This window comes from Lagenorhynchus albirostris, chromosome 17, assembly GCF_949774975.1.
Source record: "Lagenorhynchus albirostris chromosome 17, mLagAlb1.1, whole genome shotgun sequence".
NCBI lineage: Eukaryota > Metazoa > Chordata > Mammalia > Artiodactyla > Delphinidae > Lagenorhynchus > Lagenorhynchus albirostris.
The window spans coordinates 32,381,892-32,526,070 of record NC_083111.1 but is presented as its reverse complement, the minus strand read 5'-3'; the positions used below and the strand labels follow the sequence as shown (position 1 = coordinate 32,526,070).

The window sequence follows — 144,179 nt, the reverse complement described above, 5'->3', positions numbered from 1 at the left end:
TTAGGACTGAGTCCTTAACTTTCATTTTTACTAATGAGTGGGTGAGTATAGATTACTGACTACACAGAACCAAACCTGGGAACACATTTTATATTTATGATCTTTGTGCCTAAAACTAGATTCTCCTGCAATTTAATATGACACTAGGACAATGACTGGCCAAGTTTTAGATTAATCACTCTTACACAAAGATTTTTCATTCATATAATCTCAAACAAATACTGCGTCACCAATTAAGTTCCAGATCCTATGCACTCTGGCTGAAGATATAAATATCTTGCAAGCCCAGCATCACTTTCCTCTTTCTCTGGTAACAAATCACATTTTCTATTATGACAATGGCTCCAGTTATCGGCCCAGGAATAAACACTTGACTCAGGAAGAGCCAATTAAAGCCCTCCTTTAGAGTTGATCGAGAGCTTTAAGGTTAGAGTATTTCAATCTTACGAAATTTTTGTAAAACAAAATTATTTCAAAATCTACTAATTATTCTTTAAGTTCTAGAAACTGCATTCTGTGACTAAGAGGACAATTTATTTGCCGTCGGTTCTGCTCTGCCCACTTAATGTTTCTGTTATTGTGAGATAAAGGCAGTGGGGAATGGCAAACCAATTCTGATTCATTCAACACATGAGTGCTTCTTAGGTACAAAACACCATTCTGAACATTGTCCGAGGTAAAAAGATAAATAATACCTAGCCCCTTATAATACCTAGCCCCTTACCCTCAAGGATCTTCCAGCTTAGCAAGGGAAATAAAACATGCACACAGATGACTGCAACAAAAAGAAGATAATGATTGCTGCCAGATGTTTGGGGAGAATGAGTAGAGCAAAGAGAGAACACAGAATAAGGCAACATTCAACAGTCAGCCAAGAACTATTTGTTGAGCAATTGCAAGCTGTGACCTGGAAATGGAAGAGGAGAACATAGATCTTCACATGGGCAGGTGAAAAATCAAGTGTTCTTACTTGTAACACAGCTCTTCAAATATATTTTTTGGCACCAAGTGCCTACTAAATAGCCTTAAATTAAAAACTAAATAAGGATACAGTCTCTATCAAATATAGCCTCAGGTACTGATGCCTAAATACTAGGATCACAGTATTTGTGTTCCCAAGGATGCCTTTCTATTGCTTTGCTTCTTTCCCCCTTTCCAAATTAGCTAATGCTGCCTTACCAGGATATCTATTTCACTTGTTCCAGCCTTTTTGATCCAATGTATTGAATAGCAGAATAGGTGAGTTACAAGAGGATATTTTGATTTCAAACAACAGAAATAAAATACTATATAATTGAAAAGAAAGAGGCAATCTTTCAGGCACATGTGGATCCAGGAGTTCACATGTTTTAACCAGGTCCCTTTCTCTCTTCCCCACCCCTTCTTCTCTCTGCCTTTTCTCCTCTCTGGTATTTCTCATTATGGGATCCAAATATTTCTCTGTTTATGTGGAAGCTTCTGGCACAGCTGCGGGCTTATACGCTCGCAGCTCCAGGGCTGGCTGGAAGGGGCGGGCGCATCACAGCATAAGGTTGCACAAGGTGTGCACTTATATAGCAGGGCATCACATCTATGAGTGATGGATGATCACATTGTATACAGGGGTAGCTTCTCATAGTTTTTACATCACTTTTCTTGAAGATGGCAGTAAAATGGTATGTTTTTACAAAATCAAATAGTGTAACATTGTCCAAAAGATATACATAAAGCATTTAGAGGAAGGAGGCTCCTTTTTCTTTTAACTCCGGCATGGATTGTCTATTGGACAGTGGTAACCCTATGTCATCAACCTCGTTACCCCAGCAGAAGTCCAGGGATTAGCCCTGCATAACTCTTGTTAGCCTCTATTCCCTTCCTTGAACACTGTAGCCAGAAGGTTTTTTTCCGCCTCAAACCTTAAGTATTGAAACCTGGAGGAGGGGCATGTCTGAAAAGAAAATGATGGACTGGACTCTCCCTAGAAGGAAGATAAATGGGTGGTCAACAAGAAAAAATATAAAATCCTCTGTACCAGGAAATGTTTGAAGTGTTGTTTGGGTATCAAAAAGTGGGTGCCCTACACATAAAGCAACAAAGGATATTGGTCTAAAAAGAACACCATGGCCAAAGGTGCATGACCTATTTCAACAGAGGATTTGAAAGTTAGAAGTTAACGTGTAAAACATTCAATTCAATTTCATCATTTTACAGATGGGCAAAGTAAAACTCAGGCACAGGAACAGAAGTGCCAAGGTCAGACAGGTGGTTGGTGGAAGAGACAACCAACTTCCCAACTTCTGACTTTTTAGGTGTGTGTGTGTGTGCTGTTTTGTTTATGTGCAAGGACATTTTTCTTTAGTACACTAACATTACAACAGAAAGTATAGTCTTGTTTTGGTTTTCTCTGCGCCCTCAATTCTGTATAAGGCAGTTTTGCTGCACTACAACAGAAAGGCTCAGCAAGAGTAGAGACCACCATAAGCAGTACACGTGGGCACCAAGGGCAGATACATTGCCCTTCCTTGTGTAGGAACTAGGGCCACTTGTTGCTTTAATGGGCCAAGTTTGGGCTGGACCTGCAGGAGGGGACACCTTTGAAAAACAGCTTCCTAACTGCACTACAACCTGCTCTGGCATCCTGATTCCACTCCCCAAACCCCCCAAATCTTCAGCCAGAAAAAAAAAAAAAGAAGAATGGATCACTGGATCACTGGATCGATGGGGAGATTTCTGTCTGCTCCTCCTACTGCCACCTCTTTCTTGCTATTTCCTGCCCGAGGAAACCTGACATCAGCCCAAAAGCATCTCTGGAACTGGGTAGGAGGGAGCCTTACACCTGTCAGCGCCAGAGAAGAAAGTGCGCTCTGCAGAGTTCTCAGTTGTTCCATCTCTTGCGATGAAAGGAAGAAAAGGAGCGAATCCGCCACAGATTTACTGGAGACCAGGGTTACTTCATCCGGCTCCGGCCACAGTAACCCCTGAAGACCAAAGATGCATTTCCATTCCCAGCATTTCTTGTTGGCGTCGTTCCCTACAGGCTAGCCCAGTGCCTGGCCCCGGAGAAGTCTCTGCGTAAAGGTTCTTTAGGTCATCAATCAGCCTCCTGTGTGTATGTGTGTTTTTCTTAGGAAAAACTGGCACAGACGAATTAGCAGTACAGACTGGGGTCTCCCTACTACCCTTCATGCTTGGCGGCATCACCTTCCACTACCTCGCATTCTCCCGGCGCTGACAGTCCCGGCTCCGGACCTCAGGGTTGGAAGCAGTCAGCCCCAGCTAGAACAGCCCTGTCCGGGGCTGATGCCACCCTGTGCCTAGAATGTGCGTGTGGGTGCAGGCGGGCGAGCGAGCGGCTTCTACGGTGAGACCGAAGCAGGAGCTCAGCCTTCGCCTGCGACCTGCAATCCCCAGATTCCCTGGGGACCTCGAAACTCCGAATCGGAGGTACTCCCCCCCCACAGCCGCCCACCCATTCCCTCCCCCCTTACCTCAGCACGCAGCCCCTCCCTGCGTGATGATGCAAAACCCTGGGGAGGGTGGGCGCTGGGAAGGGTGGGGAGAGCCTGAGAGCGAGCGAGGGTGGGAGGGAGTGGGCGGAGGAGAGGGAGCCGAACGCGCATTTAAAGCGATAGCCATCCTCGCTCTCTCCAGTGCTGGGCTGTTGGAGAGCTCGAGCTGCAAGCCACCGAGCGCGAGCTCGAGCGCGGCGCGCTGGCCGGGGAACCCAAGAGCGCACGGCGCCCCAAGCTGGCAGGCGCCGCGGGACCCCCCACCCTCGCCGGCTGCCCTTCCCTGGGCGCCCCTACCCTCCTCGCCCGCAGGAGACCCTGGGCTTCCCCGGAGGAGCTCACCCCAAGGGGCCAGGACTCCGGCGAGCCCGCCACCGTCCCCTCGAGTGCCGCCGCCACCACCGCAGCCGCGGGAGCAGTATGGTCCAGCTGGGGAAGCTGCTCCGCGCCCTGACTTTGATGAAGTTTCCCTGCTGCGTGCTGGAGGTGCTTCTGCGCGCGCTGGCGGCGGCGGCGCGCGGCCAGGAGATGTACGTCCCGCACTCCATTCGGATCGAGGGGGACGTCACCCTCGGGGGGCTGTTCCCGGTGCACGCGAAGGGTCCCAGCGGAGTGCCCCGCGGCGACATCAAGAGGGAGAACGGGATCCACAGGCTGGAAGCGATGCTCTACGCCCTGGACCAGATCAACAGCGATCCCAACCTGCTGCCCAACGTGACGCTGGGAGCGCGGATCCTGGACACTTGTTCCAGGGACACTTATGCGCTCGAACAGTCGCTCACTTTCGTCCAGGCGCTCATCCAGAAGGACACCTCCGAAGTGCGCTGCACCAACGGCGAGCCTCCGGTTTTCGTCAAGCCCGAGAAAGTAGTTGGAGTGATTGGGGCTTCGGGGAGTTCGGTCTCCATCCTGGTAGCCAACATCCTGAGGCTTTTCCAGGTAGGGGGGCGCTCCCTCCGGGGCAGAGCGCGCCGTAGCTCCCCGCGCTCTTTATCCTGAAGGCTGGCTTGGACTCCAGGGGTGCGGGGTCTGGTCAGCCTTCGCTCATTTCCACCCTGGAGATCCTGCCGAATCCCTCCCACCTCACCCGAGGAGGTACTTGCCCTGCTTGATTCATTTCCCTTCCATCTCTCCCCTGTCCGCGCTCCACTCCATCCGGCTTGACATTCTGGATTTATGGCCCCATTGACAAGAAACAGTCTCCGAAAAACAAGGCGATGATTTAAATGGGTTTGCATTCGAGTGAAATATGGTTCCAAAACAGGCTTGTAAAAGTGCCGGGCTCCTGTGAGAGCCACTTAGGCGCAAGGAATATGAAAGATGAGAAGACGCCTAGAAACTAGGCATTTCTCAACTCCCCAGGTTCCCTGCCCCAAGCCGCCCGACAAGCTGCAGCTGCCTAGGAAAATTTCGAGAAGAGCTTAGGGAGGCAGTTCTTAAACCGAAGGCTAGGTCTTCACCTACATTTGGACGTGAATTGCCCATTTCGCTCGGGTTGGATTTCCCGACCTGTCACCTATCTCTGCGAGGGCATGGGGCGGAAGGCGTGGGGACTGTCCTCAAGCGGGGAGAAGCCACCCGCAGACGTGCCCCCGGGTGATTTGCTCTGGGCAGTTGTTTGCACCGTCTAAACTGCCTTTGCGATCCGGCCACTGGCAGGAGCCGGGCGATCAGCTTTCTACTCCTGCCAGCTCAGAGCCCGGAGGTGAGCTCATGCTAACTGCGAGACACAGTCGCTTTTTCTGCACTCACCCTGTGCCCATCCTTTCCCACGACCTCCCTAACGCAGCCCCCAACCCCAGTCCTGGGTTTTGAGGACGATTCTCAGAGCCAGACAAGAAGGCGCCTGGAGGGAGGCAGTAAGGTGCGCTGAGCAAGGCCGGGCGGTCCTCTAGCTCCGGGTGCAGGCGGGCAACGGCGGAAGATGCGAGGACGGCGGATCGGGCCCGCTGAGCGGTGGGCGGTGGTGCAGTGCTCTCTCACCGCCTGCTCCCGCAGCCTCGGCCCCACGGCTCCTGTGCCGCCCTGGGTATAGATGGATGGCTTCTGGATGAAGAAATTGAGTTTCAGGGTCTGCGTGACTATGGGTTCTCTTGTTTCTCTGTCTTTCTTCCTGTGTGTCTCTCTCCTTGTGTCTCTTTCTCCCTGCTTTTTTTTTTTTGTCTCTCTGTTTTTATGTTCTCCCTTTCAATTTCTGCCTCTCTTTTCCTTCTCTACCCCTATCTCCAAGTTTTTTGTTCATCTCTGTCTTGAAGTGATCCTTTCCTAATGCACAGCTCTCTCCCTGCCTGGTAGGACCCAAGCTCAGTTAGTCCCTTCTCCAGATGTTCTGGCTGACCCTTATGCTCCCCGTAGCTAAAAAGTCGGCTCCCTCTCAAGTGCCTTTCCTGAAGCATGTTGGGTTTCTGGAGGGGACTCCTTGTGAGATTCAAGCTGTCACTACATCAGCACCCAGGGGTATGAAGTTTGTGTTTGTGCCAGAAGGAGGGGTGCCTGTCTAAAGCTGCAGCCTGGTATGGCCCCTCTGAGCCTCTGAGCATCCCTAGCACCTGTTGAGTATGCCACCTCTAGATGTTTGCAAGGCCAAAAGTGCTTCTGGGCAGCCTTCACTTTGAGGTAATGCTTTCAGGAAGAGCCTGGGTTGTCGTAAGCAAAACCCAGAAGCACTTCCTTTACCTCTGAGCTTAAACTAGAGAACCTGAAGAGGCAGCGCTGCAGGGAGGATGAGGCCAGAGGTCACCTGAGAACCACAGGGGCAACTCACAGTATTTTTACTGGAGCTCTGGGGGTTGAAGGCACATTTGCTGTTTGACATTTTAAAAATTATTTTGGTGCCTTCACTTGGAGCTTGGGAGCTTGCAGATGGGCCTGCCTGTCGAAAAAGAGTGAAATCTTAAAGTCAAGAGAGAGCTTGCAGACTAGGTGAAGGATTGTGTTTGCTGAAAAAGATTCCAGGGGGAGCTGATTCCTTCTCTGGTGTGTGGATCTGAGGCACTTGCAAGAAAAGAGAACGCTTGCCTTATGCTTAGTTCCCCCGTTCCCTGGGCTGGGAAGGAAAGGAACTGAATGCCAGCATTAGCAGTGCGCGTTGGGACCAAAACCATTCAGAGAAAACACTGTCATTTTCCTCTAATTTGCAAATTGCAGCTATTCATTTGGATTGAACAGCTGAGGGAAAAGAGCCCCCAGTTTTCACCTGCATTTATTGAGAAGAGGCTGGTAGTAGGAGGGATGCACCAACTTGTAGCTTGTGCTGCAAGCTGGATATAAGCTTGGTGTGAGCATCCTGGTTAACCACTGCCCATGTTCAAATATACAGAGATAGATTCCAACAATCTCTTCCAGTAGCCTTATTTTTGCGTGTGATCTTAGAAGCTCCTGGCATGTAAGTCCAGTCCCCAGTTTCCCAGCCTCTGTAAACCTGCAAAATGAATAGAGAGAATAGTGGAACACAGACCCCTTGTTCAAAGACACAGTCACTCTAGGGAAAGAGGAAAAGAACGGGTAGGTGAATCTTCTCTGGGATTGCAGGGTTCAGCTCAATGAAGACTGTCCTGTATAAAAGAAACTCCTCTAAATGGTTGAATTCTTAGCTCTCCAGAGATTTGAGTTTTCCTTTCCCCAGTCCCTGTGGGTTGCTGTGGGGAATGTGCCAAACCTATCATTTGAGATAAAAATTTATGGTGAGGTAAGCTTCTAGGCTGGGGGAAGGAAGACTTAGTGACTGAAATGGGGGATGCTAAGCACTGGGGGGCAGGAAGGAACAAGGAGCTAGTAATGGATGTAACAAATGCTGCAGCTGCCAGCAAAGCCTGGATTGAAGGTCCTTCCTGAAAATGAGGACCCGGGCAAGAATGACCACTCAGATGTAAACAGTGTCTCTGACTGGGAATTCTCATCTGCCTGCCGGTGGGCCAGAGCTGAGCAAGTCCTTTCTCTCCTCTGTATGCACACTGAATTGGTTAGTAAGTGACATGTCAGAGGACAGGAATCATATTCAGTGGATCTTTCAAATCCAGGAGTTTGAGGCTAATGAAATTAGTGTGTGGCCAGGGCTCTGCCAACTAGAATTAAGTCACTGCAGCCACCCTGCAATGCATTTTCAGCCTGAAGGGAGCATCAGGGAGGAATTTCGGGAGATTTGTTTCTGAGCCTGTACAAAATAATACTCTCCTAATGCTAAGAAAGATTAAATGTAAATTAATATTGACTACGAGTAACATATTTAAAAAATAATCGCCGAGTGGGGGATGGCTTAAAGTGGAGAGATTATATAATATGGTGTGCAAAGAATAAATCTCCTCTGACCACTGTTTCATGCGCTATAAGTAAGATCTATTACAATGGAAAGTAATGGGAACGTTTTTATTCAAGGCTTCTCTGCTATTGACTTGAGAGCAAACACTCTGAGAGTATAAATTACTCTTGCTATGTGCTGACTCTGAATGAACAATATTTCATGTGCAGTGACATGGTCTAAGCTATAGACTTGGAATTGAATGGCATCTGTTTCAATTGTTTTGTTCTCTCAAGAGCAACTAGATAGAAAAAAGTGGTCAATTTGACCCTTGTGGGAGCGCGTTGCAAATCTAAACCTGTGTCCCTCATGCCATAAATGAAATACATTTGTAAATTTGTAAGTGTTTTCCTTCTGTTTATTGATGCTTGAGTATAATCTCAAACTTTGGCAGCAACATTTTATACATAAGTACTTGGTTTTCTTTCTTTTTTCTTTCTCTTTCTCTCTCTCTCTCTCTTTCTCCATCTTATGTAATTGGATAGAACTGGGCACCTAGGATGATGTGGTGTTACTATAGTGGGATTTTTTTTTTTTAAAAACAACTCTAACTTACCCTTTTAAAAATTTCATAAATACAGGTGTCAGTGCCATTTGGAATAGTCTCTATAACAATTTCTGTCTCCACATTTACTGTGTTTCAGCAAATTTACCTAACAGATGGTGAGTGGGCAATTTTTAAAGGGGCATTTTTTAAAAGAGCGGAGAGGGAAGGAATAGAGACAGGCACATACTATATTTGAAGTTACCTCCACGTGTATTTTATGTATGTATACCCATACAATTAAGAAGTCTTTAGATGTTTTATCTTCAAGAATAAGTCAGATAATGGATTACTTGAATATCATAAACATTTAGGGTTTAACAGATTTGTTACATATAGACGTTGTATCATGGATTTAAAAGACCGTAGCCAGCGGGCAGCGGCGGGCGGAGCGACCGAGGGGCGGCGCGGGCTGGGCGGCGGGTGCGGGGGTCCGTGCTTCCTCGCGGTGGAGGGCTGGGGTTCGCCAGAGACGCCGGGTTGCTCCGCGTTGCCAGGTTACCGAGCGCGTGCCCTGCGCCCGCTCTTCCGCCCGGGCCGCCCTCGGCGTCGCCTGAGCCGCGGTGCGGGCTGCGCGGGGCGCCGGTTCCGCGGAAACCTGGGTCGGGCGCTGCGTGCGGGACTGTCGTCGCTCGTGGACGGGGCGCGAGCGCGCGGGGGACGTAGGGCGCCGACCTGGGGCTCCCCGGCGCTCGGGCTCCGCTCAGGGCGCCCGCTCAGGGGCCTCCGGCGCGAGGCCCCCTTCGTGGTCAAGATGGCGGCGCCCAGGCGGGCCGCGCCGAGGTGAGCTGGAGCCGGGCCCGGAGAGGGGCGGGTCTGCCACGCCCAGGACTTGGACCCCGGGCTGGTTTCCCGTCTCCCGCGGAGCGGCGGGTGAGTGGGCGCGGCCGCGCGTAGGTCCCTCTCGTGGGGTGGTCAGCTCTCCGTGCGTCCGCAGACTTCTGTCGTCTGATAGTCAGATCTGGGGTGGCCCAGGTTGGAGGCGAGGGTGCTTGATTGGGGAAACCTGAGGGGTTTAAGGACTCTATTGGGATCGTTTCAGACCCCAGCAAAAAGCTGAGCAAGTTTCCTCCTGACTTTCTTCCCGGCTAAGTTTTCTCCCTTCTCTGAAGACGCCAGCTTTTTTGAATCACCTTGTTCCCCGGGGGGATACAGTTGGTGGTTCTGACCGTGGAACATAGGACCCGGAGCGGGGAAGCCTGAGCTGGTTCTAGTTACTTTGTTTGCAAAGCACTTGTCTTGTCTTTGGAATCTTTGTGTATGTAACCAACGTTGGGAAGAGCCAGCGTTTTCTTCTCCAAAACACTGCGAGGGGTAACTTTATACGTAAGAAACAAGTGGGCGTTCACATCCATCTCTTTTCCAACCACTGAGTTTTGGTTGTGTTTCCTTTCTTTAAGTTTGTCTCGTTCTGAAGTGATAACAAAGAAAAAAAAACAAAAAAAAGGCCATAGCCAATTACACAAAGTATACTCTAGTCTCAGTCCTGCCATTAATTAGCTTAAGTCATTTAATTTTTCAAGGCCTCATTTTTCTCATGTGATGTTTTTTCTTTGAAAAAGTAGTTTCTGGAAGTCTCTAATGTCTGTGTCATAGTTCAGCTTGGAGAAAACCTGTTCTTATCCAAACTCCATGACATTGTATTTCCAGCTCCAACTTTGGACTTTGAGTGAGTTGGGGGCAACTTTTTAAGGATATTTTCACACAGCTTTTTTAGTTAATATCAGTCTAGCTGACTTGTCATACTCAGACTTTCTCCCTTATTCTTTTACCAGTGTGTTCCTTAGTCATATATATAAAGACTGTTGTGGGAAAAATGACCTCCTGGGTCAGCTTACTGCATGGTCATCGACACAGGGCAGGGAGTAAGATTCTGTGGATTTTACAGAAGCAGATACAGGTTTCATTATCCATGTCCTCTCCCCTTTCATCTTACAAAAACAGCAGGCTTTTCTTGGAGAACTGCCAGATAATGCCATCCTGCCTCCTCACGAGCCCCGGGGATGAGTCGCCCAGGGACTGAACTCCAGTAAAGCAGGTGATTGGCTCATGGGTAGGCATCTGACTTCGGCTAAGTCTATCAGACTGCTCCCCAGGACTTTTGTCTCAGAGCAAAATGGAAGAATTGTCTTTTCTCTCTGGAATTTCTAAGCTGGGGAGATATGACTCTGGGACTCCCAGTGACCATCCAGCACAAGAAGAGACTTTCTGTAAAATAAAGTCTTGCAGAGGTAAGCAGTGCTGAGCAATGGAGAGAGAGCTGGAACCCTGCTGATACTCTGGAACTTCCAGATCCAACTGTATCTGGCTGCATCCCTGAATTTCTAGTACTTGTTTGTTGAGGTTGTTGTTGTTGTTTGGTTTTTGTTTTTAAATTTCCTTTGACTATTTTGAATTTGTTTTCAGCCATGTGCATTTGAAAGCATCATAGGTAAAAGAGCTAATTTCCTACATTAATGTTAGGTTTGCTTCCTTAAGTGAAAAATCATATCCGCTATTTTCTTTAAATAAAATCCTTCTAGCTCAGGTTTGAGATATTCAACACTCTGCCTCCTACCCCCCTCTTTTCCAACATTTACTATATCACCTTGAAGCATTTGTGACCACATCTTTCCCATCTAGACGCAGTTGAGAGAGAGAGCATAGACTTCTGATATAAACTGCAACCTATACGCCTCCTACCTGGAAGCTTTAGAACATACTTGATTCTTGTCATTAAAGCAAATCTTTTGTTGTTGTCTCCAGGGCACAGAAGCATTTTCATGGCATAATGGAGTACAAAGTACATTAAGCCTAACTCTACTTCTCACCCTCTTTTACTTTAAATAGGCAGAAAAGAACAACCTCAAACACATTTTCCCAACAAATAAAATACATATATGATTATGTTTAGAAGACATTTATGCAACATATAGTTAGACTGATTAATTAATGGACCTTTCGCCAATTGGCACAGTAAATATATATGTTCAATGTGCTCAATTAAAAAGAAGACAATAACATATTTTTACAGGTTGATTATCTGAGAAGAGTATTGTGCCAGCACACTTGATGCTACAGTATTTCATGCTTGACAGGTAACCTTCTTTCAATTATATTTACTGCTAAATGTTTCTTGGATCAAGCTATTAAATTATAAGGTCAAAAGTAAAATGATATGAAATTACAATGATAAAGGGACACATATCCCACTTTATGAGAATAGAAGTTCTAATTTCTTCTCAGTACTACTAGTAGTGACCACAGTACTAATTTGAGCCCTTACTATGAGCCACTGTGCCCATATACATTTAGTTCTTACAGTAGTTCTGCAAAGGGCATATAATAATCTACACTGTAAAGCTGAAGAAAGTGATTCTCATAGCTGAAAGTCACATAGCTGGTGAGTGGCAAAGTCTAGATTCAAACTTAGAGTCGTCTGACAATGCCCAGGTTGTTGACCACTATGTACACTGCTCAATTGTTGCACCAATAAAGAAGTGCTCGAAATAATTATAGATTTGCCTACCCTGAAACTGCAGTGATTTAAAGACATCAAAGTTGCCAGTTGCTTAACCACATCTACTTACAGTAAGAAATTACATTTTATTTCATTTCTAAAACAAGATTAGTTCTGCAGGCCCATCGAAACTTGAGCACACAAATCCTACCTCCAAATGAAAGATGCTTGTTTTCCATTATTCAACAGATGGCCCTGTACAGAGGCAATAAATATATAGTAGAATTTTCATTCAAATAAATGAGAAAAGAGGTTTCTTCTTGTTCTGATTCAGTGCCCATCATTATGGATTATGATGGCTCTTCCCAAACTTTACTTCATTCACTCCACTCTTTCTACAAAACTCCAGTAATGGAATCCATCATTCAGATATATGTGCAAAGCGAAAGGACTGTATTAATACAGTTGCTGAAAGTCAAGTTGATAGAGCACAGGAAATACATCCTAATAAATGCAACATTAATGTTTGTGTGGGCCTTGGAGTGAGGGGTAGAAGAATTTTCAGTTTAATGGAATATTTTGCCTCTTGCTATGAAAGTGTGGCTTAATAGTCTTGTAATTGGTCATTTACAGAATCCTCCATCTCTGGGTTTCATGCTTTCTTTACTCTGCAGCTGTTGATTCCTTCTCTTGTTCTGGATGGAAGAGAGCAACGAAGCCACTTCAAAGGGCTCAGCCTGCCTTTTTGTGTTATTGTTTAGATGAAGATATTTCCATTTATTAAAGCACACTATTTAAACGTTTTTATCATGTTTCAAACTTGACTGTGTCCTGAAGGTATGAGCACAGGCAGACATAATGGGGGATGTTTTCCAGGAGAGAACATACCCTTATCAAAGGAATTATCAGAATTTTCATGTATGGATTGAGAATCAAATTCTGGAGTTAGACCTGAGTTTAAATTCATACTCACAACTTATTACCAGTCTCATCTTGATCAAACGGTTACCACACTTCTCATCAATTTCCTTATCTTTGAAAGCGGAATAAGAGAAGTATGCCTGGTGGAGTTACACATAAAGCTTATCTGATAGAATATTCATAAGGATTTTGCACAAAATATACATGGAAATATTTTAGCACCGAGTTTAGCGTGCGATTCGTCTTCAATACATTTAAGAGCTATTATTTTATTATTATTATGCTATCATTAAATATCACTGTTACTTAAATGTCATTATTGCTAAAATTGCTGTAAAACTACCGCAATAACCCATGATGAATTCCCCTCTTCTGTTTCCTTTGTTTAAATGGAAAATATATATATAAATGTAGACAGAGAACACTTTAGTGATCCTATTCAGTGGAGTGAGAATTTCCATGGCACTGATTAAAACAAATCCTGAATTGCATGGACTTAAGATAGCAGAGAGGGGCTTCCCTGGTGGCGCAGTGGTTGAGAGTTCGTGACCCAATCCGGGAAGATCCCACATGCTGCGGAGCGGCTGGGCCTGTGAGCCATGGCTGCTGAGCCTGCGCGTCCGGAGCCTGTGCTCCGCAACGGGAGAGGCTGCAACAGTGAGAAGCCCGCGTACCGCAAAGAAGAAAAAAAAAAAAAAGATAGCAGAGAGGCTAAGAGATTTGAAGTTCGACATCCCCAAGTGTGAATTCTACTGTGACCCTCTTCTAGCTCTAGAACCTTGAGGAAGTTACTTAAACTTTCTGAGCTTTACTACTAGTTTCCTCATCTGTATCTTTTTCAGGACTATTTATCAAGCATCTTCCTGTTCTCTATGCTTGGACGTATCAATGAATAAATAGACAAGAGCCTTTGCCTTGTGTGCTCCTTCTTGCATGCTTTCTCCCTCCTTACACTCTCGTGTGGAAACGGATGTTATAAATAAATTCTATGCTTTGTCACAGGTTGATGGGCGCTACGGGATAAGGAAAAGGATGTGAAGCTCACTGAAGAGGCTTGGGTTGGGAGTGCTGGAGGAGTGTACAGGTAGGTTCTGATTTTAAATAGGGTAGTCAGGGTGGATTTTATAAGTTGACATTTGAGCAAAGACTTGAAGTGAGGGAGTTGTCAGAATGTATGATGGGGAGACCACTCCCTGGGAGCAAGAATAACCAGTCCCAAAACTCTAAGGCAGAAATATGCCGGGCAGCTTGGAGGAATATCAAGGAGGCCACCCTGGCTGACTTAGTCAGTGGGGAGGAAGAGACAGCAGGAGGGCTGGAGGTCGGATATGTGATGGGATGGGTTGGGTAAGTCCTGGGAGGCCATCGCATGCATTGTGTGTTTTACTCTAAATGTAGGCAGCCAGGGGCAGGATTTTAGCCGAGGTGTGGCATGAACTGTCTCTTGTTTGAAAAGCATAACTCTTATCTGTGGTCTTGAGGATGTGGGGAGAGAGTGGAGTCAGGGAGAATCTCGGGAGGCGACTACAGGATCCTCGAGGTCTATGTTGGTGGCCTGCACCAGGCTGCTAGCGGCTGGTAATTCTCAGAAGTGGCACATTGGGAAGGTTGTGACAGCATTTCGTGGTAGATTGAATGCAAGAATGGAAAGGAAGAGGGGGTCAAGGGTGAATTCGAGATGTAGGGCCTGGGGAACTGGAAAGGTGTGGTTACTGTCACCTAAGATGGAAAAAGTTTGGGGTAGAGCATGTTTGGAGGATTAAAGACCGGTTTTGGAGGTATAAGATTTGAGATGTTTTCGTGACGTCCAAGTAGAGATGCTGAGTACACAGTTGGATACACAAGTCTGCAGTTCTGAAGAAAGGTCTAAACTAGAGATACACTTTAATACAATGGAGATATTAAGAATAATTACATGGAAGCGCTATTTTAAAGGTAAAATGAAGTAATGCAATTAGCACTCTGTCTTCTCAAAACATTTAATAACTGTTAGCTAAAATAATTACCTGAAATGAAAAAATACCTATAGTTTGTTTTGTTGTTTGCAGTAAAAGTGAATAAAATGTCACAATTATTTTAATATTATTTGTGACACAGTAGTTTTAGTTAAGACACCATGACTACAAACATTTACACTCCTGCTTTTCACTCTGATAGGGTACTTGGAACCATATTTTATAAGGTTTAAGTTAGTTGTCATAGGGTACCTCTTTAATTAGAAGTAATTCTGAACTGTCTAGTTCCATGCAGTTTTATATACATATATGTATAATTATTATTTTATGATTTATCAAACTCAGTTGAAAATTTGCATCACTGATATACATTAGAATTTAAGCATTTACCCAGGTACTCAAGGAAAAAAATGTACTTGTCTTGTAATTTCCATAGGGGTACTTACTTTCACATCTTCCCTTCACTTTGCACTTGCAGACATGGCAGGGGAAATATTATCTTACTGGTCTTTGAGTTCTCCTTAGCTATCTGCAAGTCCTTAAACAGCCTTTGTGGCTTAACCAAAATTCTCTTCCATCTTCATTCCGCTAACAGATATTGGTCTAAGCATGTACTTATACTAAGAAATGCATGACCACGTTGTCTCTACACATCTATAATTTTATGTTAACACTATCATTATGTAAGCTATACTTGAATTGTAATTATAACAGATTTTATGTCAACACACATCCATTTCTAGTGTTCATCTGGTGTTCAAGGGGAGAGCAGCATGTCGTAAATTTTATCAAAATATAACATCTGAAGACTAGAACAGAGGGTAATTGTGTAATTCTGTATTCACTCTAATTAAGTTCAGTGGAGTTGGCATAATAGAATTAAGATGAAAAAAAAAAAGACATCGAGGTACCATGGCTCCCTCTCCTAACACACCCTTTTCGTATCCGAGAGCAGAGACTCAGCACCTTTCTGTACAGAAATGGAGACAGGAAGAGGCCAGAGGATGAATGACAGGCACGAATGAGGTGGAACTTTGAAGAACAACATGGAAATGAAATACTTCTTTTGTATTTGGTAGGTGGGGAAAATGTACCAGCGTGTATGCCTACTGGGACCACGTTTTCCAGAACAGTTAAGCCCAGTGTCAACTGTGCTGTCCCACCTTCCTCGTAAGTAGGAACATACTGTTACTTGAATCTTTGCTTCCTGTTTCTTGATAGCTGGTTGAGAAGATTATCACAGGAACTGCATCTTGTTAGCAAATACACTGTTTTGAAATGATTGACACTCACTGAAGAGTGGCAACTCCAAGCTTGCTCTCTCTTGATCTTGGACTATTTAAGTCTGGAGTGCAGGAGTGGGTTATGGGGAAAGACCATTGGAATTCTTATGTCTTCAGCATAATGGTTATAGCATAATGGTTAGGAGTGTAGGTGCTGGTTCAAATCTCTGCTTTCCACTTGCTAACCATATGAGCTTGGGCAATTTACCTGATTACCTGAACCTCAATACTCCTGCCTATAAAATGATGTTAATAATATTTCATCCCCATAGACTTGTTTTCAATGTTAAAATGAAGTCACTTACACCAAGCACTTAATACAATGCCTAGAGCATAGTAAAGTCTATTATTATTACTATTACTACTACTACTACTACTACTATTATTATTATTACTGTCACAATGCCAGGTGCTATTTTTCCTATGCCTTATTCCATTATCTTCTGCCCTGTCCCCCCATTTCTGTCTTGTTTCTGTACAAGGGTAGGTTTGTCACAGAGCATTTTCTTTCCCTAGTGTCTGACTCTTAGTCATCAAGGTGACTGGTCCACGACCCGGCATTCATTGCTGCTCGTTGAAGCAACCTATTTTGAGAAGGGGAGTTGGATATTGATGCCAAGTTGGGTCAAGGAGAGAGAATTTTCTCTCTTCTGCACTCAGCTAAGTGAAATATTCAGGCCTCAGAAGGAGAATCAGGCAAAGGGCAACGTGCTAAATTTCATACCTTAGTGATTAAGAACAAGTCAGACAGGCTGGATTGGAACTCATTTCCGTCATGTACTGACAAGGGGATCTTAGGTGCTTTTGTAACCCGTCTGAGGCTCAGTCAACATCTGAAAGAGACGAATAACATTATCAGGACCTAGCGTATAGCCTCACTGTAATAAGTGAGTAAATCCTTTTAAAGCGTTCAGCACGTTGTTTGGCATATAAACACTTAATAAAATTTAGCTTCTTTGACTACTACTGCTACTAATATTATTAAGTAGCTGAGCAAATCCGAGGCCCATTTTTTTCTTAGATTGCACATAATCGTTTGGACAACCAGCTCACATTGATCAACCGTTGCTTATATATAAACCCCCATGAACCCAAAGGTGCTTTAACTCTCTCCCAGTCAGAGCCTGTTCTAGGGGCAGAAGCAACACCGGCACTACCCCCGTCATCTTTGCCTTTATTGTCACTACACTCACCTGCCGTACTGAGCACTTTCTGTTTGCCAGGCACCAAATTTAGCCCTGCGTATGCACTATATCATGTAGTTCTCACACTCAGGTGGGAGACATTATCATCGTCCCCAATTTTCAGATAAAGACGCCGAGGTGTTGGAAAGGTAAGAAACTTGACCCACAGCAAGAGATGGAGCTGGAGAATTCAAACCCTTCTCTCTGACCTCAAGAACCCTTAAATATTAGCATACTACTACATCCTGGTAAGAAAATCTGCTTCCAGCCACTCTGGTGAGAGTAGAAATGATTCTCAGTCCCCACATTCCTCTATTGCCCATGCCACCCTAGCCTCAGGACTAGGGGGGAAAGGAAGTGATCTCTTCAAAGAGCAGCCAAAGGGAACCTGCTCCCTTCTGCCTTTTCGTAATTAACTAACCAATATTTTATTTCCTTCTTAAGAGTCTCCACATGTTCCTTTTGGTACTTAACTTGGCCTTTTAGAATTCTGACATTCTGTACATGACTCATCCACTGTATTTCATGTTAATTTATTGAGGTCAAGTATAGGGTCTTACTCATCCTGAAGTCCAGTTATCCCCTGTCGCATCCAATTCTGTTCTTTTCTTCTTGTAGGACATCTGCAGATATTTATTTGAATTTTGTTGAATTGTTCTCATCAGTAGTACATTAAAAGTTATACAGAAAGTGCTTTCTTATAAGGAAAACCATCTAAATAGATTTCTAGCTGTTTACTTTTTATAGCACTATTATAGAGATTATAGATCTCCAGGTAATATTTTTTAGATTGAGTTCTTCATATCATCTTATTTTTACATATAATGATAAATCTGAATTTTCTCTATCAAACCTCCGAGACTTCACTGCTTTGTAACTTAGCTTGTCGATTATGTGTTGTTGACTTTTCCATTTACAATGATATTTGATCCTGGTAAGGATGGGGCTGGGTGGGAAGGTACATCTTAGGGCCATAAATTGGTTTTGTAGAGAACTAACATAAAGATCTAAAGTCTCATCATATTTCTGCAGAACTCATGAATCATTTTATTATAATTCCATTCATTCAGGGAGTATAAAACCATTTTCAAATTGTTATTCCTAATTTGTTCATCTTCTCTTCCTTAGTCTTAGTGAGAAGAGAGCAGGCTGAATGGAAGAAAGTCATTATGACCACTGGGGCCACTAGGGTAGGCATCAGTCCCAGAGTTTTGTTTTCATCTCTCCGCTATGAATATTGGCTAATGTCTTGAGTGCTTACTTGGTGCAAATTACTTAGCCGACCATGGCAAATGGATTTTGTCATTTCATCCCCTGATAGTCATACAAGTAATGTATGTATTATTATGATATCCCATAATGCATATATGGAACAGAGCCTCAGAAGTAGTTATTTGCTCACCAAAATATGGTAGATGTGGAATTTGAACTCAGGTCTGATAGACTCCTAAATCACTCCTAGTGATTTTTACTACGAAATTAAAGTTGTATACCTCTGGAGAGTAGATAGTTTCTAAAATTTCCTCAGCTCTAACGTTTTATAATTAAATTTTTGTCTGATGGCAAGCTTAACAGTTAAGATGGGTAGGAAGGAATGCCAGCCTGTTGAATGGAATTTCCCTGAAATAAACCTGTTTCATGACACCAGTTCACTCATTCATTCACTCAGCATGTATTGAATGTTTGCTCTGTGCAAAGGCATTTTAGGCATCACAGTGGAGTGAGCGCCCCTTCCATAGACTCTCCTGCAGCACTCAGAGAAGTCTTGGAGTGGTTTGCCTGTTATGGAATGGGGCTTGGTGATAGAAGCCTGGTTTGTCCTCCACTGATAAAACTAAGACATACTCATATGAGTTTATAGGCATCTTGAAGCCGTGGGATAGTAACACACATGAATCTTACCATTTTTGCCTGGGATTAATGATATAAAGGCTTTGGATTTGGGTATGGAAATTGGGTGCAATTATGGGCGTGTTGGTCTACATATATATGGACATCACGTGTCATCAGCCTGCAGCTACCTGCCATTCTCACTACTCTTTCTTTTCACAAACCAAACAAGTACCTTCTTATCTGTCCTGTGGATAAGCTCTTGACAGTGGCACTAGGGCCTCCCTCAATAAGTACATCATTGGCTAAACCAGTGGTTTCTCAGATATGCTCATTGAACAACCCTTAAGGTGGATTGACATTCCACTGCCTAGAATAGAATATGGGGTTCTTTAGAAATCGGGGGGGAAAAATAGGCCACCAGATGTACTTTCTTTAATTTAAATTGTTTATATATATATATATATATATATATATATATATATATATATGAACAATTGTTATATATGTGTATGCATACTTGTTCATATATATGAATGATTTAAAATTGAAGAGATAGATATATACACACACATATATATGTATATTTAAATTTTGGCTTCTGTTAGCATGTAGTAAATTAAATTATTAGCAGATCCATATTGCAGGGAAATAACCAATCAGATTTCATTCAATAGCTTGCTTTTTTATAGATTTATGGTTGTGATTTTATATCTGCAGGTATGTTTGCTGAAGAAAATATTTCTACCACTTTACACAAAATTAAATTCATTTAATACCAATGCGGCATGTCTCAAATGTCTTAATACAGTTTTAATCTTGAATTGCATCAGAAGTATGAAATTAGAAACATACCCCAAAATCATTTGAAGATACAATTACTTTCATTTCCCTTATACTTTTGAGACTTTTGAAAAATAAGTATTTAGTTGTACTTATCTGTTTCTGTCTCTCTAAGGATAGCAAACACTGAAACACAATTCTTTTTAAAAGTCAATATTAAAACTATATTGTCCAAGATGATCAAAACTAAGGAAGTGGCAAAGAAATTCAAAAATTTAAACTTTCAAAGGGTGCTTTTTTTGTGAATGTGTAGTACTTGTTCTTCTGAAGGAATTAATCTTTTTAAAAATTTAATTAACTTAGTTTTTATTGAAGTATACTTGGTTTACAGCGTTGTGTTAATCACTGCTGTACAGCAAAGTGACTCTGTTATACATATGTATCTACATTCTTTTTCATATTCTTCTCCATTATGGTTTATCACAGGATATTGAATATAGTTCCCTGTGTTATATAGTAGGACCTTGTTGTTTAGCCAATCTATATATACCAGTTTGCATCTGCTAATCCCAAACTCTCAGTTCATCCCTCTCCCACCTGCTTCCCCCTTGGCAGCCACCAGTCTATTGTCTATGTCTCTGATTCTGTTTCTGTTTCATAGATAGGTTCATTTGTGTCATATTTTAGATTCCACATATAAGTGGTATCATGGTATTTGTCTTTCTCTTTCTGACTTACTTCACTTAGTATGATAATCTCTAGTTGCATCCATGTTGCTGCTGCAAATGGCATTATTTCATTCTTTTTTTTATGGCTGAGTAGTATTTCATTGTATATATGTACCACATCGTCTTTATCCATTCGTCTGTTGATGGACATTTAGGTTGTTTCCATGTCTTGCCTATTGTGAATATTGCTGCTGTGAAGATCAGGGTGAATGTGTCTTTTTGAATTATAGTTTGGTCTGGATATATGCCCAGGAGTGGGATTGCTGGATCATATGGTAGGTCTATTTTTAGTTTTCTGAGGAACCTCCATAGTGTTTTCCACAGTGGCTGCACCAACTTACATTCCCACCAACAGTGTTGTAGGAGGGTTCCCTTTTCTCCACACCCTCTCCAGCATATGTTATTTGTAGACTTTTTAATGGTGGCCATTCTGACTGGTGTGAGGTGGTACCTCATGGTAGTTTTGATTTGCATTTCTTTAATAATTGGCAGTGTTGAGCATCTTTTCATGTGCCTATTGGCCATCTGTATTTCTTCTTTGGAGAAATGTCTCTTTAAGTCTTCTGCCTATTTTTTTGATTGAGTTGTTTGCTTTTATTGTCATCAAGTTGTATGAGCCGTTTGTATATTTTAGAAGTTAAGCCCTTGCTGGTCGCATCATTTGCAAATATTTTCTCCCATTCTGTAGGTTGTCTTTTCATTTTGTTTATGGTTTCCTTTGCCGTGCAAAAGCTTGTAAGTTTGATTCGGTCCCCTATGTTTATTTTCATTTTTATTTCTATTGCCTTGGGAGACTGACCTAAGAAAACATTGGTATGATTTATGTCACAGAATATTTTGCCTATGTTCTCTTCTAGAAGTTTTATGGTGTCATGTCTTATGTTTAAGTCTTTAAGAGATTTTGAGTTTATTTTCGTGTATGGTGAAAGGATGTGTTCTAACTTCACTGGTTTATATAAGGCTGTCCAACTTTACCAACACCACTTGCGGAAGAGACTGTCTCTTTCCCATTATATATTCTTGCCTCCTTTGTCAAAGATTAATTGTCAAAGATTAACTGAGGTGTGTGTGTTTATTTCTGGGCTCTGTATTCTGTTCCATTGATCCATATGTCTGTTTTTGTGCCAATACCACGCTGTTTTGATTACTGTGACTTTGGAGTACTGTCTGAGTCTGGGGTGGCTATGCCTCCAACGTTGTTCTTTTTCTTCAGGATTGCTTTGGCAATTCTGGGTCTTTTATGGTTCTGTATGAATCTTAGGATTATTTGTTCTAATTGCGTGAAAAATGTCATGGGTAATTTGATAGGGATCGCATTAAATCTGTAGATTGCTTTGGGTAGTATGAGCATTTTAACAATATTAATTCCTCCAACCCAAGAACATGAGATGTCATTCCATTTCTTTGAATCATCTTCACTTTCCTTTATTAATGTCTTACAGTTCTCAGCATATAAGTCTTTTGCCTTCTTGGTGAGGTTTATTCCTAAGTATTTTATTTTTGGGGTTGTGATTTTAAAAGGCATTGTTTTTTTACATTCCCTTTCCGATATTTCATTGTTGGTATAAAGAAATGCAACCAATTTCTGTATGTTAATCTTGTATTCTGCTACCTTGCTGAATTCGTTTATCAGTTGTAGTAGTTTTCATGTAGAGTCTTTAGGGTTTTCTCTATATAGTATCATATCATCTGCATCTAATGACAATTTTACCTCTTCGTGAAGGAATTAATCTTGAAGTTCTACTAAGACTTTTGGGATACCTGTTTTAATGAGCCACTGCTTCCTGCCTGAGATTGCACTATGCACCAGAGATTCTAGAATTAGCATAATAAAACTAATAATGCAAACAACAGCAACAAATCTTCACAAACCTTCCTTGCAAGGAAGTAAAGTCCACTGGAAACACAGACAAGTGAAACACACATTCAAAATGGCAGTGATTCTCAAACATTTATGTGCTGAAAAATCATGACAAGCCTGATAACCAGGGCAATTACTAGACCCCTTCTCCAGCTGGTCAGGTGTAAGGTCCTGTAACTCTATTTTTGGTGAATGCCTCCAGGGGAGTCTGAGACAGATGTCGTCAACCTTTAGTGTGCATCAGATTTGCCTGAGAATATTGTTAAAACACAGATTGCTGGGCTCCAGTGCCAGAGTTCTAACCAGTTCCCAGGTGTGGCTGATATTGCTGGCCCAGGGACCACATTTTGAGAACCACCTTTCAAAACTCTGCAGTATGCGGTTGTGTGTGTTGTGAATGCAGTATGCGGTTGTGTGTGTTGTGAATGAGACGGGCCCAGAGAACCAAAGGAGGGCAAAGGGACTCTGCCCTAAATTAGCCAAAGATAACAATAGCAGCTAGAATTGATTGACCGAAGAAAAAATGATAAGAACTTTACCTGCATTTGCTCATTTAATCCTTTCAGTAAGGTACATAGGTGCTACTTAGTGTTCCTCTTTTACAGGGGTGTCCAGAGAAGGTAACTACTTTGCCCACGTCCTGAACTGGTAAGTAACAGATTAAGAATTCAAGTCTAGGAAGTCTGATTCCAGAGCCCACACCTCTACCCTTTCTGCATGTAGAGAGGAGTAAAGGGTTGTCAGTGAAGCCTTCCTGGGGGCCCTGGCCTCTGAGTGTAGATAGAAGGATGAGTGGACATAAAGATCATTATTTGTGTGTGGTGGGGGTAGGGGAGGAAGTATGAGGGCTTCCAGAAGAGCCCGCCCTCCCCATACATCTGCTATAAGCAAGTCTGATGATCAGGAGTCCGGAACATGAGTATGACTATGGGATACTGAGAAGGGTTCTAGAACCCTGGGGTTAGAGTTCTGGATCAGTTAGTAGGTAACGGAAAGTGAATGAGTGATTTACCTTACTTTCCACGGGTGGCAGGAAGTTTGGAGATAGTCCCTCTAGCGTTAGTCCAGCTGCTGAAGGGCATCACCAGGGGACTGGGTTGCTTCGCTCTTCCAGCTTCCACATCTCTAGCACGTCCACATAGCTTCATAGTGACCCCAGAATCTCCAATAGTGTTCCAACAATTTGGGCAGGAAGAAAGAAAAGGAAAGAAAAGAAATTAAGTAAGAAAAAAAAGGCAGTGTCTAACTCAGAGAGCAAACTTTTTACCACAGATGGTCAGCAGACTTGCACTTAGATCTCATCAGCTCGGATTTTAAACTGGCCACCTTAGCCTTAAGGATAATGGGGTCTCCTAAACCAGGGCTCTGATAGTAAGGAATAAGGAGAGAGTGGTACTGATTAGCAGTGCCTGCTGTCCCAAACAAATATTACCCCCAAACTATTTTTTTTAATCCTATATTTTACTTTAAAGAATGGAGGGGAAACATTATGTATCTGTAAATAGCCTTTTAGAAAGGGTACAATTATATAGTTATACAACCCCCTGGAGGGCTCCTTTCTTCTAAAATCTCTTTAAAAACTGTTCAAGGTTAAGGACATTTTTATCTTAATTTAGTCACTTGCAGTCGATTATCTTGGAATGACATCCTCTCTCTGCAGATGTTCTGTCAGGCTTTAGGAAATTCTAGAAGTGGACAGAGAAGTGTTATGGTACATGTATTTGCAATATGCACGTCTTTCAAATGAAATCCATGTAGGGAACAAAAGGCATTTCATGTCTTTGCTATACATTTTCACATATTTGCCTTTCCAGAATTCCTTTGAACAAATCTGTTAGATGTAACCCATCCGTTTCTCCCATCTGAATTCTTTATTACTAAACATTCTTCAGTATGCTCTCACTCCCCTCTGTCAAAGGCGTTTCTCTTGGTCCTCACCCTTCTCATCTCATATGTGAATGCGTATCTTAAACTGAAGCAACAGTCTGCTATGATTTCTCCATAACTTGAAGAACCCGTCTTCGTGGGAAAAAAAGTAGACTTACTAACTTAAAAGGTAAAATGCGCGCAATGTTTCTGAGAATTAAAAACTAAGATAAAAACATAAGCAGTGGAAAAAACTTACAGTGGATCCTTTTCAAAGACTTTATTTTACAGAGAGGGCAACTGAGGTTTAAAGAAAAAATGCGTTAGTTAAACACTAAGTAATATACCTTAAACCTCAGTGGAGCAACACATGGACAGTTCATTTCTCACTCACTCAGGAGTGTAGTATGGACTTTGGTGGTCTGAGGGTCAGTTTTCTGCTCAGTTATTCAGGGACCCACCACCTTCATCAAGGGGCTCTACGTTTGTCCTAAAAAGGAAAGGAGAGAGGAAGCTGCAAGCTACAATTATCAACTCGTTATCCTTCAGACATAAACTCTTTAGGTCACCTCTGGTCACATTCTTTGGGATAGAAGCATACCCAGATGCAAGTGGAGATGGAGAATGTTGTTCCTATCTTGGTCCTAGTGATGCCTCTACAGGCTGGAGGAGCTAATTAAAGTGTAGTCAACAGCTCCTTGTTTCTGCCACAATGAGTGCTTAGCCTAAGGCTGTGGATTAATTATGTGTGTGTGTTACATATACATATAATAGACACAAACATATGTATGTGTGTGTATATATACATTTTTTAGCATGAGTTGACACATGGGGCTTCTGCCATATCAAGAGTACAAACTGCCTCTTGTTGCTTTTTCTTAATTGAAGTTGACTACTACTATCTATTTCCCTTCATTTTGCTACCTCCCCCCCCACCTTTCAGTATTATATGAAAATTCTGAAAGAAATAATTTCAAAGTTTCCAGTGCTTTTAAAGGTAATAGAATACTCAGACCTTAACAATTTTCCTGTGTGAAACTTTTGCCAGACTAAAATGTTAACTTATGAAAAGTAAATTTAGATTGATACAAAGAGAAAATAAGCTGATTTTTTTTTTTTTACACAAATACCCTGAGCCAGGGTGGAAAATAAATGGAAAACTGGAGGAATTTAGATCCTTTTGTTGTAAATTTAAATATTTTTAATTGTAAAAATAATACAGGCTCATTGCAGAAACTCCAAAATTGAAAGGATTTAAAGAAAAAAGGAAAAATAACTCAAAATCCCATTTCTGATAAATCATCTCTGTAACATTTTTGAGGGTATCTTTTGAAACTTTTTTGTGACGGGGTGCATATAAATACAATGCAAGTATAAAATACCTTTAATTATTATATCAAACTACAAAACAGTTCTATAACATTTTTATTTAGTAATATAAGTATGATTACTCATCACCTAATAAAAATCTGCAGCATCATTTTTAATGGTTGAACAGCATTCTATTATTTATTTAACCAGTCCCTACTGTTCAACATTTAGATTATTCCTGTTTTGCTTTGCTAAACAATGAGACAAGCATCCTTGTTCATATGTCTTTGAGCATTTGTTTATTTCCTTAGAATGGACTTCTAGAACTTGAATGGCTGGTTGTCAGTTCTGGTACATACTGACATATTGTCTTCCAGAAAGGTTACCGTGCTTTTTATTTCTACCAAGAATTTAACATCCAATGTGGTTTCTTACACACACTCATCAGTACCAGTATTATCAATATCAATACCAGTATTATCAAGTTTTTTAAAACTTTGTCATTCTAGTCAGTAAAATATGACACCTGAATTATTTTATTTGTATTTCTTTGCTTAATAATAGCAAGGTTGAACATATTTTCATATCTTTATTGGCTGTTAATACTTTTTAGTTTGTGACTTTATGACATCCATTTTTCATCGATGTATAACAACCTTTTATATATCAATGTATTTATTTTGTTTGTTGTAAATGCAATTTTTTTCTCTTCATTTATTAATTTTTATTTTGTGTGTGTTGAACTTCTTTAATATTGTCAAGTCTATTCAAAAACCCTTTAATGAACACAACAAATGTGGAAAATCAGTCATTCTCCTGCATTTTGTAATCAATTTATTTCCTTTTGGGCAGTATGGAAATGTAGGTTCTTATTTCATCTTATGGTTGGAAAGAATCTATTCCCTCGGAAAGGGATTATAGTCTCCATGATGCAGTAATGGGAGATTTTATAGGGTAGGCAGGGTCTACAGAAGAAAAAACCCTAAATCACACTCCATTGGTGGTTGCCTTATTTATAAAAATGGCATTTGAGGTTGTGTGACTGCCATCAGGTAAGCAAAATTAATTTTTACCATGAAGTACTCCTATCAGCAAGAACAGCCTAGGATAGGCTAGCAGTAAGAAGTGAGGGGTTATGGGATTGGGGCATAGCCTCTGTTTCCTCCAATACAGCTGGAAATTTAAACTCCGGGGTTCCTGCTTGATCCAATCAGCCCAGCTAGTATGTGTTGCCAGGTAGGGTGAATAGACTCAGAAGTACAAGAGCTCATCCTTGGTCCCCTCTGGAAATGAGCAGAGAATACTGTGTCAAGCAGAGGTGATCAGTCCATGGTCTGGAGACCTGGATCTCCCCACAGAGTCCTTAAAGTCAGGGTGAGACAAAATGCCAATACAAATTATATTGATGACAGTATCAATGAGGTGACATTGAGTCCTTTGACCCAACGTGTGTCTGCAGTGTGCCATCCATTAGTAAATGGGCAAAGCCATTTGACAGATCTATCTGATACAATGAATGAATCTGACACTCATAGTTTGAAAAACTGAAACTGTATCCATTTGTCAAGAACAGTGGCTACTTGTTCTGCTTTATTCCCCCTGGTAGAACTAGGTAACATTGCAGGCAGTAAGACGTTCCGGCATTTCACCCTGGAGTAGCCCCCAAACTGAAGAAGCTGTCTTATCAGTAGTTAGCTCCTTGTCACCAAGAATATTAAAGTAGATTTGTATGATTAGCAAATTAAAGAGACTGTAGTGCCTACCACTACTGTATTCACTAAGGCACCCAAGTTATTCTAAAGAAATCCTAATAATACATTAGGACCGTTTTGAATATTTTTATTTGATTAGCCATAATCTTCTAGTTATAACATCCATCACCATTTTGGCCTTCTTTTCTTACAGCCTAGCCCTGTGGTCTTGGGCTAATCACTAACCTGCTTAGATACAATTTTCTTCTCTATGAAATAGAAACAATATTATATGCTTTGAAGGACTGCAGGAAGATGAGCTGTAATGTTTATCAAGTGCCTAGTAAGTAGCCTGGCCCATAATAAATACTTGGCTAATTGTAGATGTTAGTTTCATTTTTAGTTTTATTTCCAAACATTGCTCTTTACATTTGGAACTCTAAAATTTGTTTTGGGAGTGGAGGACTTGTTGTTTGGATTCCTCCAACACTCTCTGTATATTCTGTACTTCTATCCCTATATCATTTATATTAATGGAATAAATGATCTTTGGTCTGGTGATTCCAAGGTGACGAGGAGCTAAGTGGAGGTTCAGTATACACCTGGAAGTATGAATTTTCATGCCCAGTGCAAATGTGGGAAAGGCATTATTCCCACATTATAAATGGGGTAAAGACCTCCAACTTGAGGAGACTCTGGGTTGAGAGATGAGAGATTTACAGGTACTGTGTTTATCCTACAGGGTACCACAGGGGCTTTTATGTTCTGTAGCAAGAATTTGCACCTTATACCCTTGTAGTTAGAAGTAAAGCATACCACATAACTAATATCTAGTAAGCATTAGAGTTAGAATAAGTACCATTTATTTCACATTTCCTTTGTGTTAAGCATTTTACAGTTACAACATATGGATGGATACTATATTGTAATGGTTAACAGTGTAGTTTTTTGAGCTGGATAATCCTGGATTGGAGTCTCATCTTTATTACCTCTTTTTTTTTCTGTTTTATTGAGATATAATTGACAAAATTGTAAGATAGTCAAAGAGTATATCATGATGATTTGATATACATATGCGTTGTAAAAGGATCCTTCCCATCACGTTAATTAATCCATCTAACAGCTCATGACACCTTTTTCCTTTTTTTCTTTTTTTGGTGAGAACACTTAAGTTCTATTCTCTCAGAAAATGTTAGTTATACAATACAGTATTATTGATGTAGTAAATATGTTATACAGTAGATCCTCAGACCTTATTCATCCTGCAGCTGAAAGTTTGTACCCTTTTACCAGTCTTCCCCTCTTTTCCCCACCCACACCCCAGCCCCTGGCAACCAGTCTTCTACTCTATTTCTATGAGTGTGGCTTTTTTTCTTTTTAGATTCCATATATAAATGATATCATTTGCATTTATCCTGTCTGGCTTATTTCATCAGCATAATGCACTCCTGTTTCATCTATATTGTCACAAAATGAAAGGATCTCCTTCATTTTTTTAAGGCTGAATAATATTCCATTACCTCTTAAATGAGTGACTTTTGGTACATTGTTTACACTTTCTAAGCCTCAGGGTTTCTTTTCTTCTGTAAAATATATATATATATATATATATACACACTAACAGGGTATTTTCTGATATGTGGAATGTTTGTTGAATCAACAAATAATTAGTTGAGATCATAAATGTGACACTTAGCACTGTATTAACATTTATTAATACTCTCCCTGTTAATTTCTACAGTAAATTGTATAATAAGTAACAATAATAATAGTACTACTAGTAGTTTTAGAAAATGCATAGGATGTGCCAGGCATCATATACTGTACTACCCTCCTTCATGTGTACCACAAGTTACATGTGGATATCATCTTCCACGTTGTTTCCTTTAAAGAAAATTGAAGCTCAGCAAGATTGAGTAGCTTGCTCCAGATGTGAACTCAGGTCTGAATCACTCCACATATAGGTTCTTAATGACTCCATATCTTTAATTCCACATCTGCATTTGTTTGTTGTTGTTTTTAACTTTCCAAGCATCTGATCTGAAATTCCTTTCTCTGGGGCGTTTTCCACTTTGTGGGTCTTGGTGAGAAACAGAGCCTTCCTCTCATTATACAAGCTGAACATGTCAGATACACTGTTTACTCACATGCTCAGTCTCCCTTACAGATGGAAAACAGTCGGGCGACCTCGGGTTGGCCAACTGCACCCCTCTCTTGGATTTTGAATTACAAATAAATGATGTAAAGAAGCAAGGCCAGCAGTGCTGGGTCAACCTCCTGTTTCCTGTTCCTGCTTGGTAGGAAGGCCAGCTAGGACTTATAACATCACTTTGGCCTGATCCTATAATTGCAATAGCATAGCCTTGGCTTTTGGTTGTTTCGTCTGCTTCTAGTTACTGAGGCCTAACCATAAACTTCCAAAAGTTTCCTTTCTGCTCAAATTAGCCGTATCTGGTTCCTGATGATTACAAATAAGACCTTTCCTGATATACAATGGTGACCTACTTATCCAGGCAGACGTAACATCGTCCTGGCAGGGACAGAGGGCAGGCAAGTTCCTTGAACAGCTGAACAAGAAGAAAAAGACCTAAGAAGGAAGAATTGAAGCCAGTTCTGCTTGTGTTATAATTCTACCCGCAGCTGCCTCTGTTTCACAGACCACATGCTAAGGACCATGTCCCTTCCCCTGTAAAAGACGAGCAAAGTAGACCCAGGCCTTCCAACCCAGAGACCAGCTGAGCTGTACCGTGGGCAATCTAGGATGTGAAAGACTTCACTCAATGTCTTTGTCACTTGACACATTGTTCCTCTCTTTGGGAAGTAGCTTCTTTGTGTGACAAGAATGTGCTAAACCAACACTTAAGTGGACAGAGGTGAAAGATGCCAAAATTAGCTACAGAAAAAAAGGCGTAAAGACTTGTATTTTCTGTTATTTGAAGGTGTTAAGACCCCACATAGAATATGAGTCCTTTAAAGGAGAGTTGTGAATGGCCCAGGGAATGTTGAATTTCCACGTGGCAATATGTTCGTGATCGGTCATGATGATGATGATGGTAGCATCAGTAGCATTTATCAGTGTTTCCTGGGTGAGAGGCACTTTATCCTACTGACCTTTTATCCCCATGACGACCCTGTGAAGTAGGAAATACTGTTTCAGAATCTTCAGGGTTTTTCTTTTTTTTTTTTTATCAGGAATTTACCCTAGATCACAGTTGGGTGGTAGAACGACCAGAACTGGACACTAGCCTTTCCTGAATTCCCAGAGTGTGATCTTAGCTGTTGTATTGCCTGATGCAGAGCCATGTAAATGTTGCCAAAGCAATGAAACGTGTACCTATTTCTAACAGATTCTAACTCAGAAGCTCTGGGGTTAAGTGCAGAGCAGTTGAGTGTGATTGTCTTTACAGACAGTAGATAACTTAAGAGAAGTTGTTTAAAAGTATATTTGCATATTGCACTACACTGTCATATCTGTGATTGGTTAGCTATTGAGTAACTAACACAAATCCCAATCCCAACTCTAATCTCATTCATCTCTTGTATGATATTTGACCTAACTGAGGCAGGTTTTTTTTTGTTCTTTCCCACAAACACACATCGAACATCCAAAACATGCTTACCATTTGTGAGCATATTCTCTTAGTTATTTAGGAATTGAGTAAGAGTGAGAGAGAAGGGCTTCCCTGGTGGCGCAGTGGTTGAGTGTTCTGCCTGCCGATGCAGGGGACGCGGGTTTGTGCCCCGGTCCGGGAAGATCCCACATGCCGCGGAGCGGCTGGGCCCGTGAGTCATGGCCACTGAGCTTGCGCGTCCGGAGCCTGTGCTCCGCAACGGGAGAGGCCACAACAGTGAGAGGCCCGCGTACCGCAATAAAAAAAAAAGTGAGAGAGAAAAAGACACATAAATATGAAATACGGTCATCATTTTTTTAATATCCTTTATGTTGTTAATCCCTCTTAGCATTTACTGCCATTCACTCATTTGTATTATTTGGGGTATAGCAGTTTATTCACACAGCATTTTTACATATGGCTTATCATTTGTATTCTATTTTAATAACACTAATAATTATAGACTATTGACAAACTCATCAGACCCTACATATTCATTTCAAAATCATGAAAATAAGGGGGAAAATGAGGTGTAAAGTGGAAAATCTATGTGTACGTTTTCATTGGTGGAATGAGGAGCTACCTGAATATATCACTCCTTTAGCTTTTCCTTCAAATGGTGCACTTTTTCCTCCATGCATAGGAGTCACTTCCATTAGGTAAACAGTAGTCTTGAGGGCAAACCTCAGAAGTAGAAATGGGAGAACTTTTCAGTTATGGTAAAATCAAACATATTTTTCTTCAGTAGTGAAAAAAAAATTCTTCATGAGAAGTTCAACCACCGTGAGTTCCATGGTGAAAAACTTTCCACTTATAGATGCAACTTCCCCCAGAATTCTGAGAAATGTCGGTAGTAGACAGGGGTGTTGCATACACCTGTTTCATTTCCCTCTGACTTTTCCTTCTCCTTTCTCTATTGACATTAAAATCTATAGTGAAAGCACATAGTAAGCAGTCTAGGACAATTGATATGACATTTGATCTAAATCTCCAAAGTCTATTTTAGATGGGGATGCTATGAGAGTCACAGGAGGGGAAAAATCTAGAATTATTCTTATGTGATCAAATGTACTAAAATAACAAAAGCAAATCTTATTTCTAGCTAATAAAATAGCATTCCTTATATGATGTCATATTATGGCAGAAAAGAAATAGATGCGTCTATTTTCTTCTATATTAAAACTGCTAAGGAGTGGGGACCAATGAACTAAATCAATTGTTTTGAGTTCAAGTTGTAGTTTTTAGTAGCCATCCTTCTTAGCAAGTTTTCCGAAGCAAATGTAGTTTGTTTACTATCACCACTAAATGTGCCATTGTGTAGATTTGTGGAAAAAAGTATTGTCAAATATATATACTTCAAAATGATTTGTGTAAACTTATCTATTCATATTATTATTCTCCCCAAGTAAATCAAAATCTACTATATACTGCGTTTTTCTTCTATAGCTTAAAAGGGGAATGTATGTTGAAACTTATTCAAATATTTATTAGGTGTCTACTAAGTGCCAGGCACTCTACTAGGCAGTAGAGATGTTGTATTAGAGGTGGAAAATGTCCTTGACCTCCAGAACTGATACTCTTGTAAGAGAAATACTGGGTCAAACTAAGTCAACAGTTTCTTTGCTACAGAGCTTTTTACGAGTCTTGTGAATTATGAGTCTCTGATAAGGAGATGTAGTGGACAACAGATCCCAAATTTATTTGAAATCTTTTCCTTCATGGACTGTCTCATAGGATTTATGATCCACTGAACACACCTTGAGAGACACTAGTATTCTGCAGTGGTTAGTTAATTGTTTTCTATTAAACAACTATATACTGAATCCATGATATTATTATCTGGATTTTTTGGAGGATACAATGATGTACATGGCCACTGTGATGATAAGGGGGTCCAGTTTAGTTAAGAAGAGAAACCACAGGAGCTGTAACTTAATGTAACAAAGAAATACACACACATATACATATATTTTTATGTAAATTATTATTTATATAGTATACAGTGTCTTCTGAAGAAGATAGAGTTGTTTGTAACTTGGGATCTCACAGGAGGTTTCACAGAGAAGGTAGACCCTGAGCTGGGCAGAATTTCAGTAAGTTAAATTTGGTTCTGACCGTACTATAAAATCAGGTATTTGCACTGGTCAATCTGACCTTGATGGAACAGCATTCCATTTGCAGGGAATAGTGTGATCAAACATGCAGTGGTGGAGATTGCCAGCTTGTAATATTCCAGTACCTGGAAAGTGTTGGAACATCTGCTTTCTCCACGGTCTAGAAAAGTGAATCTCGAGTGAAATGCAAGTATAATGGAGGCCAGTGCTCTTTGCTTTGTACACTGCTTTGATTCTACAACATGCAACAATGTAGTGATCTGTTTCAGATTGTCATTATTCCAGAGGGTTCTTAGTAACAGGAGTGGAAAAGGAAGACCTCTCTTCCTGTGTTTCTGCCCTATGCTCTTAAGCCAGAAAAGGTACCAACATCACTGACCTGACCTTGTCTCAGGTATCTATCAGGATCTACTAGAATCATTCTAGTGAAAGGTAACTAGGCGTCCAAAGGACTGAAAAGATACACTATAACCTTTGTATACTTTATCTACCTGGTGAAACAAAAATGTCACCTGAGTGGTCCCCTTCCCTAGAAATACCAGTATGTTTTTCCAGTGCATGGCAGAACTTTGCAGGTAAAACTGGGATAAAGGTGAAGAACAGTCTTAAAATTCTAGTCCTTGAACAGCACCTAACACACAACAGGTTTTCAATAATCTTAGCAACATTATTCACAAATAATGACCATCAGCGTAACTGCTCTTTTGTGCCAAAATACATTACCATATTACTTTTTTTCCTTCAGCTTTACAACTTGGGTTCTATTATTGTTTCTGTTTTACAGATTAGGAAAGTGAGGCTCAGAGATGCTAAGTCACTTGGGCAAGGTCACAGAACTTGTAGGAGATAAACCTGCACTTTTACTGTTGGATCCTACAAACCAGACCATAATTTAAGTCCTTCAAAATATACCTCAGAACATTTGAGTAAATTAATGAATAAATCCTCCTAGTCAGACTGACCAGATCATTATATTAGGTTCAGCTATAAGTGGAGGAAAGTCATAATCATAGTTGGACAGTTAATACAGTAATTTACTTGCTTTGAATTTTCTAAATGATGTTTAGCTGGTAGTTTCATGATGATAACCATCGAATAAAAACAGGCATATTTTGGTGTTTGGAATAAGATCTTATATTGAGTAAAATACATATTGATTCCTAGACCTATATGATGTGAGTAACAGATGACATTGAGATGCCATCTAGAAGTACTCCTGTGCAGTTCATCATGTCAACCCAGCTAATAATTTTAGAATGTTCACAGTGAATAATATATGCAGCCATAAAGCATATTTATAATCAATGCAAATAATGTTTTTCCTATGCTAAACCCAGAATTAAGTTATAACACGCATCGTAAGATTAATGGGCCATTTTTTCTTCATCACTTTGCTAAATTATTTAGTCTGGAAACCATTCAGAAGGTTGCGAATTGGAGCTGAGCAGTAGTAGTGAGACTGTGCCTCTGATGATGAAACTATTTCCACCCTGACCCCTACTGCTCCCTTCTTGGGAAAGAAGGCAACATTTCTCCTAGAAAAAGTCACAGGTTTATAAGCTGGCTTGTATAATACGTTTGGAGGAATATTGTGTCTTTTAAGCAGAGCCTATCTCAGTATATAAAATAATTTTTACCTACCATTTAATGAAATTAACACTCACTTTGAGGCTAGGTCTTTTGCCATTTGACTCCTGGATCACGCCTATGGATATATTTTTTTCTTGAGACGAAGTGTGAACCCAATATAGTATCCATCATTCAGTCTATCTAGCTGATGTACATTCTCTGAAACACAAGCTCCGTGAGGCCAGGCACTTTATCTGCTCTATCAGTGTAGCCCTGATGCCTAGTGTGTAGCTTTTGGAGATTCTTAATAAACATTTGTACTGAATAAGGTATGTACATGGTGAGCAAAAGTTGGCTTCCCATTTTACAGTCAAGAGTATCCCACTCATGTTCTGTGAACACTGGATAGCAGAATCTTACTATGTTATTTTTCTGTTCCCTTTGCAAGTTTCCTGAAAGGGCATTCCTGTCCTTAGAATGTCCATCTCCTCCCATCTTCCTGGAGAATAACTCTTCTTTCTTAGATACTTAGTTCCATTATCGACTCTTTAAGATTGAATTTATTACCTCCTTACAAACAGAAAAATGCAGTGCTGTTTTTTTTTTTTGGACATTTATCACCAGAAAATTATTCTAACACCTGAAATTCTGGACCTAAAATGCCTGGACTAGTGGTTCTCAAAGTCTGGTATCCAGACCAGCACATCAGCTGCACGTAGGAATTTTTAGAAATGAAAGTCTTGGGCCCTGCTCCAGACCTACAGACTCGGACACTCTGGGGGTGGGGCCCACTACCTGTTTCAGCAAGCTCTCTTGGTGATGCTGATGCATACTCAAGTTTGAGAGCCACTGCTTAGACCTAGAACTTAAGGTTTAGGCTTTGGACAGATCTGAGTCCTAAACTACTGAGACACTGGAGTGACCATGAGCAAGTTACTTCTGGGAACCTCTTAGCATCTGTGTGCCTTGCTTAGCTAATAGTGATTTTAATTAATTAGAATAATGCACACAGTGTACTCAAGAGAGTAACCAAAGCATACTTTATGTTCCATAAATTCTAGCTGTTTATGATTATCATCAATCAGAGCTTACTGACACATCCTGAAGACATTCTTCTAATAAGTGTAATAATATGGTTTGTAAAATTAACAGCTTAGAAGAGCATATTACAAAGTTCATCAGACACGGTCTCAGCAGGAAATCAGGGGTACATCAATAAGGATAAATTGAGCCCAATGTAGAGAATCAAGAGATAGTGTAGTGCCCTGGGTTCAGTAAAAGTGTGGTTACTTTATAGGAGATGAAAGAGAAAGGAAGCCTTGCTGGAGAGAAAGTCCTTCCCAAAGATGCTGTGACGCCCCACAGAGAAGCACTATATGTTAGTTGGGGGATGCAGCCAACTCCCAGCAATTTGGCAAGAATTAATACCCTAACTTCACTCCCCTCCTTCGTTCCCTACAATCTTCTATTGGTACTCTTCATTGGTGAGCCAAACGGAAGCCAGAGCAAGGACACTTACTAAGATAGGCCATGCAAGCCATCCATATAGAGTTGGGTGGAGAAAGGATGTGGAAGGGCAAATAGGACATATTTCCCACAGGTGGTGAGCGAGCTGTAAAATCACTCGCCCTTCTAACATCATTGCCATTGCAGGAGCACGGAGGAGCAAGTGGTTAGTTCTGACTTGGCAGATCCAGGAGACTGCAGGACAGAACTGGTATATGAGTTGGACTTTAAAGGTAGATTTGAATTTTAATGGAGAGTATGGAGTAAGAAATGGTGAAGAACCAAGGGAAAGGGAGATTCATTGCAAATGGAGAAAAGAAAAGTGGCATAAAGATAAGAAAAGTCAAGACTTACGGAAGAGATAGCAAATACTCTGCGTGTGACTGGAGCAGAGAATGGGTAGACGAAGGCTGGAAGTTAAGATGAAGTCATCCTTGAGTAACATTAAAGTTTCCTCCTTTAACCTCAATTTCCACCTTCTACTCCCTTCACTAACATTGGAAAATTAAAAGTGAATTTGACTGGGTTGGTGACAATGGCAGTATGAAGCAAAGAGAGGAGAATAAGAGTAAAAAAATTAGTAGTACCTTGGTGAAGCTGGGTAAATGATGGGTGGTGGTGTCACGTCAAAGCATGGGCAAGTGATTGTGACAAATATAGGCTTATTTCTTGACTATATGACTTCAGTTAAGGTACTTAAGCCCTCTAGGCTGCAGTCTCCCAACCTGTAAAATGGGGATAAAACCTCGCTTCCTCCAAGGTTTCTGTGAGGATCTAATGAGAAATGGAAGTAAGAGTTGAGTCCAGTAATCAGTTTTTAATACATATAAACTAATGTGAGGATAAGGGTAAGAATACTTGCTATCATTTATTGAATACTTATTATGTGTCCAATATTGTGCTAGTCTATTTACATATCTTTTCTCACTTAGCTTTCTTTTCTCTTATCTGCCTTTCTATAGGCAAGAGATAACTGATGGCTCAGTTATGAGGAAACGCAGTTGTGAGGAAAATGTCAGAGGGAAAATGTACCAGAAAGTTAATTCCTAATGGATCTGTCAGCCTTAAACAGAGCATGTCTGTGCTAAACTGTGTAAAATATCTGTGCTAAAACTACTCAATTGGACAAGTTTTGATAAAGTATTAACTTAATGAATAGGCATAAACAGCTTGGAGCTTTTTGGAGGGTATGTGGTAATATTAGTATTGGTGTGATGACTTTTGAAAGTTCTATGGCGTATAGAAGTCAAAAAGAAGACCCGGAAAGGGGGAAAACTCTCTCTGAAAGTTATTGGGGAAGTCTGGCTAGTAAGACTCCAAAAGGGAGAATCAGTAAGAGGCCAGGTTATTCATAGGCCTTCTAAGAATGTGTCCATGAGAAATATTTACAATGATTGGATGCCGGAATAAAGGAGAACACTGGCTCCACAAATGGTAACTTATTTTACACAAACAGGCTAATGATAAAAATAATGAAAATCTGATGGATTTTTGAGAGTTTCATTGACCAAACTGAGACAAAAGTGCATAACAGCTAGATGCTCATAGTTTTAATCAGTTCCCTTTGGAGTCAAGCAAAGATAGCACCTGAAATGGTAAGGGACGTTTATGCAAGGTCACAAAGATTTTTGGTGGTGCATTTGGGATATAAACCCATTTCCGTAAGAATTCTTTCAGAAGTCAAATGTTTTCTTGTCAAAAATAGCATGAACTTACTTCCAAGAAAAGTTCCTAAGAAAAAATAATTTGAGTAATGAAGAACACTGATGTAAGAGTTAATTTAAGAACCCAGAAATAGAGGTAAAGAGTAAAGCAATTATGGGTTAAGAGTCTGCATAGGCAGAAGGAGCGGAGCGGCTGCTGCTCAATGGCGGAAAAGCCGCCGGTGTTCTGACCAATTCGTCCCCCTAGCAGTTGCGGGGGAGTTTCCTGCCGGCGCGGCTGGAGTCTCTTGTTTCTCAGGGTTCGGTGGCTGGAACATGCTCCAGAGAGACGAGGCTGCGGCGGAGGAGGTGGCGGCGGCCGAATCGGCAACGGCGCTAGGGTGGAGAGAAGGCGGCGGCGGCGGCGTGCGGGGCCCAACGGTGTAAACAGCCCCGGAGGCGGCGGAGGCGGTGGCCAAGACCCCGAGGGGGAAGCGGCGGCTGAGCCAGGGTCGCGCCTCCGTTGGAAGCCTGGGCTGAGTGCAGCAGAGGGGTTCTGCGGCGGGCGCGAGTGGACGTCCTAGACCTCGCCTCCCTCCCTCGCCCCAGGTAAGGCCGCTGGGCGCCCCGCCGCAGGGGGAACGGCTCGCGAAGCCCCGGACCGTTTTCGGGGTGCCACCGAGCTGCGGCCGGGACCTCTCCCCGCTTAATCCTCGCCTCTTTCCCTCGGCCGCGGAGCCCAGAGGAGCCCAGAGGAGCGGGACGCCGGGCCTGGCTCCTGGCTACGCCCCTAACCCAGCCGCCGCCTCCGCGCTCGGCCGAGGCTGGGAGAGGCTCGGGGCAGGAAATTTTAGTTTGCTCCAAAGCCTGGAAGTAAACTGCTTGTCCCTGTTCTCTGCGAGCACCTCTTTCACCTGAAAGCACTGGGGCTACTCCAGGCCGTAACTCGTCCCTTCCTGGTGCATGCCTGTTTGAAAACACTACCTTTCCCATTTGTTTCCCCATTAGCTTCTGCCTTCCTCTGCGCTCCATTTCACTGCCTCGTTAAATCTTCTTTCTCGCTCTTCTGTCTACGCCTCTCACCACCTCCTTCCTCCCTAGCGACTTTATTTAAATCGTTTCTCTTTTTCTTCTCAGGAGACTCCGGTCTTCTCTTCCCTGTCTTCCCCAGCAGTCCTTTTCGGATGTCATTCTTTTTACTAGTGAAGTTCTTAAATGAAACTGCTATCGTCAGTATCCCAAATCTACCAGAGGCCCATTAAGAATAGACTCACCAGCTTTAAGTGGCAGATCAGTTTCTGATTTCACCGAGCCTAGCATCCTTTGTAAAAAATTGTATTATTAAATGTAGAGTGTGGAAATAGCCCTGAAGTTATTTTTTAAAATGAAGGGCTCAATGAGTGTTGGAAATAGTTATTTCATTTTTCAAGTTGCATGACCTCTAATGTCAGATTGAGCAGATCTAGAACATTTTTGCCCATCCTGTTTGGCAGAATGCTTCTTAAGCGTTTTGATAGCGGCTCACATTCATCACTATTCAAGTTGGCTTAAAAACACTTTGAAAACTTTAGAAAAAAGACATTATGAGAACAACTAGGAAGCTGTTTTGATGAAGTCACTGTTAAATACCTTTTAAAATAGGCTTCACATGTTTAATGTATCAAAATAAAGTTGGCGGGAGTCTTGTAAAAAGGATTATTTAGGAATTTGAGTAGTCTTAAGAGTTATGTAGCTGTTTTGGGAAAAACATTCTTTTTCTGTTAACAAACGTTTACAACTCCTGTGATGTGAGAATTACCGAGGTTTACTGTGGGATTAACACAGGAACTCATTTTATTTGAGCTACTACATGGATGTAGAAGTGGTAAATTGTTCAGGTTAGCGTAAATCAGTATGTAGAAGAAAAAAAAAAAAAGTCTGCATAAATTTCCCTGGAAGGGGGATATGGTCAGAGATGGCAATTTGAAAACAGTGAGTCACCAAAAGTAAAAGTAAATTACAAGCTGTTTTGGGGGTCTTCAAGAGAGATTTTATAGATTGAACAACAACAGCAGCAAGGATAAAATATAACGCTGTCATGTAGACTGCAGCCTGAAAAGAAAGCATTGCAGAAAAGCCACATCATCCTGAATTTATATTTCCGTGCATTTGAACAGATTGGAGAGCAGTAAAGTTGTTTTAAGAGCGAGTGATTTAAGTCAGCCAGCTTGTGAATAATACGAGATATTTTTGCATTTACATTAACTTATGTCCATAAATAACGAACTTTAACAATGAACAAAATCCATAATCCTGATAATGCTAAGAAAACTGGAAAGATACCTTTACCTTGAAAAGACAAGATAAAGAAGACAGCATAGAAATTTAGGGAGATTGCAGTTTTGGAAAACTTACATTAACATTTATTAGCTGCTACAGCTTTGAAATGTGATGATTTAAAGAAAGAAGTAGACTGTTGATTTCTAAAAGGTAATGTGTTGGCTGAAAGAGAAGAGAATCTTGTTGAGACCTAAAGTGTTCTTTTAAGGATACATTTCAATGTCATTTCAAAAAATAAACACATTTCCCATAACAAAACAGTGAGGTTAATGGAATAATGCAGGTGAAAGCTTTTTGGCCCGAAGGAGTTCCATCCTTTGGAACAAAGTTTTATTGTTGAACACACCATGACCCGGGCCTGTGAGTGCCAGCACAGTGGCTGTTTTTACAAGATCGGGTACAATATGCACAGTAGTTCTGGCCTTAGCACTAGGCAAGGATCATTCTTTTTGTATCTTCCTGATTGCTTCCTCTACAGAAATGGGATAATCCCTCCTCTTCTAAACTGGAAAGTAGTTTCTTCCCTCAATAAAACTAGTTTCTTCTCCAGGTTGAGCTTTTCCAACTCTTAGAGGTCTAAAATGAATGATATGAAACATACTGTATTTGCATCTATTTTTATTTAAGAGTTATCTAAGGAGATTTATCTAATTAAATAGGAATTTCCTAAGAGATGCCAAAATAAACAATCAACAAGTTTTCTTTAAAGATCATATATATTATATAACAAGATCCACCTAAGAGTTAAAATATAAGTAGGCATACAATTTAACTATTTGAAGATAATTTTTCTTCTTACCACTGAAGCAATAAGCAGGTAGTAGTACAATTTGGGGAAAACAATATTTCTGGCTTTTGTTTGTTTTATTTTAATTTGTGATATTCATGAGATCTTTTGTGAAGCCTTTGGGTATATAGTAAAATTCATGGGTTTTTAACTTTGTATTGACTCGTATTTTTGTAGATTTTAAATTTTTCTTCTGGCTTTAATTTATACTATCTCCTTTTACTTTTTCATTTAGGAATAATGTATTTTTCTCAGGATTGCAATCTCAGTGCAGTCCTCTACTTTTCTATTTGTTGGACGTTCTCTTAGACGTCTACATTTTTGTCTAGTTAGTACATTTCTAGTTTTTTATACAATTGATAAGAACTCTTTAATCTTATGAATTCTTTATATTTACTCTTTGGAGACAAGACTTATAGGGATTTCCTTGGGCTTAAACTAGAAAGAAAAACGAATTTGCATATGAAATGTTGAAGGCTTTGTTACAAAGTGGGTTAACATTATATGTATGTTTGAAATAAACTACTTCAACCAGAGCACCTAGCTGTTAACCTCCAGATTAATATCTATCATAAAATATGTGCATGCTTCCAACACATGGCATTGCCTCCTATTACTGCATGTCCAGGAGAAATGGTTTTGTCTTGTAGCAAAAGCCATTAGCTCTTTGCACATTTTTTTTTTTTTTTTAATGACAGCTATCCAAAAATCAAGCTGAACCCTTGTATATGAGGACAATTTTTAGACAGGTCTAATATCCAGTTGTACCTTTCAGTCACTTAGAGAGAAGGCTTAGACCCCTGAAGCCCAAAGTCACAGGTTTTTAAGGATTATGGTGGTATATACCTCCAGTTTATAGGAAAAAAATGCGTTGTAGAAAATCCAAGTTAAATTAGGACTAAAATCCAAGTTAAATCTAGAACTAAAGTTTTACTGCCCCAAATACTTGTAAACTCTAGGTTACTGCTCTGTTGTCCATTTCATCAGTTGCAGAATATTCAAGTTAGTCTTTCAGTGCTAACAAGAACATAAAAATCATTATGTCTAAAAGCAGAACATGATTGCCAAGCCAGATCTGCTCATTACCTGAGAGTTTGGGGGGCCACCCAAGCGGCATCTACTTGTTTGCTACTGACCTTCATTTAGACTTGCTCAAGAATTGTTACAATGTAGTAACATACACCCTTACGTACTCTTGCGTTTATTGAAAAGACACAGCAAATGTGCACACACACACACATACACACCAGCACACCAGCACGCACCTACTCTAGAGCCTAGAATTGTAAGAGTCAGAACTTTTTATTTGCTTCTGGATTAAGATGGAGCCTGTATTTCCTCAGCATGCTAATTAGAAACTCTATAAACAATTCAAAACCAGCTTCTTAAAATTCTGTTTTACACAAATTGATGTTAAATATTGTCCTCAGAGAGTTCTACTCTGACTTTTCAAATTGTTTTTTTCTCCCTTCATGGGATAAACAGTTAGAGTTTCTTTTTGTTTGTTTTTTATCTCTCATTGTAAAAAATTCTATCTTAAAAGCTGATTTATTATTTCTTCCTTAGCATGGATGACATGGGAACAAAGATGATATTTCATCAGTCTTGTTTTTATTTAAGTTGAAAGATTATATATTTCTACTATCTATTGCAATACTGCTAAATATTTTTATAGTGCTTGTAAATCTAATGACATTATTTTTTTAGTTTGTATTTAAGGCATTTACTCAAAAGGGACCATATGCCTCAGTTCATGTCACTCTATCATCAGTGTGTATGGTCACTCTATTTTCTAATACTTTTAAGATTGGTTTTGGCCCCGACGTTCCTCTGCCAGATTTATTTCCTTTATTTTCCCCTATATAGCACCATTTGGGCCATTTAATAAATAATTTCCCAACTCACCTTTCATAGTTATTTTAAACATGTGTATCTATTTGAAATACCGAATTGTTTTGTATTTTCTAATTTTTGCAAAAGTAGTATCGACTAAAAATCACATCCTATTCTTTTATTTTTTCTACACAAAATTATTGTTTTAAAATTTGTCTGTGTTGCTCCATAGAAATTATTGCTTCTGGCCACTGTCTAATATTCCACCATATGTTAATACCATATTTTGCTTATCCATTACCCTGGTGATACATACTTAGGCTATTTTCAACACTTTATGTCCACCATAGGCATTAATACACTCTTTCCACATGTCCCTTTGAGTAACAGTGCAGAGTAACAGTGCAGCTGTGGAATGGCTGAGGTAGAAGTCATATATATGCCTTATTTCACAGATTCCTCCCCAGAATAGCTGTACCATTTTCCCCTCACCAGCAATACTTGGAATTTCTCTCTTGCCATATCCTTTGTCACCACACGCTGTTAATCTGCATTTTTAAAAATTAATTAATTAATTTTTGGCTGCATTGGGTCTTCGTTGCTACACTCAGGCTCTCTCTAGTTGCAGCGAGCGGGGTCTACTCTTCGTTGTGGTGCGCAGGCTTCTCATTGCAGTGGCTTCTCTTGTTGCGGAGCACAGGCTCTAGGCGCGCGGGCTCAGTAGCTGTGGCTCCCAGGCTCTAGAGCGCAGGCTCAGTAGTTGTGGTGCGCAGGCATAGTTGCTCCACAGCATAATTTGCATTTTAACTTCTGGAAATTTGGCATGTGTGGATTCATATGAAGTAAGGTGTTTTAATTCTGCATTGCCCTGATTCTAGAAAAGTTAGGTCTTCATATACTTTCTTGCTATTCATGTTTTCCATTCTGTGAATTGCCTATCATGACTTCGCTCATTTTTCTATTGAGTATTGTGTGTCTTTAGAGATGTAGAAGTTTTTGTATTCAGATGTTGAGTCCTTTATTGGGTTTTAGATAATGTATATGTCTTCTACCCATCAACTGTTTTTCAGTCTGACTTTGGTATCCTTTATTGTACATAAAATTCTAATTTTTTATTAAAGTATAATTGATTTACAATATTATGTTAATTTCAGGTGTACAACATGGTGATTCAATATTTTTATAGATTATGCTCCATTGAAAGTTACTATAAAATATTGGCTATATTCCCCATGCCCTACAATATATCCTTGTATCTCATTTATTTTATACATAGTTGTCTGCACTTCCTAATTCCCAGTATGTATCTTGCCCCTCTTGCTTCCCTCTCCCCACTGGTAACCACTAAATTGTTTTCTATATCTGTGAATCTCTTTCTGTTTTGTTGTATTCATTCGTCTTATTTTTTAGATTCTACTTATAAGTGATATCATTACAGTATTTGTCTTTGTCTGACTTATTTCACTAAGCATAATACCCTCCAGGTCCATCTATATTGTTGTAAATGGCACAATTTAATCATTTTTTATGGCTGAGCAGTGTTCCATTGTGTACATATGGCACGTATTCTTTGTTCATTCATCTGTTGATGGACACTTAGGTTGCTTCCATATCTTGGCTATTGTAAAGAATGCTGTTATAAACACTGGATGTGGGTGCATGCATCTTTTCAAATCAGTGTTTCTGTTTTCTTCAGATATATACCCAGGAGTGGAATTACTGGATTATATGGTTGTTCTGTTTTTGTTTTTATTAACATCTTTATTGGAGTATAGTTGCTTTACAAAGGTGTGTTAGTATCTGCTTTATAACAAAGTGAGTCAGCTATACACATACATATGTCCCCATATCTTCTTCCTCTTGTGTCTGCCTCCCACCCTCCCTATCCCACCCCTCTAGTGGCTACATCAGTTAACATTCCCACCAACAGTGTACCAGGGTTCCCTTTTCTCCACATCCTCGCCAAGGCTTGTTAGTTTTGTTCTTTTTTATGATAGCCATTCTGACATGTGTGAGGTGATCTCTCGTTGTTTTGATTTGCATTTCCCTGATGGCTAGTGATGTTGAGCATCTTTTCATGTGCCTGTTGGCCATCTGTATGTTTTCTTTGGAAAAAAGTCTATTCAGCTCTTCTGCCTATTCTTTTAAATCAGATTTTTTATATTAATAAATTTATAATTTTAATATAGTTAAATTCATCACTTTTGCTTCATACAATGTATGCTTCTTTATTTTTCAAAGATCTGTTTCATCTCTTACCCTGAAATCACAAATATATTACCTTCCAATTTCTTTTATTCTCTCTAGATTTTATTTTTCACATTTAAATATTAAAACTATTGTATTTTAGTTTTGTACATTAGGTGGAATTATATAACATAATGGTTAATAGAATGATTTCTGTGGGGTTTAAGTTCCAGCTCCACCATGTACTTCTTAGGCTAGTCATTTTATCTCTCATACTTCAGTTTTTCCACCTGTAAAATGAGGATAATAGTTTATGCCTTGTGGATTTTTTTGTGAAGATTAGGTGAGCTATATAGGACTGGGTACAACATAAGTGATATCACTAGGTTAAGATCCAGTCTCATCTCTCTTTTTAAAATGAGACTGTTTCCCCAAAAGCTGTAATTCAACTTCCTCCATTGGACTATGATTCCATCTCTTTCATGTGCCAACTTTCTATCTGTATATAGCTCTATTTCTAGGCCACCTGTTTGAGTTGTTTTCTTATTTGCTATTTCTTCCAAGGGCATCACACAGTTCTTATCTATCATGACTTCCCAATATATCTTAATGTGTAGGGCACATTCTCCATTTTGAGCTTATTTTTCAAAACTACCTTAGCTGTATGGAGAACTTTATTCTTTTAATTTTATTTTAATTTTTTTTAATTTTATTTTATTTTAATTTTTTTATAGGAGATAGAGCAATCTGCTCTTTTTTTTTCTTTTTTTGGCTGCATTGGGTCTTCATTGCTGCGTGTGAGCTTTGTCTAGTTGCAGCGAGCCGTGGGGCAGGAGGCTACTCTTTGTTGTGGTGCACAGGCTTGTCATTGCAGTGTCTTCCCTTGTTGCAGAGCACAGGCTCCAGGCTCGTGGGCTTCAGTAGTTGTGGCTCGTGGGCTCTAGAGTGCAGGCTCAGCAGTTGGGGTGCACCAGCTTAGTTGCTCCGTGGCATGTGGGATCTTCCTGGACCAGGGATTGAACCCATGTTCCCTCCATTGGTAGGCGGATTCTCAACCACTGCGCCACCAGGGAAGTCCCCCAGATACATTTTAGAATCACTTTTTTATGCTGTCCCTCAAAAAAAAAAAAAAAGCTTGGCCTTTTATTACAGTTGCATTTAATTTTATAGATTAATATAAGGACATTTATATTATTATAGTAAGTCATCTCATCCATACCTGTGATATAAATTTCTTTTACTCGTGTCCTCTAATAAAGTTTTCATTATGAAGATTTTCTGCATAATTTATTAGGTGAAACCCCATACTCTCTATAGGTTTTGTTACTATGGTAAATTCATCTTGTATTGTATCTAGATATTGATGCTATGGAGGAACACAATTGATCTTGGTGTATTAATTTTTTTCCAGCCCCTATGTTGAGCTCTTTTCTTAGATTTAATAGTTTATTGATTTTCCTGTGTTTCCAATGACATACATAATCAAAACAATCTATAAATATGACATTTTTATCTATATTCTTCTAAACCTTCTCTCTTTCTATTTCTCTCAATACACAGCTCCAAAAAGGTCGGTTCCAATAGACCAGTAATGTTAGAAATCTTCATCTCAATTCTCTCCTTAAAGGAAATGCTAATTTTTTAAAAAAATTAGTAGTATAATAATTTTTGTTAGTGTATACATGTGCCATGTATTTTTGGTATATAGCCTTTATCAAGGAAAGATAGTTATTATTTGGATCTAGTTTTATAAAATTTACCCTACCCAATAGATTTTGAACCTCATGGGATGCTTTTTATCTCTTCTATCTAAAAAGAATGATGATATGATTTTCTCCTTTTATTTAACTAATACAGTGAATCACATGAATTGATTGGCTGATACTGAACCAACCTTGCATTCTCAAGGATAAACCCACTTGACCAAATTGTATTATAGTATAGATTAGCTTTTGCTGTATTACAAACCACCTCAAAACTGAGTGGCTTAGGGAGATCAGCTTGGTGCTTTGGGACCACCTAGAGGAGTGGGATAGGGAGGGTGGGAGGGAGGGAGACACAAGAGGGAAGAGATATGGGAACATATGTATAACTGATTCACTTTGTTATAAAGCAGAAACTAACAAACCATTGTAAAGAAATTATACTCCAATAAAGATATAAAAAACAAAAAAACAACAAAAAACTTAGTGGCTTAAAATAGCAATTACTTGGCCATTTGGGACTGGATTCATCTGGGTAGTGTTTTACTTTTGGTTTTATCTGGGCTCCTTCATGCAGTTTTAGTCAACTGATGGATCAGCTGAGTGAGAGCTGGTCTGAGACAGCCTCACTCACAGGTTCGGTGGTTGGCTTGGACAGTGGGAGCACCTGGTCCACTTGTCTTCAGAACCTAGTGGGCTAGTCCTCGGCAACTGAGCCATCAAGCTCTTTTGCTATTGTCTCATCATGTGGGTTGAGTATGCCAAAGCCCAGTCCTGCTGAAGTGGTGACTTAGGAATGAGGGTGTCAGAAGGGGATTGTACCATAATTTTTGAAACATCCTATCACAATGTTTTTAATATACCTTAAAACTCTGTGGAATAATAGTGTATTTAGGTTTTTGACTTATATTTTTAATAAGGAAACTTTGTAATGTTTTTTTATATTGCCCCTGTTTGGTATAATATTCTTCTTGCACCTCTAGCCCCATTATTCTAGCTTGGGGTACTTAAAATGTATTGAAGGGGATAGAAATGAGTATTGCATCTTAAATAAAAGTCTTGGACAAGTGGTTCCCACTTATCACTGAGGTTGTTCAAAAGGCTGCACTCTCACGGTGGACTATTGAACCCTTATGTACACCAAGCATTACATCTCACTTATACAATATTTATATCACAGCGCCTATGAATAGCACAATACCCATTGCTAATTCAGATTGTGTTTTAAGATATTAGACAAAATGTAAGACTTTTATTATAGTCATAAACATCTAGCAAACCAACCAGAAAATAAAAGCGAACTTTCAGTTGGTTGGCCGAGAACAAAAAAGCGAAGAATACCTAGTGCAAAACCATATCTCTGCTAACTACTGTTGGATTTAGAGCACACACATGCTAAAAAATATCTTCTTATCAAAGATTTGAGGTTGGACCTGAAAAAATTATATCAGAAGTGAAAATAATCATGTGGTCTGACCAGCGTGGATCACACAAAGTAAGTGTATACTATATATAAAGTAGATAGACTACGAGGTCCTACTGTATAGCACAGGCAACTATATTCAATACCTTGTAATAACCTATAATGGAAAAGGATCTGAAGAAGAAATACATATATCGGAATCACTTGGCTGTACACCTGAAACACAACATTGTCAATCAACTATACTTCAAGTAAAACAAAACAAAAAACTAAGTGTAAAGGGAAGTATAGTTTTATAAATTCACCTCTGATATCCAATGGACCAACTGAAAGACAACAGAACCTACAACTATCTAGGAGACAGGACATGGCCAGCAAACCAGGCCATTACCCTTGTTAACGGTCATACCTGCCAAAAAACATACAGACTAGCCTGCATTCATGAATACATAGGAATTCTTCATTTATCTGGCATTGTTAGGCAATGAGGTATTGTATGTTAGGAGAAGTTTTTTTAAAATGACAAATTTAAGAGGAGTTATTTTAACCTTCACTCAATAATTTTTTTCTAAAATTAAGAAATGTATCTACTGGTGTATCTAATGTTTCCTTGATAACTCGGGGTCATCAGTTCAATCAACGTTTGCATGAATAATGCAAATGGAAACAAGATAGGCATGCTTACTGAAACTGAAAATGACATAGCAATGGCTGGAATAACTGATGAGAGAGCAAGAAAAAAGCAAAACTGAAAACAAACCGTGATGAGGAAACAATCAGTCAAGTTCTGACTTTCTGTACTTAGTTTCAAAAAGAGATACCACAAATCCCAGCGGGAGACTCCAGCATCATTAGCTGTCTTTCTCCTTTGTTTCCACCTTCCTTTGCTTTTCCTTCTACCCTAGATTGTTCCAGGAAGTGTTTATAGCTCCTTGCACGACACATTCTAATACTTGCTTTCTCTCACACAAACTTCACAATATGTCCATGTGATAAATAGTGTGGAGGTAAAAGACAATTCATCACAGGCACATCTCCTATGAAAATAAAATTAGAAACTAGCTTCTAAACATGCAGAGAGAAGGGCGTGGTGTCAGGCACTAATTTCCTTGCGAATTCCTCTCCATGTCTAATAGACGTTCTTCTTTACCAACATCCCTTTTTATTGGTGTCCTATTCCAGACTGCTCCACTCCACCCATCCTCATCCTGTAAAATACATTCACACTCTTTTGTGACCCTACTTATTTGCCCATTAAATAATCAATCATAGAACTGTCGGAATTAAATACAGAGCGAAATTAAAATACTGGAGTCACTTGGAGGGTTTAAGCAGCTCCACCAGAAAATACTGGGCATGGATTTAAAAGAGGCTGCGTGGGACTTGCTCTTGTCCAAATTCTTTCTCAAGAAGTATCTGAAATAAGCCTAAATTCAGAGTTAATCAGACTGGCCTGCTTTCTCAGGTGGACTGGAATTCTGCTCTTTCCCCTCAACTCCCTGATGTCAGTGGTACTTTCCGGAGAGGAGGTGGACTTCTCTGCCTACTGCAGAAGCTCAGTTCCCCCCGGGTCCGCTCCCTGTCTGAATCCCACACTTGAGGCCAGATGCCAGCCTTCCCAGAACATTCGTGGCCTCCTTTCAGTTTCTGACCTGCTCAGATTGAGTCCCTCTAGACTCTTTCTGGAAACCTGATCTTCAACCCCTTTCGCTGACCTCGATGGTTACCTGCCTACTTTAGGCCTCAGGTGCTTTAGCTATAAAATGTTATAGTTGCCCTTAATTCTAAAGTCTTCTTTCTAAAGCGCTACAATGTGCTGGCTCTTTGAAAATGTTTCTCTTTGCTGATTTTAATTTTGTAGAGAATTAAAATCCCAGCCACTCTAAAAGACAGTAAGTTACATTGGATAAGGAAAGTGTGCTTTTGTAGTTAGATTAACAGGGATGGAAGACGACTTAGTATGTTTTAAGATACTCATGATCCGTTCTCGTGAGAGTCGGGGAAAAAGGGGAAGAGAGTTAATAAAATACCAAACAATTGTGACAAATTAAGTTCACCAAGATGTAGGTGATTAGTTACTACTTGAATAAGCCACACAAATCCAATTCAAGTTGTCCTTTATTTTTCTAAGAAGGATCCCAGTGAACTGAGTCCCATGTTCAGTGACTCCACGTTCAATGGCTTAGTCTTTAAAAACTGTTATGTTGCTGGAAGCAGCAATATTGCCCATCAGTCCTAATTGATGTTTAGCTATCACGCACATTTGAAATAAATTTATTACTTTGCCTGATCTCAGTGTAATACATTCTAAAGGGGCAAAGAGCACACGAAAAGTTATGGAGTCTCCATCTTCTACACTAAAGTGTGCAATAGATTACATATTATTTGGCCGTGAAATTCACAAGCCATAGAAACCACACCATTAGCAATGTATACAGTGGTAAACAGCAGGTAATGAGAATGATATAAAACAGACTGTGTATGTTGGCACTGCTGCCAATAAAGCAATTATTAAATGCATTCATATGCATCTATGCTAGGTAAGCTCTTTAGGGCAATTGCTATGAGTTCTACATACCTGTCAGGATATTATATATAGCCCAGTTTCTATGCCCTTTATTCAAAGACGCTGAGAAAGGGTTACTCTGGGTAAATTCAGACCTTTTCTCAATATAGAATTTGGTCAACATGCATTGTGAACAGCAAAATTTCACAGTATTTTCATACACTAATTGCCACCTCAGCAAATGCAGGATTAAGTATAATGGATTATAAGAAGTTAGAAAGGAAAGATGGAAGAAAAGAAGGAAGGTAGAAGAAAGGTGGATATGGAGTACTTCAACATTTATGTAGAGGGGACCTAAAACTAACCTGAGGTTTCCCTGAATTATTAGCATACGCTATACAAACTTAAATGAAAAAATAAAAAAACCCAGCAAGGGAAACTCAAAGATTCTTTGCTTTTTCACTTTACTGCATATACACCTCCATCTTAAACAATCTATATGCTTATATCCAACAAGAGAGCATTGTTTTGCAAGGCTATTTGGGTTCTATCAGCATGTAAAGGTCAGACAACTCAACTTTAGCAGAGTCAGCTTTCAGGTGAATAATTGTTTCTTTCAGGTTGCGAGCATTTGAATTCTCCAGAAATGTTTCCCAAAACATGAAAATTAAAAGAGTCCTAGGACAGCGTCCTTTAGAAGTTTTATAGTATCAAGGTTTTTGGAGGAGGAGTATCCTTGTCCATTATCAACACAATGATTCCAAGCAGATCAATTTATGCTGAGAATATTATATAACAGAACCCACTTCACATCCATTATACTGACAATGATCTTCCTTACTTCAACCTTGTGCTTCTTAGTCAAGTTGAAAATACTGAGCCAAGAACAGACAGTGACAATGCCAGAGACTCAGATGTACCTATAGGTGCCTTCAGACAACATCAGCCACCCAGGCTAAAGTCCTGGTTTAAAACATCCCAACATGAATGAATCTCAAAAACTATATGCTGAGCAAGTGAAGCCAGATCAAAAGGGCACCCACTGTATTATTCAACTTACATGAAATTCTAAACTCGGCAAAAGTCATCTCTAAAGATAAAAAACAGATCCGTGGTTGCCTTGGGGTGGGAGATGGGGATACTTTTGCAAAAGCCTAGGAGAAAACTTTCTAGGGTTTTAGAATTGTTATCTATCTTTATGGGGGTGGTAGTTATACAAATGTATACATTAATTAAAAGTCACTGAGCCGTTGACTAAAAATGTCTGCATTTTATTGTATGTAAATGATACCTTAATAAGGTTGATTACAAAATGAACCAAAACGAAAACAAAGCAGAAGAAAAACCTCTCAAGACCTTAAAGAAAATACACTGTTTTCTTCCAGGGTACCAGATTGGAAATGAGGCATTGGTCTGTTCTACCCTCAGATTATCCCTAGATAGATTATCTAGTCTATTTTAAAGCACTAGAGTCCCCCTATCAGGAAAACTCACCCCATGTTTAATTTCTTTGATTTCTTCTGTGCCTCTTCTCCCAACACAGTGAAGCCATTCACGGAAGAAAAACCAGCTTTTTCCAACTTTGCATCACCATATATTCTTTGCAAAGCTATTATTTATAGAATAAAATTTGGCGACACTTTGTAAAAATCTAGCTTTTTGAGCCTTACAAATCTTAACAGTTACCCTATTTATTGCCTCCAGTGGAATTTGGAAAAAAAATTATTTTGAAAATGAATAGCTGAGAATTGACATTTTTGCTTTTTGTGATTTTCTCTTCCCCTAAGATAGAAGTGAGTAGGAATGAGAAACACATACATAAAGAAAAAAAATTATCTTGCTGCCTTTGCATGGTTATAATTTATAGGAGGCCCTTTTCAACAATAATCTATTATCAGAATCAATAAAATACAATCTCCATGAAGGCCAGGCCAGGATATTTGTCTCTTTTTCAGCAGATTGCAATACAAACCACATTCATGGATATGCTTCTTGATGATCTTTGTAATACTGTAACAGTTGACCATTTCCTCATGCCTCTTCACCTTAACTTAAACCTGGTTTTTCACTGATGACCTCACATTTCCTTCTCTATCACTTGGTTGTGGGCCTCTTTTCCAACTCCAACTCCAACTCGCATTTCACTCTGGAACCAAAGGAAGACTCACACCTTCCTGCTTTTTAGTGATACCTCAAGGTCATTTCCATATTGTGATCACCCTGAAGAATAGCCAGACAATTGTTATTTCAGAGCCATCTGACAGTTTGTAGCTCTAAAAATTAACTAAGGACCGCATTTGTCAAAAATATCCTAGTTTAAGATTTTGGTAATACAGCAACAGTAATCCCTAAGTCACTTATGACAATCAGTGTGGGAAGCGCCCTCCTTCAGGAAGATCCTTTGCCATACAATACTCTTTCCCTGTCAGGTAATAAGGAAGCACGGCCAAGGAAAGTAACCTTTTGTGGAAAGAAATACTTGGCTTCGAGAAGGCTTGAAGTTCATACATTTTTCTTGAATTAGATTCCCCATTAATTACTTTATCCACAGAGGTAATTATCAGAATTATGTAAGCAATTAAGGAGATGCTACTCCACATTCTTTCAGCTTGTTGACCTTTCTCACTTTATTTCATGTGGCCATCTGAAACATCAGTGATTTACATGTCTTTCTTTTTTTTTTAACAGATTTCTGTGTGTGTGTGTGTCCCCATGATGAAAACATCATTAAAGTAAAATATCATGAATAGACTCTTAAGAAGCAGAGTCTACTGAAAGTCCTGGAAAATATGAAAGCACTAATATTCATGGACAGCTCTACACTCTGAAAGTTACTCCAAATGTTGTTGATCTCTCTTTTGTCTAGGAGTTTTTCAAATTTTCTACCATGATCATTTGTTAGTTTTATAATTACATAATAAAGGCATTACATCATACAATCTTTTGTTATCCATTGCACTTTTAAAACTATTCCTTTCCTTGTCCTCAGCAGATATGTCGTAGATTATCAGTACACAAGCAAAGACTTTCAACGTAACAGTACTTTATAGTGAGAAGAACTATACTGAGCTATCTCTATCCTAAGACAATGCACTAGGAAAGCACTAGGAATTCTTAAGCACTAAGAATACAGAGACGATCAAGGGGCAAGTTCCTTGCCTTCGAGTATACATGATCATTATAGCAAATGCTTAAATAGCACTTAGTATGTAACTCACCACAGCGGTCTTATTATCCTCCTTTTTAATAGATGAGCAGAGGAAGCCACAGGGAAGTCATAGGGTAAAGCCAGAATTTGAACCTAGGTAGACTAGTACACTCTCCACGGCTTTAACTACTACATTAAAAAAAAAATATATATATATATATATATATATATATATATATAAACTCCAAGTATTCCAAAGTTACAAAACACTTATCTACCAAAACTCAAAAAGGAGCACACAAACTTGCATAGAAAATAAACATGTAAAAGTTCATAAATAAACCACAATATAACCTGCTCCACATAATATACTGACTGCAGTGTCCTGGGCCTCTCCCATCCTTAGGTAGCTGGAAATTACAACAAAATAATACTTTTCACCTTCGCAGCCACACCATCTCTCATACCAACCAACCAATTACTTTCTTAGAATAGGAAATTAACCTGAATATCATAAAAATATATATATATACAGCATTACTGATGTAGAATCTTTGTTTAAAGACAATAATTTCAATAGCAGAGGGAACGTTACCATTGCAGGCTTCAGATAACATGTATATTTCTCAGATTTCATGCTAAATCATATAATGCCATATTGTGTCTGAAGCTATTTTTTCAATAGTCCATTTTCTTAAATGGACTAGCAATGCCGTAAATACTGAGGAACATTTTGGCTCCCAAATCCTAAAGCCATTCTGATTATGCCTGGGTGATCATGGGGACGTCATCGGAACTACCAGAGGACTGGCTGAAATACCAGTGTTCTGGCCAGCTTACAAATCAGAAATTATACAGAATCCAATTTTATTTTTTTGTTAAGTAATTCCTATGAGGCTGTTGGGCTGTCAGTGTAAAGTCCTTTCATGTGTAATCTTTATCCATTAGATAGGGAACAATGCCAATCCCCGTCATAAATACTTTCACAACCTGACGCTGAAAATCCACTGTAGGGCATAGGACCTGCAAATAGGATATGAATCACACACATCCACTCATTCAGACAATCCACAAATATTCATTTTTAAGTCTACTATATGCCAATAATGTACTGGCCTCTCAGATGCTAAACCATGCTAAATGCTGAAACAGACATACTCAGTTCGGGCCCTCCTGGAACTTATTACCTACAGAAGTGCCTTCATTGTAAATGGTCAGGTCTCAGCCAATGCTATTATCATCAGCATGTGACCAAAGGATAGAGCTTGCTTTCTAAACAAGCTCCACACTCTTTGCTTTCAACATTTTTGTTTTCCTTCAAGGCACATAATCCAGTGGTCAGTTTCTCCCAGTTAGTGAGGTTTGGGGAAAAGGTACCCAGTGAACAATTCCTTGTGGCCTCACTCTTTCCTCACACTCTCCTCTGTGCTTTTGAGCTAAAGAGACCTGGATTAAAGTCATTTGCTCTAACCTTATTATTTTAAAATACGGCTGCTCCTGCTTTGAGGATTTCCACTGGACCAACAGCAGCAAAGCAGCACTGAATCAGAAGCAGGTAAATTTCAAAATGACAGCTCTAAACATATCCACTCTCCTTTTGTTTTCCTCCTATCCCTTTGCTCTGAACACCTCTGCCCTGAGGCTTTGCCTTTACCCTTCTCTGATTACTGCTCCAAAAGGGTTTCCAAGAGCGGGGAGTATTTATGGTTTCATTTGCTCCCAAGTCCTTGGTGGAAAAGGATGCTTGCTTCCTGATTCTTACTAATTCCACACTCACATCATCAACACAAAAATCATCATTAAAAAAAAATTTCCTCAGCTTCATATTTCTTCTGGGCCAACACTGAAAGAATATTTTCAAAGAAACAATATCCTCTCTCCTTTGCCCTTCTGAGTTTCACGTTCTTACCTCCAGTCTCATGTTCAACCCTTATTACGGGATGCATCACAAAAACAGAAGAAAGTTCTTTGTGCTTTCCTGTACCAGCTAATTATTCTAATTTGTTCTGTCTCTACGAACAGAATGCGAAATCAACACAAAGGCTGATTATGCGACCTCTTCCAAGGGAATGGTCTGAGAGTTGTCTATTTACTAATGAAGCTCGGTGTGTATTAAGGGTTGACTGAAGCAATCATCAGGAATTTTCATCCCTTAAATTAGTCTTTTCTACCAGATGCACATCTTTCATTTCGGATAATATAACTTTTAAGTTCAGGATACAACTGGACAAAAGAAAAGAAAAAAAGGTAACCAACACAACATTTGCAGTAATAACACATTAACAGCTATCATACTTCCCTGAGGAATTCAGCCCACTTTATGGACACAATTTAGTACAAACTCATAAGAAAGCTAACAAAGCCCCAAACCCCTTCACAAGAGCGTAGAGAGGTAAAGGTCAGAAATTATTACTGCCAGACCCAGCAGACAATGGCACCTACAGGAAAGAGCACAGGACAGGAAAACCTGGAAGCCTGTGTTCCAGTTTCAGTTAGTCCTTTAAGCACTAGTACGATATGAGTGAGCTCAGCCTGCCCTGCTTTTTCCGTTTATAAAAACCTACATCATCCTCTCAGTAGAATGAAATGCCACATCTGAAAAGTTGCAGATCTCTTTAGGAAAGAAAAAAGCTCATGCTTTCCAACCAAAATGGAATAATTCAGTCAATGGAGACTTAATAAAACTCTGCCATAAAGCAATTGTTTACTTGAAATCTACCTTTTGTGGTATATTTATTGGGGTAAGGAGTGTAAGCAAATCATAATTAGAGTTACCGATTATTCCAGAAATCAAGGTCATTGAGTTCAGATTCCAACTTTGACCCTGACCCAGGCTTACGGAGATGTAAGATGTCCCAATACCTCATATCCAGCATACATGGGAGAAACAAGGTATGCAGACAGATCCTCTTATAAATATCCCATATGTAGTGGTTTTAATACAGGGTCTCAGATTCATTGCCATTCTTCGCATCCAGATGTGGGCATTTTCCCTTGAATTTAGGCAGGCTTTCCATGGCTTCAAACAATAGAGCAGGGGTCAGTAAATTATGGCTGGTGGGCCAAGTCTAGGCCTCTACCAGCTTTTATAAATGAAGCTTTATTGGAACACAGCCATGTTCCTTAGTATATGTATTGTTTGTGTCTGTTTTCACATCACAGCAGCAGAGCTAAGTAGTTGCAAAAGAGACTGTATGGCTTGTAAAGCCTAAAATATTGACTGTCTGACACTTTATGGAAAAAGGTCTCCAACGCCTGCAATAGTATATAATGAAAGTGATGCTATGTAACATCTAAGACTAGGTCATAAAAGGTCATGCAGCTTTTGCATGATTCTCGTGGAATGCTTCAACCCTGGACACTCATTCTCTTGGAATACTCTATCTTGAATCCTAACTACCACGTTATGAGAAGTCCAAGCCACCTGGGCAGCCATCTATAGGCACTCCAGTCAACAGTCCTTGTTGGGCCCAGTCTTCAAGGGCCAGACATGTGAATTAAAATTATCTAGATGATTCCAGCTCCAGCCATCCGAATCCTCATGAGCTGAGGTTTCAGATATCAGTCATGGAGTAGAGACAAGCCATCTCCTCTGTGTACTGTTTGAATTGCTGACCCACAAAATCTGGGCACATATTAAAATTTTTGTTTATTTCACCACTAAGCTTGGACTTCTTTATTATGTAGCAATAGATAACTATAGCACTGTGTCTGTACACAGGATATCTACATTTCACAGAGCACAGATTTTTAGATGTGAATGTTGACTGCCCAATTTCTAAGAAGAACGTATACACACACATAGGTACAAAATGTTTATGCATATGTAAATATTAGACCTATATAAACTAATCTATATTATCCATAAAATGAGGGGGCCTTGATAATGGCTAACATTATTTTTCGGTATTTATTGTGTTCAAAGAACTGATAAATTCTTGCATTGTATGAATTTTCTCTTTCACCCTCATAGCAACTCCCTGAGAGAAGTAATGGTATCTCTATTTTATAGAGGAGAAAACTGAGGCAAAAACAGATAACATGCTCAAGAGTACTCAACAAGTAAATTTTTAGAGTCAAGATTTGAACCCAGGTTCTCAAGTTTTAGATCCCTTACTCATACTCACCAAGCTATATACTGAGGAAGGGGATGAAAGCTGACGCCATTACCTCATGCTCAAGAAGTTAGACAGAAACTTAGCAGGTATGGTTGAAAGAAGACAGGACTTGGAGTCGTAAGTCCAGAGCCTGAGTTATGAGATGAATTCTCCTCTCATCTAGATATAGGTTTGTTTTTAGAAAATGAAGAAGATCACTGCATATTTTGATTGTTAATTTCTGTACTTAATGATTACCAAAGAATGGAATTTTAGCAGGGAGCTATTTTGCAATGACATAAATTATTGATTCAAACTCAAACCTTTATTATAAATTATTGATTCAAAATCAAATCTTTATTAAGTCTCCCTTGCATCAGAAGTTTTTCCCACTCTTCATTTCTTTGAAACGCTTTCCTGTCTACTCTTGGCCAAAGCTTGAAGCCTAATTTAACACTTGGAAATAAAATAATGAAATAGTCATAACACAGCAATTCCAATGCCTACTGAAATGGAAGCTCTAAATAATTTTTCAGATAATTTAGGAAATTAAAAATATTTACATCATAGATGCAAAGACAGAAGTTACTTGTGTAATAAATGGTGAGACAAAAAGTTTCTGGTCAAGTAGATTTGTTTATATATGATCACTAATCTGAGTTCTACCCCTGTGCTAAAACCCAGTGACAGGTTGCATACAGCTTCTAAAGGGATAGTTCAGTGCATTGGGTCAAATTCATGCCATAAAATGGGTATTAGTAGTAGTACTAGAAGACAGAGTGACTGTCTTCTTTGGGACATAGATGAAGACCCCAAGATAGACAATATCAAGGACAAATTATGTAGAATAAGATATTATCTCAGTCCTTGGAACATGTCATCCAGGATAGAACAAGAAGTAGATTTATTATCAAGTACATGAAGCCAGAGACAGTAAGCAATGAGTGGTAGTTGGTTAAAATAGACAAGTTTTAGAAGTAGAGGCACGGATGTAGAAAACAAACTTAGGGTTACCAGGGGATTGTGGCAGGGAGGCTAAATTGGGAGATTGGGACTGAAATATACACACTACTATACATAAAATAGATAACTAGTAAGAACCTGCTCTTCTTATTAGCCCAGGGAACTCCGTTCAGTACTCTGTAATGGGCTATTTGGAAAAGACTCCCAAAAAAAAATAAAAGTGGGGCTTCCCTGGTGGCACAGTGGTTGAGAGTCCGCGTGCTGATGCAGGGGACACGGGTTCGTGCCCCGGTCCGCGAAGATCCCACATGCCGCGGAGCGGCTGGGTCCGTGAGCCATGGCCGCTGAGCCTGCGCGTCTGGAGCCTGTGCTCCACAACGGGAAAGGCCACAACAGTGAGAGGCCCGCGTACTGAAAAAAGAAAAAAAAAAGTGGATATATGTACATGTATAACTGATTCACTTTGCTGTACACCTGAAACTAACACAACACTGTAAATCAACTATACTCCAATAAAAATTTTTTAAAAAAATAGGTTTTAAGAACCATAGTCAGGGAGCAGTGTGGATTCGAAAGACCTGGCAAGAAATATTTCTGCCTCCTCAGACAATGCTCCCCAAGCTGGCTATTGCAAGGGTGAGCATTTAAGAGATCTTTGACCTAAGGAGGACATGAGATTAACAGTCTATCCCAATGTGCATGAATTATTCTCCTCGGTGCTACCAGAAATCAGATGGCATCCTAGAGCAGGGGTCAGCAGATCTTTTTTGTAAAGGCTCAGATAGTAAATATTTTGGATTTTCTGTACCATACGTCTCCATTGCAACTGCCCATCTGCTGCTGTAGCACAGAAACAGCCATGCACAATACGTTAACGAATGGATGCGGCTGTGTTCAAGCAAAACGTTATGTACAAAACCAGGAGTCAAGCGAGATCTGATCAGTGGGCCAGAGTGTGCGGACGCCAGTTCTGGGTCAGTGTTCACAGCTGAATGAGTCATGAGGCCTTAAGTTCCAGTTCTCATTGTACTACTTTCTACCTGGGTGAACTTGGGTTCGTCCTTTTATTTATATGGGCCACTGTATTAGTCAAGGTTCTCCAGAAAAACAGAACCAACAGCATGTGTATACAATGTGCCCATATATACTGACAGATATAGATCTAGATATCCATATCTATATAAAGATAGAGAAAGAGAGAGAGATTTTAAACAACTGGTTCACACAATAATAGAGGCTTGGTAAATTCAAAATCTGCAGGTTAGGCTGTCTAGAGACTCTCGGAAGAGTTGCAGTTCAATTTCTGTAAGTCTTCTGGCAGAATTCCTTTTTGCAACAGGGAGGTCAGTCTTTATTAAGAGCTTCAACTGATTGGATGAGGCCCATGCATATTATGGAGGATAATCTGCTTTACTCAAAGTCCACCACAAATTTAATTATGAATTTCATCCAAAAACACCATCACAGGGACTACCCTGGTGGCACAGTGGTTAAGAATCCGCCTGCCAATGCAGGGGACACGGGTTTGAGCCCTGGTCTGGGAAGATCTCACATGCCGTGGAGCAACTAAGCCCATGCACCACAGCTACTGAGCCCGTGCACCTAGCGCCCATGCTCTGCAACAAGAGAAGCCACCGCAATGAGAAGCCCGCACACCACAACAAAGAGTAGCCCTCGCTTGCTGCAAATAGAGAAAGCCCACGTGCAGCAACGAAGACCCAATGCAGCCAAAAATTATAAATAAATAAAACATAAAAATTTTAAAAAACACAAAAACACCATCACAGAAATATCCAGAATAATATTTGACCAAATAACTGGGCATGGTGGCCCAGACAAATTGACATGGAAAATTCACCACCTAAGCCATAGTTTTGTCACCTTTTACTGAGAAATATGACTCATCTGAGCTATTTTGATACCTAGAAGATACTTTCTAGAGGTAACACCCTCAGTATTTTACATGGTAGGCAGTAGAGGGAATGAGCCCATTTGCCCAGTCATATGACACCTAAAGGATAAAATTCTGTCTTCTCTCTCCAACCCACAAGGATGAATGCTAAAAATACATCACTTATATCTGCTTTAGCTAACATAGGATAGGTCTGGAACAGACCTATGCTCCCAGTAAGTCTCATGAAATGCTGTTTCATTAAGGAGACACTTTACTTGCTAAGATTAGAAGCAAAAGAGGGTGGTGGATGAAAAACTGCCCAAGGATATAAGCTCATGCAAGGAAGCAGGCGAGAGAATGGGTATCCGAAGATGTGCTCTCTGAGCCAACACTAATTCCACAGCATCAGGTTATAATTCAGGGAGCCCAACCGCTGGGGTTTTTTTCCCCTTCTTCTTTTCCCCCAAAGAGGGACAAGCATACTGACAAAGGAAGAGCATCAGTCACCACAGATAAATTGCTTTTTAGAGGTGATCTCGCAAATGATTTGGCTCAGTGTAGACTATGATTTGGCTCCCCAAACCATAAGCTAGAGCATTTCATTCCAGGTCCCTCTTCAAATATCCATGATAGGTAAAACTCTGGCATCAAGTAGGTCTTGAAATCTCCCCAGGTGATTATAATATGCAACCAGGGCTGAGAATCTGGAGATGTAGAGCAAACTTAAATTGAACTTTAGTTAAACAGTAAAACAAGCTCTGACTCTACTGGCTGGAGCTAGACAAGGGATATGGATTTAGTGGGATGAGAAGATAAAGGACACCAGGGAGTAAATCAAATGCTTTACACGTGTGCTTAGCTAATTGTTACTCAGATAATTCAGACAATCTTACAGCACCTGAACCCTGAAATTCCTTAGTTCTGTTTCAAAAAAAGGAACTCTTCAAGTAACTGAACTCTGAGAATCATGCCAATCATAAAGAAAAAGAAGAAATCTTATTTTTTGAATTAGTTGATTTCATATATACTGTTTCACTTTCATGATATTAACTAGTTATCTTTCTCTCCATTTTATGTTTGAGGAAAGTAAGGCTTTAAAGTCTCAGTAATTTTCTCAAGGTCACTTGTTAAGGGTGTGGTAGGCAGCATAATGGCTCCTAAAAATGCCCTCACCCTAATCCCTAGAACCCAATAATATGTTACCTTACATGGTAAAGAGGACTTTGCAGATATGACTGAAGTTACAGGCCTTGAGATAGAAAGATTATCCTGGATTACCTCATGGAACAAATCTAATTGCATGAGTCCTTAAAAGCAGAAAACCATTCCCAACTGTAGAAAGAGAAAGAGAGAGATGTCCTAATAGAAGCAGAATCAGAGAGATGCAACATTTTGGGGTTTGTAGGTGGAGAAAGGGGACTCTGAGTCAAGGACTACAAGTGACCACTGGAAGCGGATAAAGTCCAGGGAACAGAAACACCCCTAAGAGCCTCCAGAAAAGAATGTAGCTCTGCCAACACTTTTTTTTCTTTTTTAACCATCTTTATTGGCGTATAATTGCTTTACAATGGCGTGTTAGTTTCTGCTTCATAACAAAGTGAATCAGCTATACATATACATATATCCCCATATCTCCTCCCTCTTGCATCTCCCTACCACCCTCCCTTCCCTATCCCACACATCTAGGTGGACACAAAGCACAGAGCTGATCTCCCTGTGCTTTGTGGCTGCTTCCCACTAGCTAGCTCTTTTATATTTGGTAGTGTATATATGTCCATGCCACTCTCTCACTTCATCCCAGATTACCCTTCCCCGTCCCTGTGTCCTCAAGTCCACTCTCTATGGCTGCGTCTTTATTCCTGCCCTGCCCCTAGGTTCTTCATAACCATTTTTTCTTTTTTTTAAAATTCCATATATATGTATTAGCATATGGTATTTGTTTTTCTCTTTCTGACTTACTTCACTCTGTATGACAGTCTCTAGGTCAATCCACCTCACTACAAATAACTCAATTTCATTTCTTTTTATGGCTGAGTAATATTCCATTGTGTATATGTGCCACATCTTTATCCATTCATCTGTCGATCCTGCCAACACTTTTACTTAATTGAGACCAAAGTCAGACTTGTAAGGTAATAAATTTACGTTGATTTGAGTCACTAAATTTGGGATAATTTGTATGAAAGCAATAAAAAAAAATACAGAGGTCCTACAAGAGCCAGGCTATATATTTATACTTAAGTATTTCTGAAATGAATTTAACCTTGTGATTGACAGCAGCAGCAGCAGCAGCAGCTTCCAAGGGATCCCACCACACACCTGAGGCAAAAGGAGCCTAATACAAAGCAGTGACAGCAGCAGGTCACTGGCCCACACTTGGGGTAGAGGGGGACTTGATCTACTGTAGCAGCAGCATAGCCTGAATGGGAACCCATCCTCCTGTGGCACTAGTCCCATCAACATTAGTCTAATCTGCTAGCATCTGCTGTGCCAACAGGCCCAACATATACAAACCCTCCAACTCAGTAGCATTAAGTGAGCCAGGCTCAGTGTTTCCTGAAACTCATATCCAGTTGCACTGGAAATCCAAGACATCACCTACTGTTATGAAAACATAAACAATAACAGAAGACTGGGAACTTCAGAAAGGAAAGGGGAACAATGGAATGGGTGAAAACAAATGGGGTAAATATAAGAGACTATCATTAGCCTCATGAGTTTCTTAAATTCTATATGATGGTCAAAGCAAAAGTGATGACACCATCTGATGGGGTTCTCAATGTAGAGAAAGGAAATACTACAGAAAATCATACTTTAAAACTGGGGAATATTAAGAGACCTAAATGGAAGTAAAATTTTGAAACTTCACTTGAAGTAATGAAACACTGATTCCAGTAGGCTATGATAAGTTACATATGTATACTGTAATGCCAAAAGCAACCACTAAGAAAACTATACAAACAGTATACACAAATGATTATAAATGAATTAAATTAAAATGGACTTATTAAAAAATGTTTAAGTAACCCACAAGAAGGAAAAATAAGGGAAACACAGGATTGAGAAACTAAGGTAAAAGACAAAACAAAAAATAACATGGTAGACCAAATCTTTGACATGGCAATAATTACGTTAACGGTAAATGATCTAAATAACCAAGTCAAAGACAGAGATTGGAAGAGTAGATTAAAAAATCGCAAGCATGATCCAACTATATACTGTCTATAAGAAGCTTACTTTAAACATCATGATATAGGTAGTTCAAAGTAAAAGGATGAAAATGATATATCATGTGAACATTAATCAGAAAAAGCAGGAATGGCTATATTACTATCAGATAAAGTAGACTTCAGAGCAAAGGAAATTATTAGGGGCAAAGAGGGTCATTACATAAAGATAACAGGAATAATCCACCTAGATGACCTAGTGATACTAAATGTGTGTGCACCAAACAACAGAACTTCAAAATGCATGAAGCAAACACTGAAAAAGGTAAAAGGAGAAAGTTTTAAATCCACAATTATTATTTGAGACTTCAATACAGCAATTTATACAACTACCAGAGAGAAAAATCAGCAAGGATATGGAAGAACTGAAAACATCATCAATCAACAGGAATATAACTGACATTTAAAGAACACACTCAGTAAGAGCAGAATACATATTCAAGTGTCCATGGAACATTCACTCATATACCATATACTGGGCGATAAAAAAACATTAGCAGATTTAAAAGAATTAAAATCAGAGAGAGTATGTTCTCTAGCCATAATGGAATCAGACTAGAAATCAATAAGAGAAAGACAACAGGAAAATCTTCAATCACATGAAAACTAAACATCACACTTCCAAATAACTCATGGGTAAAAAAGACAGCATCAAGGAAAAAATTTTTAAATGCATAGAATAAAAGAAAATGGAGATATAACAGATCAAAGTTTGCGGAATGAAGTGAAAGCAATGCTGAAAGGGAAGTTTATAGCACTAAATTGGGAAAGAAAATATTTCAAAGCAATAATCTAATTTTCTATATTAAAATAGTAAAAAAGGAAGAGGAAAAAACACTAAACAAGCAGAAAGAAGGAAATAATAAAGATGAAACAGAAATCCATGAAACTGAAAACAGGAAAATAGCGGGGGAAATCAATGAAACAAAAGGCTGGTTCTTTGAAATAAACAATCTAACCAATAAAGATCTAGAAAGACTGATAAAGATAAACAGAGAGATGGCACAAATCACAGATATCAGAAATGCAACCAGGGATACCATGACATATCCTGCAGGTTAATGAGGGACAAGTTACTATGAACAAGTCTACACTAGAAATTCAAAAATGTAGATGAAATGGGCCAATGTTTCTACACCCAAAACTACCAAAACTCAGCCAAGATGCAATAGATAATCTCAATTTTCCTGTAACCATTAGAAACACTGGTTTTTCATTTAAAAACTCCCAAAAGAAATATTCAGGCTTAGATGTTTCACTTTTACCCAAGACTTAAAGAATTAACACCAGTTTTACATGATTTGATAAGAAATAGAAGTAGAGGGAACAGTTTCTAATTAATTTTATGAAGCCAGTATTACCTTGATACCAAAACCAGACAGGGATAGTATAGAAAGAAGAAACCTACAGACCAATATTTTTTATGAAATTGGCTGAAAAACCCTCAGTCAAATATTAGCAAATTAAATCCAGAAATATATGAAAAGAATAATATACCATGACCAAGTGGGATTTATTCCAGTTATGCAAAGTTGGTTAAATATTGGAAAATCAAACAGTGTAATCCACCATATCCAATAGATTAAGGGGGAAAAGTCATGTGATCCTATCCATTAATGCAGAGAAAGCATCTGACAAAATCCAATCCCATTCATGATTTTAAAAAAAGAAGAAAAAGAACTCCAAGCAAACTAGGAATAGAAAAGGAACATACTGAAACTCATAAAGATGATCTACAAACAACCTATACCGACATTATATTTAACTGTGAAAGACTGGATGCTTTCTCTGTAAGATCAGAAACAAGGCACCGATATCTGCTCTCACCACTTTTATTATATATATCACTGGAGGTTCTAGTAAGAAAATAAAGCAAAAATAAATAAATACATAAATTTAAAAGTTAAATTTTTAAAAAGTTTATTTAAAAGATAAAAGGACTATTCCTACTACGTTGCATAGGAAGGAACATATCCTACTGAATGTTGAATAGTAATATATCCTATTATACTGAATAAGGAAAAGTAAAACTGTCTGTATTTGAAGATAAGATGATAATCTAAATGGAGAAAATACCAAGGAATCCACAAAAAGCTTGAGAAATAATATTAGTTTGTAAATGATTTAGAGTACAAGATCACCACAATTTTATCAAATTATATATTAATAACAAATGTGTAGAAGCTTAAATAAACATATGTGATGCCATTTACAACTGACCTAAATAAATACTTAAATATAGGCCCAATAAGACATTTATAGGACCTCTAGACTGAAAATTACAAAATGCTGATGAAGAAAAATTTTTAAGTCCCAAACAAATAGGGAGACATACCTTGTTCATGGATTAGAAAACACAACATGATAAAGATGTCAATTCTCCCCAAGTTAAGAGGCTTAACACAATTACTCTTAAAATGCCCTCAAGGTTTTTGTGGATCTAGACAAGCTTATTCTAAGATTTATATGGTAAGAAGAGGCTGAAGAATAGCTAAAACAACTTGTAAAGGAAGATGAAAATGGGAGGAATTAACCTACCCAATTTCAAGATTTTGCAGTAATGATGGAGGGTAGATACATAGATCAATGGAATGGAATAGAGAACCCAGAAATAGACTGACATAAATACATATAACTTGTTTTTGACAGCAGTGCAAAAGCTATCAAGGAAGAATAGACTTTTCAAAAAATGGTACTGAAACAGTTGGACATCCCTCGACAAAAACAAACAAACAAAAAATGAACCTTAACCTCCACACCTTACACAAAAATTAAATCAAAGTGGATCATAATCTGAAATGTAAAAGCAGGGCATTTTTAGAAAAAAAATAGGAGAAAATGTTTGGCATCTAGAACTAGGGGAATAATTCTTAGACTTGACACCAAAAGTATGATCAATAAAGGCAAAAACTGATAAATTGGATCTCATCAAAATGAGTTAAAAATGCTTCATAGAAGATCCTTTTAAGTGGATGAAAACTCAAATTACACAGTAGGAAAACATACTTGAAAATCCCATATGAGACAAATGACTTGTATCTATAATAACTCTCCAAACAACTTAAAAAAATCCAACTAGAAAATAGGCAGAAGACAGGAACACACATTTCATGGAAGAGAATATACACACGGCAAACGAGCACATGAAAAGATGCTCAGCATCATTAGCCATTAGGGAAATGCCAATTAAGACCATAATGAGATGTCAGAGAGTAACTAAAATTAAAGTATAGTGACAACATCAAATGCTGGCGAGTACATAGAAAAATTATATCACATCACTGGTGGGAAAATAAAATGGTTTAGCCACTCTGATCAACAGCTTGACAGTCTCTTTTAATCCTAAAAGTAGATTCACCCTACAACGCAGTAATTGTACTCTTGAGCATTTATCCAAAAGAAACAAAAACTTAATTAAGTTCCCACAGAAACTTACACATAAATGTTCATAGCAGTTTTATTTATAATAGCCAAAAACTGGCAACTACCCAAATGTCTTTCAGTGGATGAATGTTGAAACAAATTGTGATAAAATCTTATGATAGAATACTACCGAGCAACAAAAAGGAACAAATTATTAATATATGCAAAAATTGAAATGAACTTCAAGGGAATGATGCCGAGGGAAAAATTTTGAAAAGCCGATCTCCGAAGATTAAGTAATTCATGATTATGTTTACATATTATTCTTAAAATAACAAAACCGTGGAGATGGAGAACAGATTAGAAGTTGCCAAGGGTTAGAGATGGGGGTAGAAGGTACAGCGGGGGAACTCTGTGAGGTTTTTGTGGTTCCAGTACAAATAATACAGCAATCTTGGTTTTAATCCCTAAAGATTTCTAAAAGCAATTCCTAATAAGAGGTGTCCAGATATTTAGCAATGGCAGCAGATTAGAGGTATAGCTCCCCAACATAACAACTTCAAAAGAGAACATACTAATTCAATGCATATGTTAATTTCAAAAAGGCCAGTCACAATACTTAAATGGTATATATCTTAACGATATTATTCTAAGTATCCAGCTATACCAGATGGACTAGCAAGATTTTCTGTACATTCAACCTTATTTAAGACAGTAAATCTTATAGTAAGACAGTTAAAAAAAGAAAAAGAAAAAAAAACAAACCTCAACTACAGTTGGATATTCTCATAGGAAGATGAGGTGAAAATATGCAGCAGCGGTTCAAAAGCTTAAGCAGTGGCACCTAAATTTGGTTGTGCATTAGAATCATCTGAAGCACTTTTTAAAAACCCTCACACTGACGGTTGGTCATCGTAGACCAATAAAATCATTTTAAATCTCCTCAGACGATGCCAATGTCTAGCCAGAACTGAGAACCAGCGGACTAAGCAGAAGGGGATGTTTCTACAAAGATCTCTTAACAGTAAGTCCTTTCACCCAATCAGATTTACCTCCCCGCAAAGGGCTAAAGAACGCTAGTGTTGTCCATACTTGCTTAGCTTTAATTAGCACTTGTGACTTGCCCCAAACCTAGATCATGTTTCCCCTAAATTTCATGTTATTCCCTACGTTTTTCAAACCCAGGGCTAAGGGGTTTGCCAGGATGAGATTTTAAGTGCTCACACAGGGGAAGTCCCTGGCAAACCAGGACAGCGGTCCCTCTACATTGAAATGTAAAGCATCCTAAATAACCCTGCCACTGCTCCCAGATCCTAGTCTGTGCCAACCAGTGGAGAAAAGGCATTCTCCATTACTACCACGGCAAATGCTGCTGTACTTGCCTTGGCTGGTCCCTATCTTTTCCAGGCACCACTCCCCTTCACCTGCTGGTGGACGCTTTGGCCAGCTGACAATGCAGATATTTTCAAACTTTAAGGTGAATAAAAATCATCTGGAGGGCCTGTTATAACAGAGATCACTGAGCCCCACCAGAGCTGCTGATTCCATAGGGCTGAGACAGGGCCCTAAAACTTGAATATCTGACACATTATCAGGGGACGCTGGTAAAACTGGTCAGGTTGTTACCGAATGCAGGTTCGTGTGTCTGAAGCACAGTGAGGCCAAACAAACCTAAAGGTTGGAGTCTGGAGCAGAGAAAGGTTTATTGCAGGATCGAGCAAGGAGAGGGGTGGCCCGAGTTCCAAAACACCCTGAAATCTCCAAAGGATTTCAGCAAAGCATGTTTAAAGGCCAGGTGAGGGAGGGACGTCCCAGGGAATGTGATCAGCTCGTGCACAGTCCTCTGATTGGTTGATGTGGAGGCCACAGGGCAGGTAACATTATCCATCCTTAGGTGCCAGAAGGTCTGGGGGCTACGTGCTCATGATCATCAAGGAGTTAATTTCTTCCATTGGGTGGTGGTTTTTAGCATCTGAAAACTCAAGGAATATGCCTGAGATACTATTATCTGAGTACTTCAGAGAGGAACTACAGCAGAGGATATGGGGGATGGGTCTGTCCTAGGAAGGCCCCATAGGGTACTGCTTGGTTACAAGGTGACCATACTTTGAGAACCACTGCTCTAGTGGCTTGGAATGTTCAGAAAGTAATGGAAGAATCCCTTCCCAGGTCTAGATTCTAGTATCGCCAGCTATTTTGGTGGGGGGAAGGGTAAGTTTTGTCCTTGCTTGGACTTCTGGTTCATTTATATCAAAGCCTATTTGAGGCAGTGCGCTCGGCAGTCCTGCAGTTCTGTCTTCTGCTTCAACAGTGTCTGGAATGAACAGACCCAGGGACGCTCCTTGCTCCAGCCCCCGACCACCCTCCAACCTTTCTTCCTGTCGCAATCTTTGGAATCAGCCACTCAGCTATCCTCAGCCTCCAGGACAGGCCAACACCGTTTTTTGAGCTTAGCTCCTCATCACTGATCAACCACGAGTTCCCAGGTTCGTCAGAATTATTCCATCGAGGTGGAGGCCGCCGTCCACCGCCTGTTCAACATGCATCTGGGGACACTTACCTCTCTCTGAGCTTCTATTTTGACAGCAACAATGGGACTCTGGACAGTGTGGGCCACATTTTTCGCCAACTGGCTGAGGAGACGTGTGAGGGCGCCCAGCGTCTCTTGAAAATGCAAAACCAGTGCTGTGGCCGCGCCCTCTTCCAGGATGCGCGGAAGCCTTCTCAAGATGAGTGGGGTAAAACCCAGGACGCTGTGGAAGCCGCCATTCTTAGGGAGAAGAGCCTGCACCAGGCACTATCAGATCTGCGCGCCCTGGCTTCCGCCCGCGCAGACTCCCACCTCTGTGACTTCCTGGAGAGCCGCTTCCTGGAGGAGCAGGTGAAACTCATCAAGAAGATGGGCGACCACCTGACCAACCTCCGCAGGCTGGCTGGTCCGCAGGCTGTGCTGGGCGAGTATCTCTTTGAAAGGCTCACCCTCGAGCACAAACAGGAGTCTCTGAAGTCCAGCGGCCTCTGAGGAGCCCCTCTGGCATCAGAGCTTCTGCCTGAAGCCCTGCTCTGCAGCTACTAGGCAGCTTTGTAACCGCCCTGGAGCCCTCTCCCAAGCCTTGGACCAAATGGAAACAATAACGCTTTTTGCAGAAGGAAAAAAAAAAAGCCTATTTGAAACACAAACAGAATAAAGAGGAAAAAAAGAAATATATATATATATATGTATATATATATATATTCATGTTTTTTTCCTTTTTTTAAAAATTTATTTTACTGAAGTATAGTTGATATACAATGTTGTGTTAGTTTATGCTGTACAACAAAGTGATTCAGTTATACATATATATAATTTTTCATATTTTCCATTATGGTTAATTACAGGACATTGACTATAGTTCCCTGTACTATACAGTAGGACCTTGTTGTTTATCCATCATATATATAATAGTTACCTCTGCTAATCCCAAACTCCCAATCCATCACTCCCCCACCTCCCCCTTCCCCTCGGGAACCACAAGTTTGTGTGCTATGTCTGTGAGTCTGTTTCTGTTTCATGGATAAGTTCATTTGTATCATATTCTAGATTCCACATATAAGTGATATCATATGGTATTTGTCTTTCTCCTTCTCACTTACTTCATTTAGTATAATAGTCTCTAGGTCCAGCCATGTTGCTGCAAATGGCATTATTTCATTCTTTTTTATAGCTGAGTAGTATTCCATTTTATATATATCACACCTTCTTTATCCATTCATCTGTGAGTGGACATTTAGGTTGTTTTCATGTCTTGGCTATTATAAATAGTGCTGCTGTGAACATAGGGGTGCATGTATGTTTTCGAATTATAGTTTTGTCCAGATATTTGCCCAGGAGTAAGATTGCTGGATCACATGGTAGCTCTATTTTTAGCTTTTTGAGGAACTGCCATAGTGTTTTCCATAGTGGTTGCACCAATTTACATCCCCACCAACAGTGTAGAAGTAAGTCAGAAAGAGAGAGACAAATACCGTATGCTAACACATATATATGGAATTTAAGAAAAAAAATGTCATGAAGAACCTAGGGGTAAAACAGGAATAAAGACACAGACTTACTAGAGAACGGACTTGAGGATATGGGGAGGGGGAAGGGTAAACTGTGACAAGGCGTGAGAGAGGCATGGACATATATTCATGTTCTTTTAACATATGAATTGCCCCACTTTATCTGTGTGAAATAAGTTTGTTCCCGTTATTGGGCTGCTTCTCAAGCTTTGCTGCTCATTTGAATGACCTAAAGAGCTTTTAAGAAAAACATTGGTGTCTGGGTCCCAGCCCCAGAGATTTTGATTCAGTAGGTCTAGGGAGGAGCCTGGGCACAGGGAGGTCTCAGAGTTCCCCAAGTGATTCTCATGTGCAGCAACTTTGGGAACCACCTCTTGGCTTCAATCCAGCTAGTGATCAGATATTAAATCTAAGACACATGGGCTAGTGCGTGAGCTCTAGGAAGATTCGTGCCAGGGAAAATGATCGATAGTTGTGTTACTTCTCTGAAATGGACTGAAATTTCCAATTAGCATGAACAGGGGAGGGTGAATGGGTGAATGCAATAAGGTGTATCATTTACGTATTGCCCTATGTGTATGGCTAGAAGCTTTTGCAACTGAGGTCTGCCCTACTTTTCATGCTAATGGTAATGCTTGTCCTCCTAATGCAGCTGTAAACTTTATAAGCCCATAGGTAGACAGCATCACAAAATATTTACCCCTCCCCACTGGCCCACTCTCAAGCTTCTCTCCCCTTCCCCAATACACAAATGTACATCAATGCTCTTGAGACCACTATCAACATATTGACCTTCAATTCTTCTACTTTGCAGCTTCCCTCTTATCAGGAGACGTCAGCATTTAGTGCAAGGACAAATGCTTGCCTCTTGGTGAGTAATGTAGGCAATGCCTCCAAGAGACAAATAGCCCTTAGGGAGGGGGAAAAAGTCTTTCAAAAAGGTTGATGCCCAGAGGAGGCATTTTCAGTCATCTCAGCTTAGAGGTCAAATATCCAAAATTAAAAAGGTTAAAAAAAAGAAAAAGAAGAAAGCAAGGAAGAAAAGAAGGAAACAATTTTCTTATCTCATAGTAATAAGGCAGTTTTCCTTAAAAAAAAAAGACTTAAGCCTTAAATTCTCTTTCCTAATCAAAATGTGCTTTTCCGTCTTTAGACTATTCCTCTTATATCCTGTATTATTCATGACGTTTAATTCTTGAAATAGCACATGGCTGAAAACAGAAGCTAACCTCTTGTCCACTATGAATTAAATCTTCTTTTCCTAGGACCTGTCTACAGTGTACAATTTGGGGTTTGCTAACATAATTATTTTTTCTGAAATAAGTTACAGCATTTTGCCTTTTCAATATATAGTTATACAATATATTGTTAACACAACATAGTTAATATAGTCAATATAGTCAATACAACTATAACACACGTGATATGATGCCACTTTGGTGATTTTCTTCATCCATGTAATTCTGAAATTTGACAGTATAGTTTTCATATTCTAATGAGCTGAGTATTACCTTTGCAAGGATAGAAAAATAAAATAAATTCATAATATTCTTGTGTGGTTTGCCCCTGGGGTGGATTACCATAATGGGGGGATATTTGAGCCTTTCCCCAAGTCATTAAAAAACCTCCAGCGAGCAGCCCCTTGTCCTCTCCAGGGAGTGGGGGGAAAGGATCTTTAATCATAATAATCCTGGGGGGAGAAATCTCAGAAATAAGACATCTGCTTCTCTGCCTTGTTGTTTTGCAGAATAGCAATGATTGCTTTAGCAGCTTCTATTGCCATGTGTGTACAATAAGTAAATGAACATAAAATTGAATGAACGCATAAAAGAAGGATAAACCCACCCAGCTTAACAAATCCACTCTCTCACCTGCTGTCCCCTGAAACATGAAGAAAGAATCACGGGATCTTAGGATTAATAAAATAACAGTCTCTGTTAACAATATTGATGGAAGGTATAGGAAAATTTGTCTGATGTGGGACCAACAGCTTAACTGCTTAATCCTTTTTTTTTTAAGGGCAACTCATTCATTTATTGTTTAAAGATTGCAAGACAACTTCTGAATTTCTGTAGCACAGTTTAAATGTTTTACTTTCTTGATAAATCAGAGTATAATAGAAAAAACAATTAGTTTTCAGTAATATCTATATCTCTACTCAGAATTAAGTCTTCCACAGACATGTAACCTGGAAACAAAATCCTGTTACAATAAGCAAAGCTTCAACAGAGCTGCTACTTTTCGGGCCAGGGAAAGGTTCATCCCTATAGGAGGAGGATGTGCTATGTAAAATGGCTGCAAGGTCACAGCCTTGAGGGCGCTGGAAGTCTATTATCCTATCCCACATTAAGTAGTTTGGTGAACTTCAAACGCCCGTTCATCTGCAACCAAGCTGGCAAACTTTAACTGATATCTCAAGCAGGTAAAAAATAAATTAAAAGAAATCCTTACACTGATGTTCCTTGATTCACACTGTTAAATGGTTCATTAACATGTAATTCTGGCTAAGAATTACATTTGAGACTCCTTGCTCAGATTTTGGTTAACAGTACAAATCTTTGAGAAATTCCAGTTCTTATTAATCAATAATTTGTCAGCTAGGCTACATTCAGGCATCAGCTGCAACTACAGAATAGGTGCACTGCCTCAGCGCTTTGGAAAGACATAATCTAGAACACTACTAGCAGACAAAATATCTGTTACTAGACAGCACAGGTGCAGTACAGCAAGACAAAAACATATATTCATGTGTGCCGCGGACCAGCCGGACAAAGAGGATTTCACTGCCCAGGGTCAGAAGGGAAGGGGTAAGGAACTGAAGTAGCACCGACGGATGGGGTCAGAAGGACCAAGACAATTGATGGTTGCAAGGCAAATTTTATTGCGCTACAGTTGCAGATTATATAGACTAGAAAAAGGAAGGCTGCCAGATGGTGGTTTACATTATCTACAGACTGTCTCGGCTCAAGGTTAACTTCCCCGGGAGGAAACCCATAAACCCAGAAGCATCAAAAATAACCTGCATGTGCAGGGGAAAGACAGCTTTGCTTGTCTCATTTTACATTCTTTCTGATCGCTGGGCCCTGGTGATTTATCTCCCATGGAATGGAACAAGGAGGGGAACAAGTAGGGACAGTCCCTTCGAGCAGCGGCCGCATGCCTGGCATGTCCTTACCTGCTCTCAAGGCTGACTGCTTCCCACAGGTCCCCCTTTTTTATTTTTTAACTTTTGCTGCAAAATAATTCCATGAAGTTTAGTGCCGAGAGTAGTGTACTGTTGCATGAGGATACGAAACAGACATGAGAAGATTATTATCAATAATAGGCAAATTATGGCCAGGGTAATAAATCCTGACAACCTTCCAGTAATCCAAGACTGAGGGTTTAACCACTTTAAATGATCCAGTAAAGTTTGAATTACGTCTTCTGGCGAAACATCATCAAGATGTGTATTTTGTATATCCTGAATTTCAGCATTTAATTTCTTAAGATCAAGACTAATATTATTATCTGACCAAACACTCAGCAGATGCATTTTTACTTTTTCCCATTCCCAAATACAGTCACTGTACTTTTAAGGAGTAACACACATCCATGTATACTTTGCATGACAAGCTAAACGCATCCTCAATTTTAATGCTGCCATCTGATCTCTAACCCCCAAAATTGCGTTTTTAAATTCATCTAACTTGTTATTAATCCGTAAATATATGTGACTTTGTAAAGATAAAGCAAGACTGCTATGTTGAGATAACTGATTAGCAAAGTGAGCATGATTAATACTCTGTGAAAGAGCAAGACCGGCAGTAGCCACGGTAGCAGACAGAGCAGCCGACGCAAGTAAACTTACTATTAGCCACCCAAGAAAGCGTCTCCTCTGCAAGGCTTTAGAGACTTCCACCCATGCCTGTACTCCAGTATCTTCATACCAAGGTTCTCTCAGATGTACAGGCACCATAACATACATGGGTTGCTTTAGTATAAGCACAGATTGCGTTCCTGCAGAAGGGAACATACAACTGCTAAAAATACAATTAACACAGCTAATATTATATCCTCCTTTGGAAGAATTACCAATGTTAATAGAACCACACAAACGTGTATATGGAGGAGAAACACAAGTTATAACAGGTGTATTGGAATAAGTTAGAACTAGTTTCCATATATCCCAGTTCTTTTGAAATGTGATAAACCTATCTATGATGGGAAAAGAAGAGATAAGAATTGACACCGTGGTATAATCTATAGTACACCATATTTGGTTTTTATTCCAAGATGCATTGCAACGTTCAAAATTGGATCCAGGAAAGTTAACGGTCATAAGGGGAGGCAATTGATTTTTTGATTTTCTGTTAAGCATAGTAACCTTATGTCCAGCTATAAGTATCCCTTGTCCTCCAAGTAAACGCTTCATACAGAAATAATTTCCTGAATCTTCACCTGTAACCTTGGCTATAGTAATAGCGGAATCCCTAAGTGGTGAGGTGTATGAGATTTGACCTCTAATATTAATAGGTTGCCCATTTTATACCAAATGATGGTATCCTTAAGATACTCTCGTCAGCTGGTAGCCGGGCATGTAAGAGTAATGTTGGTTCCTGTAAAACGAAGGATGCCTGGAGAGCCTGACAAACTAATTGATTGATCCGTTCCCTCATAAACATCTGTATGCTCATAACTAATAGCCTTTACACGTCCAGTTTCCAGATTCAATGGGCTAAGACAGACAGGATGGGTACTAAGCCAGTTAGTATAATTTACAGACATATTGATTTGTTTTATATTCCCAATAAGAGGCCCATAAACATTTATCATTGTAAAATACAGGAAACTCTGCTTCAGACCAAGATATGGGTTGTAATAGTGAAGGATCAGGTACATAGGCCCAGTAAGTTGCTGCATTAACAGAGGGAACACATGAAATGGTTGCCAACATAGCCAAAAATAAAGTTACAGGTGTAACAGGATTATTCTGTTGTTTCACTGACTCTTGAGCTCATGAAACCAGTTGTTTAATCTGTCCCCAAGTTGGAACATCACTCCTTTGAGTCGTCCTGGCAAGTGGTCTCCTCTTCTTCTTTTTCTGAATCAACACTGTCAAATTTTCGGGAGAGATGCAGAGCTTCTTCATCTTCTGAACTAGGTGAGCTGTGGCGAGCCATCTATTTGCTTGACTAAGCGTTCAGGAAGCCAGCAAGGTCCAGGCGCTGATCTGGGAAAGATACACACGTGACCACGTCCCCAAATCAACACAGGATCAGGACCACGCCAAGTGCTGGTTAACGGATCTTTCCAGAGGACCTCCGGAGATTGAGAGGCCAATCTTGGCTCAGCCACCAACCTTCCCCCTGCAGAGCAGCCAAATTTGTCAACAGTGAGAACATTTAAAATAAACAGAGCATCATTTATAAGGTTATGTGGCGTTGTTCTATACAATTCCCCCCTTTTTATTTTTTCAATAGTTAGCTTTAAAGATCTATTTGCACGTTCTATAATACTTGAGGGTTATATGGAATGCCTGTAATATGGGTAATTTTGTCCTTGAGGGTTATATGGAATGCCTGTAATATGGGTAATTTTGTAATGAATTACAAAATGTTGCGAAAGCAGCGGGCCCATTATCTGTTTTAATAATTTTGGGAAGGTTCATGAAAGCAAAACAGTGTAATAAATGAGTGATAACATGTTTAGTAGCTTCTCCGGTCTGTGCTGTAGCACAGAGGAAACCAGAATAAGTATCGATAGTGACATGAACAAACTGTAATTTCCCAAAAGACGGGATATGAGTAACATCCATTTGCCATAAATGTCTAGGTAATAATCCACGAGGATTAACAACATAATGTGGAACAGGAAGGTGAGGTAAGCATTGTGGGCACTGCTTAACAATTTGTGGGGCGGCTTCACGAGTAAGGGAAAATTGTGTGTGTAATGTAGCCGCTGACTGACGGTGTAAAGCGTGCAACTGCTGTGCTGCTTGTGAAGCAGTTTGATCATAACTTACCATAATATGAGGGTGTCCAGGACATGGACCATGAGTATCAAGAGTATGGAGATAATGAATGCAGTATATTAGCCATTCTTGACAGCATGACGAACGGAAAGGAGGAGTACGGTAAATTGGGACATGTCCTGCTTTAGGGAAAAGAGATTGAGGAGGAGGAGTAACTTCAACTCTATTCTTGGGAGGAAAATGTACAGGATAAAGATCACGTTTAGATCGAGTTAAAACATCTGCAGTCGCATTAAGTTTAGTCAATGGACCAGGCAAGTTAGAATGAGCACGGATATACAGACCTGCAACAGGACCATCATGGGAACGAATAAGCTGTTGAAGCAAACGAAAAGAGGATGATAATTCAGGGTCATTAGTATGTCCTATGCTCGCAGTCTCCAGAAGAAATCACAAGCTAATAAGATATTTACTATCAGAAAACAAATTAAAAGATATAGAAGGCAAATGTTTAAAAGACATAATGACAGCATACAGTTCAACACGTTGAGCTGAAGTCAAGGAAGTTTCTTTAACGAGGTTTGTTCCGTCGTCAATGATTACAGTAGCCACTCCTGAAGAAGAACCGTCCGTAAAAACCAAAGGTACATGAGGGACAGGCTGTTGCCTAATTATAGAAGGAAAGATATGAGTTAAGTTTGCTGAATTGGATCAATTTATCAGCAGGGTAATGGCATTCCAAGGTACCTGAAAATCCTGCAAGAGCAAGACCCCATTCATTACTATGTTGAAAAAGCCAATTCTGTTGACTAACTGAATCAGGGATAATAATTTGAGAAGGTTCTATACTTATAGGTTGTAAGCATCTAGTTCTACCTTGCATTATTAAATTACTAATAAGTTCATAATAAGGGTTAATAACTTTAGAGGGTGTAGTTTTCATATGAATCTATTCAATAATTCCAACAGTTTGCCATAAGATGGCAGTAGGCACATGAGGAGTTGGACAAATTATTAAGAAAATTGGAAGGTGAGTATGAATTCTAGTTAATTGTGTAGAACTGATAGATCTATTGACTATTTGTAAAGCTTGAAATCCTTCTGGAGTCATAGAGCGTGAAGAAGAAGGATCTGAGTCACCTTTAAGAATATCAAACAAAGGCTGTAATTGAGCAGTAGTAAGTTTTAAGGCAGGCCTTAGCCAATTAATATCTCCAAGTAATTTTTGAAAAGCATTTAATGTTTTTAAATTATCAACTCGAATTTGCAGTTTTTGAGGCCTAATAGTAGTGTTATCAATATATTTTCCCAAATATAAAAATGGAGATTGTCTTTGAAGTTTTCTTGAGGCAATGACCAAGCCAAATGATTGTAAGGACTGTTGTAAAAATTGAAACGCACTCTCTAATAAAGAAATATTATCAGTGGCTAAAAGTATATCATCCATATAATGTATGCGATATAATGATGGAAACCTTTTTCTCACAGGAGTCAAGGCCTGAGCCACATATTTTTGGCATAATGTAGGACTATTTGCCATGCCCTGAGGCAATACTTTCCATTGAAATCTCCTCATGGGTTCCTTAAAAATTAAGGCAGGCAAGCTAAAAGCAAAATGTTTTCTATCTTCAGGAAACAAAGGAATAGTGAAAAAACAATCTTTTAAATCTACAACTAAAAGATGATAATTGTGTGGTATGGCTGTTGGAGAGGGTAGGCCTGGTTGAAGAGCTCCCATTATTAGCATAGTTTTATTAACAGCTCTTAGATCCTGTAATAACCTATATTTTCCAGATTTTTTCTTGATAATAAAAATAGGAGTATTCCAAGGACTACTGGAAATTTCTAAATGCCCTAATTGTTCCAGTACTAATTGCTCTGGAGCTTCTCATTTCTCCTTTGTGAGGGGCCATCGGTCCACCCATACAGGGTCATCAGTCAGCCAAGTAATTGGATCAGCAGTGAGTGGAGAATCCAAGGCCCCTAAGAAAAACCCAAACCTTGTCTATCATTTTTTATTTTCACATCAATAGGACAGACAGTTCCTTGTTGATTTGTTCCCAGCCCTTTTGTGGGAAGAAATCCTTGATCCAACATCATATTAGAGACTTGAGAGTTTGGACTATAAAGTAATACTCCCATTTCTTTTAATATATCTCGGCCCCAGAGGTTTAAAGGCAGCCCAGGCAAAACATAAGGCTGGAAATATCCTGAATGGCCCTCACTATCTTGCCATAAAAAAAACTGACTGCTTTGCATAGGAGAACAACTTTGTCCTATTCCGTGAAGTTCTGTAATAGTAGGACTAATGGGCCAACGTTTAGGCCAGTGTACCTGCGTCATAACAGAGACATCAGCTCCAGTGTCTAACAAACCTGAAAAAACCTTTCCATTAATGGTTCATTTCATTTCTGGACGTTCTTTCCCTATCTTCTGAATCCAGTAGGCAGCATTAGACGATCCAAAAGCCTTTGTTTCTCTCTTTCGATGTTGGAAAATTTGTCCATGAGGTACAAAGGGCAAAAGTAGCAATTGTGCAATTTTATCACCAGGAGAGATAGTTATTATATTTTTAATAGTTTGTGCCATGACTTTTATTTCTCCTTCGTAGTCAGAATCTATGACTCCTGGCATAACAGTTAAACCTTTCATGGTGACACTACTTCTTCCCAATAATAGTCCCATCAAACCCTTGTGGGTAAAGGTCCACAGATGCCCGTAGAGAGGGCCTGAGGACCCATTTCAGGAGTTAATACATATCGGGCGGAGGTACTGAGCTCCAGTCCTGCGCTTCCTGGTGTTGCTCTGGAGAGCGAGGATATTGTATGTTTTTGTTTTTGGTTAATGTCTGATTGATAATTTGAGGAGGATACACAGACATTGCGCTTATTATTTGTTGGGGCCGGGGAAGGCCCTGGGAAGAGTTTCCCGACAGTGGTGGCCCATCCTTGTGGGCCACTGAGCAACAATCTTGTGCCCAATGTTTTCCCCTATTGCATTTAGGGCATAAGCCAGGGATTTTCTGACCATCTGGAGGTTTTTGAGTAGGGAAGGAAGGACTAGGGTTAGAATTAAAAGACCTACATTCTCTAGCAAAAGGACCTGCCTTTCCGCATTTAAAACAAGTCTTTGTTTTCTTTTGATTGTTTTTAAACCCCACTTTAGTTAATGCTGCAGCCACAGCAGCACCCTGTATATAAGTAGGCCCAATGTCTGCACAAAGGCGAATATAATCCTCCAATGTTCCCCGTTTTCTCCAAGGTCGAATCGCAGCCTGACACGCATTATTAGCATTTTCAAAAGCAAGTTGCTTAACTACAATTGTACCAGTGAGTCCGTCCACAATGAGTCTCCCCACCGCCTGTGACAACCTATCTACAAAATCAGCATATGGTTCATCAGGTCCCTGTCTAAGTTTTGAAAGATCTTCAGTTTTGTGTGTAGAAGGACATTTCCTCCAGGCTTGTAATGCCAAATGATTTATTTGAGGATAAGCAACAAAGGGATAAGTTAATTGATCTTGTAAAGAAAGATATTGTCCTTCCCCAATCAGCATATGATAATCAACTGGAATATTATGGGCAGCATTCTTTTCTGCTTGTTCAGCAGCCCGTTCATAAAAATCAAACTTCCATATTAAATAATCTCCACCATTTAAACAAGCTCGTGCAATAGACTTCCAATCAGCGGGGGGAAGAGCTTCTCCTGTCAACCATAGCAGTAGTAAAAGGAGCAGTGGGCCCATATTGAGCACAGGCAGATTTTCAATCTTTCAAAACTTTCAAAGGGAGAGCCTGATGCTCCCTAGTAGCTTGTTGAGGATTATTAGGATCAGGTCTTTCTATGACGGGACAACAGAAAATAGGATCTTCTCCTCGTTTTATTGCTCCTTGTACAGCGCGCTGCAAGGGACTGAGCATTTTTACAGACGTAGATTTTTGAGGAAGACAGTCCTTATTAACCTGCAGCTTTTTCACTGACTTACCAGCCATTAGAAAATCATCCTCAGGATATTTCTCTCTTTTATGTTTACAAGCCTCATCTGTTAAGTCAAAATGTTCCTCTTCATCTAAACTATTTAAATTAATTAGCTCTTTCGGTTTAGGAAGTGGCGACACAGTAGTTGATAATACAGTCTCTCCTTCTGTCAGAGGCTTATGTTTTTCTGACTTTACATTCAAATCAACACTATCATGAGAAGAATCTAAACATATTTTTATCAGATTCCACAAACTATATGTAACAACAGGAGTATGAGTAGGCCCTCGAGACTCGTAATAATTTTTTACATCTTCTCCAACTTTCTGCCAGATTTCTATGTCAACAGAGCCGCCATCAGGAAACCAGGGAGATACACCATGGATATGCTGTAAAAATTCAGTCAACAATAAAGTTCAGAAACTTTATTACCCCGAGCCCTAAGCATCAAAAGTAAAACCTGAGCAAATAATTCATACATCTTTGAGCCCTTTTGCCTCATCTTATTTTACTTCTGACTATTGCCTTATGCCTCTATTCGTTTCACTTTTACTGGTGGCCACACATATTTTGCCTAAGTGTTCTCTTACCTGCACTTTCTTTTTCTTTTAATTGCCTTCACGCTTCAGGTCCCTGTTCGAGTGCCACTTGCCGCGGACCAGCCGGAGAAAGAGGATCTCACCGCCCAGGGTCAGAAGGGAAGGGGTAAGGAACTGAAGTAGCACCGACGGATGGGGTCAGAAGGACCAAGACAACTGATGGTTGCAAGGCAAATTTTATTATGCTACAGTTGCAGATTATATAGACTAGAAATCGGAAGGTTGCCAGATGGTGGTTTACATTATCTACAGACTGTCTCGGCTCAAGGTTAACTTCCCTGGGAGGAAACCCATAAACCCAGAAGCATCAAAAATAACCTGCATGTGCAGGGGGGAGACAGCTTTGCTTGTCTCATTTTACATTCTTTCTGATCTCTGGGCTCTGGTGATTTATCTCCCATGGAATGGAACAAGGAGGGGAACAAGTAGGGACAGTCCCTTCGAGCAGCGGCCGCATGCCTGGCATGTCCTTACCTGCCCTCAAGGCTGACTGCTTCCCACACGTATGTTGCCTTGTTTAAGCCTCAAGCCCTCGATCCTTTGTTGAAATACAATAATTTCATTCCTATGGTTTTCAATACCAAAAACTCAACCTCCAGGAGGGCTAAAGTCTAATTTGTACTCCAAACCAAGTAGCAGTGCAGTTCGCTACTACTGAGACTGAATCCACAAAGACTTCAAGACCACGTCCAGAAGACAAGTTATTATATATAATACCCTAGAAGGTCTGAAACATAATTATCATATACATAGCTGGTCCTTCAGAGCTTTTTACCTATAACATGTTTTTTGATGAAAGTTATTTAATGTACTGGAGATAACTGTGACTTACTTACTGATCAAATATTTGAATACTTATACTTACCTGGGATTTCATTTCTGCTGAAAGAAAAAGGTAGAACAGGACTCACTAAAAAAAACAAACAAACATTAGAAATGAAAGTAAAAATCTTAACACACACTATGACTTTTGGAAGCAGCATAGAGGGGCAGTCAACGGTAAAACACTGGTGAAATAGGTCAAAACTCTAGGCCAAAAATCCATTATTATTATCATCAGTGACAGTACCACAACTGTGCCCTTCAGAATTAATAATCACTCCTAAGAATCTTCATTTGGCACCAGATGATGCGGTTAAGAGAAACACTCTGGGAGGTTTTGAATCAGACTTGGTTTTTTGTTAGCCAAGTTACAGGAGAATTTTTAAAGTAGGGGGAAGGGAAGAAGGAAACGGACCAGGAAAAGAATTTAAGCCATCATCTATAAACCAACAAAGCACTGATAGTTCCGAACATTATGTCAGACACTAAAATGACTGATATAGGCTCAAGTGGTTTACAAAACCTATAAAAAGACTATACCAGCAAAGTCCCCATTTATCTGTCGAGTTCAGAAACTAAAACAAGGAATATTTTAGCTTAAAAGCTTATCTCAAGAGAATCGTACACACTTCACATGAATACAAATACCTGAAACCAAACATTTTTAAAAGCTCCAATACCCAAAATATAAAGAAAAATATTAATTCAGAAGACTCAATCAATCCATGATAATCACAAAACGGCTGGGCAATCTCTATCTCCCTTCCACACTAACCATCCATCCCATGGAAGACCAAGGGAGATCAGACCTTCCAGACTTACCTTCCAGACCTTCCAGACACCTGGCTGCTGCAAAATTCTATGGAGACTCCTTGTGGAACAGCAGTTTCCCATCTCTTGTGTCTCTCCCTATCGTGATCATGATCATGCAGGAAGCAAGTCTGGCTGTGCTATTTCTTATCATTGTCTGTCACCCATCTGCAGCATGGTATTGTACAGATAAGGAAAAAGTAGTTCCCTTTCCCCCAGAAGGTTGAGGCTCAGGTACAGGGTAATTCTCCTGTGCACACAGTCATTATTTAGGCCGACTCAGTGACTTCAACAGGCTTAATCATGTGATCAGGTTTGTTGCCAGCTGCGTAATGCTCCCACATCTGTAGATAGAGCCGCTCTAGGTCCACTGTGTATTGTTTGGTGTTGAACAGAGGGCTAGATGTTCTCTGCTTCCAGACTTTGCCACGAATTTTCTTCAGGTATTCTAGATCAGTTCCCAGTTTCACAGCTATGTCTTCATATTCTTGTCTATTTTGAGCAATAAGCTCAAGACAGCCTAAACAAGTGAGCTGGGAAGCTGCAACTCGGGAAGCAAGAGTCTCTCCTGGCATAGTCACCACGGGTGTCCCTGACCAAAGGACATCCATCCCTGTGGTGTGTCCATTACAGAGTGGAGTGTCCAAGCAGACATCAGCCAGCTGGCCTCTCCGAACATGTTCCTCTTTAGGAGCAACAGGTGAAAAAATGATACGGTTCTGGGGAAGGCCCATATTTTGTGCATACTGTTGAATATTAGGTTCTCCTACTGCTGGAAAACGCAACAGCCACAGCACACTATTGGGAACACGCTTCAGAATATTTGCCCACATCTGCAAAGTAGATGGGTCAATTTTATATAACTGATTGAAGTTACAGTACACAATGGCATCTTCCGGTAACCCGTACTGAGAACGTGTGGTTACAATAATGGTACGGGGAACCTCCTCTCCAGTGGCAGCCTTAATGTTGATCTGGGTAGTTGCCAGTCCATTGCTAAGACTGAATCCATTAATTGTTATCTGAATTTGTCCTCTGTTAATCATTTCAATAACTGCCTCTGCAATAGTATTCATAGGAATGACAGGCATATTAAGAGCCGTATTACTGCTGTCTGCGTTGTCTCCTCCATCAGGACATTTCATCTTGACAATCTGCACATCTGGGAGACTATCAAGAAATGCTTTGAGGTCGATGCCATTCAGCACAACCCGATTGTCATAAATGTGCCCATTGGACTTAAAATCGATGACTGCCTTCTTCTTCAGGTGAGGGAACATATTAGCATGATCACCAATAAAGAAAGTATGGGGCATATAAGCCAGTTTCTCAGAATACTGCTCAGCAACTTCAGCAGGTGAAGTTTCCTGATCAGTGATGATATAATCCATGAAAAGCACGCCACTGGTCCCAGGGTAGCCCAGCCACATTGCCTGAATAGGAGCTGGCCTGAGAGCAAAGAGTTCATTTCGAGCACCCCTGGTATAACCATTCATATTTACAAGGATGTGTATACCGTCTTGATGGATGCGATCAGCTGCTTTCCCATTGCATGGAATCTGAGAAAGATCAATGAAATGATGGGCTTCTGCCATCACCTTCGCTCGGAAGTTTGTGCCATCATCTGGGCTCAGGGCATAACAGAATACCTCAAATTTATCAGGATTGTGCATGCCTGGAATAGACTGCATAAGATGAGAAGTAGGATGATTCCCAAAGTCAGAACTCACGTATCCTACACGCAGTCGACCATCACTGAGCTTCAAGTCTTTTGGATGTTCGTACGGTGGTTTATGAAGGACACTGATCTCATCCAAGCAGAGGTTCCCATGGCTCTCAGCAATAGCCTTCCTGAAGCCATGAGAAAGAGGATAGAGCATACTATGATGAGGCTGCACAGAAGGCAACCTATTCTTCTCCAGCTGGTCAGCCACAATGCTGACCAACTTCTTCATTCGCTCATCATAGTCTGTCCAATCACAGACAATCTGCAGGCAATGAGCCAAATCACAATAAGCGTCAGGAAAATCAGGTTCAAGCTTCAGAGCAGTGCGATAAGAAGCAATTGCTTCTGGAATATTCCCTGAATACTTGTGAATGGAAGCCAGATTGCTGTGGGCATCCGCAAGTGCAGGGTTAATCTGAATGGCACGAGTATAACACTGCAAGGCTCCCTGAACATCCTGCATCTCCTTTAGAGTGTCTCCCATGTTACAGTAGGCATCAGCAAAGGTAGGACTGATTCGAACAGCCTCCTTATAATGCATCAGAGCTTCCTGCAGTTTTCCCTGCTGCTGCAATACACTTGCTAAATTTGAATGGGCAACAGCAAACTCTGGGAAGACTTCTAATGCTTTACAATACAAGCGAACTGCCTCTTCAAAGTTTCCCTGGTCTCCTTTGATATTGGCTAGGTTATTCAGAGAGTCTGCATGGGTGGGACACAGCCGCAGAGCTGTATTATAACACTCTTCTGCTTCGGCAACACTGCCCTTCTCTTCCAGAGCGTTGGCTAGGTTGCAGTAAGCATCAGGGAAATGTGGTTGCAATTCAATAGCTCGCCTGTAGGTGTCTACTGCCAGATCCATCAGGCCTTGCTCATAGTATACACAAGCCAGGTTGGCATGTACCACTGCATGATTTGGGCTCAAGCTTAGGGCACAAAGGTAAGCTGCCACAGCTCTGTCAAAAATCCGTGCCTCTTTCAAGACATTTCCTAAATTGATATAAGCATCCAGAAAATTGGGGTCAAGCGTGACAGCCTTTTCAAAGTGATGAATGGCAAGCCAAATCTCCCCTTGTGCATTGAAAACACAGCCAAGATTACTCCAAGCTACTGCAAAGTTCGGTTGCGTCTCCATTGCTTTCAAATAACATGCCTTGGCTCCTTCCAAGCGACCCAGGGCTTTGAGCAGGTTCCCCAGGTCACTGCGAACACAGTACAAATCAGGATTGCACTGAAGAGCAGAGACGTAAGCTTGTACTGCCCCTTCCATGTCGCCTGCTGCTACCAAAGCGGCTGCCAGGTTAATATAACCATCGATGAAATCTGGTTTGAGATGCAATGCCTGCCGGTAATGCTCAATTGCCTCCTGCAACTGCCCTCTTTCCTTGTACACATTCCCCAAATTCGAATAGGCTTCTGCCAGAAGAGGGTTCTGTTTAACTGCCAGAGTACTAAAGTGGGCAGATCTGTCCAGCCTTCGACACTGGAAGTGTAGAGATGAAAGTAATAAAAGTACTCCAGTATTGTCTGGCTCTTGTCTCCACAGCTGCATGCAGTGTCTCTCAGCTGCCTCAAAATCTCCTGCCTGATACTCTCGATGTACCAACTCAGCTAACCCTTGGAAGGAAAGCATACGTTTCGTTGGTTCTGTGCTGTCGGCCACGTTGCCCACAGAAGACGCCATCTGGAGCTTCTGGAGAGAGTGAGGAAAGGGGGTAATTGAGTCCCGCTGCTGCCACTACTGGCAAGAACGTTTCTAGAGGTAGCAAATATGAGGGCAGCAGCCATACCACTGCTTTGGCAGGCTTAAGCGGCGGCAACAGTTACACGCACTGAAACTTAGGAACTCTGGTTGGCCATCTACCTCTCACGCTCTTGAAATCTTAATTCTTAACCCTGCCCTCTTCCACCATTTTTCTCCTAATCAGGGAATAAAAATTACCTATACACTTGCCTTAGAAGAAATCAAAAGTCAGTAGTCCAAACACTTTTTAAAATTTTGTTTTCTGTCCAGTTGGAAAGGAAATACATGACTGACTTTACTTCATCATTCATATAGTCAATGTGGAAAACATTAGGGCCGTGAATTTCAATACAGTAAGATCAGAAAATCTTAAATTGGCCTTCCCAAACCACTAATAAGTAACCAATGTTGTACATAATGCTAAAATCTTAGAGACTGAGTTTGATATTTTAAAAGTTCTGAAAGGATTAGCTAATTTCTCCTCATCATACTTCTCATGCCTCAAACCTGAGTATTACTTTTTTAAAATTAAATTTATCTTTATTTATTTATTTTTATTTTGGCTGCGTTGGGTCTTCAATGCTGCGTGCAGACTTTCTCTAGTTGTGGCGAGCGGGGGCTACTCTTTGTTGCGGTGCCTGGGCTTCTTATCACAGCAGCTTCTATTGTTGTTCCACAACTCTATGGGTTCCTTTTTAGGTCCTATGAAGAACCCTAGAAATTAGTTCATGGAATTATAAGTTTTTGCAAAATTGTCAAAAGTGAGATATTTTAACTTCCATCAGGTAAGACCAGCATCTCTTTCTTTGCCAATTTTCCTTCTATCATATTCCGCTATGTTGGATCATATTGGAATGGCCACAGGCTTTCTTGAAATCTGGCTAAGGAGATTTTCTTTATTCTGTGGTACGCGGGCCTCTCACTGTTGTGGCCTCTCCCGTTGTGGAGCACAGTCTCTGGACGCACAGGCTCAGCGGCCATGGCTCATGGGCCTAGCCGCTCCGCGGCATGTGGGATCTTCCCGGACCGGGACACGATCCTGTGTCCCCTGCGTCGGCAGGTGGACTCTCAACCACTGCGCCACCAGGGAAGCCCTAAGGAGATGTTTTAAGTGAGGCTATTATGTGATTTTCAGACACCGCCATATGTAATTGACTATATACTATCGCATTACAGGAATAACTTCCAGTACTCATACTGACTACTCTACTGACTTGACCTAGCACAAGACACAGAAGCATAAGGACAAAAACCACCTTACAATATAGCCATGTCTTGCACTTCACAGCTCTCAAAGCATGTGCGTTTGAAGAAGAAAAAAAGAACTGAAAAGTACAAAACCAGAAGCTAATCTGTGGAAAATTATTTCAATCATCAGGCATGTGAAAGATAAGTCAAAGATTCAGTTCTCATCAATGCTTAGTCAAAACGGAAATTTTCTTCTGTCAAGAATATACTCCAGGGGCTTCCCTGATGGCGCAGTGGTTAAGAAGCCACCTGCCAATGCAGGGGACAAGGGTTCGAGCCCTGGTCCGGGAAGATCCCACATGTCACGGAGCAACTAAGCCGGTGTGCCACAACTACGGAACCTGCGCTCTAGAGCCCGTGAGCCACGACTATCGAGCCTGCGAGCCACAACTACTGAAGCCTCCGTGCCTAGCGCCCGTGCTCTGCAACAAGAGAAGCCACCGCAATGAGAAGCCTGTGCACCGCAACAAAGAGTAGCCCCCAGTCCCTGCAAGTAGAGAAAGCCTGCGCACAGCAACGAAGACCCAACACAGCCAAAAATAAATAAATAAATGAATGAATGAATGAATGAATGAATGAATATACTCCATCAACAATGTGTGCAATGGAATGGTATGAATGAGTATTTTATCAGAATCCCTGTAATGCACAAACCTATAGCAGTACTGAAATCAGTAATGCATTTATAATAGTAAATACTTATGAGGAAGTAATCCATAGAGGTTTTCTCAAAGTTAACAATGAAAATTAATGTGACATTATCAATAATAAATTGTGAAGCTGAAATAAACTTTTCTAAACTATTAATAACTAGAAGCAAATTCTAATCAACCATGCTACAAGAAATCTATGTCTAAAAACTACAAAGTTTATTTCTTAAAATTTTATTTCGAAAATACATAAACTGTCGTATGAGGAGGCAGTTAAAGAATATATAGCTGAAAGAGTGGGGGAAAAGTTTTATAGAGACACATCTGGCAGTAGTTCATTTTTAAATGTCATTTTTCTAGGTTTTGTGACACCTATAGTATTGATATTTGAAAGCATTTAAAAAATTGTAATTTGAAGATTTGCTACTTCCAGGTAGAATAAAATATTTTGAAGCAAAACAACGTTTGCACTGAGAAAAACAAAAAAAGCCAAATAAAATAGCCAGCATTCAATCAAAAAGTTCTAGACAAACCAAGAGATAGAATCATATGGCTAAAATTCTAAGAAAAGAACAGATAATACAAAAATATTTATATAAGATATTGTGTGTCTTTATCAGGAAAAGTCTTTATCAAGAAAAGACTTTAAAATCATCAGAATTAATATTATATTTTATTTATTTGTATATTATATTTATATATAGATATTTATATATTTATATAAAGAACTTAAAGATAAAGCCCTAGTTAAGGCAGTGACAATAGCAGTAGCAGTGGGAGTGAAAAGAAATGGTTATATTCAAGCATATTTTGTCAGGAAAAGTCCATGATCAAATGTCTGACTGCATACATGGGATGGATAGACGGAGTGGGAAAAATCAAAGTTAACTATAGAGGTTCTAGTGAAGATGGGGTTGCCGTCACCCAACCCAAGGGGCTGCGATCATCCCCAAGGTCTAGGAGACTCAAAGGGAAGGTCATGGTCAGAGGCAAAGTTAATTGGTGGGAAAATAAGACTCCCAGTCTCTCCATCTCCTTATACCAGTTTTTTTTGTAACATCTTTATCGGAGTATAATTGCTTTACAATGGTGTGTTAGTTTCTGCTTTATAACAAAGTAAATCAGTTATACATATGTCCCCATATCTCCTCCCTCTTGCATCTCCCTCCCTCCCACCCCTCTAGGTGGTCACAAAGCACCGAGCGCATCTCCCTGTGCTATGCGGAAGCTTCCCACTAGCTATCTATTCCTTATACCAGTTTTGTTTTTCTGCTCATATACGTAGCAGCATTTCATTCAAGGGGAAGTCATTGATCTGACTGGTCAAATTAAACAACATAGTTCAAGGCACATTTACAGTGGTTAGTCCCTCCACAATTTAGAAAGTCACATTCATAATTTCCCTCTTCCTACACCACGGAACACATTGGCCATTCCTCCAAAGTTTCCACTCCACAGAGTGGACAAGAGATGACGTTAGCCCAGAACTGAGAGCTTGGCATGAGATGGTGTCAGCCCCACGTACAGCTCTGGGCATAAGTTATAACCCAACCCAGCTCTACAGAGAGCTCTGCATGGAATCCTGGGAGTAAACTCAGCCATAATAATGGGATTCTGTTTTTCATTTGCTTTTCTTCCTTGCTTAACTTTCCCTGGCCACTCTGACAAACAAACTTTCAGGCATTCCTGGGCCACTCACTAACTTTATTCCATTTTATGTCATCCAGATTCTCAAGAAAATTACTAACTATAAGGAGGGAAATTTGGAACATGGTGAGTTTTAGGTGCCTGAAATATACAGGTCATTGAATCCAGTGAAGTAGCAAATTATCTGGATCTCAAATATGCCAGTAGAATAGCAGACTAAGCTCAATTTAATGTACTCTTACTGGAGACACACGTAAATTCTGGGTCAATTTTGAAAAAGTTAAAAGGACATAGCTGAGATTAAAAGAAAGAAAGGAACACCTGCATGTTTCAGAAAGTAACAGAGAAATTAAATCCAGAGAAAGAAGAGCGGACTGATGTCTGTGGGTTCCGTTCCTTAGTATAGGCCTTATGTACATAGGGGCTGGAGCTAGAAATCTAACATTACCTTGAGGCCAGGAATTTATAGACTCAGGATGGAACAATATTGAGAAGTTGGTACAGATATCCTACAGAAATTTCATGAGGAACTGCTTAGTCCATTAAGAGGGCCAAGGGCGGTGGTGAGGAAGATTGATATCTCTTGAAAACCTTCAGGTACAGAAAACATCAACACCTCTGAAAAGTAGGCCTCTCCTTCCCAGCGTTGTAATGGCCAGGTTGTCACTAACCTGTAAGGCCCTGTATGAATCAGAAACTGCAAGGAGAGTAATTCAAAGAAAAACAGATGCAGGATGGGTGTGGCAATAAATCCTAGGACCCTATCAGAAACAAAATTAAAACCACTCTAAAGGGAAATTTTAACAAACCAGAGCAGATAGTATCCTAACCAGAATAGAATAATAATTCTGAGGAAGTTACTTTAGTTATTTAAGTAATATTCAACATCCAGAGCAAAATTCACTTAAGCACTGTACTGGTGGAAACTAGGCAGCACTATGGAGACAATAAAAAGGTGTTTACCATCAAAAAACATCAAGGTAAGAAAGATAATGTCTAATATTTAATTATCCTAATTTTTAATTATTTTAATTTTTAAATATCCTGTGGTTTATTGAAATCTTTTGGAAACCCAAAATAGAGAAAACCTAGCAGGCAATGAAGACTTAAATATTTAGAGATTTATCAACTCATCTATAAAAGCTTTATTAATCTCTTCTTTTAATACCACTCCTGAGAGGTATAAATGTGTCCAGTGATAGGGTTGAAGAAGCCTGAGAGAATTTCAATTGTTTACTATTCTTGGTCAGCTATTAAGACCTTTCAGGAGCAGCTTGATTTTCATGGCATCATCCAACAAAAAGCAGGATATTTTACAGAAAGTCCTGGTCCACTTTTTGGCTTGCTTTTGTGTTTATGTTTTTGGTTTTCTCACATTGGGCGGTACATTAGGCTACCTACTGCACACTCCCTCATTCATGCATGCATTCATTCAAACAATATTTACTGAGTTGAGATATTTAATTAACACCCAATAAATGATGTTTAGATGAATGAATGCGCTTTTTATCAAAGTAAGTGTAAGAACTGAGAAAAATTACAGAATGTATGATCCCAGCCCCACAAAAGCGTATAATTGTGTTGAGGATATAACATATGCTGGTGAAATAACTAATATATCATATTGGACAGTTTCTAAGTTCAAAAATGAGTTTTTGTAAATAATCAGAGCCTAAGGAGGACAAAGAAGGGACAGTTCATTATGGGTTGAATCTATCAATAAATGTACATTTCAGATGAGATTTGAGATTGACCTTAAAGAAAGAAGAGGACTTAGATATATGAACAGAGAACAAAAAAGGCATGGTGATAGCATGTGCATAGATAGTGTGGCCAATATTTATGTTCTTCATTAAAGACAGTCAGAGATAACCCAAATGTAACTGTTTCCATGGGTCCATTCTCAGTATCCAAACAAAACGGCAAATCCTATCTTAGTAAAACTAATGAAAAACACAGTCTTTAACAAAGACATTGTGAAGGAAAGGGGGAGAGAAAGGCTTGCGTCCCACACCACACAACAAAACTTATTTAATTATTTGTTTCATTTTCTCCCTCTGAAAATTTCCTCTCCCTCTCTCTGTACGTCTCTCTTCTCCCACCACATCTGGCCACACTCTACCAGCCACCTTTCCAGATCTTTCCAGAACTCTCCATCCTAGTTTCATTATGCCACAAGTTAAACATCTCACAGGTCTCCAGGATGCATCCTCATCACTTATTCCACAAAGACAAACAAAGGACACTTCTCAGGATCAAGTTTCCTGGAAGGAAGAGGTCACGAGGAGTGATTGTAAATAATATAAGGTGGAGAGCAGTGACTTAAAATACCGTTTTTCCTCTTAGAATGTGAATACAGGGAACTTTGGGAAACTAGAAAATCTAGAAAGGATTCATTGATAATTATTTATTTTCAATGAATAAAATAAAATGTAATAATACGGCTAAACTCTGACAGATTAACTTTTTCAAAAGTTGCTTTCACACACCTTCACTATTGGGATGTTTGATAAACACATCTTTCTTCTTTCTTTGCAGATACTGGCACCAAACTTTCAAACAATAAGAACCTTCCCATAAGTCCCTTGCCAGGCAAGATTAAGGTATAACAATCCAAACAGATTTTTGAAGAAGATAACTGGTTGAAAGCACAGGAAAAGAGCTAGGTTTCTCTTTTTCAACAGTCACATAATGAGTCATGTGGGAATTGGTTTACAAAGTCTCTCTCCATGAGGGGCTAAGGTTAAGATTAGAACTTCTGAGGCCAGAAGAGCAAAATAACTACAACAACACACATATTTTCAAGAGCCGCCCTTTGGATGTGAGGGATTGATTTTTCCCACGCTTTTTTCAGCAACCCAACTGGTGTCTTTAGTAAATGACATAAGAGAATACAGTGTGGCCAAGAAGGCTTAGATTTCCTTAGCCCCAAGTCAGATATTCTCAAGTGACTGTCCACTCAAATTAAAAAGAGAGATTTACAAGAGGAAACTGGATACAACTGAGTGTACTTTTATTTCAACCCTTTACCTGAATGTTTTGTTTTGATTTCAGTTCTCCACTGAAGTTGCCTACATTAATATATTTTTAAGAACATTTCCTTAAGTTGAAGTATTCATTCAGTATATTCATTTACTATAATTGAGAAAAGCCAAATGACTTAGGCAAATTCATTTCTATATTGCCACAGCAGTGTATTGTGGACTAAATGACACCTGGCAGTTCTTTACTCAGATACTAACTCAATTAGAAGGCAGAACAAGGATACCTACCCATTCAGGGAAGGAAAGGTCACTTAGCCTCTGTAGCTGTCTTAGGTCTCCTATCATCACAGTAACAAACTGAAGACTAAAAACCATACGGTCATCTCAATAGATGCAGAAAAAGCTTTTGAAAAAATTCAATATCCATTCATGGTAAAAGCTCTCCAGAAAGTGGGCATACAGGGAACATACCTCAACATAATAAAGGCCATATATGACAAGCCCATAGCTAACATACTCAATGGTGAAAAGCTGAAAGCATTTCCCCTAAGATCAGGAACAAGACAAGGATGCCCACTCTCACCACTTTTATTGAACAGAGTTTTGGAAGTCCTAGCCACAGCAATCAGACAAGAAAAAATAAATAAATAAAAGGACTCCAAAATGGAAAGGAAAAAGTAAAACTGTCACTGTTTGCAGATGGCATGATACATAGAAAATCTGAAAGACGCCATCAAAAAACTATTCGAGCTCAAACATGAACTTGGTAAATTTGCAGGATACAATAGATTTCTATATATAAATTTTGTATTTCTATACACTCACAGTGAACTATCAGAAAGAGAAATTAAGGAAACAATCCCATTTACAATCGCATAAAAAAGAATAAAATACATAAGAATAAACCTGCCTAAGGAGGTAAAAGACCTGTACCCAGGAAACTATATGACTCTCATAAAAGAAATGAAAGATGACACAAACGGCTGGAAAGATATACCATGGTCACGGATTGGAAGAATTAATATTGTTAAAATGACCATCATACCCAAGGACATCTACGCATTCAATGCAGTCTGTATCAACATATCAAGGGCATTTTCCACAGACCTAGAACAAATAATTTTAAAGTTTGTATGGAAACACAAAAGATCCTGAATAGCTAAAACAGTCTTGAGAAGGAAGAACACAACTGGAGGAATCATGCTCCCTGGCTTCAGACTGTGCTACAAACCTACAGTAATCAAAACAGTATGGTACCGGCACAAAAACATCCATCACTGGAACAGAATAGAGAGCCCAGAAAGAAACCCATGCACTTATGGCCAATGAATCTATGACAAAGGAGGCAAGAATATGCAATGGAGAAAAGTCTGGGCTTCCTTAGGGATGGTTTCATCAATTAATTTGTTTTCTTAAATGGACCATACTTTTCCATGTCTTTGTATACCTTGTGAGTTTTTTGGTTGAACATCTGGCTTTCAAATATTATAATGTGGTGTCTATGGAAATCAGATTCTCCCACTTTCCCAGGGTTTTCTGGGCTTTGGATTGTTGAAGGCTGTAGTAGTCTGTTTGTTTAGGGACCTTTCCAAACTAGTTTTGCAATGACTGTACCCCTTATCGTATGTAGGCACTGAAGTCTCTGTTCCTTTAGTTCATGTTTAGCTAATGTTTTGACAGAGATGTCCTTGAATTCCTGCACCTAAGACAAACAAAAACAAATATACACAAGCACATCCACATGCACACTCAAAACCACACACCTCTCCCCATTGTGCAGATTGCTGGATCACTCCTTCAACATTTAGCTGACCTGCACTGAGTTCAGGGCTCAGCCCATGGTAAAAGCTTAGAGACTCCTCTGGTGTTTTCAGAGCATGCATCTGATCTTGAGTATGCATGTGGCTTTCTTAATTTCTCTGGACACATGTGTACTTTTTGTATGTTCTAAGTTCCCAAAGAATCTCCCCCAACTTTTGCTCCTGCATCTTATGTGGTCTATTGTATTTCAATGCACAGTCTTCTGCCCCAGCCATCTGTGCTTTGTCAGTTCACCTTGCACTTTTTTTGAGCAATGACCGCTGCTTTTCCAGACTGTGTTCCAGGTTAGCTAAGACAGAGATAAGCATCTTGTGTCAGTCCTTCAGGTAGCTCCCAGACAGGTTAGAACAGATACACATAATAATCCGAGAGTATGGGCTCTTCTGCTCCCTCCTGAAGCAGGATTGAGGGCCCCGTACTACGAATGGTCTGCTGCTACTTTAAGACTATCACTGCATTAAGACCCCACCACTTTAAGACCATCACTACACTAAGAGTAGATGGGGCAAGGGCAAGTAAAAATGCCACAAAGCTTTCCTGCCATTTTCAAATTGCCTCTTCCCTGGTTCAGTATGTGTTTGCTTGCTGTAAATCTTTGCCTGATTTCAGGACTAAGAGAAACTCAAGGAACGCCACAAGAAACAGTATAATCAAACTCTCAGATGCCAAAAGACAGAGAAAGAATCTTTACTCTCAAAGGAGAAAGAAAAAACAAATCTGTTACAAAGCAGGGATCCTCAAAAAGATTCATAGCTAATTTCCTATCTGAAACCATGGAGGCAAGAGGCCAGACATATTTAAAGTGCTGAAAGAAAAAAACTGTCCACCAAGAATTCTATATTTGGCCAAACTGGTTTCAAAACTTAGGGAGAAATTAACACATTCCCAGATGAACAAAGGCTGAGGGCGTTTGTTTTACAACTTCCTAACACTGCCCTATGACAAATGCTAAATTGAACCTTCAGGTTGAAATGAAAGGACACTAGACAGCAACTCGAAGCTGTATAAAGAAATAGAAATCTCCAGTAGAGATAAATATATGGGCAGATACTAAAGCCAGTATTGTGCTACTGGCTTGTAACTCTACTTTTTATTTCTTACATGATTGAAAAAACAAATGCATAAAATAATCATAAATCCATGTTATTGGGCTCACAAAGTATAAAGGTGTAATTTGTGACAACAATGATGTAAGGAGGAGGAATGGAACTGTAGAGGAACAGAGTTTCTGTGTGCTATTGAAGTTGGTTTCAATTCAAATGATACTGGTTGAACTTTAGAAGGGTAAATGTAATCTTCTTGATAACCACAAAGAAAATATCAATAGACTATATGCAAAAAGAAATGAAAAAGGAATCAAGAGTTCACTACAACAAAATCAGCTAAGCACAGAAGAAGTCAGTAATGGAGTAAATGAGGGGCAAAAAATGCATAAGACATACAGAAAACAACCAGGAAACAGACAGAATTAAGTTCTTCCTCATCAGTAATTTTTGAAAAAGTAAGTGGATTAAGCTCTCCAATAAAAAGATAAAAATTGGCGGGCTTCCCTGGTGGCGCAGTGGTTGAGAGTCCGCCTGCCGATGCAGGGGACACGGGTTCGTGGAGGATCCCACATGCCGCGGAGCGGCTGGGCCCGTGAGCCACGGCCGCTGAGCCTGCGCTTCCGGAGCCTGTGCTCCGCAACGGGAGAGGCCACAACAGTGAGAGGCCCGCGTACCACAAAAAAAAAAAAAAAAGATAAATATTGGCAGAATGGACTTTAAAAACATCCATAATCCAAGTATATGCTGCCCGCAAAAAACTCACTTGATTTCAAGAGACACAAGTTAGTTGAAAGTTAAAGCACAGAATAAAATATCCCATGCAAATAGTAACAAAAAGAAAGAAAGAGAGAGAGAGAAAAAGAAAGGAAGGAAGGAAGGAAGATAGATCTGGGATGGCTACGTTAATATCACACAAAATAAACTTTAAATCAAAAACTATCACAAGAGGAAAAGGAGGCCACTATATGTTGATAACAAGTTCAATCTATCAAGAAGATATAACAACTATAAACATATATGTACCAAACATTCCCCAAATATGTGAAGCAGACATTGACAGAATTGAAGGAAGAAATAGATAGTTCTAAAATAATAGTTGGAGATCAATACCTTGCTTTCAATAATGGATAACACATCTAGACAGAAGATCAGTAGAGAGGCAGGGGGACTGAATAACACATTTAACCAACTAAACCTAACAGCCATATATAGATCACTCCACTCAACAACAGCAGAATACACATTTTTCTCAAGTACACATGAAACATTCTCCAGGAAAGACCATATGTTACGCCACAATACAAGTACCAATACATTTTTAAGAAACTGAAATCATACAAAGTATCTTCTTTAGCCACAGTGAAAGGAAGGTAGAAATCAATAACAGAACCATTGGTAGCCATTTCCCATCATGCCTGCCACACATGATATAAAGCAATGAAGGGAAAAACATAACTGACCATTTAGAAAAGTGGGAAAGAGGACATATCATTGACACAGAGTGTGTGCTGTTTCCCGTTGTCAGAGATAGAAATAAATTAGCATCATTTATTCATTAGTGTGTTAATTTCTTGGTCAATCATTGCTCAGCCAGTGTTTCTGCCTGATGGGAAGATTTCCTATACTCAGTGTTGAGTGGAGACAACCTTGAAAGGGACATTTAAAAGGATTATACTGTGATGGGCTTAGCAGTACCCTTCCTCCTATGCCAGTATTTAGGCTGGGGTATTTCCATGCAGTGTGTACAACCGTAGGCCCCAGGTCACCAGAATTTAGTTGGATTCGTTTTCTTAATACATTCCCTCAGTACTTTGTCTTTTATTTGACGGTTGCATTTACTTCATTCTTTATTATCACTGCGAAACAACTTTGTTTCCTGTTCAGATGCCAAAAAGTGGATATCAATACCTCCTGAGTTTTACACATCACAGATCTGTTTTACATATCGGAGACAGAGACAGCAACTATTTCCAATGACTTTGAGACATGCTTTGAACATGCGATTAACATGTTGAGTGTTGAAATGTGTGTCGAGCTCATTATACTTGCTCTAAAAGGTTTCAAACTGCAAAGATTTAAAAATCTTTGTCTTTGAATAGTTTTCCTGTGCTGTCCCTTTGTGTCAGACTGTTAATGTGCAGTCTGGCACCTTCAAATAATGTGGCTTTGTAACCAATTATTTACATGTTGTTTTATCCACAGAGAATCTTTTTTTTTTTAATAAATTTATTTATTTTTGGCTGTGTTGGGTCTTTGTTGCTCCACATGGGCTTTCTCTAGTTGGGGCGAGTGGGGGCTACTCTACATTGTGGTGTGCGGGCTCCTCATTGCTGTGGCTTCTCTCGTTGCAGAGCATGGGCTCTAGGAGCTGGGGTTTCAGTAGTTGTGGCACGCGGGCTTCAGTAGTTGTGGCTCATTGGCCCTAGAGCACAGGCTCAATAATTGTGGCGCACGGGCTTAGTTGCTCCGCGGCATGTGGGATCTTCCCAGACCAGGGCCCGAACCCATGTCCCCTGCACTGGCAGGAGGATTCCCAACCACTGTGCCACCAGGGAAGTCCCCACACAGAGAAGCTTAAGGTCAAAACATACAACTCGATTAACTACACGTCCTCCTGTTCACATTTCCCTCATCTTTTCTTCATCTTCTATGTTTCCTTGGCACTGTTTATATTAAGTGCTTTTGCCATTATATTTGATTGTCTGTATTCCGGTGAGTTACCACAATGCTTTATGAGACACGGTAGGATATAAATGCATTTAAGATATATATATATTATATATATATATATATATAATATATATATATAATTTGCTTTAGTGCAGTGTTTTTTGTTTTCTGTACTGAATTCATTAGCATGGGTCGGTATAAAATTTAGCATAGGTCAATATGTAATTTGTAAACTAATAAGGTCTTAAAAGTGAGGAATTAAGTCTTTTAAATTTAATTATTTATTGTAAAGAGCAGAATAGCATACATAAACAGGTGCCTAAGGAAAACTTGTATTCTAATATGGAACTCTCATGAACACCTTTTTTTTTTTTCTTCTAACGGTACGATAGTAGGCCATTTGATTATTTTTATGGCTTTAACTTTACAACAATGAAATATTCGTAAATTTTAAAAAGTATTTTTCTTTATTTGATGCGGGTGGGATACTGGAGAAATGAAAGGTCAAACACCTATTGAGGAATCCATACTTGTCTATATATTGTGTACTTTTATTTCAAGAACTGATTTAAAATTCCTAAAAGGATGCTATAATAAGTTATTATGCCATTTTACAGACTGAATTAAGTGAATTTCAGGGAGGTATGAAACCTGCCTAAGGCTATCCAGCTACCAAGCGGTAGAAGTGAGAATTAAATCCAGGTATACCTATCGCCAAAGTTTCTGCTCATCTCTTTACATCATCCACTTTTAATAGCCAATGCTTTCCTGCTTACAAATATGACTGAGGTTTCCAGACAGTCAACAGTCCTTTTTAATCAGATAGAAAAATTACTGTTGATTCTCTAAAGACATATTCCTTTTCCATTAAGTGACTTTAGTTGTTCAAATGATACTTCCAGACAGTAGTAATCATACAGTTGGAGACTAAGAACAGAACTCAGGGATGTGTCTAGCAGTCAGTAAAGACCAACTGGGCTCACTGATGATATTTACGGTCATTTCCTCTAGACTAACATAATCTTATTAATAAGACCCTAATAATTCACAGTACTGCCCTTGCCTGATTGTTTGTTCTTCTCCCTCTATCACTCTCTCTTTCCCCATATTATTATTATTTTTGGCAATTTTTGGTGAATTAAATTCAGGGATTAGTATTCAGGAGTACTCGTCACAAAAGCAGAGAATCTTAGCTCACACCAAAGGAAGAAAATAGAGAAAAAGTATAAATTATATGAATACACACACATACACACATGTCCCAGCTATATGCTGCACTTCTCCAAAATCTATTCGGTATCTGCACATTTACTGTATATTAGCAGTAAGAGCAGAAATGAGCGTAACGCTCTGTTTACAAGGCACAGAAAACAGACCCAAATATGGAAATTACTAGCAATGAGAATGGGGAAGAAAGACTACAACAAGGAATGTAGATGATATTTTTGTTTCCTAGCTATGATGCCAAATATTGAACTTTCAACTTGAGACAAGGAGGCCATAAAAAGTTGTATGAGTTTCCTAGAGCTGCCATGACAAAGTACCAGAGACTGAGGAGGTTAAACAACACAAATTTACTCACTCACAGGTCTAGAGGCTAGAAATCTGAGATAAGGTGTCAGCAGGATTGATTTCTTCTCAAGTATCCCTTCTTGGTTTGTAGATGCCATGTTTTCCTTTTGTCTTCACATGGTCTTCTCTCTGTGCATGTCTGTGTCCTAATATTTTCTTTTTATAAGGACACCAGTCATAGTGGATTAGAGCCCACCCATTTGACCTCATTTGACCTCAGTTACCTACTTAAGGGCCTCATCTCCAAATACAGTCATATTACGAGGTATTGGGGGTTAAGACTTCCACATATTAACTTGAGCAGGACGCAATTCAGCTGATAATAGAAGATAAGAGTAATTTAAGCAAGTAAGTAACTATTGTTTACAGTGAGTTGCTTAAGGATATGAATTTACTCAAGAAAAACAAGAAATTACATAACACTGTGCGTTATACAAAGATATTAAATTAATCATCGTAACATCCTGTGAGATGGGCATTAAATTAGACTAAGCAAGATGAAGCAACTTATCCAGAATTGTATAGTTGGTACTTTCCAGAATTTAAACCAGGTATTTTCCCAGTTCCATTCTACGTTATATATTCATTTCATTATTTGAAATGAATTTTGAGTCTTCATTTTGCTTAGTTTCTGAAGTTATATGGGGATAGAATGGAGTTGGATATTTTCAGTGACATTAACACATGGGGAAGGAAATTGAGTCCAGAAGCTTCAGCAATGTTTCCATGGAGAACACTAACAACAGAACCAGAAATACCGTTATCCTTTTGGTTCAGTGATCTTTCCTGAAGCACTACAAGAATCAATTTTAAGAAGCCCAGTGTTTTCCAAACTTTCACCAATGGGCTCTGTAGGGTCCTCTAACAGTATCTAAGAGACTAACTAGTTTCTCATCCCAAGCCACTTAAGACAAGGAGTTCTGATTGTTCTCTGTGAGGAAATCAAGTGACAATCATAGCTGGTGATTTAGGATAGTTTCTTCAGGGCCCAGGCAAAACCTAATACACAGTAATAATCATTGTTAACTGCATCTTTGACAAGGATTAATCAGGTATCAGAGAGGTCTATAAACTGGGAGAAATTATGATCAAAGAGAAACATAGACCACAGATATTTAATTAATGCTCAATTATTTATGAGTTTAACTTTGGTTAACCTAATTTTCCTTCTTCTAGACAATTTCCAATTCGTCTCCACAAAGAGACCAGAATAATCACCTTCCAATACACGATTTATTGTGTTGCTTTAATTTAAAGCATACAGTGACTTCTACATTCACTCCACCAAGTTTTGCCAGGAGAGAAAAGGAGACGTGATATTTTTTCTTGAATTAGATATGCCACCATACGTGAATTAGCTCATCCTACTGGAAGCACTTTGAGGGCAGATTCTACAGTCTTGTCTTACATCCTCTATGGAATCAAGCCAAGGGAATCACACACAGTTACAGCTGGAAAAACATCTGTTCTGGGTTAATACTTTTAGCCTTTACCACCAAGACTTTATCACCAAGACCTATCTTTACAGTCTCTAAACAGGAGACCTTCTTGCCTTCCCTTTTCATATTGACTAGGAAGGTAAAGGGAAGAACTGAGAAGTACCCAAAGTCAGCTAGCAGCCAGCACAGATAAATCATCTGCGGAGATATTGTTTCTTTCAAAAGATATAAACATAAGAGGAAGTCCTAGTGTATGAAACAACTGTGCATAATAAAATTCCATGAAAACCTAGAAATCCAGATGCAGATCAGTAACATATTGGTTAAATAAGCTGTTATGTTCATGCAATGGACGAGTGTACATACATTAAGAAGAACGAGATATTCTTTTCTATGAGATTCTCTTTTCACTGAACTCATCAGTGCTGCAAACACAATGTTACATAATACTTTTTCTTTAACATTATATCAGGCATCCTCATCTTGTCCTGCATTTATTGCCAGTGTTACTAAAGTCTATCACTTACCTCTTTCTCTTTTAGACATATAATTTCTTCTTATTTTGGAAGCATTCATCAATCCTATTTTACTCTTTCTTTTAAATTACAAATGAATATTGAATTTTATAAAATATCTTTTGGGGGATATTTCAAGTGATTGTATACTTTTGCTCTCCTTTGACCTTGTTATATGGTAAATTATATTTTGTTATTTTATATTTTGCTATTTATTATATATTGTATTATGTTTAATAATGACATTTATTATATTATAATTACATTATTTTTAAGGTAGCATTTTGTTTTAGATAGACAAGACAACCAGTGGAATAGGAAGCATCTTAAAATTAGATGCAAGAGCATAAGGGAATTGAGATTAAAATAAAATTCACGTTTTGGATCAGCAGCAAAAATTATTCAACAAAAGTGGGAAAATATGGCTATCATAGAATTACTAAATTCTAGATACAGCAACTAGTTAAAAGTGAAAAAATAATGAAAGTGTAAAAGTATCAGAAACCTGGGAGACTTGAAATAAATTATTCATGAGGAATATCTTTCTAAGATACAAAGAAAAAAGGATACATTTAATTATGTAAGAATTAAAATCTTCCTCATGGCAAAATGCACTACAAAGGTCAGAAAACAAGCAAAAGAAATTGGGAAATATATTTAGAAATGGATATGCCTCCTTTACAACTTTTGAGAGAAGCACATGTTTCTTTTTCCTTTAACCGGTTATGTGGGTATTAATCTATAATGTAAGTGCATGGTTTCTTTCCTTTCATCTGTAATGTGAGCGTCAACATGGGGCACTGTTTCCAAGCATAGACTTTGGATGTTCCTGTACTGGTCCCGTCACTGACCATCCACAAAAACTTACAAATGCTGCTTTACTTTCCTGGGGGTTAGAGTCTTAGCTAAGAAATGGAAGCAAAATAGAACTTTCCCCCAGGGATGATAGAAGGTTTAAAGGAGTAAATATGTAAGTGACTTAGCACAGTGCCTAGTACAAGAGAGATCAATATAAGTACATAGCAATTTTTTAAAGAGACAGATGAAAGAAGTAAAATGTGGTGATTTCAATCTATTGATATATATTCTTGACATTAAACTACACTGGATGACCTAACTTGCTCGTGCTTTTTCTTACTCTAGTGAACTTGGGTCGCTAATATCATAGTTTAAAATTTTTCCTTTTATATTTACAAGTAAATTTGACCTGTAAATTTCTTTTTCCTTACAGTCCTAATCTATTTTCAGTATTAGGATTATATAGACTTCGTAAGATGAATAAAGGAGCATTCTTCCTTTGCTATTCCCTAGAAGTTTTTCTTTGTTAATACTGATGTTATCTGTTTAACAGAAGTTGGATAGAATTCACCTCCCAAATGATCTGGCCGGGTCTGGTATTTTCTTGGTGAAAGCTTGTAAACTATTGACTTAATTCCTTTACTGGTACAAGAACTCCAGCTACAAATTTCCTCTTGTGTCAGTTTTGGTAAACTTTAGGAGCTAGGAAATTGTCCACTTTACAGAAATGTTCAAATTTACTGGCATTTCATATATTCTCTGTTTGTACTCTCTGCTATAACACTGTCCTGATTCTTTCTGTATATTGTTTACTTACATTTTTGTTTTGCTTAATCAAAGTTTGTTTTTTTAAATCTTTTCAAAGAATATTCTTTGGACTTACTAAATCACCTCAATTTTATACTTTTTTCTGTTTTATTAAGTTCTGCTCGTATCTTTATTGTCTATTTTTCTATGTTCTCAGGGTTTATTGTTTTACTCTTCTGATGTCAATTAAAACACTTGGTTATTAATTTTAATAAATCTTTTTACTTATAAATAGTTGAACTTTTTGAAGGTTCCAGCTTAGTTGTACGTATCTAAGGGTCAGCTCCTCCTCACAGTTGCTGGCCTAAGGCTTACTTGACCCTATAGCAATGTATATACTGACATTTTTTCCCCTCGACTTTCTGTGTTTTGCTACTTCTCACTTCTCTTTGCAGAGAAGCCCTTTGAAATACCCTTAACTTATTTTACAGCCAATAAGTCTTTAAAATACTGTGTATTTTTTAAGATAAATCAACTTATATAATTAGGCAGGAAATCTGATCTGCCATATTTTTAAAAACAGCATAATTTCACTCTTCTCCACGATTAATCTGCTGTATTACACGACCTTCGAGTTTTTAGCTTTATCAATGACATGTACTTTAAAAATGTTTGAAAGATCCTACCCAGTCTTTTAAAACATCCTCGCTCCTTGTTTCAGTTCTAGTTTTATGTATATTTTCTGCCTGGCACCTGATTATTCCAACATCTGATGGATGGCCTTGGGAATCTAATTCTGGTATTGATTGTTTTTGCTGATTCTCTCCACTTGTAGCTGATTTCTTCATTATTGTGTAAATTTAGATCATGAGCTCACGTTTAGCTAAACTTTATCTGTGGGAACGCTATAGGCCTGTGTTGAAGGTCTACCTCTCCAGAAAGGGTTTAGTTTTGTGTTTGGAATACCACCGATTTGGGAGCATTTTAAGTTAATTTCTTAGCTTCTGTTTGCAAGACCGCAAATAAATTTGCAACCCAAACACTGTGAACACAGGTCTGCGGTTCAGAATTCTCAAGATTTCCTACCTGTTTCCTACCCAGAGCAGAGGCCAAGAGAATTTGCTCTTAGTCTCCCTTTGCCAGCAGATATTTTTTTCTCCTGGCACACCCTTTCATTACAGGTGAAGCCAGGGATAGGTAGGTTTAGTTCTAACTTCCCATCTAGTAGGGATGGAGTCTTACCTCCTGCCTCCCATGTGGTCATGGCCATTTAAAAACAAGTCTCTATACCAGGTGTGTCATTCAACTACGGCCTGTATTCCAAATCCAGACAGCTGCCTATTTTTTATGGCCTATGAGCTATGAATAATTTTCACGTTTTAACTGGTAACATTTTAAATGGTTACCTAAGTACCTAAATAATATCCTCAATTTTGCCTCTTTGGTCTACAAAGCCTAAAATATTTGCCATTTGGCTCCATAAAAACAGGATTTCCAGCTTCTGTTCTAAGCTATGAAGATCTTCAATCCACTCTTAATAGAGCTATCACTCTCACACATGGACCACCCTTCCTTCATGGGTCCTGGAAATTTCGACTGCACACTTCCAAAATCAACCACGCACTTAAAAGTAAGTTGTGTACGTTTAACCTAGCATACCTAACCCTTTTCTTTTAGGAGAGTTTTTCAAGTAATCTTGCCCACCGTATTCTTCAGAACTTCATTAATAATGGCAAAAAACTGGGCTTACCTGGTGGCACGGTGGTTGAGAGTCCGCCTGCCGATGCAGGGGACACGGGTTCGTGCCCCGGTCCGGGAAGGTCTCATATGCCGCGGAGCGGCTCGGCCTGTGAGCCATGGCCGCTGAGCCTGTGCGTCCGGAGCCTGTGCTCCGCAACGGGAGAGGCCGCAACAGCGAGAGGCCTACGTACCAAAAAAAAAACAAACAAAAAACAAAAAAAGGCAAAAAATTAAAACAACATTCAACAAAAATGCGAAATGTTCATAACAATTATAGAAGCACATACAGTAGAAAACTATAAACTGTTACTGAAACAGTGAGACATAACTTTTTATTCTTAAAGAACTATATTTAGGTCCCTTTTGTTTAAATAAGTATATTTCTGTGTATGTATGTATACAGTCATGTATTTATATACACATACACTATTTGTATATTTATAGAAACATATGAAATACATACCTATACACATACCTTTGATTTATATTTGTATACATACACAGGAATATAATTATATATTATATATTTATATACATTGAACTGAAAACGGGTAGTATACATATATATCGTGTATAAATGTGTGTCTACGTGCATGTGTAGAAAAGCGGGTTGAGAGATATGGAAGCATGAGTTAGACAGGGTTCAAGATTTTAAAAGTACTTATGTGTAGGTAGTGAGGTTAAGGCCCATTTGATTGAAAATATTGCATATTTTTACATCAATTGTTATGATGACCAGATTCCTATGTCAATAAAATTATAAATAGCTATACATACTCGTATGTGTAATGTATAACTAAAAGATATATAGTTTTATATATGTATTATATTTATATTATATAATACAATTATACTATTATATATTGTTATATAGAATATATTAACTATAGTGTATTATATCAGATAATAATAATTATATATTTATATATTATGATATAATTGTTTTATAATCAATATTACAGGATATATCATATTAATATTATGAACATATTAACCATAGAAATACATTTCATTACTCATATATTTTGTATATAATATATGCCAGGCAAAAATATATATTAATATAATACATAATTGTTATACACTAACATAAATATTAGTATATTACACTTATACATCAATATAATATTTAATATTGGTATATTTATATTATTTTTAATATATACATAGCTAATACTCTTTAAAGCCATCTGCTACAAGTAGAATAAGACCAGGAGTATGGCCAAAGCAAATTGTAAAAATATTAGATTACTTATATTCATTTATATGTCATTTTCCTGGAATCTGCATCTGGCTACTAGAGAGGACACACAGCAAAATCAACAAAAAGTGCCCGGGACATAGGATCCTTTATTCATTGGAACCTCAAAGGAAACACAGTGCTATTCAGTCCCCCTTCAAAGAGCCAAGAGCAAACCTTGAAGCACCCAGTAAAAGCCAATTCAAACAAAAAAGCTTTTCCACTTAAACTGGAAAAAGTTAAGTTCCCAAGAGACCCCCTACATCAACCACTGAAGCTCATTTGGCAGTAAAAACAATAATGTTCACCGAACAACAAGAAACGCAAAACAATAGGTGTTTTGCCAAAAACACAAAAAAGCAGCTGATTAGTGTCTTTCCTGTTTGAAAGAAGGGGGTGGGAAGTGGGCAGACGACCTGATAGGAAAGATAAAAAGAAAAGGAAAAGGAAAATAACAGTTTCCAGTTTGACACTCAAGCTGTCTTCTGCATCCATTTCGTCAAGACCACCAAGTCAATGTGGAGGCTTTTTCCTCCTTCCCTTTTCTTTTCATGAGACCCATCACAACCAGCACTGCAGATTCCATCCAATTAAGGAATGCTGTTGCCTACATGTGTGAATGAGCTGTGAGGAAAGTACTGAAGTAGAGGACACCTAAAGTGAAACGTCTTCATGAATGTCCACGTGGCTGAGCAGCAAGTTAACCTTTCATAGATGTGCTGAAGAAGAAGAGTTGGGTTTTATTTTATTTACTTTTCCCTGGACTGTGTTGAATGACTATCATCGACAAGTTCAGGCTACTTTTTGCTGAGGATTAATGCACTGGGAGAGCTGAGAGAACACTGAACAGTAGAGCTGTCTTTTTCTTGACCAGTTCACCTTAGTTTCCCAAACTCTAAGTCTTTCCCTAATTCTTTCTCCTTTTTATTGTAGTAAAATGAACATAACACAAAATTCACCATTTTGATCATTTTACAATTCACTGTACCATTCAGTGGAATTTACTACTGTCACAATGTTGTGCAACTATCACCACTGTCCAACTACAAAACATTTTCATCACCCCAAGAGGAAACATACACCCATTTTGAGGAGTCATTCCCTATTTCCCTCTCTTCCAAACCCCTGGAAACCACTAATGTATAATATTTTCCATGTGTATGGATTTGCCACTGCTGGACATTTCATATAAATGGAACCATACAATATAGAGCCTTTCGTGCCTGACTTCTTTCACTTAGTTGCATCCGTGATGTAGCATGTATCAGTAATCCATTCACTTTTATGGCTGAATTCCCTGATCCTGTTTTCTTCATACTGTTTGAATACAAAATTTAAAATAAGTTGAGAGTGAAGCTCTGTTTTAAGGGCACATCTACGAGGCCAATTCTTTTAAAAAAGGTGAAAAGGGAGATATTGTTGTGAAATGATAATCGTTGAGAAGCCTCAGCCAATTTGATAATGAAAAGTTTGGGAAATGTTGCAAAAAATTATCTGCTTTATATTAAAAGCCTTTTAAGCAAGGATTCAGGAGATTGTCTTTTTCTTGCAGGTAACTTAAATGAGTCAGAAGGAAATAACTGCGCTTTAAAACAGATTTTGAAAGGATTCTATTTATTCTTAATAGACGAATGGGAGTACAGGTAGTTCACATCCAATATGGACTCCCTGTCCAAACACTGTTTATCGTTTTAGCCACCACTATCGAATTATATTTCTTGAGAGTAAGGCAGCTCAATTCCTGCATATTACTATTTTTTTCCCTGCATATTACTTTTTAAAATTCATCTATCAAATCCATTAATACAGTATAAACAAGAGATGTTCATGTTTCAGTGCAGTTCAAATATCAGGTATAAAGAACCACCAGCAAGAAAAAGAATCCTATATCTCTTGCCAGAATGTGGTCAGCTCCGGGGTGCTTTGCTAGCTGAAACACACTTTCATTGTTAAGAGGATAGAGGCTGTTTAAGAGGGATGAGAGCCAAAAAATGTTAACTACGTGTATGTGTTAAGAACAGTGCTAGGTGATCTCATATTCTATATCAGCCAAGGCTCACCATTTTACATATGTGAAAAGCGAAGTTAAAAGTGTTTTAGTAGGGCTTCCCTGGTGGTGCAGTGGTTAAGAATCTGCCTGCCAGTGCAGGGGACGCGGGTTTGAGCCCTGGTCCGGGAAGCTCCCACATGCCACGGAGCAACTAAGAGCATGCGCCACAACGACTGAGCCTGCACTCTAGAGCCCGTGAACCACAACTACTGAAGCCCACACACCTAGACCCCGCGCTCAGCAACAAAGAGAAGCCACCACAATGAGAAGCCCGCGCACCGTAACAAAGAGTAGCCCGCGCACCGTAACAAAGAGTAGCCCCCGCTCACCGCAACTAGAGAAAGCCCGCGCATAGCAAGGAAGAGCCAACGCAGCCAAAAATAAATAAATAAATCTTTTTTTAAAAAGTGTTTTAGTAACTTACTAAAAGGCACGCAATCAGTAAATCTGAGCAAGAATTCAATCCCAAATCTGTCACACTGAAGTTTAAGCTAATACATGAGATTAATAAAAACAGCACTAAATTAAAAGTTCAGAGATATTTTAATTTCATACTCTTTCACTAACGCTCTTTGGAGATAAATCATTTCTTTTATATGGGCCTTAGTTTTCACAACTATAATAGTTGGAAGCTTGACTAGATGATCTGTATGTAGTCTTCCAATTCTAAAATGTTCCACTCATTTGGATTCCTACAATAATTGCCCTGGCAATACATGCATGCTGCCACCAAGCAGCCGCAGAGACTATTAGTTCCTTTTATATCCCTAGTGGGGAGTGCATTTTGACATCAGACTTACCAGTCAATAGTACAAACTGTTAATATAACTATAAAATAACAAAATAATAAAAAGTATTATTTCCTGTAAAGCAGAAGCTTTACATTGTCTGTGAATCGTATCAGAATCACCTGTAGGTTTGTTTGGTTGTGTTTTAACATCTTTATTGGAGTATAACTGCTTTACAATGGTGTTTAGTTTCTGCTTTATAACACCTGTAGGTTTTTAAACATAGAGGAAATCCATAACCCATTGAATGAGAATCTTCAGAGACAGGACATGGGCATCTGGATTTTTGGGCTCCCATCATCCGTATATTTTATTTTATTTTATTTTTTGCCTATGTACAATATTTGTCACATCCTCTTGAATCTTTAAATGTTTCTTTTTGTTTTAAAATTTTAGCATATTCCATAATCTTCACCTACTTTTCATAAGGTGTTATCTGTTATGTTTATTCGATCTTGTGCTTCTCCTGGTTGTCTTCTTTTTTTTCTTTTTTTTGGGGGGTGGGGGCTGCCTCATGGCTTGCAGGATCTTAGTTCCCTGACCAGGAATTGGACCCTAGGGCCCCAGCAGTGAAAGCGCCAAGTTCTAACCACTGCACCACCAGGGAAGTCCCAAGACTTCTGTTTTAAATGACTTTTTTCCCACTCTAATTCATTCCTGGGATCAGTTTCATGTTTGAACATTAAACCAACCTTGCATTACTAGAATAAAGCTACTTTGATTGTGATATATGATTGTTTTACATACCATGGATACAGTTTGTGCTTCTGTTTACACATTTTGCATGCATGTTCAAAAGAGAAACTGGCCTGTGATTCTATTCTTGTAATATTCTTTTCAGTTTGGAGCTGAAGCTTATGTTGCCCTTATAAATATTTTGAGCAATATATACTTTTCTGTTTCCTGGAAGATTTTTATGTAAGATTACCAGTATTTCTTCCCTAAATATTTGGAACAATTTACTTGGAAAGCCATTTATCCCTGGAAATCATTTTCTGTAAAGGTACTTAATTATACAAACAACTTTTGCAGTAGATATAGGTTTTTGAGATATGTTTTCTTTCTTGGGTTAGTCTTGTTAGCTTGCATTTTTAAAGAATTTGTCATTTTCGATGAATTTTCAAATTTATAAATATGAAATTATCATAATTTTAACAGCTTTATTGGGATGTAATTTACATACCATAATTTCAACACTTTAATGTATACAATTCAGTGGTTCTCAGTGTAACCACTAAAAGACTTGTGTAAGCATCACAACAATCCAATTTTAGATTTCTGTCCCCCCACAAAAAACCCATTACACATGAACAAGCTTTTTTCAATCTCCTCAACCCTCTCAGCCCTAGGCAGCCACTCATCTACTTCCTGTCTCTACAGATTTGCTATTCTGGGCATTTCATATAAATGGGACCGTACAAAATGTGATCTTTTGTGAGTGGCTGCTTTTACTTTACATAATGCTTTCATGGTTCATCCATGTTGTAACATGGATCAATAGATCATTCCTTTCTATAGCTGAATGCTATTCTATTGTATGGATATTCCACATTTTGGTTATTCATTTATCCGGTTGTCATTCGAATTATTTCCACCTTTTGATTTTAGAAATAGGCTTCTATGAACATTCACGTACAAGCTTTTGTGCAGACATAAGTTTTTATTTCTCTTAGGTATATATTTAGTAGTGGAACTGCTGGGTCATAGGGTAACTCTATGTTTAACACTTGCAGGAACTCTCAAGCTGTTTTGTAAAATGGCCGCACCATTTTACATTCCCACCAGCAATGTATGTGGGGTTCAATCTCTTCTCTTACAGCCTAGCATGTCATCTATGCTGGAAAACGTTTCACATGTAGTTGAGCAGGATGAGTACTTTACTGTTTGGTTGAGTGTTCTGTAAACATTTATTAGGTCTTGTTAATTCATAGTCTCGTCCAACTCTTCTATATCGTTGTTGATCTTCTGCCTAACTGTTCTATCCATTATTGACTGTGGAGTACTGAAGCCTCTACCTAATGTTGTGCAATTATCTATTTCTTCCTTCAATTCTTCATGGATTTTGGTATTTTCTTCTTCGTGTATTTTGGTTTTACCTTATTCAGGGCAAATATGTTAAAGATTTTTGTATCTTCCCTCTCTTTATCATAAAATGTCCCTTTTCATATCTAGTAACCTTTTTGTTTGTTTTAAAGTCTATTTTTTCTGGTATTAGTATAGCCACTTCAGCAATGCTTACGGTTGCTATTTGCATGAGGTATATTTTTTCATCCTTTTACTTTGTACACATTAGACTTTTGAATCCAAGCAGTGTCTCCTATAGAAAACATTTTTTAATACCCAGTTCGACAATATCTGCCTTTTGATTGTATTGTTTAATTCATTTACATTTAGTTTTTATTATTGATATGGTAGGATTTATTTATGTCTATCATTTTACCTTTGGTTTTCTACATGTCTCATGTTTTTGCTTTTTTGTTATTGTTCCTCCATTTTCCTTTTATAGTAAGTAGATATTTCCTACTGTAACATGTAATTCCTTTAATGATTTTTAACCACATTGTTTGAGTAATGGCTGCACTAGGGCTTATGGAATACATCTCAGAATCTCTTCAGATTTTTACTAGGTTCATTCCAGATAGAAACAGAAACTGTACTTTTATAGAGCTGTATGCCTTCCCCTCTTTTTTGTTTTTATTACATTTATATATGTTACATACTTAACAACATATTATTATAATAATTACTTCTCACAAACTTATTTTTTCAAAGAGCTTAGAGAAGAAAGTTGAGCAAATAAATATTTTTGAGTTTGTCGGGTTAATCTATTTACCATTTCTGGTTCTCTTCCTTTCTTCCTGCGGATTCAGCTTATGATCTACTGTCATTTTTATTCTAACACAGCTTTGTTCTCACTGCCTTCGTTGTGCCATATCATCAAATATATGATTTTTTTTATGTTATATAGAGAACAATCCAAATATAGTCATATTGTTTAGGCACTTACTTTTTAAATTAGTTAAGAGAAGAAAGGAGAAGAAATTTGAAATTACAGTATCTTTTATAATTCCCTACACAACTGCTCTAGTCAGCATTCTTTGTTTTGTTTGTATGCCTTGAGTTACTGTCTGCTATCATTTGAAGAACTTCCACTAGTATTGCTTGTGAAGCCCGTCTGCTAACAATGAACTCACTCAGTTTCTCTTTCTGTTTCTGAGTTATGGTGAAGTATTGATGATAAGTTGTGGAGTGGTAGGAAAAACTAAAATGCGATGTGCTGTATGATGTATGTTTCACTGAAGTGTCTTGGTCAAATTCTAATGATTTATGATAGAAATCACATAAAGCAAGCATCACAATTCTCCAGGAATGTTCTGTAGAATGCTAATGTTAATGATGAATATGTGATCTCAAATCTTTCACTTGTATTGACTTTATCTCAATAATTCTTCTCCCAACAATGCCATAACTAGAGTTGAGTTCTAAAGTGTACCTTCCTCTTTTCCAATAGAAATGGTCCCACAATTTCAGAAAGTTCTCAGAGGTGAAAAAGTGCACACGGCGTTTATCACGTTCGCAAATGCCAATGAAAATGCGAAGGTAACACTGTCCAAAAGGCAATATTCTTCTGTGAGGGCACCCAACTTTAAACAAATACACATATTCTAAATACAGCTTAGATCTGTGACATGTTTTGGCCAATGAAGTGTGAGCAGACATGATGGCCTTCAATGAGCAGCAGAGGCCTTAAATGGGCTTGTGCAGTTGGGCTCACCTCTTATGTTTCAGTGAACTTTGTGAGAAGACAGGGCCTGGGAGCTGCGGCCTCACAGTTGGGCTCCAGAGGAACATGTGTGTTACAGACCTCAAACTGACCCAAAACACGGAGCAAAACCAGCCATCTAGACGTCTAAAAGAGAGCCACTGCAGCTAGCCAATAGGTCCAAGAAAAATAAATTCTTGTTTATGGAACTGAGTTTTGGGTCGATTTGTTCCAAAGCATTATCACAGCAAGAGCTGACTAACACAACATCCTCCAAATCATTGTTATGTAAATGGATGCCACCATGCCTACAAGTAAGGCAATTGTGTACTCAAATTGTGAGAGTCCTTGAACTCTTGGTGCCTCTCCAACACAATGTACATGGCTAAATTTCCACAAATAAGTTCACTAATATACCACAAAGATCTCCCTAAGCTTTTACTAAATGTAATGCAAAGTTCTTTCTTTTCATTTTCTGCTTCTACATAGTTAAAATGCTTTTATCAATGTAAAATGGCTCTTACCTTTTGGCTTCTGTCGTGAGAGTCTTTTGAACTCTGAAACACTGTAGGATATCACCTATAAATGGAATCTAAAACATACGACAATTGAACGAATATAACAAAAAAGAAGGAGAGTCACCGATATAGAGAACAAACTAATGGTTGCCAGTGCGGAGGGGGAGGAGGGGGCAATACAGGGGTGGGGAAGTGAGAGATGTAAACTACTGGGTGTACGACAGGCTCAAGGATGTATTGTACAACACAGGGAATATAGCCAATATTTTGTAATAACTGTAAATGTAAAGTAACCTTTAAAAAGGATATAAAATTTTTTTAAAAAAGAAATTCATACTTAAAATTCGAAACAATTTAAATGTCCATCAACAGGAAAATGCACATATAAATTATTGGATTTCCCTACATGGGAATCCTACGTAGCGAGGAAAGTACATGAACTAGACAGATCTTTACGTGTCAGCATGGATGAACCTAGCAAAGATAACACTAAATAAAGCAAGTAACAAGAGAAAACAAAATAGAATACGATATGCAGTTTAAGAGTACTTAAACATGTAGCCTACATAGAAAGACATCCATGCCAGTGATGGAGACCAAGTTCAGAAGAGTGGTTACCCAGGGTCAGCTGGGGAGTGGCTGTGCTTGGGAAAGTGGTCACACCAGAGACTCTTCAACAGGAATGGTAATGTTTCACTTCACACGCTGGCTGGAGCACGGAGGAGTGTCTGCGATGTTATAATGTGAGCACGCTGCATGTAAAACCCATTGCTGACCACATCTAGGGGAACTGATGCGTGGGAGCTGGTAGTGGGTGGAGCCATCCAGAAGGTGGTGGTAGAAGAGGAACGTTGTACACGTAACGCCTAAGGCCTGACCAGAGGACGACCACTGCTCTAGAAACTGGACACAAATCCAATTTCTACGGCCAATCTTAGAAGACAACCTGAGGCATATTTAAAATTTTAACACTTTATGTGCGCAAAAATACATTCAATTCAGGCAGCACAAAGCGGAAGAGGTGAGGAGCACTCCAGCCACAGGAGCTGCAGGGATGTTTATTTTAAAAGGGCAGAAGCAAAGCAAGGAAACGAGTGATTTGCTATGGCTTTAACGCCTAGTTGGTGGTTTGTGACTGGGTGTCCTCAGCGGTGTTCGTCACCCTGAGGCGCTGACAGGCTTAGATTTTGGTTGGTTTAAGTAGGCGGCCGCATCGCTAGAGCCACCGCAGGCTAACGGCCTCCTTGCAGGGTTAATTTACTAACACCAATTGTCTGAGTCCTTCCTCTTACTCAGTCACTTCACTTCCTACGCCTCAGTTTCTCTTCTCTAAAGTGGATATTCAGTAGTAAATTCTCTGTGGAGGTGTCAGGACAAAACAAAGTGATTATTAGGAACCACGATCATGTCCTGAATGCACGGAACACGTCACCGTTTGCCAACCACCGTGTCAAGTCAGCAGAAACGACAGAAATTAAGAGCTCTCCGCAGAAATTCACACACCCGTGCACCAGGTAAGGGACCACAGGCAGACGTTCACTCAGCCTTTCCTGCGTGCCTCAAGGAGTTCACGCTCTCTCCTGGGCGGGGCGAGCAGAGACACTTTGAGGGAGTTTAACTACTTTTAAAATGCGCTGATACAACCATGTCTCACTTTTGTTTGGATCAGTCAGCAAACGCTTTTTGGAAACCCCAAATTCTCCACACCTCCTACCTTTTGCGCTGCCGTAGTCTCGAAGCTGCCGACACCGCTCCTCAAGCCGCGTCGTCAGGGGAGGCGGGTCTGCGTGCGGACGCACGGCGAGCGCGCAGAAGTCTTCGAGCCCCGCCCCCACGGGCCCGCCCGGAGGCTTAAACCGCAACCCCGCGGCTCGGGAGGCAGTTGATGCCCGCGCCAACACCAGGCCGCGTGTGGGCTCCGGACCGCGGCATGGAGGCCCCGGCCTAGCTGGGGCCCGTGGCCCTATGTCTTCGGGCCGCAGCCGCCGGGCGGTGGGCGCCCGAGGGGCCGGGAGGCGAGCCGAAACCCACAGGCGTGTGTGGGCATCCTGTCTGCAGCCAGCGTCCCCGAGGCCGCGCTCAGGCCATGATCACTCGGTGAAGCTGCGCCCGGACAGCACGGCCGACTCCTTCTCGCGCTCTGAGGACCTGTGCGCGCTGCAGGACTCAGTGCCTCTGCCCTCCGTGTGGGCTTCCCTGAGGGAGGGCCTGCTGGACTTAACGCCGACTGCCTCCGCGGGTAGACTGGGCGCCGCTCCTGAGCACCCTCTGCCCCTGATCTGTATCCAGAGCTTCTTCCAGCCACGGCTTGTCGAGACAGGTTTGTACTTCCCGCTTCCACGGGCCCTCGTGTGGGCGCTGAGAAGCGGGGTTTTAAATGGTTAAAGGTGGAGGGTGGGCACTAGAACCGGTGCCCAGTGCCCGGGTGTGCGTGCACTAGACGGGGCGTGCGGCCTAGGACTCCTGCCAGCTCGGTGACCCCGGCCGAGTGCCTTAAGGCTTCAAGGTCTCAGTGTTCTCATCTGTAGCATGGGCTTAACAGGACCCAGCCTCCGTGGCGGTTACGAGGATGCACTGTGTTAATGCTTCTAGACTCTACAAAGTAGAACACTTAGCACAGTTTGGAGTATCGTTAATTGTTGCACAGATGTTACCTGGTCTATTGAATGACTTTGCCTGGTACACACCAAAGCGATTAGGAAATGGATATATCCCAGCTTCATTTCCTTTCCATTCAAACAGGGCTCGGGAAAAAAAATTTTTTTTCAATAGGTGTATCATATATAGTGGAAAGAGCACCGGTGTCAAGGCAGCTTAGGGTTTGAATTCCAGAGCTTATGCTCTCTGTGGCCTGGACAGGTTTCTTTTGCACTACAATCCACACACTTGTAAAATGACATTAAAAACCACTCTTTCTGTGGGTTCTTAGAATTAATTAAGCAGGTTATGTGTGTAAAGTATCCTGGCACTTGAATGAGTTGTCAGAACCAAGGGCTGCTGGAGACCATGCTTCTGCCCTAGGTAATCTTCCCTTCTACTGGGCAGCAAGTAAACACAAGCACAGGAGTCAGTGCTCTGGAAGAAGTGAGTTCTGCTGCTACAGAGCACAGAATCTCTTTTTTCTTTGATTTAATTTTTATTCTATATTGGAGGATAGTTGATTTACAATATTGTGTTAGTTTCAGGTGTACAGTAAAGTGATTCAGTTATACATATATCCATTCCTTTTCAGATTCTTTTCCCGTACACTTTGTTACAGGATATGGAGTAGAGGTCCCTGTGCTATGCAGTAGGTCCTTGTTGATTATTTTATATATAGTCGTGTGTATATGTTAATGCCAAACTCCTAATGTATCCCTCCCCGCCATCTTTCCCCTTTGCAGAGCACAGAAACTTGGAAGGGCAAGTTCAGGGTAGGATTCTTGGAGGAAGTGCCGTCCTTTCTAAGGATATGTAGAAGCTCCTGGGGTGGCAGGAGAGAGCAGTGTGTGTTGAAGTTTGAGAAATGTAAGAAAATATGGCAAAACTAATGTACAGGACTGGAACTCAGGGTTTGGGAAAGAAATGAGAGTCGATACTGAAAACTTAGTGGGGCCCAACAGAAAGGCGCCTTGTTTGTCCTGTCAGAAGTTTGGATGTTTATCCTGAAGGCTGCGGGAAACACCAAAGAACAGTGAAATGGAATTCTGGTTTAGAGGCTCACTTGGACCTCCATGTGGAAGGCAGTTGATTGGGTGCAGGGTGAATTGTAATCTAAGGGTCCCACTTAAGTTATAAAAGGTGGGACCGGGTTGTGCAGATCTGAGAGAGAATGGGTGAGGCCTGGTGACCAGTTAGAAAAGGGAGGGCAGCAAGCGTGGGTGACAGTTTACAGCTGCATCTTTTTGAGAGATACAGAGCACAGTAGAAAGGGATTGGGGGTGGCGAGAGGATCTTACTTCATCTTCAGTGCTTTAGAGGGGCCTGGTAGATAGGTCTGGGCCCAAGGTACAGATGTGGGCTTTTGGGAGGACAGGTGTTTGAAGGCATGGTAGAGACTTAGGTTATCCACAAGAATATCCAAAGAATCATAGGTCTGAGAGTTTTTTTAAGTGTGTATATTTGAGGATGTTTATAAGCTGAGAGAAAGTAGCCAACAGAGGAAGGGTGTTTTATGGGTTTTATTTTAAGTAATTTAGCATTTTGACATCCTCATAATGAAATTAAATCCAAAAGGAGATTTCTCTCCATGATCTCTTGAAATGGTCCTTGATCATCCACAATATTTCCCATCATCACAAAGGTGGTACCAAGGGCAGGGAACTCCAACATTATTAAAGTTTCATAAAGCAAAGTGAATTTTAAGAATATAATGTCCCCAAACTGATAAAGGACTTGACAGATAATTTCAAGGGAAGCATAAATTATTTTCTGTTTGTCAGGGGGCAAAAATATTTAGGTTGAGTTAATGAATGGTAGAGTTTTTGAGTGGAGAGTGTCCTTAAAATATTATGTAGATCTGTACTGTCAACAGATGCTAGCCACGTGGCGTTATTTATATTTAAACAAATTTAAAAATAAGATTAAAAATTCAGCTCCTCATTTGCATTTGCCATATTTCAAAGATGTTTATTATTAGCTCCATGTAGCTGTTGAATACTGCTTTACATAGTACAGATATAGAATATTTTCATTATCAACAAAAATTTTATTGAGCAATACTAAAATTATACCCAGATATGCACAGAGAAGGCAACCAAGTCTCAAGGAAATAATATAACTTCCCCAAGATCACACAGCTGTGTTTTTAAAGAAAAACAAAATGACACAAAGGAAATAGTAAAAGAGGCATTAAAGAAACCCAGTAAGTTTCTGGAGCAGTCAAAGTAGGGTTTAAAAGTGCATACTTAGCTGTTAGCAGGGTTGAAGCTCTTGACGGTTGGTAAGATGTACCTGCCTTAATTTGGACATTAGCATTTTATGCAATGAATTAAAAGCAAAAAATAATTTCAACGAATGGCTACCAGCTCCATATTTTTAGCCACTGCTGTGCTTCCAGGTTATGTTTATCACTTTCATGTACAGGGCACCACTGTGAAATGTGACGGTTTATCTGACCCCAGAGAAATCAAGAAATCTTGTGGGGGTTATGGCTATATTTGAAAAGGTTGATTTTTAAAGGCATCATGTAGACTGGCCCTGTTTTAAAAGGGATTCCTGCCATCAAATAATCAAAATGTAAACTGTCTTCTCACCTTGCAAAAGTCAAAGATAGCCCCTGCATCTTTATTATTTCGTTGAAATCCAAATATTATTTTTCCATTCTCTAACTTGTTTTCCTCACAGTGTGATCAACTATTGCCAAGGAAGGAAAGGTTAGATTTATCAGTCAAAGTTTGCTAAAGGCCCCCTAAGTAAGTGAACCCTCAGGAGAAACAATCGTCATGTATTCTTTTTCTGTTGTTTCAGTATCTTCGTAAAGAGTCATTTCAATATGTTTGGTTCTGTAGCAGAGGTTCTGTGAAGTGCTTATCTTCATCAGAAGTGCAGAAAGCCTGCGAGTCTGTGGGTAAAGATGGGTAAGGAGAGAGAGGGAAGGAGGCTAGAGAGAGGCTCAGTGCTGAGATAAGGACAGTGTTCTAAAGCCTCCTGGGGGTGAGGCTGGGGTGCACAAACACCCACGACTAATCTAGACAGAAACTGAATCATCAAGGGGACGACCACTGTGAAGTCATGTGGTCACCTCTCCCTCTAGAAATAAATATTGCTCTCAGTAAGTCTCCCCCCGCCCCAGAAGAGCATTAGGAAGGTCTGGAGAGGGGGATTATTGGCAGAAATGGAAAAAGCAGGTTGAAGCTATTAGCCTGGAGCAGAGAGCCCAAGAAACCCAAGCCAGTAGATGGAAGGCAGACTTTTCATGGAAGTCTCCAAGCCCACGTCAAGTTCTGGGACCACCAAGTACAAGTCAAAGAGTGCTCATTAAACCCCTTTGGGCCCCCACGGGAGTGGAGGAAGGCTGGACAGAGAGGGAGAAGGGGCCATTGAAGGTACAGTATATACTATGGGATTTAACTCCTCAAAGGCCTCCCAGTAGCTTCAGATCTGCTCAAGAATCCTTCATGTCCTGCTGGTTTGCAGTGAGTGGCTCACAGCTTCAAGGCCTCCTCTGCCAGATGGAGAACTATTTCAAACATCCTGCCTCTATTTTGTACTCTAGCAATGCAGACAGGAAACGTGACCCCATTTTTAGGTTCTAAAGAGAAATTCTAAGTACCTGAAAGACTGAGGAACATGGTGGCTTTTATTTAAGATGTGGAGATAGAGAGCACATACCTGGACTTGGGCCTGCAGCAGCACAGAATTGCACCAGGAGTTCCCTTTATTTTCTCTCGCATCTCTGTTCCTCCTTTTCTCTCTGCTGGATTAGCCATGGGGACTCCAAGTTCTTTCTTGTGTGGTCCTGGTACCAAGATTCTCCTGGGAATTATAAAGCGATTCACCTTCTACATCGAGCACTTCTTATTTTTTCCCCAGCAACACAAGTCATCCTTAAGAGGGGTCAGGGTGCTAGCTCTTAAATATATTTTAGGCATCCCTTTGTACATTAAATTCTCTTTCTTGGAGACTGCTCCTGACATGGTGTTCACCGTGCTCCCAGCTGGCCTCCTGAAGTTCTGCCCTACCTTCCCCAACAGGTACAGTTCAGGAGCTAGCTGCCTACCTCAGGGTGATAGGTTATCTTCTAGTTGCTTTATTCCTTTCCCTTTTATATTTAGAGAGTATAACTGGAATACATAAACTTCTCTATGACCACAGCTTTATTTGCAACCCACAGGTTTTGTTATGGCATATTTTCATTATCATTGAATTAATAAAATTCTAATTCCCATTGCAACTTTATCTTTGACCTACATAATGATCAGAAGTATGTTTTTAATATCCAACTATTTGGTAAAATATTGGTTATATAGGTTTAAATTTCTTGCTTATTCAGAGTCTTGTGTTATAACCAGAATATAGTCAATTTGATAAATGTGCCATGTGCACCTAAAAATTTCTGCATAATATATATATTCCATCATTGTTGGTGCGGTGTTTTATGTAAATTTAGGCCAAAGTTTTTCATGATGGTATTCAGATCTTCTATAATCTGCTGATTTGTTGTTGTGGTTCTATGTTTCTGATCTAGGTAATTTAGATTTTTCTATTTCTACTTAGATTTTTGGAATTTCCCTTCATATATTGCATTGAGGTTTAGATTTATAATATATTCCTTGTAAAGTAACAGTGGGTTTTATTATCCTGCCTTATCGCCAGTGATACTTTTTGCTTTCAAATCTATGTTAACATTAAAAAATCTTCTTCAATTTTACTTATTGTTGTTATGACATAACTTTTGAATCCTTTCATTTTCAATCTGACTCTTGTCTTTTGTAGGTGGCATAGAATTATGTTTTTTGTTTGTTTCAATAATCCTTGTCCTTTAATTTGAGTATTTACAGTTAATGTATTTTCTTACAGACCGTTTACTCCTTGTTTACTCTTTGTCCCACCTTGTTATGTTCCTTTTGCTCTTATTTCTTCCTTTGAGATTTCTTCAAATTCCATTTTCCCTTATATTAGCTTGTTAATTTTACACAAGTAGCAGTTACACATGTACCATGACTTATTAGCTCTTTTACTGCTTCTCAAGCAATGCTGAGATCTTAAATTTCTTTTACTACTTTTTCTTCTTCCATTTGTTTTAATGCATTCTAATTTTTGATATATTTTATTATTACTCTTTTGTGCTGTTAGATTTTATTTAGGTTTATCCACTTATTTCCGTGATAACTCGGGGTCATCAGTTCAACGTTTGCATGAATAATGCAAATGGAAACAAGACAGGCATGCTTACTGAAACTGAAAATGACTTGGCACTGGCTGGAATAACTGATGAGAGAGCAAGAGAAAAACAAAAATGAAAACAAACCGTGATCAAGAAACAATCAGTCAAGGTCTGACTTTCTGTACTTAGTTTCAAAAAGAGATACCACAAATCCCAGCGGGAGACTCCAGCATCATTAGCTGTCTTTCTCCTTTGTTTCCACCTTCCTTTCCTTTTCCTTCTACCCTAGATTGTTCCAGGAAGTGTTTATAGCTCCTTGCAAGACACATTCTAATACTTGCTTTCTCTCACACAAACTTCACAATATGTCCATGTGATAAATTGTGTGGAGGTAAAAGACAATTCATCACAGGCACATCTCCTATGAAAATAAAATTAGAAACTAGCTTCTAAACATGCAGAGAGAAGGGCGTGGTGTCAGGCACTAATTTCCTTGCGAATTCCTCTCCATGTCTAATAGACGTTCTTCTTTACCAAGATCCGTTTTTATTGGTGTCCTATTCCAGACTGCTCCACTCCGCCCATCCTCATCCTGTAAAAATACATTCACACTCTTTTGTGACCCTACTCATTTGACCATTAAATAGTCAATCATAGAACTGTCGGAATTAAATATAGAGTGAAATTAAAATACTGGAGTCACTTGGAGGGTTTAAGCAGCTCCACCAGAAAATACTGGGCATGGATTTAAAAGAGGCTGCATGGGACTTGCTCTTGTCCAAGTTCTTTCTCAAGAAGTATCTGAAATAGGCCTAAATTCAGAGTTAATCAAACTGGCCTTCTCTCTCAGGTGGACTGGAATTCATTGCTCTTTCCCCTCAACTCCCTGATGTCAGTGGCACTTTCCGGAGAGGAAGTGGACTTCTCTGCCTACTGCAGAAGCGCAGTTCCCCCGGGCCCACTCCCTGTCTGAATGCCACACTTGAGGCCAGATGCCAGCCTTCCTAGAACATTTGTGGTCTCTTTCAGTTTCCGACCTGCTCAGATTGAGTCCCTGTAGACTCTTCCTCAGCTTGAAACCTGATCTTCCACCCCTCCCCTGACCTTGATGGTTACCTTCCTACTTTAGGCCTCAGGTGCTTTAGCTATAAAATGATATAGTTGCCCTTAATTCTAAAGTCTTCCTTCTAAAGCGCTACAATGTGGTGGCTCCTTGAAAATGTTTCTCTTTGCTGGTTTTAATTTTGTAGAGAATTAAAACCCCAGCCACTCTAAAAGACAGTAAGTTACATTGGATAAGGAAAGTGTGCGTTTGTAGTTAGATTAACAGGGATGGAAGATGACTTAATATGTTTTAAGATACTCATGATCCGTTCTCGTGCGAGTCGGGGGAAGAAGGGGAAGAGAGTTAATAAAATACCAAACGATTGTGACAAATTAAGTTTACCAACATGTAGCTGATTAGTTACTACTTGAATAAGCCACACAAATCCAATCCAAGTTGTCCTTTATTTTTCTAAGAAGGATCCCAGTGAACTGAGTCCCATGTTCAGTGACTCCACGTTCAATGGCTTAGTCTTTAAAAACTGTTATGTTGCTGGAAGAAGAAATATTGCCCATCAGTCCTAACTGATGTTAAGCTATCATGCACATTTGAAATAAATTTATTACTTTGCCTGATCTCAGTGTAATACATTCCAAAGGGGCAAAGAGCACACGAAAAGTTATGGAGTCTCCATCTTCTACACTGAATTGTGGAATAAATTACATATTATTTGGCCGTGAAATTCACAAGCCATAGAAACCACGCCATTAGCAATGTATACAGTGGTAAACAGCAGGTAATGAGAATGATATAAAACCAAACAGACTGTGTATGTCGGCACTGCTGCCAATAAAACAATCATTAAATGCATTCATATGCATCTATGCTAGGTAAGCTCTTTAGGGCAATTGCTATGAGTTCTACATACCTGTCAGGACATTATATATAGCCCACTTTCTATGGCGTTTATTCAAAGACTCTGAGAAAGGGTTACTCTGGGTAAATTCAGACCTTTTCTCAATATAGAATTTGGTCAACATGCATTCTGAACAGCAAAATTTCACAGTATTTTCCTACACTAATTGCCACCTCAGCAAATGCAGGATTAAGTATAATGGATTATAAGAAGTTAGAAAGGAAAGATGGAAGAAAAGAAGGAAGGTAGAAAAAAGGTGGGTATGGAGTACTTCAACATTTATGTAAAGAGTAGACCTAAAACTAACCTGAGGTTTCCCTGAACTATTAGCATACGCTATAGAAACTTAAATGAAAAAATAAAAAAAACCCAGCAAGGGAAACTCAAAGATTCTTTGTTTTTTCACTTTACTGCATATACACGTCCATCTTAAACAATCTATATGCTTATACCCAATAAGAGAGCATTGTTTTGCAAGGCTATTTGGGTTCTATCAGTATGTAAAGGTCGGACAACTCAACTTTAGCAGAGTTAGGCTTCAGGTGAATAATTGCTTCTTTCAGGTTGCGAGCATTTGAATTTTCCAGAAATGTTTCCCAAAATATGAAAACTAAAAGAAGGGTCCTAGGACAGCGTCCTTTAGAAGTTTTATATAGTATCAAGGCTTTTGGAGGAAGAGAATCCTTGTCGATTATCAACACAATGATTCCAAGCAGGTCTATTTTTGCTGAGAATATTATATAACAGAACCCACTTCACCTCCATTATACTGACAATGATCTTCCTTACTTCAACCTTGTGCTTCTTAGTCAAGTTGAAAATACTGAGCCAAGAACAGACAGTGACAATGCCAGAGACTCAGATGTACCTATAGGTGCCTTCAGACAACATCAGCCACCCAGGCTAAAGTCCTGGTTTAAAACATCCCAACATGAATGCATCTCAAAAACCATATGCTGAGCAAGTGAAGCCAGATCAAAAGGGCACCTACTGTATTATTCAACTTACATGAGATTCTAAACTGGGCAAAAGTCATCTCTAAAGATAAAAAACAGATCCGTGGTTGCCTTGGGGTGGGAGATGGGGATACTTTTGCAAAAGCCTAGGAGGAAACTTTCTAGGGTTTTAGAATTGTTATCTATCTTTATGGGGGTGGTAGTTAAACAAATGTATACATTAATTAAAAGTCACTGAACCGTTGACTAAAAATGTCTGCATTTTATTGTATGTAAATGATACCTTAATAAGGTTGATTGCAAAATGAACCAAAACCAAAACAAAGCAGAAGAAAAACCTCTCAAGACCTCAAAGGAAATACACTGTTTTCTTCCAGGGTACCAGATTGGAAATGAGGCATTGGTCTGTTCTACCCTCAGATTATCCCTAGGATTATCTAGTCTATTTTAAAGCACTAGAGTCCCCTATCAGGAAAACTCACCCCATGTTTAATTACTTTGATTTCTTCTGTGCCTCTTCTCCCAACACAGTGAAGCCATTCACGGAAGGAAAACCAGCTTTTTCCAACTTTGTATCACCACATATTCTTTCCAACGCTATTATTTATGGAATGGAATTTGGCTACACTTTGTAAAAATCTAGTTTTTGGGCCTTACAAATCTTAACAGTTAACCTATTGCCTCCACTGGAATTTGGAAAAAAATTATTTTGAAAAGGAATAGCTGAGACTTGACATTTTTTTGTGTGTGTGATTTTCTGTTCCCCTAAGAGAGAAGTGAGTAGGAATGAGAAACACATACATAAAGAAAAATAAATTATCTTGCTGCCTTTGCATGGTTATAATTTATAGGAGGCCCTTTTCAACAATAATCTATTATCAGAATCAATAAAATATAATCTCCATGAAGGCCAGGCCAGGATATTTGTCTCTTTTTCAGCAGATTGCAATACAAACCACATTCATGGATATGCTTCTTGATGATCTTTGTAATACTGGAACAGTTGCCCATTTCCTCATGCCTCTTCACCTTAACTTCAACCTGGTTTTTCACCAATGACCTCACAGTTCCTTCTCTATCACTTGGTTGTGGGCCTCTTTTCCAACTCCAACTCCAACTCGCATTTCACTCTGGCACCAAAGGAAGACTCACACCTTCCTGCTTTTTAGTCATACCTCAAGGTCATTACCATATTGTGATCAATATGAAGAAGAATAGCCAGACAATTGTTATTTCAGAGCCATCTGACAGTTTGTAGCTCTAAAAATTAACTAAGGACCGCATTTGTCAAAAACATCCTAGTTTAAGATTTTGGTAATACAGCAACAGTCATTCCGAAGTCATTTATGACAATCAGTGTGGGAAGCACCCTCCTTCAGGAAGATCCTTTGCCATACAATACTCTTTCCCTGTCTGGTAATAAGGAAGCATGGCTGTAGAAAGTAACCTTTTGTGGAAAGAAATACTTGGCTTCGAGAAGGCTTGAAGTTCATACATTTTTCTTGAATTAGATTCCCCATTAATTACTTTATCCACAAAGAGGTAATTATCAGAGTTATGTAAGCAATTAAGGAGATGCTACTCCACATTCTTTCAGCTTGTTGACCTTTCTCACTTTATTTCATGTGGCTATCTGAAACATCAGTGATTTACATGCCTTTCTTTTTTTTTTTTAACAGATTTCTGTGTGTGTGTGTGTCCCCATGATGAAAACATCATTAAAGTAAAATATCATGAATAGACTCTTAAGAAGCAGAGTCTACTGAAAGTCCTGGAAAATATGAAAGCACTAATATTCATGGACAGCTCTACACTCTGAAAGTTACTCCAAATTTTGTTGATCTCTCTTTTGTCTAGGAGTTTTTCAAATTTTCTACCATGATCATTTGTTAGTTTTATAATTACATAATAAAGGCGTTACATCATACAATCTTTTGTTATCCATTGCAGTTTTAAAACTATTCCTTTCCTTGTCCTCAGCAGATATGTCATAGATTATTAGTACACAAGCAAAGACTTTCAACGTAACAGTACTTTATAGTGAGAAGAACTACACTGAGCTATCTCTATCCTAAGACAATGCACTAGGAAAGCACTAGGAATTCTTAAGCACTAGGAATACAGAGACGATCAAGGGGCAAGTTCCTTGCCTTCGAGTATACATGATCATTATAGCAAATGCTTAAATAGCACTTAGTATGTAACTCACCACAGCAGTCTTATTATCCTCCTTTTTAATAGGTGAGCAGAGGAAGCCACAGGGAAGTCATAGGGTAAAGCCAGAATTTGAACCTAGGTAGACTAGTACACTCTCCACGGCTTTAACTACTACATTAAAATATATATATATATATATATAACTCCAAGTATTCCAAAGTTACAAAACACTTATCTACCAAAACTCAAAAAGGAGCACACAAACTTGCATAGAAAATAAACATGTGGGCTTCCCTTGTGGCGCAGTGGTTGAGAGTCTGCCTGCCGATGCAGGGGACACGGGTTCGTGCCCCAGTCGGGGAAGATCCCACATGCCGCGGAGTGGCTAGGCCCGTGAGCCATGGCCGCTGAGCCTGCGCGTCCGGAGCCTGTGCTCCTCAACGGGAGAGGCCGCAACAGTGAGAGGCCCGCATACCGCAAAGAAGAAAATAAACATGTAAAAGTTCATAAATAAACCACAATATAACCTGCTCCACATAATATACTGACTGCAGTGTCCTGGGCCTCTCCCATCCTTAGGTAGCCGGAAATTACAACAAAATAATACTTTTCACCTTTGGAAGCCACACCATCTCTCATACCAACCAACCAATTACTTCCTTAGAATTGGAAATTAACCTGAATATCATAAAATATATATATTTAGCATTACTGATGTAGAATCTTTGTTTAAAGACAATAACTTCAATAGCAGAGGGAACGTTACCATTGCAGGCTTCCGATAACCTCTATATTTCTCAGATTTCATGCTAAATCATAAAATGCCATATTGTGTCTGAAGCTATTTTTTCAATAGTCCATTTTCCTAAATGGACGAGCAAAGCCGTAAATACTGAGGAACATTTTGGCTCCCAAATCCTAAAGCCATTCTGATTATGCCTGGGTGATCATGGGGACGTCATCGGGACTACCAGAGGACTGGCTGAAATACCAGTGTTCTGGCCAGCTTAATTAGAAATTATACAGAATCCAATTTTATTTTTTTGTTAAGTAATTCCTATGAGGCTTTTAGGATGTCAGTGTAAAGTCCTTTCATGTGTAATCTTTATCCATTAGATAGGGAACAATGCCAATCCCCGTCATAAATACTTTCACAACCTGACACTGAAAATCCATTGCAGGGCATAGGACCTGCAAATAGGATGTGAATCACACACATCCACTCATTCAGACAATCCACAAATATTCATTTTTAAGTCTACTATATGCCAATAATGTACCGGCCTCTCAGATGCTAAACCATGCTGAATGCTGAAACAGACATACTCAGTTCGGGCCCTCCTGGAACTTATTACCTACAGAAGTGCCTTCACTGTAAATGGTCAGGTCTCAGCCAATGCTATTATCATCAGCAGGTGACCAAAGGATAGAGCTTGCTTCCCTTCAGAGGTACAAAACAGTTCTTACACCTGAATGGGATGCAAAGAATCATCTGACTTCTTTTCACCAGGGGATGAATTGAACTGTCCTTGCAGAAGAGATAACATAAGGTGTGAACCCCAGATCCTAGAAACGGGCCAGGCACATGATAAGTGTTCAGCTTTTCAAAAACAAATGAACAATCACTTCCTCTCCTAGATCTTTACACCCTTCCTCTGTTGGCTACTTTCTCTCAGCTTATAAACATCCTCAAATATACACACTTAAAAAAACTCTCAGACCTATGATTCTTTGGATATTCTTGTGGATAACCTAAGTCTCTACCATGCCTTCAAACACCTGTCCTCCCAAAAGCCCACATCTGTACCTTGGGCCCAGACCTATCTACCAGGCCCCTCTAAAGCACTGAAGATGAAGTAAGATCCTCTCGCCACCCCCAATCCCTTTCTACTGTGCTCTGTATCTCTCAAAAAGATGCAGCTGTAAACTGTCACCCACGCTTGCTGCCCTCCCTTTTCTAACTGGTCACCAGGCCTCACCCATTCTCTCTCAGATCTGCACAACCCGGTCCCACCTTTTATAACTTAAGTGGGACCCTTAGATTACAATTCACCCTGCACCCAATCAACTGCCTTCCACATGGAGGTCCAAGTGAGCCTCTAAACCAGAATTCCATTTCACTGTTCTTTGGTGTTTCCCGCAGCCTTCAGGATAAACATCCAAACTTCTGACAGGACAAACAAGGCGCCTTTCTGTTGGGCCCCACTAAGTTTTCAGTATCGACTCTCATTTCTTTCCCAAACCCTGAGTTCCAGTCCTGTACATTAGTTTTGCCATATTTTCTTACATTTCTCAAACTTCAACACACACTGCTCTCTCCTGCCACCCCAGGAGCTTCTACATATCCTTAGAAAGGACGGCACTTCCTCCAAGAATCCTACCCTGAACTTGCCCTTCCAAGTTTCTGTGCTCTGCAAAGGGGAAAGATGGCGGGGAGGGATACATTAGGAGTTTGGCATTAACATATACACACGACTATATATAAAATAATCAACAAGGACCTACTGCATAGCACAGGGACCTCTACTCCATATCCTGTAACAAAGTGTACGGGAAAAGAATCTGAAAAGGAATGGATATATGTATAACTGAATCACTTTACTGTACACCTGAAACTAACACAATATTGTAAATCAACTATCCTCCAATATAGAATAAAAATTAAATCAAAGAAAAAAGAGATTCTGTGCTCTGTAGCAGCAGAACTCACTTCTTCCAGAGCACTGACTCCTGTGCTTGTGTTTACTTGCTGCCCAGTAGAAGGGAAGATTACCTAGGGCAGAAGCATGGTCTCCAGCAGCCCTTGGTTCTGACAACTCATTCAAGTGCCAGGATACTTTACACACATAACCTGCTTAATTAATTCTAAGAACCCACAGAAAGAGTGGTTTTTAATGTCATTTTACAAGTGTGTGGATTGTAGTGCAAAAGAAACCTGTCCAGGCCACAGAGAGCATAAGCTCTGGAATTCAAACCCTAAGCTGCCTTGACACCGGTGCTCTTTCCACTATATATGATACACCTATTGAAAAAAAATTTTTTTTCCCGAGCCCTGTTTGAATGGAAAGGAAATGAAGCTGGGATATATCCATTTCCTAATCGCTTTGGTGTGTACCAGGCAAAGTCATTCAACAGACCAGGTAACATCTGTGCAACAATTAACGATACTCCAAACTGTGCTAAGTGTTCTACTTTGTAGAGTCTAGAAGCATTAACACAGTGCATCCTCGTAACCGCCACGGAGGCTGGGTCCTGTTAAGCCCATGCTACAGATGAGAACACTGAGACCTTGAAGCCTTAAGGCACTCGGCCGGGGTCACCGAGCTGGCAGGAGTCCTAGGCCGCACGCCCCGTCTAGTGCACGCACACCCGGGCACTGGGCACCGGTTCTAGTGCCCACCCTCCACCTTTAACCATTTAAAACCCCGCTTCTCAGCGCCCACACGAGGGCCCGTGGAAGCGGGAAGTACAAACCTGTCTCGACAAGCCGTGGCTGGAAGAAGCTCTGGATACAGATCAGGGGCAGAGGGTGCTCAGGAGCGGCGCCCAGTCTACCCGCGGAGGCAGTCGGCGTTAAGTCCAGCAGGCCCTCCCTCAGGGAAGCCCACACGGAGGGCAGAGGCACTGAGTCCTGCAGCGCGCACAGGTCCTCAGAGCGCGAGAAGGAGTCGGCCGTGCTGTCCGGGCGCAGCTTCACCGAGTGATCATGGCCTGAGCGCGGCCTCGGGGACGCTGGCTGCAGACAGGATGCCCACACACGCCTGTGGGTTTCGGCTCGCCTCCCGGCCCCTCGGGCGCCCACCGCCCGGCGGCTGCGGCCCGAAGACATAGGGCCACGGGCCCCAGCTAGGCCGGGGCCTCCATGCCGCGGTCCGGAGCCCACACGCGGCCTGGTGTTGGCGCGGGCATCAACTGCCTCCCGAGCCGCGGGGTTGCGGTTTAAGCCTCCGGGCGGGCCCGTGGGGGCGGGGCTCGAAGACTTCTGCGCGCTCGCCGTGCGTCCGCACGCAGACCCGCCTCCCCTGACGACGCGGCTTGAGGAGCGGTGTCGGCAGCTTCGAGACTACGGCAGCGCAAAAGGTAGGAGGTGTGGAGAATTTGGGGTTTCCAAAAAGCGTTTGCTGACTGATCCAAACAAAAGTGAGACATGGTTGTATCAGCGCATTTTAAAAGTAGTTAAACTCCCTCAAAGTGTCTCTGCTCGCCCCGCCCAGGAGAGAGCGTGAACTCCTTGAGGCACGCAGGAAAGGCTGAGTGAACGTCTGCCTGTGGTCCCTTACCTGGTGCACGGGTGTGTGAATTTCTGCGGAGAGCTCTTAATTTCTGTCGTTTCTGCTGACTTGACACGGTGGTTGGCAAACGGTGACGTGTTCCGTGCATTCAGGACATGATCGTGGTTCCTAATAATCACTTTGTTTTGTCCTGACACCTCCACAGAGAATTTACTACTGAATATCCACTTTAGAGAAGAGAAACTGAGGCGTAGGAAGTGAAGTGACTGAGTAAGAGGAAGGACTCAGACAATTGGTGTTAGTAAATTAACCCTGCAAGGAGGCCGTTAGCCTGCGGTGGCTCTAGCGATGCGGCCGCCTACTTAAACCAACCAAAATCTAAGCCTGTCAGCGCCTCAGGGTGACGAACACCGCTGAGGACACCCAGTCACAAACCACCAACTAGGCGTTAAAGCCATAGCAAATCACTCGTTTCCTTGCTTTGCTTCTGCCCTTTTAAAATAAACATCCCTGCAGCTCCTGTGGCTGGAGTGCTCCTCACCTCTTCCGCTTTGTGCTGCCTGAATTGAATGTATTTTTGCGCACATAAAGTGTTAAAATTTTAAATATGCCTCAGGTTGTCTTCTAAGATTGGCCGTAGAAATTGGATTTGTGTCCAGTTTCTAGAGCAGTGGTCGTCCTCTGGTCAGGCCTTAGGCGTTACGTGTACAACGTTCCTCTTCTACCACCACCTTCTGGATGGCTCCACCCACTACCAGCTCCCACGCATCAGTTCCCCTAGATGTGGTCAGCAATGGGTTTTACATGCAGCGTGCTCACATTATAACATCGCAGACACTCCTCCGTGCTCCAGCCAGCGTGTGAAGTGAAACATTACCATTCCTGTTGAAGAGTCTCTGGTGTGACCACTTTCCCAAGCACAGCCACTCCCCAGCTGACCCTGGGTAACCACTCTTCTGAACTTGGTCTCCATCACTGGCATGGATGTCTTTCTATGTAGGCTACATGTTTAAGTACTCTTAAACTGCATATCGTATTCTATTTTGTTTTCTCTTGTTACTTGCTTTATTTAGTGTTATCTTTGCTAGGTTCATCCATGCTGACACGTAAAGATCTGTCTAGTTCATGTACTTTCCTCGCTACGTAGGATTCCCATGTAGGGAAATCCAATAATTTATATGTGCATTTTCCTGTTGATGGACATTTAAATTGTTTCGAATTTTAAGTATGAATTTCTTTTTTAAAAAAATTTTATATCCTTTTTAAAGGTTACTTTACATTTACAGTTATTACAAAATATTGGCTATATTCCCTGTGTTGTACAATACATCCTTGAGCCTGTCGTACACCCAGTAGTTTACATCTCTCACTTCCCCACCCCTGTATTGCCCCCTCCTCCCCCTCCGCACTGGCAACCATTAGTTTGTTCTCTATATCGGTGACTCTCCTTCTTTTTTGTTATATTCGTTCAATTGTTGTATGTTTTAGATTCCATTTATAGGTGATATCCTACAGTGTTTCAGAGTTCAAAAGACTCTCACGACAGAAGCCAAAAGGTAAGAGCCATTTTACATTGATAAAAGCATTTTAACTATGTAGAAGCAGAAAATGAAAAGAAAGAACTTTGCATTACATTTAGTAAAAGCTTAGGGAGATCTTTGTGGTATATTAGTGAACTTATTTGTGGAAATTTAGCCATGTACATTGTGTTGGAGAGGCACCAAGAGTTCAAGGACTCTCACAATTTGAGTACACAATTGCCTTACTTGTAGGCATGGTGGCATCCATTTACATAACAATGATTTGGAGGATGTTGTGTTAGTCAGCTCTTGCTGTGATAATGCTTTGGAACAAATCGACCCAAAACTCAGTTCCATAAACAAGAATTTATTTTTCTTGGACCTATTGGCTAGCTGCAGTGGCTCTCTTTTAGACGTCTAGATGGCTGGTTTTGCTCCGTGTTTTGGGTCAGTTTGAGGTCTGTAACACACATGTTCCTCTGGAGCCCAACTGTGAGGCCGCAGCTCCCAGGCCCTGTCTTCTCACAAAGTTCACTGAAACATAAGAGGTGAGCCCAACTGCACAAGCCCATTTAAGGCCTCTGCTGCTCATTGAAGGCCATCATGTCTGCTCACACTTCATTGGCCAAAACATGTCACAGATCTAAGCTGTATTTAGAATATGTGTATTTGTTTAAAGTTGGGTGCCCTCACAGAAGAATATTGCCTTTTGGACAGTGTTACCTTCGCATTTTCATTGGCATTTGCGAACGTGATAAACGCCGTGTGCACTTTTTCACCTCTGAGAACTTTCTGAAATTGTGGGACCATTTCTATTGGAAAAGAGGAAGGTACACTTTAGAACTCAACTCTAGTTATGGCATTGTTGGGAGAAGAATTATTGAGATAAAGTCAATACAAGTGAAAGATTTGAGATCACATATTCATCATTAACATTAGCATTCTACAGAACATTCCTGGAGAATTGTGATGCTTGCTTTATGTGATTTCTATCATAAATCATTAGAATTTGACCAAGACACTTCAGTGAAACATACATCATACAGCACATCGCATTTTAGTTTTTCCTACCACTCCACAACTTATCATCAATACTTCACCATAACTCAGAAACAGAAAGAGAAACTGAGTGAGTTCATTGTTAGCAGACGGGCTTCACAAGCAATACTAGTGGAAGTTCTTCAAATGATAGCAGACAGTAACTCAAGGCATACAAACAAAACAAAGAATGCTGACTAGAGCAGTTGTGTAGGGAATTATAAAAGATACTGTAATTTCAAATTTCTTCTCCTTTCTTCTCTTAACTAATTTAAAAAGTAAGTGCCTAAACAATATGACTATATTTGGATTGTTCTCTATATAACATAAAAAAAATCATATATTTGATGATATGGCACAACGAAGGCAGTGAGAACAAAGCTGTGTTAGAATAAAAATGACAGTAGATCATAAGCTGAATCCGCAGGAAGAAAGGAAGAGAACCAGAAATGGTAAATAGATTAACCCGACAAACTCAAAAATATTTATTTGCTCAACTTTCTTCTCTAAGCTCTTTGAAAAAATAAGTTTGTGAGAAGTAATTATTATAATAATATGTTGTTAAGTATGTAACATATATAAATGTAATAAAAACAAAAAAGAGGGGAAGGCATACAGCTCTATAAAAGTACAGTTTCTGTTTCTATCTGGAATGAACCTAGTAAAAATCTGAAGAGATTCTGAGATGTATTCCATAAGCCCTAGTGCAGCCATTACTCAAACAATGTGGTTAAAAATCATTAAAGGAATTACATGTTACAGTAGGAAATATCTACTTACTATAAAAGGAAAATGGAGGAACAATAACAAAAAAGCAAAAACATGAGACATGTAGAAAACCAAAGGTAAAATGATAGACATAAATAAATCCTACCATATCAATAATAAAAACTAAATGTAAATGAATTAAACAATACAATCAAAAGGCAGATATTGTCGAACTGGGTATTAAAAAATGTTTTCTATAGGAGACACTGCTTGGATTCAAAAGTCTAATGTGTACAAAGTAAAAGGATGAAAAAATATACCTCATGCAAATAGCAACCGTAAGCATTGCTGAAGTGGCTATACTAATACCAGAAAAAATAGACTTTAAAACAAACAAAAAGGTTACTAGATATGAAAAGGGACATTTTATGATAAAGAGAGGGAAGATACAAAAATCTTTAACATATTTGCCCTGAATAAGGTAAAACCAAAATACACGAAGAAGAAAATACCAAAATCCATGAAGAATTGAAGGAAGAAATAGATAATTGCACAACATTAGGTAGAGGCTTCAGTACTCCACAGTCAATAATGGATAGAACAGTTAGGCAGAAGATCAACAACGATATAGAAGAGTTGGACGAGACTATGAATTAACAAGACCTAATAAATGTTTACAGAACACTCAACCAAACAGTAAAGTACTCATCCTGCTCAACTACATGTGAAACGTTTTCCAGCATAGATGACATGCTAGGCTGTAAGAGAAGAGATTGAACCCCACATACATTGCTGGTGGGAATGTAAAATGGTGCGGCCATTTTACAAAACAGCTTGAGAGTTCCTGCAAGTGTTAAACATAGAGTTACCCTATGACCCAGCAGTTCCACTACTAAATATATACCTAAGAGAAATAAAAACTTATGTCTGCACAAAAGCTTGTACGTGAATGTTCATAGAAGCCTATTTCTAAAAACAAAAGGTGGAAATAATTCGAATGACAACCGGATAAATGAATAACCAAAATGTGGAATATCCATACAATAGAATAGCATTCAGCTATAGAAAGGAATGATCTATTGATCCATGTTACAACATGGATGAACCATGAAAGCATTATGTAAAGTAAAAGCAGCCACTCACAAAAGATCACATTTTGTACGGTCCCATTTATATGAAATGCCCAGAATAGCAAATCTGTAGAGACAGGAAGTAGATGAGTGGCTGCCTAGGGCTGAGAGGGTTGAGGAGATTGAAAAAAGCTTGTTCATGTGTAATGGGTTTTTTGTGGGGGGACAGAAATCTAAAATTGGATTGTTGTGATGCTTACACAAGTCTTTTAGTGGTTACACTGAGAACCACTGAATTGTATACATTAAAGTGTTGAAATTATGGTATGTAAATTACATCCCAATAAAGCTGTTAAAATTATGATAATTTCATATTTATAAATTTGAAAATTCATCGAAAATGACAAATTCTTTAAAAATGCAAGCTAACAAGACTAACCCAAGAAAGAAAACATATCTCAAAAACCTATATCTACTGCAAAAGTTGTTTGTATAATTAAGTACCTTTACAGAAAATGATTTCCAGGGATAAATGGCTTTCCAAGTAAATTGTTCCAAATATTTAGGGAAGAAATACTGGTAATCTTACATAAAAATCTTCCAGGAAACAGAAAAGTATATATTGCTCAAAATATTTATAAGGGCAACATAAGCTTCAGCTCCAAACTGAAAAGAATATTACAAGAATAGAATCACAGGCCAGTTTCTCTTTTGAACATGCATGCAAAATGTGTAAACAGAAGCACAAACTGTATCCATGGTATGTAAAACAATCATATATCACAATCAAAGTAGCTTTATTCTAGTAATGCAAGGTTGGTTTAATGTTCAAACATGAAACTGATCCCAGGAATGAATTAGAGTGGGAAAAAAGTCATTTAAAACAGAAGTCTTGGGACTTCCCTGGTGGTGCAGTGGTTAGAACTTGGCGCTTTCACTGCTGGGGCCCTAGGGTCCAATTCCTGGTCAGGGAACTAAGATCCTGCAAGCCATGAGGCAGCCCCCACCCCCCAAAAAAAAGAAAAAAAAGAAGACAACCAGGAGAAGCACAAGATCGAATAAACATAACAGATAACACCTTATGAAAAGTAGGTGAAGATTATGGAATATGCTAAAATTTTAAAACAAAAAGAAACATTTAAAGATTCAAGAGGATGTGACAAATATTGTACATAGGCAAAAAATAAAATAAAATAAAATATACGGATGATGGGAGCCCAAAAATCCAGATGCCCATGTCCTGTCTCTGAAGATTCTCATTCAATGGGTTATGGATTTCCTCTATGTTTAAAAACCTACAGGTGTTATAAAGCAGAAACTAAACACCATTGTAAAGCAGTTATACTCCAATAAAGATGTTAAAACACAACCAAACAAACCTACAGGTGATTCTGATACGATTCACAGACAATGTAAAGCTTCTGCTTTACAGGAAATAATACTTTTTATTATTTTGTTATTTTATAGTTATATTAACAGTTTGTACTATTGACTGGTAAGTCTGATGTCAAAATGCACTCCCCACTAGGGATATAAAAGGAACTAATAGTCTCTGCGGCTGCTTGGTGGCAGCATGCATGTATTGCCAGGGCAATTATTGTAGGAATCCAAATGAGTGGAACATTTTAGAATTGGAAGACTACATACAGATCATCTAGTCAAGCTTCCAACTATTATAGTTGTGAAAACTAAGGCCCATATAAAAGAAATGATTTATCTCCAAAGAGCGTTAGTGAAAGAGTATGAAATTAAAATATCTCTGAACTTTTAATTTAGTGCTGTTTTTATTAATCTCATGTATTAGCTTAAACTTCAGTGTGACAGATTTGGGATTGAATTCTTGCTCAGATTTACTGATTGCGTGCCTTTTAGTAAGTTACTAAAACACTTTTTAAAAAAAGATTTATTTATTTATTTTTGGCTGCGTTGGCTCTTCCTTGCTATGCGCGGGCTTTCTCTAGTTGCGGTGAGCGGGGGCTACTCTTTGTTACGGTGCGCGGGCTACTCTTTGTTACGGTGCGCGGGCTTCTCATTGTGGTGGCTTCTCTTTGTTGCTGAGCGCGGGGTCTAGGTGTGTGGGCTTCAGTAGTTGTGGTTCACGGGCTCTAGAGTGCAGGCTCAGTCGTTGTGGCGCATGCTCTTAGTTGCTCCGTGGCATGTGGGAGCTTCCCGGACCAGGGCTCAAACCCGCGTCCCCTGCACTGGCAGGCAGATTCTTAACCACTGCACCACCAGGGAAGCCCTACTAAAACACTTTTAACTTCGCTTTTCACATATGTAAAATGGTGAGCCTTGGCTGATATAGAATATGAGATCACCTAGCACTGTTCTTAACACATACACGTAGTTAACATTTTTTGGCTCTCATCCCTCTTAAACAGCCTCTATCCTCTTAACAATGAAAGTGTGTTTCAGCTAGCAAAGCACCCCGGAGCTGACCACATTCTGGCAAGAGATATAGGATTCTTTTTCTTGCTGGTGGTTCTTTATACCTGATATTTGAACTGCACTGAAACATGAACATCTCTTGTTTATACTGTATTAATGGATTTGATAGATGAATTTTAAAAAGTAATATGCAGGGAAAAAAATAGTAATATGCAGGAATTGAGCTGCCTTACTCTCAAGAAATATAATTCGATAGTGGTGGCTAAAACGATAAACAGTGTTTGGACAGGGAGTCCATATTGGATGTGAACTACCTGTACTCCCATTCGTCTATTAAGAATAAATAGAATCCTTTCAAAATCTGTTTTAAAGCGCAGTTATTTCCTTCTGACTCATTTAAGTTACCTGCAAGAAAAAGACAATCTCCTGAATCCTTGCTTAAAAGGCTTTTAATATAAAGCAGATAATTTTTTGCAACATTTCCCAAACTTTTCATTATCAAATTGGCTGAGGCTTCTCAACGATTATCATTTCACAACAATATCTCCCTTTTCACCTTTTTTAAAAGAATTGGCCTCGTAGATGTGCCCTTAAAACAGAGCTTCACTCTCAACTTATTTTAAATTTTGTATTCAAACAGTATGAAGAAAACAGGATCAGGGAATTCAGCCATAAAAGTGAATGGATTACTGATACATGCTACATCACGGATGCAACTAAGTGAAAGAAGTCAGGCACGAAAGGCTCTATATTGTATGGTTCCATTTATATGAAATGTCCAGCAGTGGCAAATCCATACACATGGAAAATATTATACATTAGTGGTTTCCAGGGGTTTGGAAGAGAGGGAAATAGGGAATGACTCCTCAAAATGGGTGTATGTTTCCTCTTGGGGTGATGAAAATGTTTTGTAGTTGGACAGTGGTGATAGTTGCACAACATTGTGACAGTAGTAAATTCCACTGAATGGTACAGTGAATTGTAAAATGATCAAAATGGTGAATTTTGTGTTATGTTCATTTTACTACAATAAAAAGGAGAAAGAATTAGGGAAAGACTTAGAGTTTGGGAAACTAAGGTGAACTGGTCAAGAAAAAGACAGCTCTACTGTTCAGTGTTCTCTCAGCTCTCCCAGTGCATTAATCCTCAGCAAAAAGTAGCCTGAACTTGTCGATGATAGTCATTCAACACAGTCCAGGGAAAAGTAAATAAAATAAAACCCAACTCTTCTTCTTCAGCACATCTATGAAAGGTTAACTTGCTGCTCAGCCACGTGGACATTCATGAAGACGTTTCACTTTAGGTGTCCTCTACTTCAGTACTTTCCTCACAGCTCATTCACACATGTAGGCAACAGCATTCCTTAATTGGATGGAATCTGCAGTGCTGGTTGTGATGGGTCTCATGAAAAGAAAAGGGAAGGAGGAAAAAGCCTCCACATTGACTTGGTGGTCTTGACGAAATGGATGCAGAAGACAGCTTGAGTGTCAAACTGGAAACTGTTATTTTCCTTTTCCTTTTCTTTTTATCTTTCCTATCAGGTCGTCTGCCCACTTCCCACCCCCTTCTTTCAAACAGGAAAGACACTAATCAGCTGCTTTTTTGTGTTTTTGGCAAAACACCTATTGTTTTGCGTTTCTTGTTGTTCGGTGAACATTATTGTTTTTACTGCCAAATGAGCTTCAGTGGTTGATGTAGGGGGTCTCTTGGGAACTTAACTTTTTCCAGTTTAAGTGGAAAAGCTTTTTTGTTTGAATTGGCTTTTACTGGGTGCTTCAAGGTTTGCTCTTGGCTCTTTGAAGGGGGACTGAATAGCACTGTGTTTCCTTTGAGGTTCCAATGAATAAAGGATCCTATGTCCCGGGCACTTTTTGTTGATTTTGCTGTGTGTCCTCTCTAGTAGCCAGATGCAGATTCCAGGAAAATGACATATAAATGAATATAAGTAATCTAATATTTTTACAATTTGCTTTGGCCATACTCCTGGTCTTATTCTACTTGTAGCAGATGGCTTTAAAGAGTATTAGCTATGTATATATTAAAAATAATATAAATATACCAATATTAAATATTATATTGATGTATAAGTGTAATATACTAATATTTATGTTAGTGTATAACAATTATGTATTATATTAATATATATTTTTGCCTGGCATATATTATATACAAAATATATGAGTAATGAAATGTATTTCTATGGTTAATATGTTCATAATATTAATATGATATATCCTGTAATATTGATTATAAAACAATTATATCATAATATATAAATATATAATTATTATTATCTGATATAATACACTATAGTTAATATATTCTATATAACAATATATAATAGTATAATTGTATTATATAATATAAATATAATACATATATAAAACTATATATCTTTTAGTTATACATTACACATACGAGTATGTATAGCTATTTATAATTTTATTGACATAGGAATCTGGTCATCATAACAATTGATGTAAAAATATGCAATATTTTCAATCAAATGGGCCTTAACCTCACTACCTACACATAAGTACTTTTAAAATCTTGAACCCTGTCTAACTCATGCTTCCATATCTCTCAACCCGCTTTTCTACACATGCACGTAGACACACATTTATACACGATATATATGTATACTACCCGTTTTCAGTTCAATGTATATAAATATATAATATATAATTATATTCCTGTGTATGTATACAAATATAAATCAAAGGTATGTGTATAGGTATGTATTTCATATGTTTCTATAAATATACAAATAGTGTATGTGTATATAAATACATGACTGTATACATACATACACAGAAATATACTTATTTAAACAAAAGGGACCTAAATATAGTTCTTTAAGAATAAAAAGTTATGTCTCACTGTTTCAGTAACAGTTTATAGTTTTCTACTGTATGTGCTTCTATAATTGTTATGAACATTTCGCATTTTTGTTGAATGTTGTTTTAATTTTTTGCCTTTTTTTGTTTTTTGTTTGTTTTTTTTTTGGTACGTAGGCCTCTCGCTGTTGCGGCCTCTCCCGTTGCGGAGCACAGGCTCCGGACGCACAGGCTCAGCGGCCATGGCTCACAGGCCGAGCCGCTCCGCGGCATATGAGACCTTCCCGGACCGGGGCACGAACCCGTGTCCCCTGCATCGGCAGGCGGACTCTCAACCACCGTGCCACCAGGTAAGCCCAGTTTTTTGCCATTATTAATGAAGTTCTGAAGAATACGGTGGGCAAGATTACTTGAAAAACTCTCCTAAAAGAAAAGGGTTAGGTATGCTAGGTTAAACGTACACAACTTACTTTTAAGTGCGTGGTTGATTTTGGAAGTGTGCAGTCGAAATTTCCAGGACCCATGAAGGAAGGGTGGTCCATGTGTGAGAGTGATAGCTCTATTAAGAGTGGATTGAAGATCTTCATAGCTTAGAACAGAAGCTGGAAATCCTGTTTTTATGGAGCCAAATGGCAAATATTTTAGGCTTTGTAGACCAAAGAGGCAAAATTGAGGATATTATTTAGGTACTTAGGTAACCATTTAAAATGTTACCAGTTAAAACGTGAAAATTATTCATAGCTCATAGGCCATAAAAAATAGGCAGCTGTCTGGATTTGGAATACAGGCCGTAGTTGAATGACACACCTGGTATAGAGACTTGTTTTTAAATGGCCATGACCACATGGGAGGCAGGAGGTAAGACTCCATCCCTACTAGATGGGAAGTTAGAACTAAACCTACCTATCCCTGGCTTCACCTGTAATGAAAGGGTGTGCCAGGAGAAAAAAATATCTGCTGGCAAAGGGAGACTAAGAGCAAATTCTCTTGGCCTCTGCTCTGGGTAGGAAACAGGTAGGAAATCTTGAGAATTCTGAACCGCAGACCTGTGTTCACAGTGTTTGGGTTGCAAATTTATTTGCGGTCTTGCAAACAGAAGCTAAGAAATTAACTTAAAATGCTCCCAAATCGGTGGTATTCCAAACACAAAACTAAACCCTTTCTGGAGAGGTAGACCTTCAACACAGGCCTATAGCGTTCCCACAGATAAAGTTTAGCTAAACGTGAGCTCATGATCTAAATTTACACAATAATGAAGAAATCAGCTACAAGTGGAGAGAATCAGCAAAAACAATCAATACCAGAATTAGATTCCCAAGGCCATCCATCAGATGTTGGAATAATCAGGTGCCAGGCAGAAAATATACATAAAACTAGAACTGAAACAAGGAGCGAGGATGTTTTAAAAGACTGGGTAGGATCTTTCAAACATTTTTAAAGTACATGTCATTGATAAAGCTAAAAACTCGAAGGTCGTGTAATACAGCAGATTAATCGTGGAGAAGAGTGAAATTATGCTGTTTTTAAAAATATGGCAGATCAGATTTCCTGCCTAATTATATAAGTTGATTTATCTTAAAAAATACACAGTATTTTAAAGACTTATTGGCTGTAAAATAAGTTAAGGGTATTTCAAAGGGCTTCTCTGCAAAGAGAAGTGAGAAGTAGCAAAACACAGAAAGTCGAGGGGAAAAAATGTCAGTATATACATTGCTATAGGGTCAAGTAAGCCTTAGGCCAGCAACTGTGAGGAGGAGCTGACCCTTAGATACGTACAACTAAGCTGGAACCTTCAAAAAGTTCAACTATTTATAAGTAAAAAGATTTATTAAAATTAATAACCAAGTGTTTTAATTGACATCAGAAGAGTAAAACAATAAACCCTGAGAACATAGAAAAATAGACAATAAAGATACGAGCAGAACTTAATAAAACAGAAAAAAGTATAAAATTGAGGTGATTTAGTAAGTCCAAAGAATATTCTTTGAAAAGATTTAAAAAAACAAACTTTGATTAAGCAAAACAAAAATGTAAGTAAACAATATACAGAAAGAATCAGGACAGTGTTATAGCAGAGAGTACAAACAGAGAATATATGAAATGCCAGTAAATTTGAACATTTCTGTAAAGTGGACAATTTCCTAGCTCCTAAAGTTTACCAAAACTGACACAAGAGGAAATTTGTAGCTGGAGTTCTTGTACCAGTAAAGGAATTAAGTCAATAGTTTACAAGCTTTCACCAAGAAAATACCAGACCCGGCCAGATCATTTGGGAGGTGAATTCTATCCAACTTCTGTTAAACAGATAACATCAATATTAACAAAGAAAAACTTCTAGGGAGTAGCAAAGGAAGAATGCTCCTTTATTCATCTTACGAAGTCTATATAATCCTAATACTGAAAATAGATTAGGACTGTAAGGAAAAAGAAATTTACAGGTCAAATTTACTTGTAAATATAAAAGGAAAAATTTTAAACTATGATATTAGCGACCCAAGTTCACTAGAGTAAGAAAAAGCACGAGCAAGTTAGGTCATCCAGTGTAGTTTAATGTCAAGAATATATATCAATAGATTGAAATCACCACATTTTACTTCTTTCATCTGTCTCTTTAAAAAATTGCTATGTACTTATATTGATCTCTCTTGTACTAGGCACTGTGCTAAGTCACTTACATATTTACTCCTTTAAACCTTCTATCATCCCTGGGGGAAAGTTCTATTTTGCTTCCATTTCTTAGCTAAGACTCTAACCCCCAGGAAAGTAAAGCAGCATTTGTAAGTTTTTGTGGATGGTCAGTGACGGGACCAGTACAGGAACATCCAAAGTCTATGCTTGGAAACAGTGCCCCATGTTGACGCTCACATTACAGATGAAAGGAAAGAAACCATGCACTTACATTATAGATTAATACCCACATAACCGGTTAAAGGAAAAAGAAACATGTGCTTCTCTCAAAAGTTGTAAAGGAGGCATATCCATTTCTAAATATATTTCCCAATTTCTTTTGCTTGTTTTCTGACCTTTGTAGTGCATTTTGCCATGAGGAAGATTTTAATTCTTACATAATTAAATGTATCCTTTTTTCTTTGTATCTTAGAAAGATATTCCTCATGAATAATTTATTTCAAGTCTCCCAGGTTTCTGATACTTTTACACTTTCATTATTTTTTCACTTTTAACTAGTTGCTGTATCTAGAATTTAGTAATTCTATGATAGCCATATTTTCCCACTTTTGTTGAATAATTTTTGCTGCTGATCCAAAACGTGAATTTTATTTTAATCTCAATTCCCTTATGCTCTTGCATCTAATTTTAAGATGCTTCCTATTCCACTGGTTGTCTTGTCTATCTAAAACAAAATGCTACCTTAAAAATAATGTAATTATAATATAATAAATGTCATTATTAAACATAATACAATATATAATAAATAGCAAAATATAAAATAACAAAATATAATTTACCATATAACAAGGTCAAAGGAGAGCAAAAGTATACAATCACTTGAAATATCCCCCA

General features: G+C 39.4%; 2 protein-coding genes and 1 pseudogene across 2 annotated transcripts; 1 reads left to right on the top strand and 2 right to left on the bottom strand.

Annotated features, from left to right (window-relative positions):
• Positions 1 to 24,555: 24,555 nt before the first annotated feature.
• On the bottom strand, positions 24,556 to 130,774 carry LOC132507802 (centrosomal protein of 78 kDa-like). The gene is made up of 2 exons (XM_060127438.1): positions 130,339 to 130,774; positions 24,556 to 24,669 (listed from the first exon to the last, which is right to left on the bottom strand). The coding sequence occupies exons 1-2, from the start codon at positions 130,691 to 130,693 to the stop codon at positions 24,659 to 24,661; spliced, it is 366 nt and encodes a 121-aa protein (XP_059983421.1). The 5' UTR covers positions 130,694 to 130,774; the 3' UTR covers positions 24,556 to 24,658.
• LOC132508394 (ferritin light chain-like) lies at positions 59,473 to 70,243 on the top strand (annotated as a pseudogene).
• LOC132507801 (UDP-N-acetylglucosamine--peptide N-acetylglucosaminyltransferase 110 kDa subunit-like) lies at positions 83,123 to 86,687 on the bottom strand. Its single transcript, XM_060127435.1, has one exon. It carries the CDS (start codon positions 86,685 to 86,687, stop codon positions 83,547 to 83,549), a length of 3,141 nt encoding a protein of 1,046 aa, XP_059983418.1. The 3' UTR covers positions 83,123 to 83,546.
• Positions 130,775 to 144,179: the final 13,405 nt, after the last annotated feature.

Coding starts and splice junctions, on each gene's coding strand:
- LOC132507801 (XM_060127435.1), bottom strand. CDS start 86,687: ATGGCGTCTTCTGTGGGCAACGTGGCCGACAGCACAGAACCAACGAAA.
- LOC132507802 (XM_060127438.1), bottom strand. CDS start 130,693: ATGTCTTCGGGCCGCAGCCGCCGGGCGGTGGGCGCCCGAGGGGCCGGG.